We start from the raw sequence: 132,500 nt of genomic DNA, 5'->3' as shown, positions 1-132,500 counted from the left end.
GCTACAAGGCGGGCTGGGAGGCACCAGTTTGCAGGGCGTGGAGGCTGATGTTAGTGCGAGTTGCATTTACAAGAGGGAGTGTAGGACAGAGGGGTGAAGGGGAAGGAGGCGTATCCAGGGAGGGTCTTCTGTACGAGTCCTGCCTCTCCCCTTCCTCCCACTCCACCGCAGCCCAGGGCCTGCTCGGGCCACTGACATCATCACTAGATTTGGCTACCACAACGACTGCCACATCCCCCCCCCCCCCGCTCCTCATCAACAGCCACCCTACAATCTTAACACCACGCTCCCCTCCCCGCAGTTGTCTCCCCTGTTATCAGAATATTATCAATATCCACAATACTAATCTGAGGCTCCATCACGCCTGCAGCAGCGCCGGCCTCGTTAGGTCCACCAGGTGCCCACCTGTAGCGCTGCTGCCACTAAAGAAGTGGTGCGAATAATGAAGCGTTGCGTTGGGCAGGGAGCTGTGACCAGCCCCTCAGGGCGGGGGGAGCGAGTCCCCCGAGGCCGTGTTTGTGTCAGTGTAAACGTGGCAATCCGCAAGTGATCAGCTGATACAACTCTCATGGCCGCATGGGCCGAGCCGCCCATGTTTGGGTGTGGGAAGCGCCTCAATGGAGCGAGGGACGCGTAGGTTGGACAGAGCTGGATCCACCAGACAGCCTGGCTCCAGCGGCGACCTCGTGGTGGGCAGCTCCACCCCTTGTGTCCTCCACCCTCCCTCCACTCTCCTTGGTGCCCTCCCTCACTGTTCCTCCCACCAGCTGAGCTCCACCCTGTCTCATTCACGACGGCAGAACAAACATGCGCTCGCCAGCCCTCAATGATATTCGTCTTCAAGCTGAATTATTACCAGCGCTGGGCCCTGGAAGGCGCTGACGGCCTGCCGCTGCATCGGAAAACAGCCGCAGCGTGTCACCAAAGCGCCCTCGCTGCTGCTCGACCCTGGCTCTCGCAGGGAAAAATAATAAGGATAATAAATAAAATAAATGTAAAAAATCTGTTGACTTAAGATATGCCATAATGTGTGTGTGTGTGTGTGTGTGTGTGTGTGTGTGTGTGTGTGTGTGTGTGTTTGCGGGCATGTGCACGCAAGCATGCCTTTGTGTGTATGTGCACGTGATCTGTGTGTGTGTGTGTGCTCCAACGCACATTTGCATGCCTGTGTGTCTTTAGACGTGTGGACATGTGCATGTGGGGGGTTGGGACGTGTGTGTGTGTGTGTGTGTGTGTCAGCGAGGCATGGTGGTGGTTGCGGACATCATGAGTCTCGTCCGCTCGCCCGCAGCTCCTCCGCCGGCCGAGTCTCGCCACCCCAAAAGCGCCACTTAAAAACCCTCAGAGTTACTTGGGACGCTTCCCCGCTTGAGGCTTTTTAGGTAGGTCACCCCCCTCTCCCTCCCCTTCCCCTCCCTCTCCCCCTTACACATCACCATCATCGCTATCATCAGTTTCTTCGCCATGCACTTCTGTCTTTTCTTTTTTTCTTATTCTTATTATAATTCACCCTGCACTTCTCCTTCTACTTCTTCTTCTTCTACTACTATTTCTTCTTGTTCTGTTTTTTTCCTTCTTATTTCTCTATTTTTCTTTTTCTATTCCTTCTACATTTTCATCTCAATTTTCCTCTCGTTTTTTCTTCTTCTTTCTCTTCTTCATCTCCTCCTTCATCATCTTCATTTTCTTCGTCCTCTTCTTTTTCTTCGTCCTCTTCTTCTTCTTCTCGACCCCCCCCCCCTCCCTCCTCCTCCTCCTCCTTCTCGCCATGCATTCAGCCTTCCCCTGTCACTCATGTCTCGGGATAATCCAGCAACTTAAGATTACATTGTGTCGCGCCGAGGAGCAGCGAGTGAGCCGGCCCGCCAAGCAGCCCGCCGGCGAGTGCTTTGAGGAGCTCTTCTAATTCTGTATTTACGCTTAGGGGCAGGAAGCAACCGTGGGGGAAGGGAAGGAGGGATGTGTATAGGTGTGTGTGGGTGGGTGGTGATGTGTGGGGGATCTCTCTCTCTCTCTCTCTCTCTCTCTCTCTCTCTCTCTCTCTCTCTCTCTCTCCCCCAAATCCACCCCCGAAAACTCCCTCCCAACACCTTATAGCAGTACAAACTGCCTAACTAAACGGAGTGACCTTCATACAAGCATCAGATGCCTAATGTTATCGTGGCTCTTCAGTACCCGCTTCACCTTTACTTCACGGGATGATGAGTCACGAGGAACAGGTGGCGGCAGGTGTAGGGACGGCCCGCAGGTGTTAGGTATACCTGGATGCCGGAGGCTGGTGTAGTTATGAATCTGTGGACGCTGGATGTACTAGTAGTGTTGGGGGGATGAAAGGTGAGGGTGTGGGTGATTGTGTGTGTGTGTGTGTGTGTGTGTTTGCACCAAGAACCGAGTTGCTGGCAGTGAGAAAAGGTTATATTTGGCTCCCCTCCCTCCCTCCCTTCCTCTCTCTCATCTCAGTCCCTCACTTCCAACTCACACACACGCACGCACACGCACGCAAGCACGTATGTGTTTTTGAAGAATATTTCCTTTATCATTACAACAAAATACTAAACGAGTCTGCAATGCAGCGTGACGCCCTCCTTGTGTGTGTGTGTGTGTGTGTGTGTGTGTGTGTGTGTGTGTGTGTGTGTGTGTGTGTGTGTGTGTTGCACAAGCCGCGCAAGAAATGGGTTTGTAGGTTTGTTTGAATATAATTTTACGAGGCCGGCCAAGGATGCATCTCCGGCCCTGCCTTCGTACTCAGAACATCAACTGGAGAGCTCTTTGAGGGGACTAAGGGTGAGGGGCACCACTCCCGAGGGCCGTGGCGCAGGGGAGGACTCACCAACACTTCCAACCCTCACATGAATTACGAAGCCATTGTGGGATATAAAAGAAGGTAGTTTAGCACATGTGAAGTAAAGCCTCGTTGATCAAAAAAACATGTAGGTCTTCGTCTTTCCATACGAGATAAACATCCGTATTATCAAACGTTTGTGGCTTTTGTAACGAACATTTTTCAAGGCCGGGGAGGAGTTACGTCGGGTTGTCATGAGTGCTTTCCCTCATTCACGGCGCAAAAGCCTTCCAAAACTACCGTCAGGCTCAGGAAACCACCCATGGAAACCAACCAACAACTACGCGAGAGAGCCTTTTAAAACAGATGGACTAAGCCTTCGAGGAGTTTAATAATATGGAGCAAAGACTCGGATCACGTCACCGCGCCACTCCTGCAGATGAGGCTGTCGAGTGTTGTGTCGTGTCGCCGCTGCTCTTGGCTCACACCCCAGAAAACCGCCTCAGCCTTCCTTGCCTCAGCCCCTCCCGCTATTTTCATTTCCTCAGCCTTCTCGGTACTTGTGGAAGGCCCGACGCGAACGGAAACCCAACGAGCCCTGCGTGGAAGCCGATCCCGAGCCGCCGTTTCCCGCGCCGTGGAGTGATTTATGCTTCCCCTTTCTTATGTAAAGGAATAAACACGCTTTGATAGAGTGTGTGAGTGGGTGTCCGCGTGTGCCGCTCCTTGTGTTGGCCGTGTCCCTGTGACGTCAGCCGCGCAGCAAAACACCCTAAAGAGGCGTGTGTGTCGGGGTGGAGCAGCCAGGCGCGCACCGGACCCTCCTTGCCTCGCCACTTGCTCCGCGCATTATACCAAGAAGAAAATCTCACACACTTATGTTTGCCTTTGTTCACTTTTTACCCCGCAGCGAGCATGTGAGTCAGGGTGTTGCTGCTGCTGCTGCTTCTTGTGTGTGTGTGTGTGTGTGTGTGTGTGTGTGTGTGTGTGTGTTAATGGTGGTAGTAGTAGTAATAGTGGTAGTAGTAGTTGAGATACATTAAGACAAGAGAAACAAGACCCAACAATTCCTCAGAGTCGTCGAGCATTAAGACACTACGTCGAGAGGTCATTCTTTAAGTCTTTGGCTGGTTTGTGCTGGCTAGGGCAGGATAGAGCGAGGCGGGGCGGGGCGGGGCAGCTCTAGGGGGAAGAGATGACGCTCAGCGGATGGCAGTAGCGATCCTACAAAACTTAGGCGTGAAAAAACTTCTTGTGTAAGTATTGATAAACATTGTGGAAACCTTGCGCCTCGAGAGTTTCCACAATGGAGAATGGATGAATTAAGTTAATTGTAAAATCCTTAACCTTGAGATACTGAATTATCATATGCGTTTTCCTATATGCCTCCTCCATAATGCGTCATTCTACCTAACAAAGGGAGCTCTTTCTTTGTTGAATTATATTGTGAGTTCCTTCCTGTCATGTGTTTAAAGATTCCCTTTGCGTATGCCCCGAATTTTACCTTCACCTTCAACTCTTTCTTTTCAATGTCATTCTTATTGTTGGTGGTGGTGATAGTGTTGTTTTGTTATCATTGTTTTAGAAGGCAGAGGGGACGACATACTTTGAGTGGTCTCGGTAGCGTTGTTAGGGGGAAAGGAAGCGAGGAGTCCCAGGTATTTCAGAAACCGGAAGAAGACGGACGGTAGAGTTGCAAGGCGTTTCAGAGGGCGGAGGACGAGGTGGCGGGGAAGACGTGGACGAGCTCACGACCTAGAGGAAGCTGCCGCGGAACATTCCAAGTATAAATCTGGTGCAGGAAAGGCCTCTGTAACGGCGATGGGTCTTGGTGACACGGGAAACTGACCGCTACCCTTTTCTTTGTCCTCCTCCGAACTTTTTTTTTTTTTTAATCCATACCACGTCGACCTCCCCATTTCCTTTCCTTGCTAATTTCCTCTCATCCCCCTTTTCCCACTTTCCCGCTACCACCACCTCCTCCACCTCCACCTCCATCACCCACTCACCCACCCTCTCCGCTCATCCACCGCCACCCTCTCCGCCTCCCGATATATTGCCCAAGCAGTCTCCGGAAGTGGTCTCGGATTGCCTCAACTATTCCATTTCTAAGGTAATTTCCGCATCATGAGTGTCGCAACGGAGGCATCAACCCCTTCGTCCCCCCCTTTCCTCTCTCTCCCTCACCCCCTCCTTCATCCCTCCCCTTTCTTCGTCCTCCTCCCCCTTTACTCCCTTCCTTCACCCCATAGCAAGTTCACCCTTCACCCCTTTACACACACACACACACATACACACACACACTGTAAGCCACTCCACATCACCCCTTCCTTCTCCACTCCTGTTTCCACCCTTCTCCACACTATTCCACTCCCCCTCCACCATTCATTCATGCCTGACCTCTCCCCCATAGCATGTTGACTCCACGCACTCCAAGCCACTCCACAGCACCCATTTCTCCACACCCCTCCTCTTTCACTCATCTCTTCACCCTTCCTTCATGCATGACCTCTCCACTCTCCCACAGCCTCCCTTAGCCACCCACGCCACCCCAGACGCACCCTTTTCACCCTCACACGCTTATAGGAGACTGGCTCTACGGGGTGACCAATGTAGTTGCTGTGCTGTCCTTGTAATCCTGTGCCTCCCTGAATGCTAATCTATCCTTCTCTTCCTCCTCCTTGCTCCTCCGTTGACCACTTGCACTCATATCAATACTCCTTCTCCTTATCCTCCTCCTTCTTCCTCTCCTCCTCCTCCACCTCCTCTTCTTCCTGCTGGGGGTGCTGTCGTCACTAGGTCCGCGGGTCGTCAGCTGGTGGTGCAGGCGGTGAAGAGCTGGCCTGTTGGCACGACCCTGACCTTGGTAGGCTCAGCTGCACTCCGCTTAGGTTTCCCGGCTCACACTCCTGTTAATATGTAAATACCCGTCAATCATTCTCTCTCGATCTCGGTCTTGTTTTCTCTCTCTCTCTCTCTCTCTCTCTCTCTCCTCCTCCTCCTACTACTACTACTACTACTACTACTACTACTACTACTACTACTACTACTACTACTACTACTACTACTACTACTACTACTACTACTACTACTACTACTACCACTACTACTACTCCTACATTCACCGTAACAAGGCATGCAGAGGTGACGACGCTTGCCAATGGTCCGCGTCCAGACTTCTGAATGAACTCTTCTCTCTCTCTCTCTCTCTCTCTCTCTCTCTCTCTCTCTCTCTCTCTCTCTCTCTCTCTCTCTCTCTCTCTCCCCCCTTGTGTGTGTGTGTGTGTGTGTGTGTGTGTGTGTGTGTGTGTAGTGAGTGAGTGAGAGAGAAACAACCACCACCACCACCACTAACAACAAGAACAACAACAACAACAACAACAAACTTCCTACAGGACATGCGTGCCTGGGTGGTAAGCCGCAAAAATTTTCTGTTATAAGAAGAGAGAAAAAAGTTCCAAGGCCAACGTGTATACGCCGTTGCCTGTACCCTTGTGGGCTGACCCTCGGCCCTCAAGCACAGCGAAGGACCGACGGGCTGCTGGGGAACGGAGAGAAGGAGGGAGGAAGGATAGAAGGAAGGAAGGAAGGAAGGGCATGAGGAGCTGAGGGAGAAAGGAGAAGGAGGAGACCTGGGTCCATATTCTTAAACGTATCTGGCTCCCATTACTACTATTTTTTAAGGGCAGAGAGAAGATTAACCGGGTTTTCATGGGTGGTGTCCAGTTCATGGTGCAGAGGCCGTGTAAGACTACCACCTCGATCACAAAACAGTCCATGAAAAGCCCAGCAAGCAACTTCCACACGAGAGGCTTTTCAAACAGGCGAACTGAAGGGCCGAGACGTTTAAGAAGACCTGTTAGAATTTGCTGTAGGTTGTTGTGGAGCGAGTATATATATAACAGAAGTACAGGAATAGGAGGAGCAGGAGGGAGAGGATGAAGAAGAGGAACGCGAAGAAGTAGAGGAATGCTAATCTAACGCCATAAGAAAAGCTGCACACCTTCATTTGTTCCCCAGACACACGTTCTCGCCTGCTCCTTGACGTGCCATTCATTAACAGGGCTCCGGGCGGCAGGGCGGGGCGGGGTCGCTAACTGCCCACGCCCATATAAATTACCTTGTTGCTCCTGTCCAGCCCACACTCCCCGCCGCAGCTGTCGCCTCGTGTCCGCCGCTGCCCCTTGGCCCGTTGCCTGTTTGCCTGCCGGTGCGTGCTTGCCTGCGTTCCTCCCTGTTCGTCCCTGCCTCGCCTCGTGCATGTGGAGAGAAGGGGAGGTTAGGGAGGGGAAGGAGGGTTTTGTTGTGTTATGTATACAGAGCAGCGGCTGAGGCGATGAGCTGAGTGGACTTGCCGCTGATAACCTCTGTACTCAAGGGTCGCTGCTCCCCACTCCCCACTCCAGCCGTCCCCCTACACGCTTAGAACGAGTGCCCTACCTTCTCCCTACCCCTCCATCCTCCTCTTCCTCCTCCCTCCTCCTCCTCCTGATAGTGAGTGTCAGATTATGTACAGTCAGAGGACGAGATAGGAAGATATGATAGCTTATAACCTTGAAGTCCCTGATATATGCCTCCCCAACTCCCCCCTCCTTCACACCGCCACTGCCTCCACTGTAACCAGCAGATTACATGTCCAGCAAATAAACAAAGGTCTCACACCCACATTAAATCATTTATATTAAACACTTCATCCCGCATTAGCAACTTAGACAGCGCCTGTCCTTGCCGGGGCTCGTGTGGGCGGGCGGCAAGGCAGGTAATGTACACCCGCCCGTGCCGGTCTGGCCGCCCCGCCCCCGCCGCCGCTCATCCTCCAACTCGTACTTTGTCTTGAGGCGACACTCTCAAGGACAAGCCTCGACTCACCGCTGCCGCTGTCTTCCTCGCCTCTTTGCTGTCCCTGTGCAGGCGTAGCGTGCCTGGGTGACCGCCCTTCTGATCCTTGCAGACTGCTGGGCGCTTCTCAGGCACCCGACGACAGTGCCTGAGGAATCTGCGTTTAGAAATAAGCTTTGCATTGAACACGTGATGCTGTTTTAGGCTCTCGTGCTGACTGAGGCTTTAATTGGCTTTCATTTATTAGTTTTGACGCGTTGAATATGATCGGCAGGAACGTTGTCAGCGGGGACGAGACTGAAGGGTGCCCCGAAGTGACGCTGAAGTGGATGTGGGTAGCGAGGAACAGTGTCAGGGGACTGGGAGATAAGGAGGGAAGGGGGGAGGAAAGGAGAGAAAGAGGAAGGGAGGGAGAAGTAGGGGGTTGGGAGGGAGGGAGGGAGGGAAGGGTGTCCCGCCAGACAGTGTGGCGCCTCTCAGACACCGCCAGGACCCGCCCCTCTGACCCCCCCACTCATCGCCACGGTATTCCGCTGCTGCTGCTCAGGTTTTTGCATTGGCGGCCATGGCGGGGGCGAGGCAGGTGTGGAGGACGCGCCCACGACTTGGCCCACACGAGCCCCGCCGCGAAGCCGCCCCGCCGCCCGCACTTTATAATACGGGATTGGCGGTGAAGGATTGATCTGCGACGTTAGGTGCAACACATGCCCCGCGCACGTGTGGCCGCAAGAACGCTAACGGTGCCACATGCAACACACACACACACACACACACACACACACACACACACACACACACACACACACACACACACACACACCAGGTGCCAGACATACCCACATTGACGGAGACATCCCATACTCCAATCATCTTGTCATAGAATCAAAGAAAAATTTTCCCACCAAACTCATAAAAGTCTGCTAACATTCCTTTATAATAACAGTCTAAGTAACGAGTTTTGAGATGGAAACAAAACTCATCCCCCTGGGGAAACAATGCATTCACAGTGGTAATGACTTCAATACGTCTTCAGGCACGGAGGTATTAAGATATATTGACAAGCATGAGGTCGGTGTTGAGTGAGAGGTGAGTGGAAGATGCGTGTAGTATCCAAGGGGGCGAACAAGCATGATAGCACACCACGTATATGCAGCCCCGTACGAGTAGAGTGCAGAGGCGAGCCGAAGTCATCAGGGCCGCGGCGGTCGCACACAGCCGGTGGTTAGGTGCAGTGATACCCTAGACGACGGCGGTTCGTTGAGGGCACTGACCCAACCTAAGACAGGAGAACATTGCAGCGATGATAATGTTAAATCATGCCTACTTGTATTGGCATTGATGGGAAGGGAAGGGGGGGTTGTCAGAGAGAGAGAGAGAGAGAGAGAGAGAGAGATTAAGGCAAGTAGGGGACGTCATATTTTGCACCTCTTTTCTCTCTTCTCTCCCCCGACATGGTGAAGGAGTAGGTAGTGGTGGTGGTGGTGGTGGTGGTGGTTGTGCAGGGGGAGGGAAGCAAGTGGTGGCTCTGCTGGTGACCTTGCACGCCCTGCCGCACCCCCCCCTCCTTCCACCTGCCCCCCTAACCCACTACCTCCTCCTCCTCCTCCTCCTCTTTGCTGTCGTCACTGTTTTGTCTCAATCGCGCTGCGTTTCTCTGCCCATGCACACCCACTTCCTTATTACAGCCCAGGAGAAACCCAAACAGTAGTAGTAGTAGTAGTAGTAGTTGTTGCTCGTAGTACAGAACCAATGACAGTTTTCGGTAATATTTTGAACGTAAGCCCAGGGAAAGCATTAACAGCAGTGGCGATAGTAGTAGTAGTAGTAGTAGTAGTAGTAGTAGTAGTAGTAGCAGTAGTAGTAATCTTGGGCTTAATCGCTCTCAGTACAACACCAGAGACAGCTCTCGACACCATTCTGAACTCAAGCTGAAGTTTCCTTAATAAGCCCTAGCGTATAACATTGAAAGAGTCCTCGTCCTCTCTATCTGAATCCCTCCCTCAAGTATAGTGCTGACGACCCCATAAGCCAAAGAAAGGGAGGAAGGGCAAGGCAGGGAGAGAGGGAGTCAAAGGGAGTCAAGTCAGCGGTCATACTCCGTTCCCTTCACGTCTCCCTGACACCCCAACACCACCACCACCCCGCTCCGCCCCGCCCCGCCCCGTTCCACCCCGTCCCACCCCGCTTGCTGTCTTGGCTCATCCGAGGAAATGCGACGTGATAAAAAGCTGTCTCAACCCTATGGGGAAGATATATTGTGCACGTGTGTGTGTGTGTGTGTGTGCGTGTGTGTGTGTGTGTGTGTGTGTGAGAGAGAGAGAGAGAGAGAGAGAGAGAGAGAGAGAGAGAGAGAGAGAGAGAGAGAGAGAGAGAGAGACTTATCCACCAGTAATCGCCAGAAGTGAGTCGTTGGGTGTGATGGAGTGTTGCTTAGGTCCTTATATTAGCTTGACGGCCCTGTCCTACTCTTGTATCCTCCTCCTCCTCTCCATCCCCCTCCTCCTCCTCCCCTGTGTAGCTAATATAACACCTCACTAGTAGTCTCTGTACCCCACAGTGAAGATACTCCATGCTAACAACGTTTGATATTTGTTTACGCCTTTTCCGAGAGTTTACAAAGGTTTGACGTCAATTCCCATCCCTTAACTCGCCCTCCTTGTCCTACAGTCGGCCAAAACTTTATCGGTCTGCTTGTGGACGACAGAATATTGAGAAAAGGCGAAAACTAGAGGACAGACGATACTAAGTTCGAGCGGCGGACGTGTTGTATTGTTTTCACGTTATTTCATGAGCCGGGGCGGGATTGACTTCCTTGGCTGCCCGCCCGCGCCTGTGCCGCCCCATGACCTGTCGGGGGCACCGCGGCGTTGACAGTGATGAAGCAGACTTGTTGGGGGTGACAGATGCCCCTCGGAGCCCCCTAACCCTGGTCTTGTCAGTGTAGGAGTCACACGTGCCGTCCCCTTGTCCTCAGGTCACGTTCTTCTCGACTGTCTCCCGTCCCATTGTGCTCCCCGGTCTGCCCTACAGGCGTCCTTGGTCAATGGTATCATATTGCAATAGTATCTTGAGCCACTGCGTCCTCAAGGGGCAAAGGAAGGTGGTCAGTCGCTTGCCTGTCTCAACGCATGAATCGACGACGTGACCTCATTTATGGTCTATGTATCAAACATGTCCGGTATTTAGAAACCATTATATAAAAATCGGTAGCCTATAACCATTAATTATCGCCAGTGTCAGCCTTTGCCCAGTCATGTCTGGCGCTGTGGATGAGGGTCGGCCAAGGCGAGGTGCCGCGGAGAGCGAGGGTCACACGAGGATAATTGGACGAGATCTTTGAAGAGCAGCTCCTGTTGAGGCCGCTAACTGCTGAAGCGGCCATGCGGGCTGGGCAGACGGAGCTCCCTTGGTCCTTGAACGTGGTGTCCTCCAGGTGGCGGCGTCCATCCCCTGGACTGAAGACCATGACGGCGTCCCCTGAGCCGTGTTGTTTGTGTCTGTGGGGGAGGTGGGGGCTGTGCTGTTTGTGCTGTGTTGCGCCACGAGGTGCGGAGAGGGGGCGGGGGGTTGTTTGTCATGAGCAGGGGGCGACGTTAGCGGTGGTGTGCTATGGCGGGAAGGAGAGGTTGTAGGTGACGCTAGTATTTGTTAGGGAGTAGAGTCTGGTATATATTAAATGTTCTGCGAGTAACCTGTCTTACGAGTTCTCCTCCTACCCCTCCTCCTCCCCTTTTCCTGCCGGTGCTTCCTCTAGCAAGTCGTAGCATACCTTCATCCTGGAGTGGCTTCACCAAGGCACATGCCCCAGAGAGCCTAGATAAGTGTGGTCAGGCAAACACAATAATTTTAAAATTCTTCAACGCGTTAAACAAAGTATAGCAAGTGTTCCTTGTTGTCCCCAGAGACTGTTGTTGCGGATATCATTTTCTTTTATGTTCCTGCCGAAGGCCAGAATCATTCAGGGTCACTTTCGCCTCTTGGCTGTGTTTAGGAGTGAGTCTTGTACTGTTTTGAGCAATAATAGTTGAAGAAACGTTGGCAGCCGCCGCGACCGTCCACTCCAAGGACGAAAGCAGCTGTAGTGGAGATATTCCTGAAGGCTTTCAAGTTTTCGTCTTTATTCATAACTATGAAACATTATCTGTCGTGTTGGCTCTTTCCTGTCCATCATGATCAGTGTCCTCGTGGCCGCGGTCATTGTGTGCAGGCTGCGGGGCAGGGCGTGCCTGAGCCGGTCCAAGAAAGGCACGTCCCCGTGCCTGGGCGGGGGGTCGAGGGTGCCATAACGGCGTGTCGGAATGTGAAGGCAGCCGCGGGCCCGGGAAGGAGGATACGCTGTGGAACCTGTTTTGTTGGGAGCTGAAGCGACTATTGTCAAGTGGGCACGAGAGCCTCGGCGAGGAGCGACGTGCTGGCTTGGCACCATGCCAGGCCCTGCCTCTTGCCCTGCCCACCGCCGCACCCCGCTTCAATGCTGCTGCTGCTGCCCCGCCACTCTGCGCCCTGTAATGCGTGCCAGTGTAGCTGCCCGCCATCATGTCACTCCTCATGCTGCTTCATACTTGACGACACGCACACACCCTGACAACTTAGTGTTATGATTTGTCAACTTTACACACATCTGTTGATTTGTGTTCATATTATTTTGTCTTGCTGTCAACATTTTCCTTCTTTCCTGCAGCTTCGCCATCAAATACCACGGTCATGATGCGACAAAAATAACTCCCACAAAGACCAGGCATCTTGATATGCTCCTCGCGTCCTGTATTCCTTGCGTAAGCTGCGAGCCTCTCGCTGATCAGAACACTTGCAACGTCTGCACAGCCGTCTATACACCTTTCATCGGCGCGGCCCACCCCCCCCCCCCCCCGACATGTTCGACCTCGGGACAGCAATGCTCGGCTCGGCTGTGCAGGAATGACAGCTCCGGCTCCCCGTGCTGACGAGATAACAGGCCCGCCACAACGGCCGTTACTTCCAGCCCCGGGCAAGGCACTCACTTCCACTACTGCGAAGTAGCCTCCGAAGAGGACGAGGGTCTCCTGATAAGGCAACAGACGCCTCTGTACTTGAGAAGAGTGCATGGCGTCAGTCCGTGCAACCCCGGCGGGCCTCCCGACGCGGAGAAGCAGCCACCAAGACCGTGCCATCTAGCCGACCACTCCTCATACGTAAAAGGAAACGAGCGTTTGATTTAATATGACAAAGTGGTATTGCTTTAGTAGGGTGTCGAGCGAGTTGGTGAGCATGGCGGTGGTGGTGGTGGTGGTGGTGGTGATGGGGGAGGCGCCAAGCTGTCTGGTGTATCCCACCCGCCACACCTGCACCTGCTCCGCCCCTCACCCGCCTGCCCCACACCCGGCCTTGGGGCCCCTCACACACACTCTCCACATTATTTCATTGAGTTAAGACCTGTTACGTGGACTCGGGTGGGGCGTCATAAAGACCGCATGATTTTTAACATCTGGATGTGGGCTATTCTGGTGGCCTGTTTTGTGATGGAAAGGGTGAACCTCGTCTCCTGGGGCGCCGCCAGCCGGGCCGCTGGTGCAGGGCTCTCGGCGTCATTTGTGTGTTCGATCTTCCCCTCGTCGTGTATGGGCTTTTGTAACCACCAGGAAGTCTACGCTTACCTAATATTAGTGTTTACGAAGTGGCTGCCTCAGCTTAGCCCGCCGCCGTCCCTGACTCAGAGGGGAGATAACGATTCATATCAGACGGAGACATAAGCTCAGAACTTTTTCCAGTGTCTGGTGATCATTTTTTCATGATGTTGCACATTACGCCATCAGCAATCCCATTATCTCCGAGTATGTTTTGTTTCACTCGACGTTTTTGCAAGGACCAACTTCCTACGGCCGCTTGTCTCATTTCTCTGCTTGAGGGACTTTACTTCCTTATTTGGTCAACATATATCCCGGCATTAGGGCATTAACCAAGCGTACAAAAGCAAATTGCTTCTGGGTATAAGCTAAATGACTTTGCGTGGCTGTGTGATTGCTGGATAGCTGCAATTACAGGTGATGGAAAGGACGAACTTAATATATATATATATATATATATATATATATATATATATATATATATATATATATATATATATATATATATATATATATATATATATATATATATACATACATACATACATACATACATACATACATACATACACAAAATTAACTAACTAAGCTGAAAGTAAGAGACCCGCGAAGTCCGTACGTTGGGTCTGGTTGGCCTCACCCCGGGGTGGCATCGCTATGAGGCTGCGTGTGCTGCCTCGGCGGTGCCGTCAAGCTGGCAGTAGTTTATTCTGGGTGCCACAGAACCGCTTAGCGGGCGGGAAAGGGAGCAGCACCCGCTGTGGTGCTGTGCCAGACGTGACGTGACGCCCACAGACACGTCTTGCGGAGTGTTCAGGTGACGCAGGCCAGACGCGGCGCTGCTGACTGGTGGCAGCAGGACAGATAATGAGTGTCGATAGGGTACACGTTTGTAGGTGACGGTGTAACCACTACTGATGGCAATGATGGAATGAAGATGACAGTGTCAGTTTAGGTCGGTATGAGACACAGCCAGTAATGACGTGTAGGCTGCATGGACGGCCCCTTGGTGAGCAGCTTCAAGGGATAATGCTTTGAGTGTTGCTTGGACTCCCTCTGGTCCCCCTCCCCGGCAGATGTTTTGATGTGATGATGTGCCCCTTCCCTTCCTTCCCCCCCCCCCCTGTCTGCCAGCACACCCCGCCCCCTGTCCCTCTTTCCTTTCCCGCTGCATTCCTCATCAGCATTAGCACTTCGTTTATTCATTCATTCCCTTCAACACTTGTTATTTGTAATCCGCGCCTGCTTCAGCCTCTCAAACACCATTACTTTATCCCTCCGTTTCCCTTCCCCGCGGCCTTCCTGATCACCCTAAGCACTCCATTCATTCATGTCAACACCTGTTATTTTTATTGCCTTTCGCACCTGCCTCAGCCTGCTATCATCCCTTACCTTCTTTCCTTCTATTGTCCTTATTTCCCTTCCGTCGGCTGTCCTATGTTTATAATATATCCATTCATGCATTTCCAAACACGCAGTCAGTATTTGCAGTATCTATGGCGTTTCCCGCCCCCATAATCTCCCTCTATATTCTTGCTATATATCTTCGGCTCTCATATGCTTGCAGCCATTCATGCATTCCTTAACACGCAATCAGTATATTTGTAGTGTATCTCGCGTCCCTTCTTCACGCTTTCCTATATTCCACGTTTACTGAGGTGATCCATTTCATTCACTTAACATCTCCGCTCCAGCCCCTTCCTAAATCCCGTATCGGTGTCCGTGTGTTCCCAAGCATACCCTCCCTGCCTGCCTCTCCACGCGCCGCCTCGCCTCCTTGGTACCCCAGGAATCGTGCGTGGCCTTGAGGGGGATATGGGTACAGTGGTTGCTAGTTGAAGATTCTAATTGTGTGTGTGTGTGTGTGTGTGTGTGTGTGTGTGTGTGTGGGTAGGTGACAAAGAAGTAGTAGATGCAGTAGTAGAGAGAAGAGAATGGGGGTGTGGTGGGTAGAGGGAGTAGAGTGGTCGTGGAGTGGAGTACGTGATGTAGAGTGGTCGTGGAGTGGAGTACGTGATGTGCTAGCGAGTGTGGTGGAGTGGATGGAGTGTAGTGGAATAGGATGTGTGGGGGGGAGACATATGATACAGGGGAAGTACATGGTAATGGGTGTAGGGACAAGTATGTAAGGACGTCCGGCCGAGCAGGGCGTGCATGAAGCAAAGATGAAGAGAGACGGGATGCATTTTTTTCCCCCTCGGCACAGTTTACATGCTCTAATTAAAATAGCGATTGACCACACAACCCACCCACCGTTGCCTGCGCCGCTCCCTTAGCCCCTTCGCCATCACTGCAGCCAAGTCTTAAGTGGCCTCCTTCGAGCATTTTCCCAGTCCCTCGCCCCTCCCCCTCCCTCGTGCACCCGCCCCCAGCACCTCCTTAGTTAGTCGGGTTTATTCCTCTTTACTCCGTCTGTGTGCTGGGAGAGGGATTGCTGTCGTGGTTACTGTGCAGCGCGTCTTGGTGGAATCCCTCAGTCTGCAGGGCCAGGATATGAAGCCGCAGTGGGATCTTATTGATGCGCGTTTCTTTTTTTTCTTTTTTTTCGGCGGTCAGCTCAACTCTCGGCAAGCGGGCAGGGCTGGGTGATCTAGGCTGGCAGGCAGGACTGAACTTACTAGGCTGGCAGGGAGGACTGGGCGGGTTAACCATGCTGGCGGGCAGGGGTTGAGCGTGGGGGTAGGGCAGGGCGAGGCAGGGCTGGGGTGGGCCACTACCTCCTCCAGAAGCAACAACGCCCTCCTTGTAGTGCCCCGCAGGATGGGCGGGGGTGGGTCCCTGCCCCTTCCTGGAAGTGCATTACACAACCCTCCTTCCCGACCTCTTTCCCGCCCGTCCACACTCTTGGCCGGCCGCTTCGCACGCCTGACTTAATGCCACATATATACATATTTCGCGGAAACAAAGCAATAGAGGAAACATTTATAATTGGAACGAGAAGCTGAACCTCGGCCAGACTTGTTTGGCGAAGCTTCAGCGTGATCAAGACAAGAAGGCGACCCGCTGCCAAGCTTGCACCCTGTTAAGTAAGACGCGCCTCATGCACACAGAATGTTCCCCGTCTCAAAATATTCACTCAAAGGCTGGGAACAAGAAGTAGCCATCCCACAGCCGCAACACGGAGCTGCAGACTCGGCCCGCCAACTTCCGGCGTAGGGAGGCGCTGCAGATACGTTCCCGGAAGCCTCGAGGCCGCTGCTCCTCTTACACCCCCTCGCTTCCCCCTTGCACCCCTCCCCCTTAACAGCCTTTGTGAGGCGGGGTGATGCTGTGATTTCCTGGGCGATCTGGGAGGAAGCTGCAGTGGCTGAGTCTATTGAGTCCTGGCCCAGGTGTGTGTGTGTGTGTGTGTGTGTGTGTGTGTGTGTGTTGGGCCGTTGAATGGTCCCGTATGTTGACGTGGCCACCGTTCTCCGGGAAGGATTAACCTCGTGTTGACGCTGATCGTGTTACGTGAGAGTCCCGGCGTCGCGGCTTGGTTCCTCTCGGCCAGCGATACTGTGATTTAGATCGGTATTATCAGACGCTTCCTCCTCTCACATCATCTATTTCCAAAGGTCAAAGAGGGGATCAATCGAGTTCTAATGAGTGTTTTTAAAGGCTCATGGTACGGAGGAAGGGTTAGACTACCACCAGGGTCACAAAACTACCCTTGCAAATGCCCCTAACTCATACGAAAGCCTAGTCAAATGTGTGTGCTTGGGCGCCGAAATGTTTAAAAATGGGACCGAACGAGTAACCTATCAAGACTCAGGGTCGTCGGAGCTTTCACACCCACACAGACTCGACCAACGGTGCTCTTTAGTGCCGTACGAACAATGGTGACGTCCCCCCACAAGATATGCCCGACACTACGCTATCGTAACTGTTTAGCAATAAAATATCATGGTTTCTCTCTCTCTCTCTCTCTCTCTCTCTCTCTCTCTCTCTCTCTCTCTCTCTCTCTCTCTCTCTCTCTCTCTCTCTCTCTCTCTCTCTCTCAGCGGTCGTCGTCCCCCGTCACACTTTTTTTTTTTTTTAAGCAGTTAAATCACAAGAACTTTGCCGCCCCATCATTGTAAATTCGCCGCTCAAAAACAATGAAGATGATTTTAATGACTGACACTTTTTTTATCTAGTGTTGGAAACTCTGCCAAACTTTTCAACTCGTCCGTATCGTTGTTTTCATCGGTGTCTGCTCTGCTCCGCTCCTCCCACCCCACGCGTCGCAGCTCCTGACTGAGTATGCAAAGTTATCCCCAACAGTTTGGACGAGCTTGGCCTGGACGGGTGGGGGATGGGGGGGTGCTGGTTGGGGGACGGCCGGGGGACGAGAGGGTGTCGCATGGAGTGAGGTCGTATCACGTGACATAACGAGGGTTGGCCTGGACGTAACGAGCTGGTTCCGGTGGCTTCCATGTGACTCTCCACGCTGCTGGAGGATTACCCGGCTCGTCCCTGGTCGTCAGCCACCCCAGCCGTCATCATTATGTCCTCCCTGCCTCCCCCCCGCACGGCAGACCTCTATATCTAGTCTCAGTCTCACAGGGAAGACGCTTATCGACCTGCCGTTTCTGTTGCGATGGCCCGCCTTGCCTCCCCGCTGCGTCGCCTGCTGCCCTGCTGTGCTGGGTGTTAACACAGCGGACACACGCGTCCCCAAGCTGACGGTGCAGCAGTCGTGGCCATGTAACTGGACATTGCAAGGCCACAGCTCATGCCTAAATGTAGTACTGTTGGCAGTGACCTTGTGCTGCTCCCTCCCTCCCCCTTCCCATTCGGCACCAAGCTCTCCACGCGGCTATTTAAGAGCCATGACTTCAGGTGTTGTTGCCGCGTGACGAGTGGGTCGTAACACCGCTGATTGCTGTTCACCCCCGGAAGACCTGCCATCCTGACATCCCAAGCCTCGGCCGATCATAGAGAAGTGTCAGAGATGAGAGCAGCGGCGTCTCTGGGCCCTGAAAGCTCGCAGGAACAACAACTTAGATTCCTTTTTATCTTTTTATCGCTCTCTTTTTGTAGAGACACTGAGCAGGCTCTGTTAGGTTCTTCCCGCTTAGGAAACGATGACATCAGAGTTTCTGGGCGGCGGTCCGCCGAGGGTGGTTATGAGTTGATTCACAACGCAGCGATAACGGCGGCGCCTGGGCGGCGGTGCTTCTCTCCCGCCCTTGAAATTTATTGAAAAGAAAACTTCTCCGAGTGTATATACTTCCTGAAGGGTTGCTTCACTTACATGTCGGAAGTATTGTATTAACGATATGAAGGAGGATGCTGCATGATCGGAGCTCGGCGCCGAGGCCACGGAACATGGAGGAAAAGGAAATATTATCGCCAGTGGTGTGGGTGGCCTGAGGGTCCTTCGGCTCCCCGTCACGCCGCCTTGTCCCAGCGTGTGCCGCCGCAGTTGCTGCGTCTGCAGACTTTAAGAGTAAGGAGAGGTCATCTTCCACTGTAGGTGTGTGAGGGTAAAGTAACTCACTGCTGCGTAGTCACGTCATGCAAGCCACTTGGCTGAATTATCAGACGCTGGCTTTGTGCCGTACTTCTGAGGCACGTGACGGTCCAAGGGCGCGAGAAAAAGGAAGCATTAGGCGCTGGCTTTAGTATTAGGCGAAGTTACGAGAAAAGTGTTATATTGGTGGGGCAGATTAAAGCAAACAGACCCCTGCCGAACGAGTGAGCGCTTAGGCGATGAGGAATGCTGGCTAAGATGGGCAGATCGACACATCACGTGCATCATAAGGATCGCCACAGGGGGAATTCGCAGGTTGATGCAGGTAATCATTCTTGAAAATGTGTCACGAGTGTGCACTTTTTATCCACATATACATTTGAAACAAAGGCAGACATTGTCATTACACTGAAGAGACAACCCTAGTATCTGGTATACAGGTACACGGAGGTTCGTACTACTGTCTTGTGTTCTTACTGAGTTCGTAAAGATAAGGGAATAAAGTAATACAGTCTGTGAATGGTTAGTAGTGTGCTGCCAACGCTTAGTGGGGCGGCAGTGCGATAAGAGTGACAGTACAGGACACCTCGATCTGAGTGTGACGCTTCGCCGAGCCTTATCTCGGGGTTACATGAGCTGCCTTATCTGTCGACGAGATAAACAGTCACCGTCGTCGTTTGTATCTCACGTAGCGTTGGTAGGAAGAGCAAGAATGGGTGGCGAACGGCTGCCCCATCCTGTCGGGAGTGTGGGCGTGGGATGTTCAGGTGTGCTTTATAACGCAGCATCTTCGTGTACATGGGCAAGGCCTGGGTCGGCATTCTCAGACGCTTCTGCCTCACATCACCTATTTCCAAACGCCGAAAAGGGAATAAATCGGGTTGTCCTGAGAGATTTTTCATGTTTATGGTACAGCAGGAGGGTCAGACTACCACCAAGGTCATAAAACTACCCCTGGAAATACCCCCAAAACACCTACAATAATAACCTTGGCAAATGTGTGTGTTTGGGCGCCGAAATGTTAAAGAATATGGGCTCTGGCTTGGCGGATGGGTGCCTTCGGTGCAGCCTTTCGTTAATACTGAACTCTTGTAAAGGTCTGCTCGTGTATTAAGTATAAAACAAAGTGGTAAAGAGGTAAATTACACGAAAAAAAAAAGAATAGAAAGGCGTCCAGAGTTCTTGAGTACGGCCGCCAGTCTGGTCTTCCGCCGCTGAATGTCACACGGCACTAATCGACAGGGTTTTTCAGGCGGCTAATTTTCTGTGGTGCGATGGGAGTTAAATATGATCCTGAACCTCGTCATGCTCATCTTTTTTTTTCTCTCAGTAGTTGTTGGTGGCAGAAAATCTTTGCCTCTCGAGCTGTGCAGTACAAAGGATGTTAACATTTTAAATTCGAAAGTTTAATTCAATTTTAATGCAGCGTAAACATAATCACATGTAATTTATCCTCAATGCGTAGATTGCACTCTTATAGGAACTTAAATCTAACTGAGTGTCACAATTTTCTCACTTACTTTTTTTTTTGTATACTGTTTGATACTCACAGTTAGCTAGACCTTTTTTTTATTTTTATGATCAATGTTCTAGTTTATTCCCTTTTTGCCTTAGTTCTTTGTGTCAGGCGGAATTGGTGATTAACTTCATTTAGTATCAGTACTCTTGTGGCTCTATCTATTGCACTGTTTGATGATAATGATAATAATGATAACAAAACAACAGTAATAATGGTCAAGTGGAGGGAGAGAGGGAGGAAGGAAAGGGTGGAGGAAGGGGAGGGGGGGCACGGGCCATGTGGATTGCGCCTGGCATCCTTCCTGTTGCTCACCTCCTTGGGTATTCCCTGCCATTGGTCTGCTATTTCCCTCGAACGTTGTTGTATTGAAGAAAGGGCTCACGCTGGGCACTGTGCGGGTACCGGCGGGCAGGGGCAGGGCTGCAGGTGTGTGGGTGCTGTGCTGGGCAGGACGGGGCGGCCCTGGCAAGGTTAGTGGCGTGGTGCCTCGCAGTCTACCCGCTCCCAACCACACACACGCACAAACGAACACTCGCTATTCAGCAGCAGAGCGTAGCGTCTGCCGGGGGTGTTATTGTCTTGATTCGGATTTTGAAAAATTTATCCTATAGTAAAAATCACGGGGCAGTGTTTGTTTAGTAAGATGGAATGAAGCATGTGCGGCGTTAGGGCATCGTCTGTGGAGTGGTAGCGGTGGTGGTGGCGGTAGTAGTGGTGGTGGTGACGGCGGAGGGAGAGCGGGGGGAGAGGAGCCGCAACATGCTGGCTTGCCTGGCGGGGCGGCAGTCTTGTGGCCGCGCTGGGCCTGACCACTCATCTCCTGCGAATCAGCCCCGACTCTCTCCCGCCAGCACTCTTGCGCCCCCACGCATCGACGGACTGTGGTTGAGCAGTGTAATGAGTGCGAGCAGGACGTGGGAATAGTGTAACAGCACGAATTAGTGACTCAGTACATTTTTTTCTGTGATAGTATGTGATAGTGCAGCCAGTGTGGCGGTGAGCATGATGCAGCCCATTGTTAGCGGATACATGGGCGTCCAATCTCCCCTGGACGGTGGCCGTGCTGGGGTCCTGAGTCCCCCGACGCAGATGTCGCCTCAGCCCGTCAGTTCTCCCTCAGGAGGCTCCTCAGCCTCGCCCATGGCGTGTGGCGGCGCCTACAGCAGTGATCGCTCCACGCGTGTCACCCACATGGCCAACGGCGCCCTCATGACACGCACCCTGCACATGGCCCCCACCACCACCAGCGTGCGGGGACTACACTCTGGCCACGGCCGCCGACACCCCGTCATGAACCCTTACCCTCACGCGCACCTGCGTGGGACGCCGATGGAAACCAGCAGCACCAGCGGCGGCGCCCGTCGAGTGCAAACTGGACAGCATCTGGTGAGTTAGTGTTGAGCAGCACAACGCGTGCAGGACACCGCCAAACGCCCTGCCCAGCTCATGGTTTGAATGGTCATTACCTACAATTAAGTTGCCACCTTGTTTTAGTTTCTCTTCATATCGTCGGAGCACCGCGTGATGCACGAGTGTTTGTTAACAGTAAAATATAAACGAATCTGTTTACGGTTTCCGAGTCTTGGAGGGTAATCGAATGTTTCCGTGTGCTGCGCCCTGCTGCTGCGTGCTGACGTAGCACCTGAAGGTGAGGGTGTGGGCAGGGAGTGAGCAGTGAGGTAAGTGGTGAGGTGTGACCGTGCGTGACCCCAGATCAGCTTAACACATCAGTGTCATCCCTTCCTTGTGTTGACTTTAGAGATACACACTCACCCTCCAAGTGTGCCTGCACTTCACGCTGCTTCAGTGAGCCCGCCATGTTTTCGTTTTGTGGAGGAGTTTCGCGCCGCCACCAGGAAAAACTCTTCCCACATTCCCCAAAGTACCGCCCCCACCTGGACCTGACCTCACCCGCCCTCTAGCGAGCAAAAAGGAATGCGTGGCCGGTACAAGGTCGCCACTCGCCAGTTAATTGTCATGGTGGCTCTGGGCAGGAGGTTCCTTCCTGCATATTTACAGTTATTTATTTACATGTATTCACTGCACTGCATGCATTATAAGCATCCTGTACATGCGACGGCGGCGGTGGAGGTGGCGGCGGCCAAGCACCAGCAGCGGTAGTGATGGTGGTGGTGGTGGAAGGGCGAGCAGGGTGTGTCAGGTGACAATAATTTTGGGTCCCTCGCTACCACCCGCGCCACCTGTTGATTGCCTTCCTCACGCACCTGGACCGTCACATTCCCTCCATGCTGGTGGTGTGCGCACGCAAGAGAGAGTAAATAACATAATAATCAATGGTTTATTCAAAGCAAAGTCAGTGACGGAAACAATTCAATGAACGAAAATAATTAGCCTTTTGAGTCACCCGGAAACTTTGATTTTTCTTGTTTCGTGTGTGTGTGTGTGTGTGTGTGGCTGGTGTGGGGCCTTGGTGATGTGAATTTTTTTGTTTTAATATCTTAATTTTTTTCTAGTCAACCGTCACGTGCATTTTCTCCTTACTTTTTTTTAATTGTCTCCTTGATCGTTTCTGCCATTGCTGATGCTTCCGTCAATAGATAAATAATCAGGTAAAGTAAGTAGGGCGAAGGCATGGCAGAGTAAACCAAGATATATTTTTAAGGAAATTATGTATGTTCTCCAGTTGTAATTAATCCGTTGATCCGTAGTTTAGACAAGTCCTCCACACAGTATATAAGTTTTCATTGTTAATACCAGCGACTTTGAAATACTTTAGCTTTGTTTTATTTATGGGGTGACTGATTCTGGCCCTGCTCATTCCCATTATATATATATATATATATATATATATATATATATATATATATATATATATATATATATATATATATATATATATATATATTTATCTATTCATTCGTGAAGAGAGTGACCCTAGACCGTCCGCCACACAGTACACATGTTTACAATGATAATACCAGCAACTTTGATATATTTTGGCTTTGTTTTGTTTATGGGATGACTGATTCTGGCCCTGCTGAACCCCATTATGACCATTTATTTACTCATTTGTGGAGAGACCATCCCTAGACCGTCCGCCACACAGTACATATGTTTACAATGATAATACCAGCAACTGAAATATTTTGGTTTACTCTTTACGATGGGATGACTGATTCTCGCCCCGTTGATCCCCATTATGGCTATTTACTTACTTATGCGTGGAGCGACCAGCCCAAGAACCAAGAAAGATAAGAGAAGACATATCGCAACATAATTATTGGTGTGTTTTAGGCCACTCGAAACGCAGATTAATCGTTCAAGTGTTTGTTATTCTTGGCAGTGAACTGAATAAATAGCCAACGAGCGTAAACGTCAAAACAACAACGTCCCTCAAACACGAGAGATGAGTCTAAAGATGTCCAACCAAACCCGTAAGAGCCGAGCATGCAGTTAAGGGTGTGTGGGTAACCTGATCCTGCTGCCCCCGCTGAGGAGTGTCGCAGCAGTCATGTGGACATATTCATAAGTTCACACATTTGACAAGGCTTTCGTAGGGGAGGTTGTGGGCCTTACCATAAGTAGTTGTGATCCTGGTGGTAGTTTGGCATGATTTCTATACTATGAACGTGAAGAAACACTCACAATAATGCATATAACCTTTTTTTTTTTAGCCCTTTAGAAATAGTTGATGGGAGAGGGGCAAGCGCCGTGCTCGTAATCTTAAACATTTCGTCGCTCAAGCACACAAATTTGACAAGGCTTTCGTAGGGGTTGTGTTGGGCCCCTCCATGGGGATTTGTCTGACCGTGGTGGTAGTTTGACCCATCCTATGTATACCTTGAACCTTAAAAACTCATTAGAATCCGATTGATCACCTCTTTGGCCTTTGGAAGTAACTGGTGCGAGAGGAGGAAGCGTCTCAGAATACCCCAACTATATGTTCTCTCATGCCTCCGAACACTCAGTTTATTTGGTTCTCTTAAGGAGCGTCCTTGACTTCTTGATCACGCTCCTTAACTCTTCTCGCGAGGAATGTATGAGTTACTGCTCTGTTCCGCATATGGCATTGGGACACACACACACACACACACACACACACACACACACACACACACACACACACACACACACACACACACACACACACATACACACACACACACACACACACACTTCTTCGATGCTTTTAAATCCACTACTAATTCCTGTTCATATGTAACAAAAAATAATCTACCTTTCTCGATCATTATATACCCATCAGAGACTCAAGGGGCAGCGTGACGGAGATAAACACCAAGGCCACGCGTAGGTGTAGCCTATGGTTGGTATTCTCAGACGCTTCCGCCTCTCACGTCAGCTATTTCCAAAGGCCAACAAGGGGATTAATCGGGTTCTAATGGGTTTTTAGGTTCGCGGTACAGAAGAAGGTCAAACTACAACCAGGGTCATTAAACTATCCCTGGAAATGCTCAGAACTCCTACGAAAGCCTTGTCAAGTATATGTGTTTAGGCACCGAAATGGTTACGAATATGGCCCCATGTTATGCCCCTCCACTTCACCTCTTGATGCACGCCAGGGTGGTATAGGGATGTCAAGAGGGAGTCATCAGTCCAACGTTACCAGATTGTCGTACTCAGCCTCTTATATTTACCGATTTCTGACCCCAAAACTGTCTCCTGGGCCCCGATAACAAGATTCATTCATAGTTATCGTTAAAACAGTTAATTCATGATGTTTCTTGGCAATAGTTATGCGTCAGAAACCGGTAAATCCTATGCTCTGAGTACGATAATCTGGCAACGGTGGTCAACACTTCCTGCGCCACGCCATCCACGGTAAACATTTGTCAGTGTAAATTTTCCTCGGTGGTGTTGACGTGCCCAAGAGACTCGTTCCCATGCCCCTCATTACTCACCACCACCACCACCACCACCACCACCTTCGGACGTGAGCTCATGGCCACCACCACCACCACCAGCGTTCACCTTCCTCTCCCTTCCCCCTCAGCACTTTCCTCCTCACCCTTTTGATCGGTTTACCTCAGGAGGACAAGTCTCGTAGTTCGTCCAGGTTGTGCCAACAGATTTTTTTTTTATATATTTTTTATCTATATGTTCAGTTCTTTCTATTTATATTTGTATTTACGCAGAAAGATAAGTTGGTATGTTGATAAGTTGTGCGACCAGATAATCAGTAGCGTCCTGATAATACGTATATAAGGTGTTGGATAAATATGCAGCGGACTCACTTCACTCCCCCAGTCCCCCCTCCCGCTCCTCACCCCTTCCTCCTCCTCCTCCTCCCCCTTCCTTCATTAGTGGAATGTCGCGGACGTTCAACATGTCACGTGTGTTCTGTCGCGCTCACCTTTTTTTTCTGCCTATCGAAAATTACAAAAGAAGAAAATCAAACGTTATAGCAGCACTGAGGAAGAAAAAACCGCGTCGTGTCCTGTAGGCCTTTGCAAGATTAAGACGTTAATTGTGAGAGCAAAAAATATCGCTTCAAATTAAACGTTATAACAACACGAAGGATGAGCAGGAGTGAAGACTTAATGTGCCGTGTATAGTGTATGTAGTGTTCTGTAACGTTTGATTTCTCTTTAGCCTTCATAAGATAGAGGCGTTAATTGTAAATAAAAAAAAAATACTTATACGTTATAGGGAAAGGGAAGGGAAAGCAGGAGTTAATTAAGTAAATGTGGCGTGTAATCTCTTTGTCTTCTGTAACACTCGAAATTCTCCCTCTTTAGGTCTCGCAAGATTGAGACCTTCTTCCTGTTCTACCTTTACTTCATTTTTAACTTTCTCATCTTTTTCATCGTTTTTTCTTGGTCTTCTACTACTACTACACCTTCGTTCTCTCCTCCGTCTTTTACTTCATTTTTAACTTTCTCACTTTTTTTCATTTTTTCTTCGTCTTCTATTACCACTACGTTTTCTTCTTCGTTTTCTTCTTGTTACTTGTTAAAAAAAATCGCTACAAATGAAAATGATTAAGAGTGAAGTCAGAGCAGTGAGAAAGGGGGCGGGGTGCGATGGGGGTGTTGGTATGTAGCACGTGCCAATAACTTTCCCGTCAGTGTGACATAAATATCAAACCTTTAAGCTGCTCCTCCGTCACGTCTTGGCCGGCCCACGAGGGAGTGAGTTCCGGAGGGAGGAAGCCGCGCAGGGGATGAGGGTGCTGCTGGTGGGATCGGTGTTGTCAGACGCTTCCGCCTCTCATCAACTACTTCCAAAGGCCAAAAGGGAGATCAGTCGGGTTCTAATGAGTGTTTTGTTAGGTTCATAGTACAGAAGAAGGATCATACTACCAGAAGGGTCATAAAGTCACCCCTGGAAATGCCCCAAACTCCCACGAGAGCTTTGTCAAATGTGTGTGTGTGTGTGTGTGTGCTTTGGCGCCGAATTGTTTTAAGAATTTAATGTTGGTGGGACGCTTCCGGAATGTGCCTTCCCCCATGATTTGAGGTGCAAGGCTTCTGAGGGGGAGTGAGTGTTTTATAGAAAGGATTAATGTGTGTACCTACCTGTACGTGTGTGTGTGCGTGTGGGTGCGTGCGTGCGTGCTTCTTATCCAAATAAAAGAAAGTGTTATAAAAATTCAGGCTCAGAGGTATTACTTTGTGGAAGATGACTGTAATGTTTATATTTAACAGCAAAGGCACATTTCCTACGGTGAGAGAGAGCAAAAGTTATTCCTGTCGGTCTGAAGAAGAATCAGATTCGTGTGTGGAGGAAAGCATTTCTATTACCCATTACTTGTCCCTTCGTGTTGATCATTAACGATTTGTTCTTGTGTTCCAGGTGAGTGACGCGTCGTGGGTGGCGAGCCGGAGCCACGCGGGTGTGGTGAGTAGTGTGGGGGTGGGGGGGAGAGGGGGGGCGTCATGGCCTGGGAACCACCACTCTATGTGGCTCATCTTTCTTATCTTGTATATGATGAACTCAAAATTGCAAGGTGACCCCTTAAAGGCTAGTCAGCCTGTGTGTGTGTGTGTGTGTGTGTGTGCCGGAGGTGGTGTATACACCTCCCACACCCGCCGCCGCCGGGGCTCTCTCCTCGTTCGTGTATCGCGCCCTTTTTACGCACTTACTCTGAGTAGCAGTCGCTAATCAAATCTTCCTCGCGCTGCTAAATGTCGACACAAAAATTGGTTAGAATGTCAGGTTTCCCATTTTCGGTGATGGAACCAACCGGCTGTTGCACTTCCCCTCGCCGGGTGGCGGAGGAGCGATGCCTCTCGCCTCTGTGGCTCTCCGCCGCCTCCTCCGGGCCCTCCGGTCCCCTCACGCTGCCTGCTGCCACTGTCGTCCCCGCCGTATGTCTAACAGTCCTAAGGTCTCGGCATGAGGCAGTGAATAGTTTTGTTAATGCCGTACAAGAAACTTGATGGAGTGGGCGGGGCAGGGTGGTGCACGGCCAATCCGAGGGGCGGGTTGCCAGGACACCCCGCCCACGGACGCCACAAGATGAGCTAGGGTTATCTCCTCCGTGTGTGAGCATCACTCCAAAGTTGTGTGTCAGTGAGAGGCTTCACTGGTCGGACGCGGCGCGCGGAGGCACGTCTGGGATTTACGACCCTCAAAAATCACTGCCCCGACTCTTAATAAGCATATTGCCTCTCGGAGCAAAGTTGCCATCGATCAGAGACTTTTAGCGGTGTTGTGTCATGTGAGTCGAGGTGTGAGGCCGAGTGCTGGCACAAGAACGACCATCGGAGCCTCCGCCGCCGCCCCGTCCCCACCTCCACCACCACCGTCTCAACACCAGCAACAATGTTTTGCACTTATCCTTACTACAAGACTCCGCTGGTCTACATGCCGCCCCAGAAGCCACGCGGGGTAAGACATCTGACCCTTTTAGCTCCTTGCTCTCCGTCGGGCCGGTGGGTGGTTGGGTGGTTCTTGGGTTGAGTAATGGGAGAGATGAGCTCGAGCCAGTGTAATGGAACGGCGGTGAATGAATAGCGGCTGTGTGGCGAGGGTGGCACGCGAGGGCACTGTTGACCTTGGGCGCCGTTATTGTAGTGCTGCTGGGGCCATTCTGAGCGCGCCCCGATGAATTTGTTACGCTCTCACTTATCTAAACTTTTGAGAAGCCGCGACGAGCCTCATATCAGTGTCCCGTTAGTTCGGCAGGACTGTCCGAAGCCCGAGTGATTGAGGTTGTAGACGTAGCATCTGGAGTCAAGGAGAGAAGCGTCGCCCGATCACCCTCCTCCCCTCTTCCCTTGATCCCTTGGGGGTTTAACTTGATCCCACTTCCGGCCGTGTAGAAGCGGTGACCATGGGCCGCCGCCGCCTCGCCGCCCTTCCACGGCTTCCCCGTCTCATCTGTCTCTGCCGAACGGACCCAACCTCGGCGGGACTCAGGTGATCTGCTAATTGGTTCTTAATTTAGGCGAAGGTAAGTGTTGGGACGGCCAGTGATCTATTTTGGTGCGTGTTCTGCAGCCAGGTGAGCATTGGCTGCCGCACCCCGCGCCTGTCATCGCCACACTTGCCACGCCGCCGCATTTCCCAGACCGCCCTTGACACCTGCGGCGGGTACGGTGTCGCGGGGGAGCACACCTTGGCGGCGGCTGTCAGAGGCGCCCACCTGTTACGATGACGTGGTTACCTTGTGATTTATTTCAGTTCTGATTGGGGAGAAAAAAGAATCATGCGAGCTGGGCGCGGTGGGATGTGTCTGGGTCGGTTGTGTCCGTCCGCGGCCGTGGTTAGGGCAAGGGCTTGGCTATCAGAAAGGAGAATGTGGTGATAGGTGTGGCACGCTTGGGCAGAACGAAAAGCGGTGGAGGCAACACTGGCGCTACACACACACACACACACACACACACACATACACACACACACACACACACACACACACACACACACACACACACACACACACACACACACACACACACAGGGTCCCACCATCGCAATAAAGTCCTTAGTAAATGAAATGCTAAACTGCAGCCACACTGGAGTTGTCGTTGGTTTATTTTATTGTAAAAAAACGCATTATTTACGTTTTAGCGTAGCATCGGATTTCCATTCATTAGTAAGTCTCAGAAATCAAGTAGAACCAAGAGGAGATATATTTTTTGTCGTACTTTAATGATGGCAACGGCTATATATATAATTTTAGTATTGATATGGCTTGCAACACAAAAAACTTCCATTGCGTGTATTGGTATGCCTTTCAACATATACATACACACAACACTTCGTGCGATCGTCACCACCCTGAAGGAGTCACCAATCGCGTGTTGTGTTGTTGTGTTCCGCCCGCGTGCCAAGGCGGCGAGACCCGATGAAAGACATCTGGACGGGGCGCCGAGTCAGCTTACTGAATCCGCGTGTGGTGGCGACTACTGGGGGTCAAGAGGTGCTGGAACGGCTGCTCTCGTGCCCATGTTTCCTCCCGCCTCTAGTGTGTTAGCAAAGTGGTGTCAGGGAAGAGAGAAGGAGGAGGAGGTGTAAGGTCAAGTAGTCAAGGAAACATTTGGGATATAGGAGTAGGGTGATTTCGATTATAAGGGTGTAAGCAAACTGTGGAGTCAGGGATGCATTCTGGGGTACAGGAGTAAAGTAGGTATAGGTTCAAGGAGTCAAGGAAGCATTCTGGGGTATAGGAGGAAAAGTGTAAGAAGAGGTGTAGGGTGATATTGGTTCGAGTACTTAGACGTCGATTTCTTATGGCGGAAGGCAAGGGAGAGTTAGGTTACGAGGGAAGGCAAGTAAGAATTAAGTAATGAGGATGGCAGGTTAAATTATGAGGGAAGGCAAGTGAGATAGCGTATGAGGAAGGCAAAGAAGCTAGATTATGTAGGGAAGGAGGTGAGAGTTATGTTACGAGGGAGGGCAAGTGTGTTAGAATGCGAGGGTCAAGCTAGTTAGATTATGAGGAGAGACGAAGTGAATGATTATGAGGAAGGGCAAGGGAGCTAGATTATGAGGAAAGGGAGGTGAGAGGTAAGTTACGAGGGAAGGTAAGTGTGTTAGATTGTGAGGAATTCAAAGCTAGTTAGATTATGAGGAGAGACAAAGTGAGTTGTTATGAGGAAGGGCAAGGGAGCTAGATTATGAAGAGCGGGAGGGAAGTGAGAGCTAGGTTACGAGTGAAGACAAGAGAAAGTTAGGTTATAAGGAGAGACAAGTGAATCAGACATGGGGCAATCGTAATCGATTACAATTTTTCAAGTAATCGTAATCGATTACCCTCTCATTTTTTAAGTAATCGTAATCGTGATTACTTTTGCGATTACATTAGCAAAGTTTTAGTTAATAGTTTCTCGTATAGCATGTATGTACTCTAGATATCTTGCAATTCAACCAATTAAATATTTAATATGGTGTACATGTGTATGAAATTTGCAAGTTCACCTTTCAGTCTTTCCTGTAATCACGATTAATACATCATGTAATCGTAATTGATCACACCTATTTTTATTGTAATCGTAATCGTGAAAAATATGAAGTAATCGTAATCGATTACATAACATAAGTAATCGCCCCATGTTTGAAGTGAATAAGGGCAAGAGTGATCCATTATGAGGGAAGACAAGTGAGTTATATATGAGAGAAAAGGCTAGAAAGAGTTATATGCTAGGAAAGGCAAAAGATTTATATTATGAGGGAGCCAAGAGAGTTACATATGAGGGTGAGGCAAGAAAGATATATTATGAGGACGACCAGTGGGAGATATATTATGAGTGGATCCGAATGAAGGTTACATTTTGATGAAAGATAGGAATTACATCACGTGTGAAGACTAGTGAGAGTTATACCATTAGAGAAGCCAGGTGTGAGTTATAAGGGAAAGAAAGTTAGTTATATCATGAGGAAAAATGCATAGGTGTACGTGAAGGGTCAAGGTATAGCCAGGGAGGGAGGGAAGGAAGGAAGGGTGGTGCATGTGTGACTGCTGAAGTGAGTCCAGATGAGGGTTGAAGGCAAGTGCTGTGTGGGTAACTTGATTGAGTCCAGATGAGGTTTGAAGGGAAGTTATCTTAGTGTTGTTGACATTACTCAGGACGTTTCTATGTAGGGTTATATTCTTTCTTTAAACATTTCTGTGCCCATGCACCCACATTTGACAAGGCTTTCGTAGGATTTCTGGGTATTTCCATGGGTAGTTTTATGGCCCTGGTGGTAGTGTGACCCTTTTTCTGTACCATGAACTTAAAAACGCACTCACTAGAACCCGATTGAACTTCCTTTTGGCCTTTGGAAGTAGTTGAAGTAGGAGACGGAAGCGTCTGAGAATACTGTCAGACACTCGGACGCTTTCGGCTCTCACAACACATACTTCCAAAGACCACAAGGAAGATAAGTCTGGTTCTCATGCGCGTTTTTCACATTCATGGTGCAGAAGCCTGGCCAAACTATCACTAGACTTATAAAACTACCCATGGAGATACTTACACAACCTCTACCAAAGCCTTAATAAGTGTGGGTGTATAAGCCCCGAAATGTTTGAGAGTACGGGTAACAGACTGACTTAACCGAGGAACACTAAGGCGCCAAGGTAAATTTTAAGCTTAGTTATAAAGTAAGACGGTCCTATACTTTCCCAATGGTAGAACACCGATGCCTGTCACCCAGAGAGCAGTGCACACAAGTTAGACAGGATTTCACTTGCTCAACACTAACACCAGGAAAAAAATTAAACCTATTATACAAACACTTATCCTCAATTGCTATCTTTTCCTAGTACTAGAACACCAATATTAAGCCAATCATCCGGAAAACAGTGCACACAAGTTAGACAGGATTTCACTTGCTCAACACTAACACCTGGAAAAAAAATTAAACTTATTATCCAAACACCTATACTCAGTTGCTTTCTTTTCCTTGTACTAGAACACCAATATTAAGCCAGTCATCCGGAGAACAGTTTTCACGGATTAGATGACATTGCACTCCCAACTATAGGACACCAAGATCGATTTTAACCAAGCAGGGGACACCATACACAGATTGGACGTTACTACATTTAAAAGAAAAAGGGAGAATGAATTTGTTAGTTTATTGGCCACATGGAAAGTGCAGTATATACATGTTAAAAAAGATAATCTGTTAGCTGTTTTGACCTCATAGAAGATGCAGTACATGATAACAAAGAGATAATTTATTTGTTAGGATTTTTGGACACATCGAAAGTACAGTGCAGGTCAAAATGTATTTATTACCTGTTAGAAGAGAGATGAGGTTAGGTTAGGTTAGGTTAGTTTTTTTTTTTTTTTTTTTTTTTTTTTTTTTTTGACACGCCGAAAGTACAGTGCAGTTCAAAATGTATTACCTGTTAGAAAAAAAGGTTAGCCTAGGTTAGGTTAGTTTTTTGGACACCTTGAAAGTACAGTGTAGGTTAAAACAAAATTGGTCCACCACAGTCGCAGCTGAGGTGGTAGTATTAGTTAGATAGATTTGGTGCCAAGCGAGGGTGCATAAGAGCCAGTCCAGTTCGTCTTAATGTTTCCCTGTGCGAGATGCTGTGAAGGTGTCTGGTCTCTAGTAGTGTTAGTAGGAAGGGGATGGCCTCTGTGTCGTGGTAGTATTAGTTAGATAGATTTGGTGCCAAGCGATGGTGCATAAGAGCCAGTTCAGTTCGTCTTAATGTTTCCCTGTGCCAGATGCTGTGAAGGTCTCTGGTCTCTAGTAGTGTTAGTAGGAAGGGGATGGTCTCTGTGTCGTGGTTAGGTCTCCGTGGTTGGGAGGCGACATTCAGGTTTTTGGCTCGTATTCTTAAACATCGGCACCTCAAGTACGCCTGTTTGAAAAGTCTTTCGTAGAAGTTGCTCGGATCTTGATGGATCGTTTTGTGATTCCAGTGATAGCTATACCCGACCTCTGCACCATGATCAGGAAGAAACACCCTAGAAAACCCGGTTAATATTCTCTGGAGCTTGGAAAATAGTCGTAATGGGAGCCTGATACGTTTAAGAATATGGATGTTTGTTTCGTAGGAGTCCCAATAGTCCCCAATGACGAAGGCCTCTATCTGTCTTGTCTGTCTCGCTCGTGTCCCTGGAAAGTTTCACAGCATGGATCGTGGGAGTGACCGGCCGGGCGGGGAAGAGGAAGAAACTCGGCTGCAGGAAATGCCGAGAATGAAGGAGGAGCAGAAGTGTGTGACAGTCGAGTGAGAGAGGAAGAACCGTCAGGTCAGGAGGGACTGAGGGAGGGAAGGAGGGTATATATAAAGAGAGAAAGGAAATGGCATGAATGAAATGAGTGAATGGACGAGAGAGATGAGTGTGAGAGTAGTGAGGTAGGAAGTGGCAAGATTGAAGTGAGTGAATGAACGAAAGAAATGAGTATGAGATAGGAAGTGGGATGACTGAAGTGAGGGAAGCAAGGTTGAGTGGCATGGCTGAAGTGAACGAAAGGAGAGGAGATGAGTTTGACAATACAGCAAAACTTGGAATGACAACTGAAGTGAACGAGATAGAGAGAGAGAGAGGGGAGATAAGTGAGAGAATAAAGTGAGGTTGGGAGTGGCATGACAAAAGAAGTACGAGAGAGAGAGAGAGAGAGAGAGAGAGAGAGAGAGAGAGAGAGAGAGAGAAGTGCCTGTCTAATGAGGTATAGGGAGTGGCATGATCAAGGATGGAGTGAGCGAAACAATAGGAGTGTAACCATTTCGCGAGCTTGAAACTGACATGAGATGGAGTGAGGGAGTGAGTCAAGGAAGGAAGGATAAAAGGAAAGACGCACTATAGCAAGACTGGGAAGGAATGAGGGCATGAGCGTGGCAGTGAGGCAGGTCTCGTCGGCCCCTCCCAGCTCACCGCCGCACCTGCAGGCTAACGCTACTCCGAGGCTGACAGCGATAACAGGTGAATTATATCTCGAGTCTGTCATCCAGGTGAGCCCGACCGACCGACCCGCATTGAGCTGACAGCGTTTTGACAGTGTGTGTGTGTGTGTGTGTGTGAGAGAGAGAGAGAGAGAGAGAGAGAGAGAGAGAGAGAGAGAGAGAGAGAGAGAGAGAGAGAGAGAGAGAGAGAAAAGGGGGTTAGGGGTGGGGGGTTAGCGGCCATTAGCAGGCAGGGAGAGCGAGCGAGTGAGTGAGGCTGGGCGGGGCGGGGGCTCAAGACGCTGCAGCCCTCGCCTCAAGTCGGCGGGAGGGAGGTGCCCGGGCCGCACCTCGTATTGGGACTATCGACTCAGTAATGGATGACTCGTGTTCCACAGCCACGGCTCCTACACGCCGCTCCTGTTCCTCCTCCTCCTCTTCCTCCTCCTTTCTCTCTGTCTTCTCTTTCTCACTCTGACTCCTCATTCTCTCTCTTTGTCGCCTTTCTTTCTCTCTCTCCTTTCTCTTTCTCCAGTTTCTCACCCACCTTTCTTTTTTTCTCTCTCTCCCTCCTTCTCCTGCCTCCTCCTCCTTCCTGACTTTCTTCTACTTCTCTTTCCTCTTCTTCCATTCCCAGCCTCCTCCTCCTCTTCCTCCTCCTTCATCTCTGCCGTGGCTATTCCGTCTTCCCCAGCTTTTTCCTCCCTTTCCTCTTTCCTCATCTTTCCCAGCCTCCTCGTCCTCCTTACAGTTCCTTCTCTTCTTTATAGTCGTTTTTTTTTACGCATTGTTTTCTCGATCTATCTATCTCCGTCATCGTCACACACATTCAATCGTCGCCTCTGTGGTTCTCCCCATTCGCTTCGTCAGCCCTTCGTCAGCTTCGTGGCCCCCCCGCGTGACGAAGTGAGAAGGCGCGTCCGAAGTATGTAGAGACGAGCGCCCTGCCTTTTTCTTTTTTTTTCTTTCTTTTTTTTCCCTCTGAAGCTAAGTATGGAAATCCGTGGCAGAGAGGAGGAGGAGGAGACCCGAGGCTGTGTGGTGAGAGAAAAAAAGAATGGCTTGCACTGGACTCGCGATCTAAGATAACGTGGTTGTATGGAGTATATATTGTGTGTGTGTGTGTGTGTGTGTGTGTGTGTGTGTGTGTGTGTGTGTGTGTGTGTATTGTGTTCCTTTTCTCTCCCTCCTTCTGAGTCCGTTTTTCTTACTCTTCTTTTTTGTTTGTTTGTTTGTTTCCCTTCTTACTCTTTTTATCCGTGTTTGCCGCCGCCAAGTTCGCCCGTGTTGAGGTCGTGTTTGTGTGTGCGTAGGAGTCGCGTCGGAGTCAGCAGCCCCACGGCCACTGTTCTGGCGCTCACCCACTTTTTGCCGTGTTTATCGAGGCTCAGGTAGTGGTGATGCTCCCGTAAAGCCGTTTTTGTACGGGGTGTTGTGTTGCGCAATCTGCGTTTTTGGTTTTATACAGGCAGTGAGCGTGGTTAGGGTGTGGCTGGAGGCAAGATAGGGTGCGAGATACTCTCTTGGAGGGCACCACTCACCTGTGCAACTCCCTGAGACGACAATGCTTTCTCAACAATGCTGTTTTATGAGGGGCTCGAGCCACCCTTCCAAGGTTGGCTCAGAGGCGCGCACTCGGTGTTGAAACATAACCCGGTCTATCTTTTTGCTGCCAGTCTATTATCTGTTATCATCATCATCATCTCGCGGTGTTCTCCGGCGGCATAAGAAACTCCTCCCGTCCTGGAGCTGTCGCAGGGAGGGGGGGAGGGGGAATGAACTACATTTATCCTTCATGTTTGACTGCGACGGGAGCTGCGAAGCTTCCGTTCCTGCGGCCTGTGAAGCAACGCCAGAAAGGCCACCGACTCCCGCCGCCTGCCGTCACCGAGTTACAATAACACGTCTCGCAAGACAGAGCCGCTTATCGCTGCATTTGTTGTTTGTTCTGTGCGGATTCTTCACGAATCAATGAATGCTCGGGTTATTTATTGGCGTATCGTGGAAAATATGAAACTGAACGGTGAACAGAAAACAAAGGAAGGCTTTCAGTATTTATCATTATTTTTTTTCTCGCTTCCCTGAGGCGGAGGCTATCCCGCCTGACAGCAACGAATGTCGACGATAAGGCGGGTATATGTCCAACGCGACTTTACGAATCGGTCGCTTAGACTTGCCGAGTATTGGACAAGGAGATTTTGCATATATCATCACTACCCTCGGGGGCTCAAATTTCCATACGGCTGGGAGCGCTCGGCCGCCTCCCAGCCTCCCCTTGGATGCCTGTGCTCCCCGGCCCTGACAGTGTACTCAAAGCTGCCCCGACAGAATGTGGCTCGTGTAGGCCTATGTAAGCTCATGTCAGGAGCTGGGGTCAGAAGGAGTAGGCGTTAACTTGCGGGGTGTCGAGTTAGGGTGCAGTGTTAGTGTGAGACGGCGGGCGAGCACCAGGAACGAGGTCTTGTAGCCGCCGGAGGTGGCAGCGTCTCACCAACCTCTCGTTGCCACTCCGAGGATGGTGACGGGAGCAGCGCCTTCCTCAGCCTTCCCGTGATGCTCGGGACGCGGCTCAAGGATGCGGGAGGTGCTTTTTTGTGTTGTTTCATTTCAGGCCTGGCCGTCCTGGTCACCCGGTCGATGGCAATGAATAAAAGAACGACTTGGAAATATGGCATGGATCCTCAATATTTGGGGTGGTGGGGGAGGGGGGGTGCCGGGGTCGCTCCACCTAACCCCACTTGACCTCAGCATCAGCCCAGAGTAGACCAGGCGGAGAGGCTGTGTGGCGAGGCTGGTTTTATGGGCTCTTGGTGTTGGACTTGACTGTGGCTCTGTTCAGTAGCGGGCGTGGTTACCGCCGGACTAGTTTGATACAAATTATTGAAGATGAAACATTCAAGACCAGGTCGGAGGCGCTGGTGGAGTGGAGGCAGAAAATAAACTATTATAATGTAAAGTATATATAAAAATTTGCTCAATGGAATTGATTCTAGTCCCACAAGTCCCTTAACGTTCGTCACGTGCCAGACTTTGTTGTATGTATGTGTGTTTATGTGTATATATATTTATTTATCGTAACAGTAATGGTCGCGGTCTTGGCTCCCTGAGATGGTGAGCCAGACTGCCCGTGGAAGTGTTGCTCCTTGAAAATTGTTTTAGGCTTCCACCTAGCATTACCTAGTTTAAAAGAGAAATACCTACTGTGTGTGTGTGTGTGGTGTGTGTGTGTGTGTGTGTGTGTGTGTGTGTGTGTGTGTGTGGAGTAACTCGGGCTCCAGCGCGCCTGTATCACCACCACACTGCTGCCACACAAAGAACGATATGGAAATTACCGGAGGGCGGCGCCTTTGAAGCGGTGCGGAGCGTTCCCTCGACACCCTCGCTGTTAGGCGAGTTAGCGGGCGCCCCAGGCCTTCCCGCCCGCCCTGCAGCCTCCCTCCTGATCGCCAGCCTCGGCCACTCCTCCCGCCGTCCTTTGCTCATCATTGTTGTTTGTGACGCAGTAATTCAGGGTCACATGAGACAGCGGGGCCGCCAGGGTACACAGCAAACCATGGCAGTGGCTTCAGGACCCGCAAAAAGAGGGTGTAGGTGAAGGTTCACCCGAGACTTGCACCGCCGTCGGAAGCCCCGAGTGGCATTGATCTTCCCCATGCAAGTGGCAGACATGGTTTCCTGAGCGGTCACCTCAAGGGAAATTTATTATATCTTGACTTAAATTATTTTCGTCGCGGGAAAGTTGGCGGTGAGTGTGAGGCGCCTTTGGTCTGAGAGGGTGACGGTGGTGAAGACTTTGTCCGAGGCTGGAGGGGGAGGGAGCGGCTGGCGGTGTGTCGCTCACCCTCTCTTCACTTTCGTGGCCGGCAAAGGAAACCCGTGATGGTTTTATGATGACCCAGCCGTGGACGTCGCCTCCCTCATATTGCACTTTTTCTCCCCTCGGTCCTCCCACCACGGACGAAATAAAAAGAAAGAAAAAAACTTGACTTAGATCTCCTGCTGCCTTGACTGTGCCTGTCCCCCGTCCAAGATGTGCCGAGATGGCAGAGAGAGTGAGTCACTGTGCGGGCTGACAACAGGGTCTATGGATACGATAATTCCACGTCGGGATCCCAGTGGCCAATGTTGCCGCTATGAAGCAGCTGGGGTGTGTGATCCTGAATAATCTGCCTTCATAGAAATATGTAGCGAGGCAGCTGAAACTTCTTATTCCTCATATACAGTTATTAGTAGTAGTAGAAGTGCTAATAGTAGTATTCATCTTTCAATTGGATGTGGGTAGACGGTACATACGAGCAGCGGATGATCACTGCTTGAAGCTACATTTAGAGGCGCTTATCAGTTGTATTAGCCTCCATCCTTTGGAAATTTCCATGTCCATCGTGCTATCAACACATGGTGGGGCCGAGGCTGCTTCAGGCACCTGAGACACGTGAGGTATTGCAGAGACGAGCAAGGCGTTTCGTCAATGTCAACGCGTTTCTCAAAATGTCGAATGCTGATTAAAATTGCCTGCATCCCTCGACGCCGCCTTGTGGGATAAAGCTTAATGTGGAGCTCAGAGCTTAAAGTCGTCTTTTACTTAATCCCTGCTACATCAAGTCCGGCGTTTCTTAAATATTGTCTAAAATTACACTGCATACCCCTAAAACTTACAAAGCATATCCCTAAAACCCGCAAAGTTGAGATTTGTGCATGTTCTGAACCGAGTCCGAGGCTGTTCTGCGGCATCCAAAGAAGCTGTAGGTGGGCGGGTGGGTGGTGGTGGTAGTGGTGGTCTTGCTACGCCGTGCAGACTACCACTACTAATCGGCGCATTCAGAGTTCCCAATACAGAGCTTGTGGGACAGTATTAAAAGACGGTGGAGTTATCTGACAGTGGACCTTGTGGATTGCTTTTGTTTTGTGATTTCTCTATCCCTGTCCACCTATCTATCTTTTTCAATCAACCTGTCAGTGTGTGTGAGAATGTGAGCATAAAGAATTGTGAGGGGTGCGTCGCAGGTCGTCTCGTGGGGCTGTTGAGGGCCGGGATGTGGCAGTCAAGTGCGGGTTGTTGTACTCCTCCTTATCGCAGTCGTGGCGTCACATCCTTACCTGCTTGATACGAACCCTAACTATTACCTGAGCCAGACACGCGTGCCCCTCGCTATCTAGCACGATTGACGGCGCTAGGTTAGAAAGGTGGCCCTGTATAGTGTTGGAGTTGTTGCTTTAGGAGTGTATAGGAGGGCTTGAGAATGCTGTTTTATCTAATGCTTTGGGGGCGGATCACGAGAAAGAGAGAGAGAGAGAGAGGACAGGGGCGAGGAATAGACGCTGTATGTTAGAAAACTGGCCCTGTATAGTGTTTGAGTCGTTGCTTTAGGAGTGTATAGGAGGGCTTGAGAATGCTGTTTTATCTTATGCTTTGGGGGCGGATCACGAGAGAGAGAGAGAGAGAGAGAGAGAGAGAGAGAGAGAGAGAGAGACAGGGGCGAGGAATAGACGCTGTATGTTAGAAAACTGGCCCTGTATAGTGTTTGAGTCGTTGCTTTAGGAGTGTATAGGAGAACTTGTGTATACTATTTAACAAGTTAGTTTAGTCAAGGCTTTAAGGGGCGGCATCACGAGAGAAAAGGAAAGGGAAGGGACAGGGGCGAGGGTGAGGACTAGACTCTGTATGTTAGAAAAGTGGCCCTATTTAGTGTTTGAGTCGTTGCTTTAGGAGTATAGGGGGGCTTGAGAATTGTTTAACACGTTAGTTTCAGTCAGTGCTTCAGGGGGCGGCATCGCAAGAGAGAGAGGGAGGGAAGGGACAAGGGCGAGGTTGAAGACTAGACGCTCAGTGTTAGAAAACTCAGCAGTGAATATATTTTTTCTTCTTCAACCCGATGCTTCAATGTTCATGTTATAATTGATGACGTTATACTCTTAGGAAGAAAGAAAGGGAGGGGCGAGGAGAAGGGGAAGGGTTGAAAGCAGTAAGTAGTATGTTAGATGTCACTTTTCATAGTCATCCGTTGCTCCAGAAGTGTTCAGATTCTTTTTGGTGATATATAGCTGGTGGACGACATACAGAGGGAGGGAAGGAAGAAGGGGGTTGATGGCGTGAAGGAACGGGGGCGGAGGTGGGTTCGTCGCTGCCGCAGTCTCTCTTACTTATTCCGCCTGACATTCACATTTTAGCTTTTATTCACATCGACAAAGGTTAAGACACGGTAGATATCACGGACAGTCCTAACGCATGCTGGAGTGGGAACCCAGACACATCTACTCCAGCCCTTCAGTCCTATGGCTCGATGCCCAACGGTTTCCATGGGCACTCACTCGCTGCCCCGCCCACGCGCATGATGCTACACCCATCACAAAGCTACACCACTACCTACACACACTTCTGCTCCTACTAGACAACTCGCAGCATCCACCGCACAGCCACACACCCACCTGTACTTACTAACCGGGCCGTTACACCCTCCTCACACACTTGTACCCACCAACCGGCTGGCTACACCCATCTACATGCACTACAACCATTTACTCCCTTGCACACAGCCCTCTACACCCTCCTGCACCCACCAAACAGTCTTCTACATCCACCAAAGCCAGTTACACCCTACTGCACCCATCAAACAGCGTCCTACACCCACCAAAGCCAATTACACCCAACACACAGCCCGCTACACCCTCCTGCACTCATCAAACAGCGTCCTACATCCACCAAAGCCAGATACACCCAGCACACAGCCCCCTACACCCTACTGCACCCACCAAACAGCCTCCTACACCCACCAAAGCCAGTTACACCCAGCACACAGCCCGCTACGCCCTCCAAACAGTCTCCTACACTTACCACACAGCCACGACAGGCTATAAGGTTCCCAACAGGTCATCGGGTTCTCAGCTCTCCGCTTTGTAATCTTGGTGTTGTCAGCGCTGCCCCCTGCCTGCCTCTTGTTGGCCCGGCAGCTTGCTTGGCCATGCACCTGCTCCGCCCTGTCGTCAGCGAACTCGCATGTCACTCGTGTGGTCTTCCTTTCCTCAATGCACCGTGATTCCTGGCACTCCAGAGTCTCTCTCTCTCTCTCTCTCTCTCTCTCTCTCTCTCTCTCTCTCTCTCTCTCTCTCTCTCTCTCTCTCTACACACACACACACACACACACACACACACACACTGGTGACGCCCAGTGATGCACATTCACATCCGCGTCCCAAGACACGCCCCTTCTGAGTGCGTCGGTCATTGCCAATAGCCTCGCCCGGCACACACAATAGGCTGTAGTATCAACATGCATGACCCTTAAGCTTAACAAGAACTTCGTTATGGATCTGGATCACGGAACAGACTAGCCGCGACTGTCTCCCGGCCATTAGGTGTGTCTGCTGCCGCTGAGCCATAAACACGTTTATGCACGCCTCGGTGACGCTGTTCAGGTGTGCGTCAACACTGCTCCGCCGGCGGCACGGGGAGGGAGGGACTGCCAGCAGATGATGACCTAGGATGCAGCACGCCTAGTGGGCCATTCATTAGTTTGACCTTGATGTTCGGGGAAGCTAAGTCGGGCACAATAGCTGCGTCCAGAGCGTCTGTTGCTGGCGATGACAATGGTGATGAGAGGCTTATGATGAGCATTTCTATTCGCTGCTTAGGCGAGCGTGTTTAACTATTGCTAGATATAATTTGGAAGGCTGTGCGTGCTGCTGACTTGTGTTTCGTAAGGAAAATGTTAAACGTTTTCAGTTCCACAGCTGAAAACAGGAAAGTTACATCAATGTTGTTGTTTTTTGTTGTTGGGTAAAGATATTTCCGGGACTGTATCCAACCAAATAAAGTCAAGAGGCTTTCCCACTGTGGCAGTGCACCGAGGGCGAGGCTGTCCGTCATTAACATTGTAAGACGGTATAGTGGTCGCCGTTGACGGTCGTGCATTATGAAGACGCCGCTTCCCAGAAAAGGTTATTTTGCTGCTCTCGTCGCTCCATCACCCCCGGAACGACCACATCTAGTGTGATGCATTCCAGCTGCTTCTAGCCAGTAGTACGTCTTTTATTATTATACTACTTGTAAATAGTGTTGCATTTTTTCATCTGACCGCCGTTATTCCGGTGCCCCAGACCAGTGTAATGAAGTATACTATTGTTTTACACAAACCACGAACCACACAACTTGTTTGTTCCAATTGGTTCCAGCAGCCAGCCTCAGGACCACCTGGTATTTCACCCCTAAAACAAGGCACCCATGGATGGAACGTCCGCCCAGCAGCAGCACTGAAGGAAACAGCAGCGGCATCTCTTCCCCAGCGCTCTCTCCCTCTTTATGGGGCTCAGCCACCCTCGTAAAGTGCTCGGCCGTCTGGTGTGTGCGCCCCGCTCTCATCTCGGGCCAGGTGGCCCCGAGACGCCCTAATCATGCGACCCACGACACGGGGTTGGCTTGACCTGGAATTATTGTATGAATAACTGTGAAGCTGTAAGAGTGTCTTGTATTTGGCGGACAGCTTGGAGGTGCTGCGGTGGGGACGAGGGCGGCGGAGAGGGAGTGCAGGTCAGCGTCTGGCGAGTAAGCTGTCCAGGGGTGTAAACCACAACGGCTTGCTCCTGCCGTGGCTCTCCGTATCCTTGTCTGGTGTATAGGTTTTACTTAGAAATAAACATGATGGGCTTGGAATAGCTGAGCACGGTGGTGTGCGAGGCCCATTCGGGCGGGCTTGTGGGCGGTGCGGGGAGGAAGAGACGGGGTGAAGGGAGGGTGAGGACGAGCGGACCAGCATGCAGCCTGGAGTGTACGGATGTCTACGTCTCGCTCGTATTGAGTAATTTTCTTGAGTGCACTTTTCATATTCAGCGCCGCGAAATTATCTTCTCAACTTAATGAAAAGCGGCGGAGTGGCAGGTAGGGCGGTAAGGGGCAAGTTGCTGCCCGTTGTGGCGCGGGATGAGCCTAAACTGCCAGGCGGGTTACGCCCCTCAGGCCGCCGTCTTGATGTCCGGCCTGGCACTTCCTAGCTTTATGAGTGTCCATTTATTATTTACTCCCAGTTTATGGCTTCAATAAGTCTCATATTAAAGTGGCCGCACTTGGCGTTCGGACACTTCCGTTTTGTTTCGTCGTCGACAACTTGTCATGACTTCCTGCATCCAGTGCCTCCAAGAGACTTCCCTTCAGCCTCGTTCATCGCAGACAATATTGTTACACATGGACCTGAACTTATGATCCGCGGCCCCGTGCCCTGCTACCGGCGGCCACCCTGCGCGACCGCCCGTGTGGTCCTCTTGGCCTGAAGCCGTGACGCCGCCGAGCAAGGGCCTGCAGACACGCTGAAGCTGTTCACTTGTGGCCGGGAGGCTGCGAGCCAACTCGGAGCTGGCGCTGTGTTTTTGTGATCGTTTTATATATATATATATATATATATATATATATATATATATATATATATATATATATATATATATCTATATGTGTGTGTGTGTGTGTGTGTGTATGGAGAGAGAGAGAGAGAGAGAGAGAGAGAGAGAGAGAGAGAGAGAGAGTGCTTGCGGCTAGCATTGTGGTGGTGCTGAGGGAGAGGGTAGGGGGGCCAAGAAGAGGAGCAAGAGGGGGCAGTAGACTTCCCATTATTGGATGAAGCGTCGGGGCCGCCCAGCCACATTATTGGGTTTGGTAGCCACCGACGCGATAAGTGATATTACCCAATATTACCGCCGCCCTGTATCACGGAGACCTGGCCGGACCGTCGCGGGGCTGCGTCACCCTCCTCCGCCATTACTCACGCACACCGAGCCCCGCGGCGGTCTCAGGGAGGTCCTCACGCCGCCGACGCCGACGCCTCAGGTTCGGCACCGCCCTGGGCGAGGTTCGGGCACGCAGCGTTCAGGGGCTGTGTGCAATGGATAAAGGGAATTCGTACATAATGTAGCGTGTCAGTCACTGTTAGTGCATACATAAAACGGTTTTCAAGGAAGTTCGTGACTCCCAATTTCTTTATTGACAACTTTCACTAATACAGCGAAGATTTATTTTCTTATAGACTCCTGTCTGGTGTTACCAATAAGCTTCCTAGAGTTGGAAAACATGATTAACCTATATATAGTATATACTAAAGCAGTGATAATAGTTATGAAGACTTGTACCTTTCATCTGTAGAGAGATGCTCTTAAAAAAAAAAAATGTCCTATTAGGTAGATAATAACTTTTTTTTTTGACCTCTTAATAATTTCTTCATTTGAGCTTTCATTCTTTGAGACCTAAAAAAAAACAGCCAATAAGTTGCTTTTTTTTTTTATTATTATTGCCTCGTAGTAATCGTGGTAACCTTCTTTGCAGTATGGCTCAGATGACTTCAACCAGGACTCGCCGCGGTACACGTCGCCCAAGCCCGGCGGCCTCTATGGGGACTCCTACTTCATGGGTAAGCAGGCAGCATTTTTTTTTTTTTTTTCTTTTTACAGCAAGGGAGGCAGCTCAAGGGCAATAAACAATAAACAAAAAAAGCCCGCTAGACGCTGCTCCAACAAAAGAAAATAGAACGAGAAATCAAAAGAGAGGTCAATTTCGCGTGGAGAGGTGTCTGATGCTCTCAATAATTGAATAGTAAATAATACAATACTTTCCATAGTTGAATAGTAAACAATACCAAGTTCAACCTAGCCTCGGGTCCTACATTAAATAGTCAATGGATACAGCCTTTAATGATACTACACACCAAAAAATTCTGAGCAGTTTGTAAACTCGTATGATTTTAAACATGTTGCTGTCCTCTTCGGCTTACAGAGGGTGGAGGCAGCGATGTCTGGGGAGCAACTGGGGGTGGCGGGAGCGGAGCAGCAGCAGCAGCGGCAGTGGCAGGAGCCATGGGGAGTTATCCCTACCCCTCACCGTCCATGATGGGCCCCTCCTCCCACCTATCACAGCCACACTACATGGCCCCTCACCTCCCTGACCACATGGTAAGTACAGGAGGGAAACAAGACTTCTCACGCCTTGTATGTCTTGCTCAACATTTACAAATTAACCTGCAGTACAGATCTTGGTGGTCATGTACCATGGAAATTTTACATATTAATTAAGCCCTCTGAAATATCAAGACTGCAGCCACCACCACCACAGCAAAGATAAAGTTTGCCAGCAGCAACTTTTATCAAGTGTCCTCTGTATCTTGGAGGTGTGGAGGGAAATGTTATGATTGTACAGCAGAGTCTAAGACTTTAAATAACATCAACTCTGTATGCATAGATAAGCCAAACTTTTCTTGCTGTATAAATTTGGCACTTGTAGGCTTGTGAGTTTCAATACATAACTGGATGAAATTGATCACTGTCATGGGACATCATATTAATGAAATATTAAGAATTACTTTTTACCTCTGCAGGGTTATGAAACCATGGCCTCAGGCTTGCCACCCATGTCATCATTCCGAGGGCCAGGTGCAAGCAGCACAACAGGAGGCGGCTCAGTGGCCACCTCCTCACCACTCTACACACACTCCCCTGTGCCTAACCACACCCAGGCCACAGCCACAGCAAATACTGGTGACACACTCGGCAAAGCATTATCTTCTGTAAGTACCCTGTGTGGTGTCTGCTCCTGATGGAAGAGTAGAAATCAATGTGTACAGTGTGAATTCAAAGAAAAAACATCAACAAATTTCTGCAGCAAATCACTGAGATCGTTAAAACCTCGGGGCAGAAGGACTTATTCTATACTTTACAGACCATAGGTTTTCAGGAACTGCATTTTGCAAGCTGACTGGCCTCTCACAGAGTCTTATTTTCTTGTATCACCTGGCCACTGTCTCTGTGATGCCTTCCTGCACCCAAACTGTTGTCACTATAATCCATCATTTTGAGATCTTTAGGAAATCTGTCTGTACACCATTTTTATAGAATTTTTAGCCCTCACTATTAAAGGCTGTTGTTGTGTTTATCAGATTTACCCCGGCGAGCAGACATCCAGCAGCTACAGCAGTAACCCCGGCACCCCTGTGTCGGCCACCTCCCCGCCACCCCTCACCTCCGGCGCCACCAGTGGGGCCCCCCAGCAGTGGCCACAGCCTCACACGCCCACCTCACCTCACTTTGATCGTTCTCTTCCGATGGTAAGTCTCCGGGGCTTCTTCCAACTAGAGCACCATTTTAGAACCACTGAAACTAGTTCTTTTGTGCACATTGTTAAGTTTGACACAGTTGGGTATAGATGATAAAGGGACACTGTCAAATTCTTTTTGGCATTGTATCTGTTAATGGCATCCTTTGCAACACCAGCACTAAGCTTTTCAGCATCTCCACTTGTGACTAGTTCATCTTGCATGTCTGTAGTCTTCTTAGTCCGGGGCACAAATCTGTCATCAAAGTACCCTGTGTGTAGCAGTGAATGATTTTGTATTTTAACTTCTCAGTGTTATTGTTTTTTCACATTAGTGTTCTGTATAGAAACTGCAAGCTTAATCAATATAGTTGTAGGACTGTTTTGTATATTTATTAGTTATGTATTAGGATTTATAAAATGATCCATTCATTTTGTTATCCAATAATGTGTAGCATTGAACATCACCAGACATTGGCCTAGGTGTCCCTTTGCTGTGCACTACTGTTGCTTTGCAGTTTTGAGTGATAAAAGCAATGCATCAGTGAACATCCTCTTACCAGGATGTAGGATCTTCTGAGTGGGGAGAAAGTAGCGCATTGTTTAATTTTGTGTAGTTCCACGTGTTGCCTTAATTTTTCATTTCCTGACAACATTGCATGTTGTCTTGCACTGACATGGCATGAATTTTTATCAGTATGTAAGACTGCACCACATTTTGCATGAACTAGTACACCTTTTCACTTAAGTTTGCATGGTTATTATACATTTTTTTCTTCTTTTCTTCTTTATTGCACTATAGCCACGTATGGCAGAGGAGAACTTAGAGTCCGCAATCGACTACCTACGAGATATTGAGGTAATGCACTTTCTCTTCTGCTTGGTTTGTGTGTTTGGACATTTCTCAAGAGCAGGAGTGGTTTTACATTGCTTATGTTCTGTTGTCAAATGCATTGAACTTAAGAAAAGTACTATATGAAAAACTTGAAAGTTTTACTCCTGCAATATTTAAATAGATTAAATACATGAATGCATATCTTTTAATTCATACCAGGACTCAAATAGTCACGCCTCACGCAGAACCAAATGAGATATGATTGCCTTAAGTGTTACGTCCCTCAGCTGTCATGGTTTATCTGACTTACTGTAAACATTTACCAGTGAACAAACTTTTCTTTTTCTTTTTAGGGATCAAGAATAGATGAGAGATTGGAGGATGCTGTTAATGTGCTACAGCGCCACGCAGAAACCACAGGTGGTCTACCAGGGGCTGGAGGTCACCTTGGGCCGTCCTCCCATGGAGGCTCCCTCCCTCCCTACCCATCTGCTCTAGATTCACATCTTGGAGCCCCACCAAATTCCACTTTCACAACATTGGGGTCCCATTCTCAAGACCTAAAAGGCCTTGTTTCAGGTAAGAAACACACTTGATCATCATTTTTGCTTTCAGTAAGCTGTACATCAACTGACTTTTCTATCCCATTAGAGAATTATGCTGTACATGTGTGTACATCATATTTGTTATTATAAAAATAACATTGTGGTTTATGTCACCATGATGTATAAAACATATGATACAGGCCTCCCTCCTGATGCATCAGCCCTCATGGAGTAATGCTCTTTCCTCCATTCAGGTTTAGGCGACAGCTCCAAGGACAAGCTGGACATCAAGACGGAAGATCTCTCCTCGCACCTTCCCACCACCACTGTGGCGGGGTCTATGCCAGCTGGAACTAAGGGTGGCAAACGGTCACGAAGGTATTGATATATAGTTTTTGTGCATGTTGAGTTGGATCAAAGTAAGGACCAATTTTCATGAATGCCATTTCTTGATCTCAAGTTGTAAACTGATTCTGTCACGTGATGGAGTAAATGAAATTCACTCTAATTGTCTGGCCACAACATAACAATTACCTTTCATTCAGATTGTCACTATGTTCCACTTGTAATTCTCCTTTTTTTTTATGATACATCAACATAAACACTCATGTTCACCACTTTTCCCATTCATCATTTGTGTGCTTCATATGACACGTGACACTAAGCTGTCAGATGTGTTCAGGGTAACACACTAAGGTGGTTTGGCCACATGGAGGGAATCAGGGAAAAATGGATAACGTTGAGGTAATGTAGTTTTATTTAGAGGCTCAGAGTAACACTTTCACACAAGGAAATGTACTGTTAAGCTTATAAACACACTTGGGTGCCCTGTACAAGAAACGTCTGTCTCCTTAGGGTTAGTTCTTCCCATTCTGCTACAAAAGACAGGTAGGAGAGGGTCACCCCTACTGAATGTTTGTCACAACCTTGGGGCTGATAGGTGACAGGGCAAGGCCCATCCATCTCCACCCTACCTGGAGATCTAATTCTGGATCTCTTGTATGAGCTGAGTGTGCTGAAGGAAAAAGTGCTGTCAGATAGATTAGTATATATAGGAAGGAATGAAAGAAGTGTAAGACCTAGAGTGAGGATGAGGTTGAGTGTAGCGTGGTGAGGTGAGGTGACCTTACCATGCACTTTTCGTAGAATATTTAGGTGTTCACATTCTCGAGTTTTTATTCATCATTGTGTAGGAACATAATACCACTACTCACACCAAAACTTATGAGTCTGTTCAGTCTAACATCAACTTTCTTGGCTCATCACCTTTCTAGACATTTCCATTGCCTCTCACCATACACCACTACCAGTACTTTTGGTCATTATTTCAAGTTTAGTGAATTTTTTATATGGTAGTCAAATGATTGTTGGCCTTCATTTTGTTTACACCATCTCACATGCTCACCACTGAAGGTAGTGGTTTTAAATATCAGTTGAAAATTACCCTTTGATGATTTTAAATTATAATTGGGTATTTTCATGCATAAGAATTTAGATTCTAGAACCTGATGTTTTGTTATATAGTTCTTAAATAGGACTAGTCATTTATGAGCTAAAGTTCTGTGAAGGAAAAGATGTTCTTGATTACTAAAGGAGTAAAAACATACATTTTTTGAAGAAATGTCAGTTCAGTGTATCATCAATCCTGTTTATTTTCATGTTATTAGACTGCATACATGAATGTTTTATTAAGATGATTATCATCAAAATAATAAAGTAGTAGCAGGATTTCTTAGAATGTCCTTACTCACACTACTGTTATCTGTTTGACTTTAAGATTTAGTTCTTATTTCAGGGCTGTTCCTTATTAACAGTATTTAAGTTCTGATAATGACCTCTTGTTAGTTCTTGTTCCAGTACGGAGGAGGACGAATGTGCAGACCCAGAAACTAAAGCCTTAAGAGAGAAGGAGCGGCGCCAGGCCAACAATGCGAGGGAAAGGTGAGTCCCAGTGTTCAGTGTTCCTTGTGGCTGGGCAGAGCAGTTTTGCATCACTATAAGACACCAGCGGCTGTTGGTTGACATTCTGTGCTGAAATTTTTAGGGGTTTTTATTAAACCTATTGGACTTGGTTTCATATTATTATGGAGTTTATATTTGGCATAAATTAAACTTATCTTAAACAGAAGTGTTGATTTGTATTATACATGGATTAATAATATAAAGCTTCAGAATGGGATCAAAATCAATAATTTAAGGTAATATTGATTTTGAATTAATTATACTGTTACAGATTAAAAGGAGTTATTGATAAGTAGAACAACTTATAGTGATACTGTGCAAACTGCTTCTTATTATTGTTGTTTGTGTTAAAATGTCTGTGTGTGTGTGTGTGGAAGTTGCTCAGCATTAATGTTAAGACATATATAGTCTACTTTATGTTACTTGATATTCAGATCAGTATTTCTCACGCCTCTTTGGGTATCAAAAATAGTAAGTCAAAATCCTAAGGTTATCGGTTTCAGATTCAGCTGACTTGTGATGCTGAATGTTTAAACTCAGTGGATTCACCTCTGTCATCCCTTCTAAGAGGATGCACAAAACTTAACTGAAAGTTGTGTGCCACAAACACATGATATCTTCATAATGATTTATTTTCATTGTAACAGTAATACAAAGTTGAGAAATACTGGTTTGTAGCCAACAAAATAATGGCCAAATTAATCTTGATATAAATGTCTTAGTACCAAGGTGAATCCAGAAGACTGGAGGTAGCAGCATCATCCTGCAACTCCAGCTGAGCCAGTGGGTCTAGGGCTTGGGTGTTCATTTCACACTTTTCCTCTGGTTACATGTTGTCTTTGCCCTCTCAGCTGACTGGACAAATTATAATGTTCAGTACCTCCTTTTCCCAATTATATTTTATCTGAAATAAATAACAAAAAAGTTAAATAACATATATTTGGACAATTTAATTATTCATCTTGAATGTCTCACAAAGATTTTATAATGAGATCAGGCCATAAAATTGGGCTTAAATGATATTTTCAAACAAATATTTTTGGATGAGAGCTTTTAAAAAAATAATAACTGGCCTTTGTAGGAATAGATTAAAATCATATTTATATTCCTCTACAAATTATTTATTGGCATCATCTCCATTGCCTTTCTTATTTTTACCTTTTCTTCTATTATGTATTGTTGACCAAATATCTTTACTACAATTCTCTTAATGATCTGTTTGCTGCCCCTCTTTGTTGCTGTGTTTACCATGCATACTCATGTCACAGGCAGTTGTTTGAGCAGTTTTTAAGGCATGCTTTCAAAAGTCAACTCCTGCATGGATATGTCTTTAGGGGCATAGATTTATTCCTTCATCAAATATATCATGACCTAGAATATGGTTGACATAAATGAGTGCCTATTTCATGAGTATGTTTGTTATATATCTACCTGCATCCCTCCTACATGGCTGTCTCATCCTCTTTGAAGAAGACTGTCGAAATGTTAGAGTAAATGTAGTACAAGCACTACTTCGTGTGTTTGCCTACACCTTTCACACACCCCATTTGTTGCTGTTTCTGCCATCTGTATCTCTTTGTCTTTCTACACACACACACATTGTTGGGTCCTAATAATGTAATATCCTATGCAGTAATTTTTTATGGAAGGATAAGAATAGATTCCACACCGTTTTGTAACTCTTGAACTGATGCACCAGCCCATGCCCATGGCAAGAGAGACAACTCTATTCATTTAACTCTGGTTTTGTTTCAGGTATTAATGAGCTGTTACACTTGTTTGAAGGGACAGCATTTGACAGGATGATTGGCACCCACTCTACTTGTTTCTCTAACTTTTTATATTTTTTACGACTCCATACATGTCTGCATGCGTCAGCCTTGTCCTCCTACTGGTGACTCTTCATCGAGTCACCGTGAGGAAGGAAGGGCACCCTTGAGGATAAATCATGGTTGTAGAGCAAGACAAAAACGTGTGGAACAGATTCTTATTCTCACCATTGCAATAAGTATTGGCTCTGTGTGATTTCAAAATGTGCATGATTTTCATGGTGTAAACCTTACATACAATGAAAACCCAGCGTATGTATGTATTTCTCTCTTTCTTTCTCTTTCTCAGTGTTATATTTTGCCTGATTTTGCCTCTGCTTGTGTTTTATATTTCCCCTTCATATTGGGTGTTTGTCTGATTATGGTTTCTCCTATGATTACATTGTTTATTAACAGATATTTGATTTCCAGATTCTCTATTCATCAAGGCCTGTTTGAAATATAGTCCTGCTTCTAGCCAAGAGGAAAATGGAAACCGTAAATGTGCTCATTAATTGTAACTACCAAATAACCCAAATATGAAGGGGCTGCTTTCCTACTTACGCAATTGTCTTGAACTTAATACACCCTTAATCTTTTGCGTGCTTCATTATTTCATAAAGTGCATTCAGGCACTTTGCATCTCGAATCCCTTTGGTTATCAATAATGATGACATTTACGGTTTTGCCTTTCAGAGTACGAGTACGTGATATAAATGAAGCATTTAAGGAATTAGGTCGTATGTGTATGATCCATTGTAAGAATGATAAGGCGCAGACCAAGCTTAACATTTTGCACATGGCTGTGGAGGTGATCACCACACTGGAGCAGCAGGTTAGAGGTAAGCCTGCCATGCTGAACCCAACTGGGCTAGTTTGCTCTCACCCAGCCTCACCCAGCCACACCCTGTTGCCACTGCCTGGGAATAAATTTCCTAGTCCTCTTACTTTCCAAGTGCTAAGAGGATAGAATACACTGTGGCAGGGGTGGTTGGAGAGGAGTGTTGGGTAGGGCAGGACTATTCCCAGCTTGGGGTTCTTACCCATCCACTACTAACACTAACACACCATCACCTGTTCTTTCACCCACCAGGATCAGAATCCGTGACATAAACGACGCTCTCAAGGAACTCGGAAGAATGTGTATGACACATCTGAAAACTGACAAGCCCCAGACTAAGCTGGGCATTCTCAACATGGCAGTTGATGTTATAATGTCGCTCGAACAACAAGTCAGAGGTACAAACTTGTTACTAATAGAATGAGTGCAGTCATTGGTGTTTTCATGTTATGTCTTCATATGATCACATTTATCAGCTCTGCTGTGTGAAAATATCTTTTGAAACTATTTAGTCATGGTTGGATTTTATTTGGCTTCCTTTATAGGTTTATTCTAAGATTTTCAAGGGATATTTCTGGTTTTCTTTGGCTAAGGAATCTTTGATCTAGAAATTTTCTCACAATTTATTCTGACCTTGATTTTTACTTGCGTATCTGAAACACCACATTTTACTCTTGATTTCAAATTTCTTAACAGGAAAACAAGAAGTGTTTTATATATATATATATATATATATATATATATATATATATATATATATATATATATATATATATATATATATATATATATATATATATATATATATATAATCAATTGTTTCTATACCCTGAGTTTTTTGCTCTGTTGATTCTGATTCTTTCCACTTTAGCCTCGGCCATTTCTTTATTCCAACTGCCAGCTTTCATTTTTCTCCCCTCCTTCACCTGCCATAAGGTTGTTGTTTCTTGGCTTTGTTATGAATTATTTTCTTTGATTCTATTTGTTTTTGCATATTGTCTTGTGTATGCTTGTGTTGCATGTTGGATTTTTGGTCCTATTAAACTTAAGAAGTCATTAGTAAAAATTATCTGTTGAGCTTTGATTACCACATGCTGCTAGTGCCTTCAGGGCACACTAATTCTTCAAGTCTTACCAGTGTTTGATTAATACTAAGTCTCTTCCAGTAGATTTAGTTAAATGGTATTGCCTACGAGTCATGGATTGAAATAAATTAGGTTAGATTTCCTCATGCAATTTTGTGAAAAGCTGTTTGGTAATGGAATCCAGATTAATGGGATTTATATAAGTTTCTCTTAGCAGTCATTCAAATAGTGCTTGTATATAGAAATGGTGATCTTATTTAGGAATGGAATTTTGTAACAAAAAAATGCATGATTATATTATAGTCAGTCTTTAAATCAAAATATTGAAGTAAGTTTATTGAAACAATTCCTCAATGTGACAACAGGCTGTAGTATTAGGATCTAGGGAAACTATCAGCTGGTAAAATTGAAGGGACAAAAGGAGCGGGAGGGGAGGAGCAGGGGGAGAGTAGTAGGACTCTTTGGAGGAGGACTGGAAGCAAATGTTAAGGTTGTGTCATGCATTTTCACTGAAGGTGATTGCTAGTTCTGCATTTACTATTATTTCCAGGGTATTTACACTATGTGTCTTTTTATAGTAATGAGGTTTATGCCAAGCTCAACTCTATAGTCGACCAGTGCCCCCCACGTGACGCACACTCATTGAGGCGACTTCCATGCATTTACTGCACAGAGAGGATTGGCCATCATGAGTTGTATGTGGTCCCCATGGCTCTGGCACCAAAAACATAAACAGTTCACTCCTTGTGAACTTCGCAAAGTCCAGAAGTAAAGGATTGATGGTTCCTGATTCTAGAGATGCAACCCTCGCCATTTGACTTGGTATAGTAATGCTGAGTTCTCTGTGACACCACAGACTTGTTGCAAAACTGAGGATATTCATCAGCTAAAAGAAAATTTCAAGATGCAATCCTCTGGGGTTCCATCTTGAGAAACTGGTGTGTGTTCAAGCATATGCAGTGGCAGTCTCAAATCTGGTGTAAGCTTCCTGTTAGTTTATGCCTCAGCCAGAGCTAGTCATTTTTGTGCTTGATTGTGATTTTGGATCCAGCATAGAGTTTCCTATCAGCGTCCACAATTATGGGAGGTTGCCAAACCCAGGCTTAAATAGGAACCCACGCAGCCAGCTCATCATTCTTATCTCAGCATGAGAAGTTTAAACACGCCTGTTTCAGGGCTACTGATGAGTAAGGGGTAAAGGTGGGTGCATACGCTATAGCTGCATGTGGCTGTGGTGCTCATCTTCAATTCACTGGCCCTTTGAGCCTGTGGTAGGTAACAACCAGTTACCTCGGGACGCAGGCCACTGTGAAATCCAGGATTGCCACAGTTACCTTCCCCAGGTTTCCCCAGGCACCCATTTATCGACTAGCCTGAAAGGGAGGGTGATATTTAGAAGAGATTAAGGAACAGGCATAAGGCTATACAAAGCTATAGTCTATCAACTCTTAACTTGAGCCCTGTGGCTTGGCCCGGGGAACCCCCCATTGTTTACACATCTAGCGATGACCTGTGCATGGCGATCTGTCTCACGTTATAAATATATATATATATATATATATATATATATATATATATATATATATATATATATATATATATATATATATATATATATATATATATATATATATATATATATAATACGACTGCATGTTGTTATGAATGGCTTGGGATTCGAGGGAAAGACAACAACTCTGTAAACCTTCTATTTCCCTTGGCAACGTGGCTCATGCGACATTGCCGCCAGAGGGACCTTGGCAACAAGCGCCAGGCCGCACTATTCACCCTTCCGCCACCATGGAAGACTCGCGTAGGTCTCCCTCTCGCGTCCTGCACAGCCAAGCAAAAGAGATTATATATAACGTAAATAAGAGAGAGAGAGAGAGGGGAGGGGGGGGGGGGTTAGCGAGCCCCTCTGAGGAGAGTGATGGATTGATGTGGCAACAGCGCAGTCTCCCTGAGCCGTGCCTAAAGGCTCAAATTAGAATCAATAGAGTATAGTTGCATTGAGGGCGGGGCTCAAGACAAAGTGCTAAAGTTACTAAGAAGACCACCTATGCCATTTGCTGCAGCCCACAACTCTGAAGCTCCCCCAGCTTCATCAGGGATGGTATTGGGGGAATAATAAATAGTCATGTCATTGACTGCACTGTACATTATTCCATGATTGTGGTAGTATAATAATGCTCACAGTAGAGACATTTCTTTACCACAAATTGCTGGTTGGTAGTGGCCTTTGGAGATGTTTATATAATAAGCACGACTCAGAATACTATGATCTGTGAATTTCATTGAACCGTATTACTGACTACTGGATGCTGAATCTCGTAAATTTAACAAGCAATCCCAAAGTTCAGTAACACTGTGATGGCCATCATTTTACTGATATTTTGGTTTAGTAGCTTCATCTAAACAAACTTAACATGCAAAGTGCTTGCCATGAATGTGTGCCATGTACCCAACCCAGCACACATTAGTTGCTGAAACAAGTCACCCGTCCTTTTTGTTCATTTCTGCCAATGCATCATAGCAGGCAAGCCTGCCACCTATGGGACCCCAATATTCTAAGGGGGAAAGAACCCCAAGCAAAGCTCTTTGTTTCAGGGACAGCCGGAGTGGTGCAGATGTGGCACTTATCCTTACAAACAGGCCTGGGGTAAACCTTTGTAGGTGGGGGTATTAGAGATTCAGGCTGCACCTCTGGACTTGGTATAGTAATGCTAGAAGGGTATCTAAGGATATTAACCTTATTCTTTAAAATACTTGTCAGAGGATCCTTCTGAACAGCAGGGGTTTCAAGAGTGTAGAGTATTTTGCAACTGATCACAGGACTCTTGTTGCTATACTCAAGCTTCATGTTTGGTCATGAAGAATCTCAAGATATAACCATACTGTTTCATATGGAAAAACTGAAGGACTTAGCATATGTTCATGAATATGCAATCTCAAAGTGGTTCAATATGCTCAGGTCCCTTGAGGACCCTATAGAAATGTGGGATATCTTCAAACTCACAAAGCTGCAAGAGAGTTAATTGGAGAACACTTCAAGGTGGTATTGCTTTGGGGAGATGCAGGAGAATATCAAGAAGAATCATGCTGTCAAGCTCTGTCATATTGGGCTAGAGCTCTCCTGAAGAGAGACAAGGCAAGGTATGTCAGGAGTCTCGCTGAGGACATCTGGACAATTTCAATGCAAATGACCTCTGACCACTCCACTCTGAGCCTCCCTCTCAGATGAGCTCCAATCAAACAGCAGATGGTTGCCTAGTGTCAGACAGTGTCAGACATGGATGGCCAGAGTGTTTGTCTGGCTTAGTATTTTGAACAGTTCTACACAGTAGTGGCAGAAATAAACAAATTGCACAAGAGTGGAATTGTTTTGTTTAAATTTGTAATATAGATACAAGTGCTATCCATTGGATGAATTATTCTCATACAACGAATGTAAATTATCAGCTTCATACTTTGAAACTGAGAAAAGTTTTACTGCAAATCATTCTAATATAGGGTATCTTATGGATACCCATAAATTGAAGTTTTGGGAAAAAAGTTCTTCTCTGATTATAGGGAAAAGAATGATACTAATTTTCTCCTGCTTTCACCCACCAGAACGAAATCTGAATCCTAAGGCAGCTTGTCTGAAGCGACGCGAAGAAGAGAAGTCCGACGGTTCAAAGTTGCCGCCACCACACCTGCCGCACCACTCCAGTGTGGCACCACCCTACCCTAATTTGCCCGTAAGTAATGGATTGAATACCCATGGAGGTGTGGGATTGACCAGGAGCTGCAAAATGTGTATAGGTTATATGGGCACAATAAAGGATTTATTTGTATAGTGGTGAAAAGAATCACTTCAGTTAAGTCTTGGGTGAAAGCAAATGGAGAAAATCTAAAAGATGGCTATATATGTTTAAAGACTCCATTTAACAATTGACAATCAAAGATGCAACTTGATAGATGACTAATAGTCTGGAATGGGAAATAAATGAATCAGGACTGCAGTATAGCCACTACTTGCCTCAGACCCTAAGGCTTTGTGATTATTTGGCATCACTATTATTACTATTATTATTCATCAATGTTATATTGGATCATGTCAAAATGACCAAGCATTACATATTTACCTTCTGCTTTGTTCACAGGGTGATCATCTAAGCCATGGTGGTGCTGGATCTCACTAGTAACCTGACCACCACTGGCAGCAGCTGTAGTCCAGCCCACCAAGGACTACAGTGGGGGTTGTGGAGGCCCCCACCCCTAGTGGGTGTATTGAAATACAGCTAAGCCACACTGATGCCTTTGCGAGAGGGGCGCTGTGTGACACATCCATGTGGCAGGGGATTGTGACTTAGGGCAATTATATGTGTTTAGTGTATATTTTTTAAGCAGCCAAGAATATGGCAAGGGATGGGACAGTAAGGAACTGTTGCTTAGGACACCAGGGATCCCTAATCCCCCTGCCCAGTGCAGCTCAGTGTGTGGTCTGAGTGCGATCTTCCACAACATATCTCGCAGCCAATCATATCACAGGCAGCCTAAGCTTGGTCATGATGTGACAGTGAATGAAGCTTCACATGCATTGAAATGTGCAAATATGCCAGTCTTGGTGTGTATCTGAGCTCTTAAAGTGCTTGTGCATATTGAGCACTGACTCAAAATTAATACTTGAAATTGGAAAGGTTTTACAAAGAGCAACAAGATGCCTTGAAGTGTGAAGTGAAGCTGAATAGTGCAGTGTTATGAACTGAGTTGGCATTAAGAACCAACCATACACTCTGGGTTGGAAGTGAAGACCAAGCAATGAACTTGACTGTATTAGGTTTAGCATTGTATACATAATTATTATACATTGTGTACAGAATGACTCATTATTTTATTAAAAAAACATTTTTAGCTAGGTGATTATTCAGAAAAGATTGATATAATGAATGCACAATGCTATAATGAACAGATGGTTTACATCATGGAATATGATTCAGAAGCTAAAATCATAAAAGGTAGCTTCACAGTGTTGAGCAACTCCTCGTTTAAGTGCATAATTTTAGTGTAGTTGTTAGTGCTTCCCATTTTCCTGTGTTCATCTGCTGACTTTTATTAATATATAATTTTTTTTTATTTTATACTCATTATTTAGACCTGGAACCCTGTGTCCACCTTTCTATCATGAGTGGAGGGAGGCCCACCAGTCCAGTGCCTCAACATTGGTTAACTATCTGGGGGAGTTAGTGATATTAATTTTATCAATTAGCGAGAGGGCTTTACTTGTTGTTCAGCTAAGAAACAGCAGCTTGACAAAAAGTCTTGTGTAGCTTATTATTAGATATATAATCATCTGGTTTTCAGCAAAGAAAGACTTTTCAAAATTGCAGCTAAATGTCATTCATAAATTATTGTGACATGACATTTTACAAAACTTATGTTAATCACTCAATGGTGCAAATTTCTGCAATTTACACATGCTAAAACATTCCAATTGAAGTGTCATTGAACTTGTTGGTAATTACATCTGTGGTCATTGACCAGGTAATAATCCCACTCATCCTCTGACTGCACTTTCACATTTCATTATGAAAAAAATGTACATAGCAGGTACATGGTGGTGTTTGCACATGTTATCTTATTAATATCCAGTTCTATTGGATAATGTATTACAAATTACTGAACACAACCATGACCCTGAGTTCTATATGCAGTTGACCTTCAGCATCTGGCTGTCAGGTGCTGCGAGGCTCAGCTGTTGGAGATCTCAAGCCTCCAGTGTGATTTATATTTGCTTTAGGTACTTGACAAGATAATTTAGCTAAGAATTGGTTGAAAGATTATTGAAATTATTGAATTTTTTTTTAATATTTTCTTGTAGCGTGTTCTCAACTCTGTAGATATTATGATGGTTTGTTGAGATAATGTTTGATAACAGGAGCAGCCAGCATTAGTTTCACCAACTAATTTTTATCCTTGTGCATTTTCAAAGATTCATATTTAAGTATTTTAACTCAGAAATATTCCATCCATCCTGGTATGCCTGAGACTTGCAGGGGCCTTCGCTGTTCCCTGCATCAACGCTCACTTGATAAACTCTGCCAGCTCACCCATGCTACCTTAATTTCCCTTTCCCTTTCCTCCCTCCCCCCTCCCCCCCCCCCAGCTATTATGATGGGGAGTGTTGAGTTCAGGCACCAGTTCAGTGTGCCTCAGAGCTTCCAGGCACTGCGGCACTTGACTCAGTCAAATGACGTGATGTGTACAAATACTGTAAGACGAGTGCAGTGGGCGCTGTGTCAGCCCATCCACGAGGGTACTCAACATGAACTTCATCTGTAGAATAATAAATGTGCCATTTTGCAACATGAAGTTTTATTTCAAATGTTTTCATGAACTGGCAGGAGCTGCCACAATTTAATGCAGAATGTTCCTGCTAAGGGTGCTCCCCACCCTGTCCAGCAGTGTCAGCGGCCACCCGGTGACGGCTTGGTCAATGACTGATGCAGGAGTTCTACAAGTCATTTACTCAGTTGCATGTCCAAACTGTGTATGGATTCTTTTAGGGTTTGTCCTAGATTTTGTAAACCACAGTAAACTGGGGAACAACAAATTATAATCCAGAAAGGATATAATTTTTTTCAGGCAACCATGTCAAACCCAAAGTGACAAATTCTAATATTAATATAGTGGCTTCACATCCTACGCAGGGCGTTTCATGTCCAATGCAGCATTTATTTGGACAAGTAATTATTGTAACGGCCCATTCGTGGACATTTACAATACTCGATTTGGCAATTACCAATATTCAGTGCCTGCCCCAGACCTTTACCACACTTGACCAGAACATTTAAGCAGCACATCTCAGATTACCTGAAACAAGTTATTTGAAAACTTGCATTTCACGTCCACAAAGGACTCACCGTTGCCACAGTGGCACAATTTTCCTTTTCAATCTCAGGTGCATGTCATACCATGTGAATTATTTACTAATAAATGCTTTTTTCTATAAAAAATCAGGTAATAAAAATGATCATAGCTATAAGTAGCTGCTCAGTTAATAATTGTAAATAAATATTCAAGAATGTATGTGACAAGAAGACAGTAGCTTATTGACCGACCCTGTTGTGAACATTTCATTGCAGACACACAGACAAACCTAAAACAAAGAGTAAAATTACTAATATACAAAAAGCAATCAAAATTAACAGAATTCAGCAACTCTGAACAAGAATATGAAGCTTATAGTAGAACCATCCTTAACCGAGGGCTGTAGTGGGGTCAGGGATGGGGGGGGGGCTGTGACCAGCCTTGCCAGGTCTCCCAAACCCGCGATGCGTAACTTCTGTGATATATGTAAAAGGCATCACAAATGATAAAATGCATACCAATGCAAGTTTAATGTGAATATTATGATATACCAAAGAAAAGTAGACTAGTTATGCATCTAATATTTATACGATTATAAAGAAACGTGGCATACATATTTTACAGTGGTGCTCAGAAAATGTTATTACTTTTGTTTGACTTTTGCTGCAGTTCTAAGGTGGATAAGGAATGTAACAATTATATTTATAAGATAGTTTGAAGGAATATAAGTAGAAATATATGATATTTTCTTAATAAAAATAAATGTTAAACCTCTCATGAGCAGCAGCACTTCCACTAAAGCCGGCATCACACTGGACCAAATCTAGCGAGCACGAGCTTTTGCTGGAGGGATGGCTTGCTCGCGAGCTTTTTCTCCTTCATTTAGCTCGCCGTTTGGACGGGGAGCAGCTTGGCGAGCCGCAAGCAGGCAGTCAAATGAGCTCTTTGGTGCACCGATATGTGAATAATATATATTACCTAGTGTATTGGATCCGTATACCCATGATATTAGAGAGCTTATTCACATACTCATTTCAGGTTTGATGGTGTTTGTAATATTTTATAATATTGTGAAAAGTAGTGTTGGTTTTTATTTTGATTTCTGGATCCCTAACCAAGACCAAGACTGCCCAGCTGAAGTAAACACTCGCCATGCCCACCTTCACTCCTAGTTCTAGAGTTCATTGGTCCTCCGGTAATGTGCGCACTCTCTAATATTTAGAGTCAGGGACCATCCCGAGTTGTGGGACCACAGCCATCCACATTTCTCTAAGTCTACACTGAAGAAAGTTAGATGGATTGTTGTACACACCATGGGTCTCCCTTCTCTTCAGCCATGACCGAACCCAGACTTGTCTTTTCTTCTGCGTTTTTTGAATAACGGCAAGTAATGCTGTCACAGCTGCACACTTAGCCGTAATGCGAAGCGTAGATGTAGTAGGCGCCAGGCCTGAGGCTTTGTTTACAATGTTGGTCGCCACTCGCTGCTCGTCAGTGTGACGACAACAGTGACTTGCTCGCAAGCAAAAGATGCCAACAAAAGCTCGTGCTCACCAGATTTGGGTCCAGTGTGACGCCAGCTTAACCCAGCCTGACATGAGTCACATGTCGAGATCTTCTACGGAGACACGGCAATGCTGGAGACAGCTGTTGCTCCACACCCGACTGCACCCTGGCCCTCATTTAGAGGTGGTAGTACTATAATGAACTAGTAAACCCATTGTGGAGACAACATGACCATCACCACCACCACAACAACAAAATGCTGCCACCTAGTGAGTGTTGCAGCCGCAGACTTGGCTAAGCATATGTCTGGCACTTGTCAGACTTGGCCAAACCCCAGTTTTTTACCTGGATTCTATTTTGGTAGCTCTGGCTGCTAGGATAACAAAAATGCATGTTAGAACAAGGAAAGAATAGACCAATGAGAGAGCAAGATCATCATCCAAGCAATGATGCCAAGTCTGCAAGTCCCTCCCAACAAGATTTTCTGTGCCTGGTTGCATAACACCGACTATAATAGCTTTTACACCTATTGTTTCTGCCAATAATGATGCTGTATTCATAACCTTATCTTATATTCACCTTTTACACCTTATTTTTGTGAAAGTATTTGTGCTAGACTAGCAGTCAACTTAATAAACAGCTGAGCTCTGGACTTAACAATGAAACAGACCAATGACTATGCATTTGATTCTGTCCCTATTATTTTATCTTTCATTAAAAATCTGTAAGTCACCTTCCTGACAAGACCTTCCTCACCCGAGTGAACACTCCAGACACAAGCCTAGCATGACGCAAACATGGAAAACTTGAAAAAACTTATTCACATGATGCCTATTTGCCTCAATATGAATAGAACAAATTGAAATTAAATAGAGCACACTAATTTATGATACTCAAAAACATCTGACCACAGGCATACCACAGTTTATGCTTGGACATAATCAACTTTTAGCACAATCACAAAAATTGTCACTAACCAGTCTTAACTTCACTCCTCTTGGGTACACCTGCTTAGGTGTTGCTCATGGCCAGCATGGTGTTGACTTCCCATATGATCTTGCGCAACTGGTCAATGATTTCCTTCATGTAGCGAGCCTTCAGGTACAGTTGCTGGAAAATAAAATCATGTTACTCAACCTTGAGGATAAATATTAACTCCCAATTTTCTTTGCCAGTGAATCCAAAACATGAACTATGATGCATGCAAGAACTATATTGTCATTTCTAGCTTGCAAATGGAGGTAGGAGGTGTGACTGACAGGGAACTCTTGTCTTTGTTTATGACCCATGGCCCAAGACATGCCATTGGAGAGGGTTGCTAATCATTTCATTTAACCCCTTGGATGTGGATTTCCTACAAGAGGACATCACTAAGCTACAGGAGTGGAGCAAAAAGTGCCTGCTACAATTCAATGAAGAAAAATGTAAAGTCCTGCACCTTGGGAGGGGAAATCCACCATACCAATACCACATGGGAAACACTCCACTATCCACCACAGAGGCAGAGAAAGACCAGGCTACCAGTGAAGGCCAAATCCGTGCCAATTGCAGCGGACAGGTTAAGTAAGAGGGAGGAAATTTACTCTCACACCAAAAATGGCACCGATGGCTTTAATCTAACTATTTGTAATAATATTTTTGTTGAATATCACGCCATTGATATTATGGGTTAACTTTTGAGGTATAATCAAGTTTCACGACATTCACGTCACACTGCACCAAGGGGTTAATGCATTCATATTTCACGCCCATCCAGGAATGTCTTCATAAGAACGATCACCAGGAGGAAATATTCAACATTTGAAACATACCTCCTTCAGCTCCCTGGACTCCTCTACCAGGCAGCGATAATTGTCTCCTATTTTTTTGTGATCTGCTCTGCTGTCCCCCTCTTCCTTGTAAGGGATAAGACTCTGAAAAAAAAAAAAAAAAAAAAAAAAAAAAGTAATATTGCTGATGTTAAGTGACCTTTTTGCAATCCAGTATTAAAACTTTACAAATCTAGATAAATTTGAACTTTCACTCTCTTACAGCTAAAAATTTTTCAGCCATTAATAATTCAAAGCAACATAATGTCCTGTTCCAACATCCTCTGATTCAATCTACCTGAAGTTCTTGTACTCAACCCTTCTCCAGCAAATTCTCTAATTTCACCTCTCCATCTGGTCCTCAGTCTGCCCTGACCTACAATTTCTAGGATGCCACTGTTGCTTTCCATGTCCATCTGTTATTAGTTCCACACATGATATGATATTCCTATGTCCAATTATTCTCATCAGTCTAATTGAAGAATATAAATATCTTCAAACTTTGTCCATTTTCTAATTAAATTATCCTTACTTCCTGTTACTCCAGCATATCAGTGACCTTAGTGTTGCTAGCAGATGTTCCACAATGAGTTTGGTTTATGATTCTGCCTAATACCTAGTCCATTAAAGTGTTGAAAATAGATTGGGGAGGCAGTGGCTGAGTGGTAGCGTGCTGGCGTCGCGTTCGGGAGATCCAGGAGGGACATCGGTTCGAATCCTGGCCGGTACACAGCTGGGATCTTTTAGTCACTGCCGAGTGGCCTAAGACTAGCCACATGCTACCCTGAAGACCACCTATCAACCCGGACTCTAGATAACCTCTCCAAGGAAAGGCTCAAAGATGAGCTCCGGGGGGGCAGTATGAGCCAATGCAAGATGGCGCTACTATAAACACTCGCCTGTGCCACAACGGGCTGGGCCGACCATCAGGACACACCAGTGAGGAAGCCTAACAGTGCAATAGGCTGTGATGGAAAAAAAAAGAAAAAAAATGGAGCAAGTACACTGCCCTTACTCTGGTGCCAGCAACAGTAATTTTCTACATAAATGATATAGATCATAATATAAGTATGTATATATAACATGATAAACAAGGTATAACAGCCATACATGACAAGAGTAAGTACTTGGCATTTATTCATGCCTTAGGGCAGCATCCTACTGGGTGGTATGACACTGCACAGATGCCACATGCCACAAGTGTGCTGCCAATACCTACCAATCCAACTTTCCAAAATCCCTGTTCACTCTATTATAAAGATGTTGTACATATGTAAACATCAGTTCTTCAGCAATAAATCTATTGAGTTATCGGCATGTAGAAGATTTGTGAAATCTGGTAACAAAGGGTTATGACACACTCCAGACTTGTAGTTTGGCATAATAGCCACTACACAACAGAGGTGCTATGAATATGAATGGCAAAATAATAAAAGCTACACATTAGTCAAAATGGTTTATGTTACTTGCCTCAATGTGAGTGTACTCCATCCCAGCACAATCATCATTCACTCTAGTGTAAATTGCTCTGAGAGGCTTGAAGTGGCGCTGAATAGCATTAAGGTTGTCTTGAATCTTTGCTTTTTTCTCACTGCTCATCTGCGCCCCCTGAACCGTGCCATTGGGAAGCTGAAAGAGAGAGCCAGTGAGGGAGTGGTATCACAGGGTTCATTCTCAGTGTGGTGTGTTATAAGAGGTGAAGGCTAGAGGCTAAAGCCAATAAAATTAATACTTTTTGATATAACAGGGAATTTGAGTCTTATGTAAATTTATTATAATAATATCTGTTTAATAATATAATCTGATAGTTCCAGCCAAGCTGCAAGAACCGTGATGATTTAAACCTTCATGAAATATGGAAATATCAGAAAACCATTCATCCTTCTATGCCAAATCAATACCTAACAAAACCTAACAAAACCCCAAACAGTTACTATAGGTCTTGCCTCACGAAAATTCATATATGCCTCCTTACTTATGAGACTTTATATACAACAAAGTAAGGTCATTCTTTGTTGATTTATACCATATTCATGTGTTTGAAGATACCCTAAACTTGAGCCAACAAATCCTGTTTTTTTTTTTTTTTTTTACAACAAAGGAGACAGCTCAAGGGCACAAAAAAAGGAAACAATAATAAAAAAAAAAGCCCACTACTCGCTGCTCCTAAAAACAATCAAAAGAGGTGGCCGAAAGAGAGGTCAATTTCGGGAGGAGAGGTGTCCTGATAACCTTCTCTTGAAAGAGTTCAGATCGTAGGCAGGAGGAAATACAGATGAAGAAAGAATGTTCCAGAGTTTACCAGCGTGAGGGATGAAAGAGTGAAGATGCTGGTTAACTCTTGCATAAGGGGTTTGGACAGTATAGGGATGAGCATGAGTAGAAAGTCGTGTGCAGCTGGGCCGCGGGAGGGGGGGAGGCATGCAGTTAGCAAGTTCAGAAGAGCAGTCAGTGTGGAAATATCGATAGAAGATAGAAAGAGAGGCAACATCGCGACGGAATTTAAGAGGTAGAAGACTATCAGTAGGAGGAGGAGAGCTGATGAGATGAAGAGCCTTAGACTCCACTCTGTCCAGAAGAGCTGTGTGAGTGGAGCCCCCCACACATGAGATGCATACTCCATACGAGGGCGGACAAGGCCCCTGTATATGGATAGCAACTGCGCGGGGGAGAAGAACTGGTGGAGACGATACAGAACGCCCAACCTCGAGGAAGCTGATTTAGCGAGAGAGGAGATGTGAAGTTTCCAGTTGAGATTTTGAGTAAAGGATAGTCCAAGGATGTTTAGTGTTGAAGATGGTGATAGCTGAGTGTTGTTGAAAAATAGGGGATAGGTGTTTAGAAGATTGTGTCGAGTTGATAGGTGGAGAAATTGAGTTTTTGAGGCATTGAAGGACACAAGGTTCCTTCTGCCCCAATCAGAAATGATAGCAAGGTCTGAGGTTAAGCGTTCTGCAACCTCCAGTCTGGAGTCGTGTACTTCCTGTTGTGATGGTCTTCAATTGAAAGAAGTTGAATAATGCAGAGTGGAGTCGTCGGCATATGAGTGGACAGGACAGTTTGTTATGGAAAGAAGTTCATTGATGAATAACAGGAAGAGAGTGGGTGATAGGACAGAGCCCTGTGGAACACCACTGTTGATAGGTTTAGGGGAAGAACAGTGACCGTCTACCACCACAGAGATAGAACAGCCGGAAAGGAAACTGGAGATAAAGGAACAGAGAGGGATAGAATCCGAAAGAGGGCAGTTTAGAAAGCAAAGACTTGTGCCAGACTCTATCGAAGGCTTTCAATATGTCTAGTGCAACAGAGAAAGTTTCACCGAAACGGCTAAGAGAGGATGACCAAGAGTCAGTTAAGAGAGCAAGAAGATCGCCAGTAGAACGCCCCTTGCGGAACCCATACTGGCGATCAGATAGAAGGTTAGAAGTGGAAAGGTGCTTTTGAATCTTCCAGTTAAGGATTGATTCAAAAGCTTTAGATACACATGAAAGTAAAGCTATAGGGCGGTAGTTTGAGGGATTGGAACAGTCACCCTTCTTAGGCACAGGCTGTACAAAGGCATACTTCCAGCAGGAAGGAAAGGTAGATGTTGATAGGCAGAGACGAAAGAGTTTGACCAGGCATGGTGTCAGCACGGAACCACAGTTTTTAAGGACAATAGGAGGCACTCCATCAGGTCCATAAGCCTTCTGAGAGTTGAGGCCAGAGAGGGCATAGAAAACATCATTTGGAAGAATCTTAATAACAGGCATAAAGGAGTCAGAGGGGGGATGAGGTGGAGGAATATGGCCAGAATCGTCCAGGGTGGAGTTCTAACAGAAAGTTTGAGCGAAGAGTTCAGCCTTAGAGACAGAGACTATAGGACTTGACTCAAAAAATTCATATATGCATCCTTACTTATGAGACTCTCTATACAACAAAGTGAGGTCATTCTTTGTTGATTTATAACATAAGGGGCTATCATGTATTTGAAGATGGTACCCTAAACTTAACAGAACCCCAAACAGTTACTAAAGGTCTCGACTCAGAAAATTCATATATGCTCTCTTACTAATGAGACTTTCTATACAACAAAGTGAGGTCATTGTTTGTTGATTTATACCATAAGGTGCTGGCTATCATGTGTTTGAAGATACCCTAAACTTAACTTAACTAAACCCCAAACAGTTACTATAGGTCTTAACTAAAAAACAATCATATATGATTCCTTACTAATGAGACTTTCTATACAACAAAATGAGGTCATTTTATGTTTATTTATACCAGGGGTTCCCAACCATTGTATGCTCATTACCCTGCTCTCCACACCTTTCACTCATTACTCCATTTTGCTTATGCTTCCACAACTGCACTGTAGCCCACACTTAAAAAAAAAAATGTATTTATATATTTGCATGTGGTATTATGCAGGGAAGTAAAGAACTTTTGAAAAGAACAGAAAAGGACAGAGTCAGCTGCCCTAGTCTAAAGCCTAATACAATGGGTATAATTTTACTAAGATTTTTTTTCTTGGTCATCCCGATTCCCCCCCAGAAAAGACCAAATTACCCCACTTGGGGTAATTTACCCCAGGTTGGGAGCCCCTGAAATTTTATACCATAAGGTGCTGGCTATCATGTGTTTGAAGATACCTTAAACTTACCCTAACTCAACCCCAAACAGTTACTATAGGTCTTGACTCAGAAAATTCATATATGCTTCCTTACTAATGACTAGTAATGAGACTTTCTAAACAACCAAGTGAGGTCATTCTTTGCTGAATTATACAATAAGGTGATGGCTATCATGTGTTTGATGATACCATAACCTAACCCAAACAATCACTATATGATAGGTCTTCACTCAGAAAATTCATACATGCTTCCTTACTAATGAGACTTTCTATACAACAAGGGTGAGGTCACTTTGTTGATTTATACCATAAGGTGCTGACTAGCATGTGTTTCAAGATACCCAAAGCTTAAGCTAACCTTCATAAAACATTAAAATTAAAATAAACCGAATTGAATCATGGGCGTCGATTGTGGGGGGGACAAGGGGGACATGTCCCCCACACTCTTCAGACTGAGGGGGATATAGTATAACTTGTCCCCCACACTTTTCGTGGTTAGTTGTTCGTTATTATTTTACGTTTTACCAGTATATTAATAAAATAAAAGGGTGTAATAATGAAGTCAACATTTAATGCTTTTTTTTAGGGTATTTGAGCATGTTTATCACCACAACTAATGAGATTCAAAACGAGATCTTGGAGCTAATGAGCACTAGCATACTCAGGAATATTTGCAATAATGTCAGTGATATGTCTGTTCTGTTTGGAATAATCATAGATGGAACACAAGATATTCAGGGGCATGAATGGGAGTCTATATGTATTCATTATATAACTGATTCTTTTGTAGTAAAAGAAGATTTTGTTGGACTCTAATATGTATCAAACACCACAGGAGCATCACTTTGTAAAATGTTGCAGGATGTTCTAATACGGCTACAGCTACCTATCCAGAATCTAAGAGCCCAGACATATGATGGTGCAAGTAACATGTCTGGAATATACAAAGGTTGCCAGGCAGAGGTTAAGAAGATCCAACCACTGGCAAATTACTTCCACTGTGGAGCTCATGTTACACACCTTGTTTTTTTCCAAGGCCATTCAAACAGCACCATATATAAGAAATTCACTGGACAATGTCCAAGAGCTTGACAACCTTTACAAATGCTCAGGGAAATTTAAGCACCTCTACTTAAATCTGCATACTGACGCTTAAAACCAACTTGTCCAACACGTTGGCTTACTCGTTCCCTTGCTGTAAACTCAGTACTTAAGAACTACAAACTCGTACTGGATGCCCTTCAGGAGGCTGCTCATGATTTTGGGAAAACTACAGCTGCTCGAGCTTATTGCATTTTGGGTTGCATGTCATCACCTAACTGTGTTCTTGTTTTGTTGTCATCATTGCCTGTAATCCAGTGCATTGAAAACTTAATCAAAGCACTTCATGGCTCAGATGTTACTGTATCAGGTATGCTCTCTGCTGTTGAAGTAAAGTCAGAATCTGCAGGAACTTCATTGTGACCAGAAATTTCAAGAAATTTTTGCAGCAGCAGAGGAGAAGCTTACAGAATGCCAACTTGAACCTCTGACACTTCCACGACACCGTAAGTTACCAAAAAGATTTGAAAGTGGGACAGCACAAGAGTACGATGCTAGGAGGAGTTTTTTTTAAGGACTGAGTTCTATAAAATGGAAGATCAAGCTTTGGTGAATCTGGAAGAGTATTTCACATCACCCAATCTTTTGGAATACAGGGATATGACTACAATGCTGTTCAATGGATCTTACAATTTTCACAAAGTCGCAAAGTCTCCTGAGCCCCATGAGTCTCTCAAGGAAGAGCTTAGCTTCTTTCATAAGCAGTACAGATCGAGGGTCGTCATTGGAAGATTATCGAAACATCTTGAGAGGCATGGTACCGGAGGTTCGTCGGATGTTCCCTCAAATGGAAAAGCTGATCATACTCTTATAGTTTCGCCATCAAGCTCCTGTGAAGCTGAGCGATCCTTTAGTGCTCTTAGGTGCTTGAAAACCTGGCTGCGTAGTACAATGTCTCAGAAACGCCTAAATGACATCATAATCTGTCATGTGCACCGAGACCGACTCGCATCACAGAAGCCACAAAGTATTGCTCAAGAGTTCTTATGCAAATCAACAGATATTCGCAATAAGGTGTTTGAACAATTTCAAACATGCCTATTAAGCATGGTTATATTGATGGAAATGTCCCGTGCAAATGTATGTTATTTTTATCATTTGATATATCTTGAATATTGAATATGAAGGGCATAAATAACTGAATAAAATGGGACAAGATACTGTATGACTTTTCATTAATAGAATTATAATAGCAGTTTGCCTGTACCTGGATTATTGAAAATTTGTATTTCATTCTCTGGTAGACCTAATGATTAAAATCAGTGACCCATGATTATCTTAACTGCAGTATCCATGTAATTAACATACACAATTATTTCAATTATACAATACTACTACTAATGTTAGCATAGGCAGAACAGAGTATAAGAGATATTGTTAAATTTCAAGTAGCACAAGTAGTCTATAATATGCCTTAACATACACTGCATGTGGCCTCAAAATGTTTCAGAAAATTACTACGCTCGCCCCCTCCCTCCTGTCCCCCACATTATTTTAAAGGAATCGACGCCCATGAATTGAATAAATGTACTCTCCTAAGTTGAAGGCTGTGCCTCCTCCTAATCTACATAGACACGGTTATGTACAGAATAAACTTACATGCTTTTCAGTGTGGTTTAACAAGAATTGCATTTTTTAGAATTAAACTTATGAAATCTATTCCATATTCTACTGAGGATTCAAGCCATTTTGATCCCTGCTCCTCAAAGCTTCCTGAAGGCACTGGCAACAAGAGTCCATTCTGTCTATACAATTACCTTTTTAGCAATAATATGTGAAAATTACTCACTTGAACATTCTTCAAGTGAGCGAAGACTTCACACGTCCTCATGACAACTTCTTGAACAGTCTCACAGCCAACTTTACACAACAAAGCAGTGTTCTTCTGTGGGTGTGTCTGTGTGTGAGAAGAGTCACCACTCCCTTGCTGAATCCCTTGTCCTCCTGAAAGGCAAGCAAGATATGATCAATATTATACAGTACTGTATACAGTTTTATAACATTATTTGCATTTTTTCAACATTATATAAAGATTTGTAAGATTATTTGAATTACTGTGTCACACTGTTACCTGACTGTGATGTAGGAACCATTTGTCCTGTGTAGGAGCCCCGCATCATGGCTGGTGATCCACCGCTCATGGCCATGTCTAATGCGGCTAAAAGAAAATGTTACATAAGATGAATGAAGCTACTACAGGAAATTACATACTCACACATTAACCCCTTCAACACGAGGATGCGTATACTGCGTCCTTGCATGCCCCGTACCATATCCGAGGACGGGCATACTGCATCCTGGCTCACTTTAGCCAATATATGAGTTATTTTATCTCTATATTTATGCTTACATCTCAAAATTATCAATTAATTTATGTTTCTTTATGTGCATCATTTAATTTTGCATGTTTTCATATATAATACATGATGATTATGTTGAGTTTATGGCTGAAAACTTGTTATATTCTATAGCGACACTTGAAATTTGGCGTGAGCGGCGATCCCAGATACGGCACAGGACGCTGTTTTGGGCCGGCCGTAGTGAAGGGGTTGAAGTTTCAGCCTAATTGTTACAGTAAATGCACTAAAATAGGAATTATTTGAGGGGCTTCATTTGCCTCAAAGAGAATTGAGGTACCCGTTTCAAGGGTTTACCTCAAAAAATCGTTTTTTTGCGAAAAAATTCCATATAAATATAGAAAGCACGGCCTATTTAATGGTATACTATCATATATGTACGTATATAAATTGGGTCGGAAAAATGTTTTATTACCCAAAATTTTCTACACCACTCACTCATTCCTAGCTGACAACTCTGGATCATGAGTCAGAGCCATGGGGTGTTCTCTGCTTCCTCACACATCTCAGCTATCAACCCGCCTTTGTCACGCGTTGGTATACAGCATTTCCCTGCAGGAATCTCATAATTTTCGTGCTTGAAAACATGCCACAACCTTTTAAGAAGGCCCAGAGGAGATAATGCACTATAGCTGCCAGGAGGAGGCAGCTAGAAACACGAGGAACCTCTACAGCCACAACAACATCCGAGCCTGGTGTTGAATGTCATGACGCTGCGACCGCCTCTGCTCCCTCACCTAACACCTCCACCTGAGACCCGCCTCCCTATCAAGATGTCACAGAACATCAATGAAAGTATACATGGGAAGACGTGGAAGAAGTGCAGCAAAATAAAATTTTATGGTTACATAAGAGTGGTGTTTGTCGTACAAGTCACCGCGCTGGAGCACACCTTTGGTGTCCAAGCATCTTTTCACCTTCTCAAGCTAGGATTTCCTTTGTCTCCCCATATCTTGTCTGCCTTGAAACATCAAGATTCAGCAGCAGCAAAAGTAAAGATGACACAAAAGAAGAAAGGGAAAGCTTCCAGTGCTGACTAGTTGCCTGGTGGCTTCTAAACCCCAATTCCAGCAACAATGAAGGAGCTGGCACCTCCTGATACACCCATCAAGAATGGATAATATCCTTGTAAAAAAAGGGGACCAGATGCCTGGGAGTAATACTTCATGCACATAACTCTCTGAGACCTATACAGCCTTCAGCACTGTTCCTACAAAGTGATATAGATCACAAATAAGAAAAGTGGCACATAATGCGAAATAACTTCAAAAGTTCTGAACGTATCTAAAAATTTTATTCACCAAAAGAAAGAGCATAAAAAGATGTAAATTTCCGGGCCGAATTTTTGCACTATAGGTATATCTTCAAACATTAGTAGTTATGAAATTCTTTGTAGGATTTTTTGGGGGGGAAAAAAAAATTTCCTGACTTGTATATATCTTAAAAAAAAAAAAAAAAAAAAAAAAACTGGCTTCCAAATGCAAGCAATACAATGTTGTATACGGTGTTAGAAAATCATGCAAATTGGACAAAAACTTTACAACTAGTTTCAATTTTTTTTTAAGGGTGGAAAAACTGCAAAAAATGTAAAAACTGAAAAACTATTGGTTAAGATTCGTTTTAGTACCGTGCCAGTATCTCATTACCTATCTTATGAAACATCAGTAGCTCTTCATATATATTTTCTACAAACCTTCAACAGTCATGGCAACACTTTCAAAATCCAATTCAAGGACTTTTTTTTTTACTCTTGAAAATAGGGGATGTTTATGAAAGCGAGTTGCCTCCTCTGGTGCTGGCCGCGGCGATGGTGGTGCTGCCGCCGCCACAAAATAGCCCAGAGAGGATTTTGTTAGGTTAGGTAAGGTTAGCTAAGTTTGGGTTAGGTAATAATCATGCTCCATGATAAAATTTGTGGTATTTGCATAAAAATAACAGGTTTGCTCTGGCGATGGCTGCGGTGCAGCCGGTGTTGCGAGAAATAACGCCTCACAGAAATAAGTCGTATATACATATGTGGGGGGGGATTCCAGGGGGGGTGCAGCCCCCCCTGGTTAGAAGGAGGGGGTTGAGGGGGGTGCAGCCCCCCCGTTAGCAGGTCGTAAAGTTCGGTTGGAGTAGTTTAAATATGCTCCCCCACTCTAAATCCTCTGCGAGCTATTTTGAGGCTGCGGCGGCGGTACTGTCGCCGCTGCCAGAGGAGGCGACGCGCTTTCGTATACATTTTCCAGACTAAAAAAAAAGTCCTTGAATTGGATTTTGAAAGTGTTTCCGTGACTGTTGAAGCTTTGTAGAAAAGATATATGAATAGATAGTAATATTTCATAAAGTAGATAAGGAGATACTGGCATAGTACTAAAACAAATCTTTATCAAACTATTCTTTGAATTCTGCTGAAAATTGCACAGACCCACCTCAGAACAACCTCAATTAACATAAAATTAAATAATAAAAACTGGCCTAAAAATAAATATTTCAGTGAAATGGATATCTTAAGACCCTGCTCCCAACCACCCTGGGCCATGATGGGCCAAAAATTTTCAATGCACTGCTCAGGGAGATCAGAAACATAAAGAACTGTTCAGTGGACAAGTTCAAAGGAGGCCTCGATACTTTCCTGAGGGCAGTGCCAGACAAGCCACCAGTGCCTGGCTACACTGCAAATAGCTGGGCAACAACAAACTCCATACCAGACCAAGTGGCCCTCGTCAATAGGGACACCAGAGCTGGACACAGCACTGGATCACCACGACTGTGAGGCGTTGGCCTCTAGACAATACTAAGTAAACTAAGTGAGTAAACTGTAAAGATGAAGAGAGCGGCAAACCATAGACTTAAACAGATTGGAAGCAACCGCTCCAGCCCCAGCAACTGAAGTCTAACATGGCGGTGAAATTTGAGGTTCGTGTCAACCAAGGAGCAGAAAATCTTGTACCTCAGGACTGGGAAGTTCTAAGGTGGGTATCAGTGTTATGCTGTAAACCTTAAGACTTATCTGGATAATATGCTCACCAATCTCGCGTCCTGCCCACTGCACCGCGACCACCGCCTTTTCTTCCCTTGACAACCGTTACTGGTGCTCTCTGGCGGCTGTGTAGTTTTCTGGTCTCGTTTATACCTCAATCTGATTTTTTTGTTTTGTTTTTTAGGTAAAGCCGCGTGCCTGTCTTCTTCTTCGTGGGTGTTTTTCTTCTTCGTGGGTGTCAGCCGGGCCAAAACAATGATGCTGAGACGAGACCCAAGACCGAGACCGTTTTAGCCTCGCCTCACGGTGTCAGGCTGTGAATGCCATTGCCAGGGACTACAGATCTTTCCCCTTCCTTCCCTGCTATTTACCTTTCCTTCTCTGCTCTTCCCCCTTCCCTTCCTGCTCTTTCCCCTTCCTTATCTGGCCTTCCCTTCCTGCTCTTTCCCCTTCCTTATCTGGCCTTCCCTTCCTGCTCTGTCCCCTTGCTTATCTGGCCTTCCCTTGCTGCTCTTCCCCCTTGCTCCTCTAGCCTTCCCTTCCTGCTCTTCCCCCTTCCTTCTCTGCCCTTCCCTTCCTGCTCTTTCCCCTTCCTTATCTGGCCTTCCCTTCCTGCTCTTTCCCCTTCCTTATCTGGCCTTCCCTTCCTGCTCTTTCCCCTTCCTTATCTGGCCTTCCCTTGCTGCTCTTCCCCCTTCCTTATCTGGCCTTCCCTTGCTGCTCTTTCCCCTTCCTTATCTGGCCTTCCCTTCCTGCTCTTTCCCCTTCCTTATCTGGCCTTCCCTTCCTGCTCTTTCCCCTTCCTTACCTGGCCTTCCCTTCCTGCTCTTTCCCCTTCCTTATCTGGCCTTCCCTTCCTGCTCTTTCCCCTTCCTTATCTGGCCTTCCCTTGCTGCTCTTCCCCCTTGCTCCTCTGGCCTTCCCTTCCTGCTCTTTCCCCTTCCTTATCTGGCCTTCCCTTGCTGCTCTTCCCCCTTGCTCCTCTGGCCTTCCCTTCCTGCTCTTCCCCCTTCCTTCTCTGCCCTTCCCTTCCTGCTCTTCCCCCTTCCTTCTCTGCCCTTCCCTTCCTGCTCTTTCCCCTTCCTTATCTGGCCTTCCCTTCCTGCTCTTTCCCCTTCCTTATCTGGCCTTCCCTTCCTGCTCTTCCCCCTTCCTTCTCTGCCCTTCCCTTCCTGCTCTTCCCCTTCCTTCTCTGCCCTTCCTTCCTGCTCTTCCCCTTCCTTCTGCCTTCCTTCTCTGCCCTTCCTTCCTGCTCTTCCCCTTCCTTCTCTGCCCTTCGCTTCCTGCTCTTCCCCCTTCCTTCTCTGCCCTTCGCTTCCTGCTCTTCCCCCTTCCTTCTCTGCCCTTCCCTTCCTTCTCTGCCCTTCCCTTCCTGCTCTTCCCCCTTCCTTCTCTGCCCTTCCCTTCCTTATCTGCCCTTCCCTTCCTCATCTGCCCTTCCCTTCCTTCTCTGCCCTTCGCTTCCTGCTCTTCCCCCTTCCTTCTCTGCCCTTCCCTTCCTGCTCTTCCCCCTTCCTTATCTGCCCTTCCCTTCCTGCTATTCCCCCTTCCTTCTCTGCCCTTCGCTTCCTGCTCTTCCCCCTTCCTTCTCTGCCCTTCCCCCTTCCCGTCCTGCTCTTTCCTTCTCTGCCCTTCCCTTCCTGCTCTTCCCCCTTCCTTCTCTGCCCTTCCCCCTTCCCTTCCTGCTCTTCCCCCTTCCTTCTCTGCCCTTCCCTTCCTGCTCTTCCCCCTTCCTTCTCTGCCCTTCCCTTCCTTCCTTCTTCCCTTCCTTCTCTGCCCTTCCCTTCCCCCTTCCTGCTCTTCCCCTTCCTTCTGCCCTTCCTTCCTGCTCTTCCCCTTCCTTCTCTGCCCTTCCCTTCCCTTCCTGCCCTTCCCCTTCCCTTCCTTCTCTTCCCTTCCTTCCCTTCCCTTCCCCCTTCCTGCTCTTCCCCCTTCCTTCTCTGCCCTTCCCTTCCTGCTCTTCCCCCTTCCTTCTCTGCCCTTCCCTTCCTGCTCTTCCCCCTTCCTTATCTGCCCTTCCCTTCCTGCTCTTCCCCCTTCCTTCTCTGCCCTTCGCTTCCTGTTCTTCCCCCTTCCTTCTCTGCCCTTCCCTTCCTGTTCTTCCCCCGTCCATCTCTGCCCTTCCCCTTCCCCTTCCTCTTCCCCTTCCTTCCTGCTCTTCCCCCTTCCTTATCTGCCCTTCCTTCCTGCTCTTCCCCTTCCTTCTCTGCCCTTCCTTCCTGTTCTTCCCCTTCCTTCTCTGCCCTTCCCCTTCCTTCCTGCTCTACCCCCTTCCCTTCCTGCTCTTCCCCCTTCCTTCTCTGCCCTTCGCTTCCTGTTCTTCCCCCTTCCTTCTCTGCCCTTCCCTTCCTGTTCTTCCCCCTTACTTCTCTCTTCCCCTTCCTTCCTGCTCTTCCTTCCTTCTCTGCCCTTCCTTCCTGCTCTTCCCTTCCTTCTCTCTGCCCTTCCTTCCTGCTCTTCCTTCCCCCTTCCTTCCTGCCCTTCCCCTTCCTTCTCTGCCCTTCCCTTCCTGCTCTTCCCCTTCCTTCTCTGCCCTTCCCCTTCCCTTCCTGCTCTTCCCCTTCCTTCTCTGCCCTTCCCTTCCTTCCCTTCCTTCCTTCCTGCTCTTCCCTTCCTTCTCTGCCCTTCCCCTTCCTTCCTGCTCTTCCCCCTTCCTTCTCTGCCCTTCCCTTCCTTCCTTCCTGCTCTTCCCTTCCTTCTGCCCTTCCCTTCCCTTCCTGCTCTTCCCCTTCCTTCTCTGCCCTTCCTTCCTGCTCTTCCCCTTCCTTCTCTGCCCTTCCTTCCCTTCCTGCTCTTCCCCTTCCTTCTCTGCCCTTCCTTCCTGCTTCCCCTTCCTTCCTGCTCCCCCTTCCTTCCTGCTCTTCCCCTTCCTTCTCCCTTCCCCCTTCCTTCTCTGCCCTTCGCTTCCTGCTATTCCCCCTTCCTTCTCTGCCTTTCCCTTCCTTCTCTGCCCGTCCCCTTCCTGCTCCCTTCCTTCTGCCCTTCCCCTTCCCTTCCTGCTCTTCCCCCCTTCCTGCTCTTCCCCTTCCTTCTGCCCTTCCCCCTTCCTTCCTGCTCTTCCCCTCCTTCTCTGCCTTCCCTTCCTGCTCTTCCCCCTTCCCTACCTGCTCTTCCCACTTTCTTCTCTGCCTTTCGCTTCCTTCTCTGCCCTTCCCTTCCTGCTCTTCCCCCTTCCTTCTCTGCCCTTCCCCCTTCCCTTCCTGCTCATCCCCTTCCTTCTCTGCCCTTCCTTCCTTCCTTCCTTCCTGCTCTTCCCTTCCTTCTCTGCCTTCCCTTCCTGCTCTGCCCTTCCCTTCCTGCTCTTCCCCTTCCTTCTCTGCCTTCCCTTCCCTTCCTGCTCTTCCCCTTCCTTCTGCCTTCCCCTTCCTTCCTGCTCTTCCTTCCCTTCCTGCTCTTCCCCCTTCCTTCTCTGCCCTTCCCTTCCTTCTCTGCCCTTCCCTTCCTTCCTCTTCCCCTTCCCTTCCTTCCTTCCCCTTCCCCTTCCTTCCTGCTCTTCCCCTTCCCTTCCTGCTCTTCCCTTCCTTCCTGCTCTTCCCCTTCCTTCTCTGCCCTTCCCTTCCTGCTCTTCCCTTCCCTTCCTTCCTGCTCTTCCCCCTTCCTTCTCTGCCCTTCCCCTTCCTTCCTGCTCTTCCCCTTCCTTCTCTGCCCTTCCCTTCCTTCCTGCTCTTCCCCTTCCTTCTCTGCCCTTCCTTCCTGCTCTTCCCCTTCCTTCTCTCTGCCCTTCCCCTTCCTTCCTGCTCTTCCCTTCCTTCTCTGCCCTTCCCCCTTCCTGCTCTTCCCTTCCTTCCTGCTCTTCCCTTCCTTCCTGCTCTTCCCTTCCTTCTCTGCCCTTCCCCTTCCCTTCCTGCTCTTCCCCTTCCTTCCTGCTCTTCCCCTTCTCTGCCTTCCTTCCTTCTGCCCTTCCCTTCCTGCTCTTCCCCTTCCTTCCTGCTCTTCCCCTTCCTTTCTGCTCTTCCCCCTTCCTTCCTGCTCTTCCCTTCCCCTTCCTGCTCTTCCCCCTTCCTTCTTCTCTCTGCCCTTCCCCCTTCCCCTTCCTTCTGCTCTTCCCTTCCTTCTCTGCCCTTCCCCTTCCCTTCCTGCTCTTCCCCCTTTCTTCTCTGCCTTTCCCTTCCTTCTCTGCCCTTCCCTTCCTGCTCTTCCCCCTTCCTTCTCTGCCCTTCCTTCCTTCTCTGCCCTTCCTTCCTGCTCCTTCCCCCTTCCTTCTCTGCCCTTCCTTCCTTCTTCCCCTTCCTTCTGCCCTTCCCCTTCCTTCCTGCTCTTCCCCCTTCCTTCTCTGCCCTTCCCTTCCTTCCTGCTCTTCCCCTTCCTTCCTGCTCTTCCCCTTCCTTCTCTGCCCTTCCCTCCCCTTCCTTCTCTTCCTTCCCTTCCTTCTCTTCCCCTTCCTTCTCTTCCCTTCCTTCCTTCTCTCTTCCCTTCCTTCTCTTCCCCTTCCTTCTTCCCCTTCCTTCCTGCTCTTCCCCTTCCTTCTCTGCCCTTCCTTCCTGCTCTTCCCTTCCTTCCTGCTCTTCCCCTTCCTTCTCTGCCCTTCCCCTTCCTTCTTCCTCTTCCTTCTCTTCCCCTTCCTTCCTCTCCTTCCTTCCTTCTCTGTCCCTTCCTTCCTGCTCTTCCCCTTCCTTCTCTGCCTTCCTTCCCTTCCTTCTCTTCCCCTTCCTTCCTGCTCTTCCCTTCCTGCTCTTCCCCCTTCCTTCTCTGCTTCCTTCCTTCCTTCCTTCCCTTCCCTTCCTTCCTTCCTTCTTCCCCTTCCCTTCCTGCTCTTCCCCCTTCCTTCTCTGCCCTTCCCCCTTCCCCTTCCCTTCTTCCCCCTTCCTTCTCTGCCCTTCGCTTCCTGCTATTCCCCCTTCCTTCTCTGCCCTTCGCTTCCTGCTATTCCCCCTTCCTTCTCTGCCCTTCCCTTCCTGCTCTTCCCCCTTCCTTCTCTGCCCTTCGCTTCCTGCTATTCCCCCTTCCTTCTCTGCCCTTCGCTTCCTGCTATTCCCCCTTCCTTCTCTGCCCTTCGCTTCCTGCTCTTCCCCCTTCCTTCTCTGCCCTTCCCTTCCTGCTCTTCCCCCTTCCCTTCCTGCTCTTCCCCCTTCCTTCTCTGCCCTTCGCTTCCTGCTCTTCCCCCTTCCTTCTCTGCCCTTCGCTTCCTGCTCTTCCCAATTCCTTCTCTGCCCTTCCCTTCCTGCTCTTCCCCCTTCCCTTCCTGCTCTTCCCCATTCCTTCTCTGTCCTTCCCTTCCTGCTCTTCCCCCTTGTAGGGGTTAAGTTTTTTTTTTGGTATTTCGTTGGGGATATACCCCAATGGAGGAAGGCGGTGCATGCCGCGCAAACCTCCAGACGGCTGGTAGAGAGATACCCAATTCTTTCAAGGAGGAGGCCCAACAACGAGGCTGAGGGTGTCGGAAAGAGCCCACCTTTCCACCCCCATGACACCAGATAGGTCTCGAACTCACGCTCTAGCATCCCGCCGAAGCGCAAGGCGGAGACTCTACCACGGGACCACGGGAGCCCCCCTTTAGGGAAAGTAATGTGGTTTTGAAGAGGGGTTATGTGGGGATGGGGAGGGGTTATGTATGATTGTGGGGGTTTATGTGGGGTTGTGTGAGGTTATGGAGATTAACTGGGGTTCTAGGGGTTGGTAAGGGGTTATGTGGGGTTGTAGGGGGTTGTGGAGGGGTTAACTGGGGTTCTAGGGGATGGGGAGGCATTATGTAGGGTTGTAGTGGGTAGGAGAGGGGTTATGTGGGGTTGTAGGTGGTAGGAGAAGGGTTATGTGGAGTTGTAGGTGGTATGAGAGGGGTTATGTGGGGTTGTAGTTGGTAGAAGGGTTATGTGGGGTTGTAGGTGGTAGGAGAGGGGTTATGTGGGGTTGTAGTGGAAAGAAGAGGGTTTATGTGGGGTTGTATGGGGTAGGAGAGGGGTTATGTGGGGTTGTAGTTGGTAGAAGGGTTATGTGGGGTAGGTAGAAGGGGTTATGTGGGGTTGTAGGGGGTAGGAGAGGGATTATGTGGGGTATGAGAGGGGTTACGTGGGGTTGTAGTGGGTGGGAGAGGAATTATGTGGGGTATGAGGGGTTATGTGGGGTTGTAGGTGGTAGGAGAGGGGTTATGTGGGGTTGTAGGGGGTAGGAGAGGGGTTATGTGGGGTTGTAGGGGTAGGAGAGAGGTTATGTGGGGTAGTAGAGGGTAGGAGGGGTTATGTGGGGTTCTAGGGGTAGGAGAGGGGTTATGTGGGGTAGGAGAGGGGTTATGTTGGGTTGTAGGGGTAGGAGAGGGGTTATGTGGGGTAGTAGGGGGTAGGAAAGGGGTTATGGGGAGTTGGAGAGGGGTTATGTGGGGTTAAAGAGGGTTGTGAAGTTGTTATGTGGGGTTGTAGGGGGAAGTTGGGGAGGGGGTATGTGGGAAGTTGGCAAGGGGTTATGTGAGGTTGTGGGAAGTTGGGGAAGGCTTGTCACTTCTGTGGGGCTGAGAACAAGTTATGTGGGGCTTGGAAGGGTTGGGGATGGGTTATGTGAGGTTGGAGGGGGGTAATGTGGAGTTGGAAGAGGGTTATGATGGGTTTAGGGGAGGATTTCAGCAGCAACACATGGCATCTAACAGGGAATCAGTATTTATGCTCATTATAGTTGCTGTGGTCAGTAAAATATAATACATACAGTAATATCAATGTGCGTGTGTGTGTTTTTGGAGGTTAAGTGGGGTTTTGGGGGCTATATAGGTTAGGTTAAGTTTAGGGTATCTTCAAATACATGATAGTTAGCACCTTATGGTATAAATCAACAAAGAATGACCTCATATTGTTGTATAGAAAGTCTCGTTGGTAAGGAAGCATATATGAATTTTCTGAGTCAAGACCTACAGTGTTTTGGTTTTGTTAAGTTATGTAAGGTTAAGTTTAGGGTATCTTCAGATACATGATAGCCACCACCTTATGGTATAAATCAAAATAGAATGACCTCACATTGTTGTATAGAAAGTCTCATTAGTAAGGAAGCATATATGAATTTTCTGAGTCAAGACCTACAGTGTTTGTTTTAGTTTTGTATGGTTAAGTTTAGGGTATCTTCAAATACATGATAGCCAGCACCTTATGGTATAAATCAACAAAGAATGACCTCACATTGTTGTATAGAAAGTCTCATTAGTAAGGAAGCATATATGAATTTTCTGAGTCAAGACCAATAGTGTTTGTTTTGGTTATGTTAGGTTTAGTTTAGAGTATCTTCAAACACATGATAGCTATCACCTTATGGTATAAATCAACAAAGAATGATCTCACTTTGTTGTAAATATAGAAAGTCTCATTAGTAAGGAAGCATATATGAATTTTCTGAGTCAAGACATACAGTGTTTAACGGAAATTTCTGTATAAAATTACCTCCCGTTTAATCTTTTTTTTTAATAGGGAGAGATTAGCACAATTTGGGTAATTTGCACTTGGGTTATTATTTAAGTATACTATTATGATTCAAATTCGAGATGGTCGAACTAATTAATGGGAGAATTAACTTTTATACCAGCGATTCGAAGCTGTTGTATTGGCTGATGTGCCAGATAAGTGACGTCACGTGTTGAAGCTTCGAAGCTTCAACGTAACTCATGACACGTGTACTTGAGGCACAAAGCCAGCTTTAATACTTAGAACCCCGATCCGTCAACACCTATGGACGTGGCTGTCTCGCCTTCGCCACTGCCTGTTGGATTTTTTCTTTTGTACATATGTTGTATGGAAAGTCTGCACATGAATTTTCTGAGTCAAGACCTATAGTAACTGTTTGGGGTTTTATTAGGTTAGGTCCGGGGTTGCTGATTTTTTATTTAATGTGTGTGTGTGTGTGTGTGGGGGGGGATTAGCCAAGCAAAATGGCAGCACAATAAAACTTTTGCCTGCACCACTACTTGACTGGGACCAACCACCAGCTCCATCAAGAAAGGTTTACTGGCACTGTGGGCCGAATGTAAAAAAATAAATAAATAATAAAAGATCCCAATAAAGGGTAAAAATGGGGGCATATGCTATAGCTGAGCATGGCCACAGTGCTCATCTCCTTAGCATTGGCCCTTGAGCCTGAGGTGGGAAGAACCCATTATCCCAGGACAGGGTCAGAGTGACATCTAGGTTATCACAGATTACCTTCCCCTGGTTTTCCCAGGCACACATTTATTGACCAGCCAGAAAGGAAGGATGAACAGCTGGATGAGCTGCACACTGACTGCCCAGGCTGGGATTCAAACCCGAGCCAGCATATTCGTCGCGAGGCACGCTAACCACTAGGCCATGGAGGCATAAGGGAAAATATTCAAGGTTGAAAAACTTGCCATATGAAGACAGACTTAAGCATTTAGGGTCATTCTTACAGACGTTTCCGAATGTTCGGAAGATGGTCCCTGACACATTCGGGTGGCTTCTACAGTAGTAGTAGTAGTAGTAGTAGTAGTAGTAGTAGTAGTAGAGGTACTAGTATGACTACTACTACTACTACTGTAGAAGCCACCCGAACGTGTTAGGGACCGTCTTCCGAACATTCAGAGACGACTGTAAGAATGGCCCTTAATGCTGCCAGTGTCATCCTGATAAGAAAACAGTTACAACAACCAAATGAACTTAAGTTGCTAACCTATGGTTGTACTGCACACATGCTAAATGTTCTGGCTCATTATTTGGAAATCATAGAAGAACATGTGGTTCATGTTGTACAACACTTTTGAAACCATCACTCTGCCTCAGCAAGATACGTCAGTAAGGTGGTCAATATCTTGTTCTACTCCAGGACACTAGATGGAGCATGTGTAGATGATTGAAGATATATGTAATGAACTAACCAGCTCATGAAAATTTGTGAATTTAATGATAAGGAAAATATTGACATCAAAGTTAGAATGTTTTCTTTGTTTATTTTTCCATCCATATTTCCATCAATGTCATTAAAAAACATCATATGACTTAAATCAGTGATTTTCTTAAAAATTCATATGATTTAAATGTTGATTTAAATCACACTACAAAAATATTTTGATAAACTAATTTTTTTTTTATCTACTAATTTCAAACAGAAAATAACGAATATATCATCCTTCCAAGGCACCCTGTGGGCTCCATAATAAGACTCTGAGGATACCATGACGGCCATGAACGATAGGTTGGGGACCACTAAACTAAAACCTCTCTTGATGGCAGACTTCATGCATCTAATATAGTCAAACCTCTATAACTATAATTAATTTAGCCATGTGTCTTCCTCCCAGAGCAGTGCACTTCCTTTAGTAAGGGTGGCAGCTGTAGATAATGAAACAATTGGTTACACAAGCAAAAAGATTGGGTGCTATGTCTTAAAAGATTTCAGAGATCCACTGCTGAGACAACCAAGATCACTCTGATCACAAGACTGTGTGTGTTGCCCCATCCTTGTGCACTGTGGACACACAATATGTTATTTAAATACCTTACAAAGTAAAATTAACCCTTTCCTTGCGCGCGGGACGGGACGCGACTATCCCCTCAGGCGCAGTCAGACAGCCTAATGGGGGGTCTCTTTTAACCTCTGTATCTCTAAAACTATTTATCACAGCTAAAAAAACAAAAACACCATTGGAAAGAGGAGGTCCAGATCTATAGGAGCAGTTATGTATGCCTCTCTTGCGAACGTACATGCACGTTCAGGGAGTGTTGAATGTTAACACTTACGTCGGTGCGTGCGGGATGATCAGCCATATTGAGAGAACTGCGGACATCTCTCCTTCAGATTCTGGCAAGGGAATATTGCCAACTGCAGTATTTACAACTATTTGGTCAAAGAATCAGTCAGGTGATAGGTGAAGCTATGCAAAAATGCCACTATATTGGGCAAGAACATCCACCAGTTACTCGTCCGTAGATTTGCCGCGCTGGGCTGATATGATTTTCCACCAAATTTAGTGAAGAACCCACTCAATTGGCAATCCTGTGTTGTGAGAATTAGTGTTGGAACACTTTCACACGCGGGAGATTTGAGTGCAAGTGGAGCTCGCAGCGAGCGTTTAGCACCACCAGCAAATACGCCTAACGCTCGCTGCGAGCGTTTAGCATTGAAAGGGTTAAGGGGTTTCTATTAAGAGATGATATTAAATAACTCCCTAGTGGCTTATATTCAGCCTATACATTATTTTAAACTTTTTTGAAATCCAGAAAATTTTCCAAATATATATTTCATATGAAATGAGCCTGAAAAAAAAAAGATGCGGACCAAGTTCCTAACCTCGAATGAATCCCTTGGTCTCCTGAGGAGGCAGAGGTAAGCTCATTGAAAACATACTTGACTCATATATCATCCTCCTCTTCTTCATCATAGGTCACGTAGTCATTCAACATTCCTGAAAAGAAACAGTATTTGATTTTTCACTGCAAGCAATCCTATTCATATCATTCCAGTTACAGTGTAATTTTGTGGGCTTATAGCTATTACAATTTTCTATTACATGAGCCAACCCAAATTACAATCTTAATGCTGTTCCCTTTACTCTTAATTTTGTGGTGCTCAGTAGCAGCAGCATTGGAACCATTTCTTTTACTCTTTTGCCTTTATATCAAGTATATCTCCTTATAAGAATGAGAGAGAGAGAGAGAGAGAGAGAGAGAGAGAGAGAGAGAAAAAAAACACAAATTAATATGGATCTCATGAACAATCTTCCTTACTTTGGATTAATGGAGTTTTTTCAGTATTAATTGGTGTCAAGTTGAGAGCCTCCTTTTCAGCTAGATGGCTGTGGTCCTGTGGAAAAAAAAAAAAAAAAAAAAAAAAAGCATTAGTAGACACATGAATGGAGATCATTCTATATAAATTGGTAGTCTCTTTCTTACTTATGTTCAGGTCAGAGAAGTGGATAATTCCGAATATAAGTGAAGTGTGACAGGTGGCAATTATTTCAGATAGATATTCAAGCAACTCAAATTTGACTTGATTTTCCCTTAGTCCAAAAATATTAATTGTGCGAGATATTTATCAAAAGTTTCTGATGTGAAAAAATATGAATGTTTGAAGGTAGGAGCGAGTATCTTTGAGAGATTTTTTCTTCTTTGTTTTGTTACCCTTGAGCTGCTTCCCTTGCTGTAAAAATAAAATAATAAAAAGTGAAAATAAGGATAAGGGATTAACCTCCTCACACTCCCTTATGCTTTCCTCATCAAACAGAATCAAGGCTGAGTCCTTTTCTAAGAGCCGGGTCAGGACCTCTAATATGCAACACATCACTAAAAATATTAATAAAACTGCTATAATTATCAACCATCACAATGTTCAAATTCCAGCAACCTGACACTCACCATAGTTCTAAGGACTTGCACATCATCAGTGTCGGGAAGAGCATCAGTGTCACGGGTTCTCATTTTGCTCAGATGGTGTTTGATGGTCAGCTCCTCTATCTGGAGGATCAAAAGGGGTAAAAATATATATGACAAAATGGTATTACTATTGTGTCCCATTACTTCCTTATCAACACTTGTCCTGGACTATTCTTGATAACTAGTACTGTAGTGTACAATCAATTCTTACTCAGCTATTGTGTATTAGGCATAGAAAATTTTAATATTGTACACTTCAATTAATATTTTCACCAAGATTTTCTTGAAAGTTAATTATGCATTCTTTTGATGAAAAATAGGAAATATATATCTACTTTTGTGTTTTATAAGCAATGGTATTAGAAGCTTCACTGTTGAAATCAATGAGCTTTCACTAAGAATTGTACATTGATATCATGCAGCAAACTTTGCCTGAAAAATTTAAAGCAAGGTTAAAAATGAAAGAAAACACATGTTAGTTGCTGACCTGTAGAGCATGCAGATTATCTTTGTACTTCCTCAAGATTTTCTTCAGCACATCCTCTTCTTTTTTTAGCCTCTTGAGCTTTGTTACACGTATCCTTTCTTTGTAATGACCCTGAAAGGAAGAAAAACAACGTAAATGAGTAAACAAGATCCTGTACCGTTGTCTTCCTTGTTAACCTCTCCGCTGCGATTGGCACGGATTTGGCCTTCACTGGTAGCCTGGTAACATATACTTCCAGGTTTTTCTCTGCCTCTGTGGTGGATAATGGAGTGTTTCCCATGTGGTAGTGGTATGCTGGATATCCCCTCCCAAGGTGCAGGACTTTACATTTTTCTTCACTGAACTGTAGCAGCCACTTTTTGTTTCATTCCTGTAGCTTGATGACGTCTTCTTGTAGGAAATCTGCAGTCAACGGGTTAAGGGCTCCATCACTACTATGATCACTATTGTTCCATCCACTGTGTATTCTATCTACCCATTTCTATCCACTGAATACTATTTTTATTTCCATCTATCCATTTTTTTCAGTTTTTCTGACCATTGTATACTGTCTATCATAGTCACTATTATTTTTTCCTTCTATCATATAATCTAAGGGCCATTTCCATAGTCCAAAAAAGCAAGTAGGGATTATTCACGAAAGGGTAGCCTACTAATTTCGAGATGGTGACTGCTTACTTCTGGACAAAATATGATGCTGTTTATTGTGGAGATAGTATTTTTCTGCAGAAATCACTAAATGATTGACTTTTCAATGCCTTTTGAGCACCCGCCACCGCCGCTGCAAAATTGGGTAAATGTCCAGAGAGTTGCCCATCTCACTGCGGTACTTCTCACCCCAACCATGGGTTAGATCTCATAATTCTATGCATTTTGAACCCCATATATATGCCTCGCAAATTGATAGAATCGCTGCTAGCGATTTTTGAAAAGTTAGTGAGTTTTTTGCGGTCGCCTCAGGGCGTCACGGGGGGGACTGGGATATGAGACAGGTCCACCACGCGTGGTTATTTTTTTTTTTTTAAACGCACCTTTACCTAATACTATACCCGGCCCAAACCTTCACAAATGCCTTTGAGTAAAGGTGCGTGTTCTAAAAAAAAAATAACCACGCGTGGTGGACCTGTCTCACATGCGTGGGCTAATCGCTAACTAAGCGTACCATCGCTACCCTAGCGTACCACCGCTAACCGGATCGTTGGCAACGCTGCTCACATTGCAATGGCGTCGCCATGTAAACACATCGCGTGTGTATAATATGCCTTTTCACTACCTTTACCACTTTTCCATTACTTTTAAGTTTTTCCGCCTTCATATTATGGTTAAGGGACATGTATTTCGTCCCTTAAGTACAATATGGAGGCGTAATATCGTATTTTGGAGGCGCAGAGTGATTTTCAATAATTACCAAAACACTAACTTTTCAAAAATCGCTAGCAGTGATTCTATCAATTTGCAAGGCACATATATGAGGTTCAAAATGCATAGAATTATGAGATCTAACCCATGGTTAGGGTGAGAAGTACCGCAGTGAGATGGGCAACTCTCTGGACATTTACCCAAAATTGCTTGCAGAGAGGTTTAACTTGGGGGACCCGTGGGAAATCGGGGGGGGTTGGGTGGGGGAGCATATTTAAACTACTCCAACCAAACTTTACATAACCTAACCTCTAACGAGGGGGCTTCGCCCCCCTTGACCCCCCCCACATGTATGATGCGCCGGTAAAACTAAAGAAGTACAACAGTATGTGAGACCTTGGAAAGGTTATTATTCTCGTGGGGGCAATATTGGAGGCGCGTAGTGAATATGCGACTTATTTCTGCGAGGAGGTATTTCTCGCAACACCGGCTGGACCGCCGCCGTGGCCGCCGCCAGAGGAGGCTACCCCTTCGTGAATATCATCCCAGCAAGTTTGTAAGGTATTATTTTAATGTTTGCCAATACCTCATTTCCATGCATAACCAACTGCTCTTCTGTTGTCGTACATGTATTCAACTAACCATAACAACCTTCAAAACTCCCGGAAATCGACAGGAAAGATTAAAAAATCAAGACAACTGAAAATAGCCATGTATAAATGTAGACTGGATAGCTACAGGGACGGAGAGTGAGAAGGAGGCAGAAGCAGCGGGGAAGGTAAGGCAGGGTGCAGCAACTCCAGAAAGTCCAGAAGAAGGCAAAGGAGCAGCAGCAGAGAAACAGGAGGTAGTAACTACACCAGAGGTAAGTGTGGAGGAGGAAGTTTCATCAACAGGCCCACCAGCGAGGAACAGGGAAGCCGCAGGAGAGACAACAGGGGTCCAGACAGGAGGGGAGAAGGGAGCAACAGGAAAGACGTCAGGGGTTAAAGAAGGGAGAGAAACAACAGCAGCAACCCAGACGGCAGGGGTGAGGAGAAAAGGAGCAGCAGAAGTCAACCAAAAGAACGAGTCTGGCCAGCACTTCACCCCATGGGTCGGGGTGGGGAGCCAAACCTGGCAGAAGGTGCAGGATGGGCGGCGAATGAGAAGAAGGCCAGGAAAGCTGCAGCAACGGCTGTGGCTGTTCAGGGACAGCATCCTGAAGGGGGTGGGAAAGGAGATCCACTTCCTAACAGATGGCTTCTACAGGATAATGGACAGGACCGAAAGTGGTGCCAGAATAGAAAAAATCAAGGGCATAGTGGAGGAGCACCTACCGGAAATTCTACCAGATGACCTAGTCGTGGTAGAAGGAGGAGGAAATGGTCTAGAAACTGTGGGTGAAGAAAGAACGGTGCAAACGCTGAAGGAAATAGTTCAGCGAGTGAAATCACGGGTTCCAGGAAAAGTGCTAGTGATGAGTGTGCCGAGGAGGCGAAACAAGGAGGGCACAGCGTATGAGTGGAAAAGGAAGTGGGTGAACACACAGTGCGTGAAAAAGACTGAAGAGTGGCAGTGTGACGGTCTTCAGCTCAGTGAAAATATGGCCTGGAAAAGAGTGTGGGCAGGAGATGGAGTGCATCTGTCCACCATTGGAAAAGTGTGGGCAGGCTGGAACATAGTGGAGTGGGCGCAGTACAGAGGAGTTGAACAGGAAAGAAAATAGCATGAGGCCATGAGAAGGCAGATGTGTTTCGCCTTCCTGAACACGAGAGGCTGGAATGAAGGGAAGTGGAGAATTTTGTTGAAGGAGAGTGAAAACATTGAGGTGATCGGAGTAGGAGAAACGGGGTGGCATGACAGGGTACAGTGGCAGGAAGGTGACTGGCTGTGTATAGGGAGAGGAAGGAAAGTAGGAGAGAAAAAGGGAGGAGTGGGTGTGATAGTGAAGGAGAGGGCGGGAAGAAAGGTAACGGAGGTAGACTTATTGGAAGAAACTGAGAAAAAGTTAGGATACAACAAGGGAGATCTGATCACAGTTAAGGTGACAGACCTGAAGGAAGAATGGTGGGTGACAGTGGTATATATGGGAGTAGAAGGGGCAGAAAACCGGGAGGAAAATAGGAAGCTGTATGGTGCATTAATGGAAATTAGCGGCAGGGTAGGAAAAGAAAAGTGGATTGTAATGGGAGACCTCAATGGACACATAGGCCTAAATAATGCACCAGTCAACAGAAATGGGCACATGTTGCTAGAATTTGCGGAGTCAGCTAATTTGAAAATTAAGAACTGGGAGCTTGAGGACCCAATAACTTGGAGGGACAGAGGGGCAGCATCAGCTATAGATTATATCATGGCAAGTGAGGCAGTGGAGAAAAGCAAATGTAGGATATGGAAGGAAGAGGAGGTAGATATATCAGACCATATAATGATAGGTGTGACATGTGGAAAGGGAGGGAGGAAGGAACAGGAACAGGAGATGAAGACAGAGTGGAAGACAAAATGGGACACGCTGAATCCCGACTGGGAGAAATATAAGGATAACCTAGATGGAAAGCTATGTAGGGAAATAGAGAAAGGCAACAGGACAAGTGATCAGTGGGAAAAACAGGTAAAAGAGGTAATAGCAGAGGAGGCAAAGATATCAATAGGTATAAAGAAGTACAAGGTAGGAAAAAGGAGACTGAAAGGCTGGTGGGATGAAGAAGTAGAAAAAGCAATAGGAGATAGAAAAAGAGAAAACAGAAGGCAAAGAAAGTTGCGGAAATTGACAGAGAAAGAAGGGGAGCAGCACAGACAGGAATGGGAGGCGGGGATAGCAGTTATAGGAAGGTGCAGAAGGCGACACAGATCTTAATTAATAAGAAGATTGCTGATTGGGAGAGACTGCAGGCAGAGAAACTAAACAATCTACCCCGAGGAGAGAGAGAAAAAGAAGGGTGGAAAAGACTGAAGAGGAACCTAGGAGGGAAAGAGGTAGATCAGAGGGTGATACTGAAAACAGAGGGCAGGGAGACTGGAACAGAGGAAGAAATAAGGTTAGTAATAGAAAAGTACTGGAGTAAGGTAATCAAGATAGATACAGGGGATAGAGGAATAGAGAACATGGTAATCTACAGTGACAGAAAGGAAATGGAGGAGGTAGGAATAGAAATAGGGGAGGTAGAGCGAGCACTGAAAATGTTGAAGAATGGGAAGGCGGCAGGAACAGATGACATTATAGGAGAATTCCTCAAGTATGGAGGAGATGCAGTCAAGAAGGTTATTTTTAATATCTGCAAGGAGGTTCTGGAGGAAGGGGAGGTACCACAGGACTGGAAAAAGAGCAGGGTAACTCTGATACACAAAGGAGGGGGAAAGGATAAAGCAGAGATAGGAAATTATAGGCCAATAGCTATCATGAACACCATGGCAAAGGTGTTTGGAATAGTAATAAACGAAAAGCTTAAGAACTGGATAGAGATGCAAAAGGTGCTTGGAGAGGAACAGAGTGGATTTAGGAAAGGCAGAGGAGGGCTGGAAAATATATTTACCTTAAAAGAGATTATTGAAAGGAACAAGTTGAAGAAGAAGGAGTTATACCTAGTATTCATAGATCTTGAAAAGGCGTACGACACAGTGAACAGAGAAAAGCTCATTAGACTGCTAGGACATGTAGGTGTAGATGACAAGATAGTAAATATAATACAGAGCCTATATGAGGGAAATGAGGTGCAGTTCACGTTAGGAGACGTCACTACTGGGTGGTTAGAAAATAATGTAGGAGTCAGACAAGGCTGTGTGATGTCCTGACGCTTTTCAACATGTACCTCGAGGAGCTGATAGTGAGAATTAGGAAAGCCGGGAAAGGGGTAGAGATAGGAGGAGAGAAGTTAGGGTGCCTGGCTACGCTGATGATGTAGTGTTGATGACGGAGAGGAAAGAGGAGATGGAGGAGATCCTGCACATAGCTCAGGCATATGGGAGGAGTGGGACCTGAAATTTAGTGAAAGAAAATGTAAGGTTATGGAGTTTGGTAGTGGAGGCAGTAACCAATGGGTACTAGGAAACAACGTGCTGGAGGTAGTCGATAAATATATGTACTTAGGAATGGAGGTTAGCAAGGAAGGCATAGGAGGGGAGAAACAGAGGAAAGTGAATGAAGGGAAGGCAAGGAGGATGTCAGGGATGATAATAAATGGAGGCAATAGAGTAGTAAACAAATATGATGTAGGGCGAAGTCTGTGGAAAGGAGTAGGTGTACCATATTGCCTCTATGGATCAGAGATAACGCACTACAGAGAAGGGGACATCGCACAGCTAGAAAAGGTTCAGAACACAGTAGGCCGGTGGGGATTAGGAGCCCCTAGGAGCACAGCGGTAGAGGCCGTCAGAGGAGATATGGGATGGAGTACATTCAAGGAAAGAATTGTAAAGGGCAAGTTAGGCTTCCTTAAGAAAATTGAAAAGAGTAGTGAGGAGAGATGGGCAAAGAAAATACTGCAAGAAAGTGGAAACAAGTCCACCTGGGGGAAAGAGTTAGAGAGGTGGAAAAGGAGAGAACACCTGAGGGAAGAGTGGAATGAAATGGAGATCAGGGATGTGAAGAAGGCAGTAGAAAGGAACGGACAAGTCAAATGGCAGGAAGGAATGAGTGGCAAGTCAACGCTAAAATGGTACAGCAGGAAACAGAAACCAGAGGGAGTACACTGGCATGTAGGAGACTGGGGGAGCAAACTATTGTTTAAAGCAAGAACAGGAACCCTGGAGGTAAACGGCAGGAACAGGGACGGGGGAAACCAGGACTGTAGCTGTAGGACGGGGCAGATGGAAACAGTAGAACACCTAATAGTGGAATGCAGCAACTATGAGCGGCAGAGAGGGGAGTTGGTGGCAGGAGTAGTGATGGTAATAGGCGGAGAGGAGTGGGCTAGGAGACTAGAGGAGGAAAACGGGGCGATCTGCACGGTGTTGGGGCTGTATGGAGACAAAAAGGAAACGGAAAGAAGAATGGTAAAGTTGGCAAAAGTGTTCCTCGCGCAGTGCTGGGAAAAAAGGGCACAAATGTCCGTATAAGTGAATATAAGTGGCTTTATTTCAGATTAGAAAATTACATAACGCTGAAAAGAAAGTTGTGTGAATAAGAAGGGAGGAACGAGAGGAGGAGGACCTAAGAAGCGATACAAAGCGTTACAGGTCAAAAGAAGAAGAAGAAGAAGAGGATGACAGGTGGTAGTGTGGGGGAATCTGGAGCTGCCTTGTGTAGGCCATTACGCCTCTTGCAGTCTCCCCATGTTCTTATGTTCTTATGTGTAGCAAACGAGCAGCAGTTGATCAGCGCGTTAATAATCCATCCAATCTCAACCCAAATCCTTGTATAGAGTCCGATGCTGTATTTAGAATGTGAGAAACTGGAGGCTGTGAAATACAATGATGTGTGACTTCCAAATTAACAATCCATGAATCAATATATAAATAAATAGATAATTCACCTTCAGCTTGGCCGCGTTCATTGTTTACATTTGAGGCTGGCAGGCTTCCCACACTCCTCGCCTCTGCCCTACTAGACTTCTTCTTCTTCTTCTTCTTTTGACATGTAACGCTTCGTATCGCTTCTTAGGTCCTCGATTCTTCTCAGTACTTATGACTTCACACCATGCACTTAATTACTTCACAGTGCACACTTATACACTTCACCCTAAGCTGATGTTTTTTTCTGCTTTTTTCTTTCAACATTCTACTTTTCTTTTCACTTCACTTTCACTGCACAGTTAATTCTTCTCAGTACTTATATGACTTCACACCATGCACTTAATTACTTCACAGTGCACACTTATACATTCTACTTTTCTTTTCACTCCACTTTCACTGCACAATTAATTCTTCTCAGTACTTATGACTTCACACCATGCACTTATATAATTACTTCACAGTGCACACTTATACACTTCACCCTAAGCTGATGTGTTGTTTTCTGCTTTTTTCTTTCAACATTCTACTTTTCTTTTCACTCCACTTTCACTGCACAGTTAATTCTTCTTTCCCAACAGCATGCCAGGAAAAATTTGGTGTAGGGTATTAATTTCACTGCTTTCCCCTACTAGACAACATTAGGGCATAAAGGAAATGTAACTAAGGCAAGGAATGATGTGAAAACTAAAACTAGAAATACATTGACGTAAAAAATCATCAAGAAGGCAAAAAAATTAGTATTGAATTAAGTGAAAGTGTTGAAACGAAGGAGGTAACAGAATAGACAGAACCAGAAAACTGTAAAGGACATGTGTGTATATAGATAGGCAGATAGAGAAGGACCTATACGAAGCAATAGAATAAATATACAGGTCAAAAGGAGTAAAAAGAAGAGGAAGAGGGAAACGAAGAAGGTATAGACAGACCCAGAACAAGAAGAAAAAAATAAATGTAAAGGACAAGTGTATATAGATAGACAAATAGAAAAGGACCTACGAAGCAATAGAAAAAAATACAGGTCAAAAGAAGAAGAGGAAGAGGGAAACGATGAGGGTACTAATAAAATAGACATACCCAGAACAAGAAGTAGAAAATAAATAAAAAAGGACAAGTGTATATAGATAGACAAATAGAGAAGGACCTACGAAGCAATATAAAAAAATAAAGATACAGCTCAAAAGAAGAGGAGTAAGAAGAAGAAGAGGAAGAGGAAGGTGAAGGTGTGTCGCCTCCATGGTAAAAACATGGAAGAGGAACCTGCCTCCTTGGGTAAAGAATAAGTATAGATTTTCCAGCGTCACGCCCTGTAAATATAGTGAAATGCTTGCCCTGACACACTGAAATATACACACGAAAGAGGAGAAGGTGTAGGAATGGCTGTTACCAGAGAGGGTTATGCTAATTCACCTTCCCCGCCCCCACTCGACTTCCTGACTCACTACTGGGACGCTCCCGGAGATCATGACACGGACTTACCATTAACCATAAGACTTACCAATAAAGACAAAGGGAGTTACATATGATCTGCCTATATCCTGCTGCCCCCCTTCATACCTACTCATTCTGTTTTGGTGTTTGTCCTATCTGTTCTTGAAGGCTGTCTTATGTCTTCTGGGAGTGAGTTATTTCCATGTATTTACGACTCTGTGTGTGGATGTATGTTGTGTTTGTGTGTCTGTTTGTGTATTTGTTTGGAATGGCCACTTCATGTTGTGTTTATGGGTTGGAAGAGTGTGTGTTTATCTACTTCAACGTTACTTATTATTTTGGAATCTTCTGTCTAGTCCCCTCTCTCTCTCTCCTATCCTCATGCTTGGGAATATCACTGTCTAGTCCCCTCTCTCTCTCTCCTATCCTCAAGCTTGGGAATGTCACTGTCTCATCCCCTCTCTCTCCTCTCCTCATGCTTGGGAATATCACTGTCTAGTCCCCTCTCTCTCTCTCCTATCCTCAAGCTTGGGAATGTCACTGTCTAGTCCCTTCTCTCTCTCCTATCCTCAAGCTTGGGAATGTCACTGTCTAGTCCATGGAGGTAGAATGGGTGGAGTCGACATCAGGCCTAAAAAGTGAAGCCGCCGAAACGTCATATTTACGGCCACATGTTGGGCGCAAGGTTGGGAACACCCAGGCCATGGGACACCTGCCAGGTGTCAGGTGTTTTCAGGTCAGGCTCCCCCTTAATGGGCTCGGCCAGGCTCGCCCCACCTCAATTTTTTTTATGTATCTATGTAATTTTTGTGTATATATATTTTTTTTTATGGAATTGGTGCTGTAATAAGCTTTTAAAATTTCAAAGTTATTATGTCTATCCTTTAAGTTTTACAAAAAATATCTTTGTAAAATAAAAGGTATATAAAATGTATACCGCATCAATAAATGAACGGTAACCAAAAACACCATCATCATAATGGATGAGACGGGGTCTGGAGGTACTGGCCGTCAGGGACCCTGCTGGTGGCCGTGAGCCATGGCTGTGAGTTCTCACCCGGGCCTGGTATCCGCCATCTGGCTACAAATTTGACAGTTCGTCGGCTTCACCTCAATGAATGGGATTAGCGGGCCGTGTCGTCTCCACCCATTCTACCTCCATGGTCTAGTCCCTTCTCTCTCTCTCTCTCTCTCTCTCTCTCTCTCTCTCTCTCTCCTATCCTCACGCTTGGGAATGTCACTGTCTAGTCCCCTCTCTCCTATCCTCAAGCTTGGGAATGTCACTGTCTAGTCCCCTCTCTCCTATCCTCAAGCTTGGGAATGTCACTGTCTAGTCCCCTCTCTCTCTCTCTCCTATCCTCAAGCTTGGGAATGTCACTGTCTAGTCCCCTCTCTCTCTCTCTCTCTCTCTCTCTCTCTCTCTCTCTCTCTCTCTCTCTCTCTCTCTCTCTGTAATACTCCCGCTCTACAACAGTTTAGTCAGACCCCACTTGGAATATGCGGTACAGTTTTGGTCTCCCCACCATGCAAAGGATATTGCTAAATTAGAAGGTGTTCAGCGTCAGCAACGAAAATTATCCCTTCCTTGTAACAAATCCTACGAAGAAAGGCTTTCTACCCTTAACATGTTCTCTCTTGAGAAACGTCGCCTCCGAGGAAAACTGATCGAATGTTTTAAAATACTTAATGGTTTCACGAATGTAGACAGATCAACATTGTTTATGATCGATGACACTTATGACGAGGAACAATGGCGAAAACTCAGATGTAGACAAGTAAATTCAGACTGCACCAAATTTTTCTTCACCAACGCTAGAGTAGAATGGAATAAGCTCCCATCATCATTGGTCCAGTGTAACACGATTGACTCCTTCAAAAATAAGCTCGACCGTCACTTCCTTCAACTTAATATCAACTAGAGTAGAAATGCAACGTTTTGGAGTCTTCTGATTAATGTAAAATCACTTAGGTTTAAGGACAGACCACCAAGTCTGGACCATGGGGTCTGTGGTCTGCTATGTATCTCTCTCTCTCTCTCTCTCTCTCTCTCTCTCTCTCTCTCTCTCTCTCTCTCTCTCTCTCTCTCTCTCTCTCTCTCTCTCTCTCTCTCTCTCTCTCTCTCTCTCTCTCTCTCTCTCTCTCTCTCTCTCTCTCTCTCTCTCTCTCTCCTATCCTCACGCTTGGGAATGTCACTGTCTAGTCCCCTCTCTCTCTCTCCTATCCTCAAGCTTGGGAATGTCACTGTCTAGTCCCCTCTCTCTCTCCTATCCTCAAGCTTGGGAATGTCACTGTCTAGTCCTCTCTCTCCTATCCTTGAGCTTGGGAATGTCACTGTCTAGTCCTCTCTCTCCTATCCTTGAGCTTGGAAATGTCACTGTCTAGTCCTCTCTCTCCTATCCTTGAGCTTGGGAATGTCACTGTCTAGTCCTCTCTCTCCTATCCTTGAGCTTGGGAATGTCACTGTCTAGTCCTCTCTCTCCTATCCTTGAGCTTGGGAATGTCACTGTCTACCATAGGCCCCTCTCTCTCTCTCCTATCTTCAAGCTTGGGAATGTCACTGTCTACCGTAGGCCTCTCTCTCTCTCCTATCTTCAAGCTTGGGAATGTCACTGTCTACCGTAGGCCCCTCTCTCTCTCTCTCCTATCCTCAAGCTTGGGAATGTCACTGCCTACCGTAGGCCCCTCTCACTCTCTCCTATCCTCAAGCTTGGGAATGTCACTGTCTAGGCCCCTTTCTCTCTCTCTCCTATCCTCAAGCTTAGGAATGTCTAGTCTTCTTAGCTGCTCTTCACAGGGGAGGTTCTAAAGTGATGGGACAATCTTCATGGATCTTCTTTGAACTTTTTCTAGTCTATTGATGTTGATACTCCTTTGGGGGCCTGGGCTCTACACTTGTACAGTGTATTCTAGGTGGGGACATATGTATGTCCTGTACACACTAGCGAAACCTTCCTCAGTCCAGTGCTTGAAAGTACATTTGAGTAGGCCTAGCATGCTGTCTGCTTTTGATGTTATTTCTTCAGTTTGGTGTGTAAATTTTAGATTGTCTGTGAGCAGAACACCCAGATCCTTTTCTTCTGTCACTTGTTTGATGTAAACGTCTTCCATCTTGTAAGGGTGTTTGTCGTTTTGGTGGCCAATATGCATCACTTTACATTTGGGGATGTTAAACCTTCACAGCCATGTTTTGGACCATTCCATACGTTCGTTGATGTCTTCTTGTAAAGCATTCTTTTCTGCAGTTGTGTTGCTTTTACCATATATATTTGCATCATCTGCAGAGAGTTTGCACTGAAAAGTAATGTTGATGGGAAGGTCATTGATGTAAATTAGGAAGAGTAAGAGTCTTAGTACAGAGCCCTGTGGAACCACGCTGGTTACCCTGGCTGGAGTGGACAAGGGTCCATTCACGGTGATAGGTTTCCATTCTTAGCGGTGATATGTTACTATTTTAGGAAATGATATGTTACTGTCCTTAGCAGTGATAGGTTGCCATTTTTACTGATGGTATGTTACTATCTTAAGTGCTATTATTTGAGGAGGGACTGAAGGCATTGGGTCTTACTGATGGACTGTCGAGGTATGCAGCTTCTCTCAAAACTACCTAATGTGGTCACATTGCACTAGTTACTGATTTGTTCCAGATTTTCCCTCTGGAAAAACATGCCTGGATGAGATCTATGATTTCAAAATGTTGTTTGAACTAACCAGCCAATCAGGACCTGTTTAATGTATGAGCTCAATCTTGTTGCAGATGACAGCAGTGAAGAGACGACAAAGTGTGCAGGATGTATGAACCTTATTGATGACGATGAATTCTTCTCAGCCCTGGGGCAAGACTGGCACACAGACTGTTTCAGGTACTGCACTTGGGCTGCATGCAAGAAATAAAATAGTGTACAATGATGTTTATGAAGTAAAAGAAATCACGGTAACGTTAATGAGTTGGTGGTAGGTTACACGTAGTCAAAGAGTTGGTGGTAGGTTACACGTAGTCAAAGAGTTAAGCACACTGACAATAATTATAAACCTTCATTAATTACATTGACACATTTGATCTCAAGGTACATAATAATTGTAATCATCATCATCACCTTTATCATAACATATTTGCACCTTTGTGGAAATATTCAAACAACTGAGAGAGAGAGAGAGAGAGAGAGAGAGAGAGAGAGAGAGAGAGAGAGAGAGAGAGAGAGAGAGAGAGAGAGAGAGAGAGAGAGAGAGAGAGAGAGAGAGAGAGAGAGAGAGATAGAGAGAGAGAGAGAGAGAGAGAGAGAGAGAGAGAGAGAGAGAGAGAGAGAGAGAGAGAGAGAGAGAGAGAGAGAGAGAGAGAGAGAGAGAGAGAGAGAGAGAGAGAGAGAGAGAGAGAGAGAGAGAGAGAGAGAGAGAGATTCTAGCTTTGCTCCCAAGCTTAGGAAGCCATCTGTATTTAATTCTATAAACCTAATGCTTGTCTTTCCAGGTGTAGTGCATGTGATATAACCCTGAGCAGCTGGTATTTTGAGAAAGATGGACTTCTCTTCTGTAAAAATGACTATTGGAAGAAGTATGGAGAAGCTTGCCAAGACTGTGGACAGGTTAGTCATTTTATGCACACTCAAAGGTCTTTAGCACTGGGAAGAATTTAGCCTGAACAGAATCAAACAAATGAACAAACTGCAACACACATGCAATTTGGTATTCCTTTAATTAACTGTTCCTACTTTTGTCTGCTACAGATCATCACCGGCCCCGTCATGGTGGCCGGGGATCACAAGTTTCATCCAGAATGCTTCATTTGCTCATCTTGCTCATTGTACATTGGGGATGGGGAGTCATATGCTCTGGTGGAGAGATCTAAATTATTTTGGTAAGTAGAGCAGACTTCTGTATGCTGGGGTTTTGGGAGTCCATAGACAAACAGTGGTGCTGGGGGACATAATCTTGAATGAACTTTGGAAATCTGTTAAATACTGATGTAGTAGGGATAGAAGGGGTATATGCAGCAATTGATATGGAGTGAGGCCAGATATACGAAAAACATGTGTAGTACCATTGTATTGTCCATACATCATATTTACCAGCATTACTACCATTGATCCAGCATGAAGCTGGTCCCCTGTGAACTGGATTAATGGACTTTTACTGTATTATTATTATTATTATTATTATTATTATTATTATTATTATTATTATTATTATTATTGTTATTGATCTGACACAACATATAGGGGCAGACCAAGTTCCTTGAGTTACCATAGGAACTCCGATATCACCCATAATGCAAAAGGAGGAAGAAAAATAATAGTAGAAATTGAAAGCTTAGAATGTAGGCTTTAGGGACAGTAATGAGTGTCCGTAGCATGACAGAATTATGTGAGATAGTAATCTAGTATGACCAAGAAAGATATGAGAAATAAAACCATGTAAAAACTTCTCAGGGCTACCTGAGGAGGTTGTTGACCTCACTCTCCCATGAGATGACCTCCTATCAGGTGCAGCAGAAAGATGGAGCGTGACAGAGGAAGGGATGGAGGGGTGAGGTTGTCAGGTGTATGAAGAGTTAGTGGGAATGACCAAACTAAAAGTCTGACCTCAGCTTTGCCCACACACTCAAGGAGGCATTGGGCACAGCTATACATGTCTCTTCAATAGTGTCTTGCAGCCGTTACAGCAGGTGTCTTTCTGCCTTCTTGTACTACTGTTTATGCAAACATGGAATGGAAGTGACTTAAACCAAAAGGTTTGTAAGGGAGGATAAAAGATTCTGAGTTACACTCCTTTTTATCCTGATAGCCACTGTTTGCAGGGGGTTATAAGACATAACGCTTCCATGTATTGTACTGTCATTGTCATGGTCTGGATAACAGGGTGTGTGAACATACTCTGTAGTGCATTTCACTGTGTGATGCTTCCATTTCTAATGAATGGTTTTCTTTTTAGTACTTCTGTTTTCTTAATCAAGTGGGTTGATGGTGGTGATGAGGTATTTCTTAACCTATGACTTATTTCCTTTTGTACATTTAAGAATAAAGGTAACTTTCCATTGTGCAATAAATTTTCATGTATTGTGTTTGGTGCTGTTTTTATTTTTAATTTGTATTGTGTGTGAATATTGTGCTGTATTGTTTTCTCACTAACCATTTATTCTTAGGTATATTCTTTTGGGTTAGCAAAGGACATAGTGAGCAATATTTTTAAAAAAGAAAAAAAATGAAAAGTAGATCAACAGATCAACAGAGAATGATGTTACTATAAAAATGAATGCTAATCCTTTCTGTGCTGTATTTCAGCGGACAGTGTTACAAGAGGCAGATGCAGCCACTGAATAAGTCAACACATTTCATCAAAAAACCTCACAGTATCCAGTTGATAGGTAAATAATTAAAAGCATTATTTGTAGCAAAACTAAGTGAGATACCATCCTTTACTGAGTCACTTGTCTGATAAAATCTTAGACACTGTAATATGCAGGGTATTAATTGGCTGTTCCATGTTCATCTGGTTGTCAGTCTCACTGGCACACTGCATGAGGTCACAGCCCATTTGCTTCAGCTAAAGAGGAAAATGTAAATGTTTGCTGTAACAGTATGTCACAACAATGTTTTATTCAACATTTTCAGAATTACCTGCCAAATCAGAAAACCAGAGAAGAATAAAACTTAGTGTGGATTCAAGAAAGGGCTTCCCACTCTCAGGACTCAGCAACTGTCGAGGCCTTCGCATAGCAGAGTAGGACTTGCATCTTTTCTTGTTATTTTGAAGGATAGATCAAGAGCATTGCTAGACACTTGGCTGAGTTATAGAGAATTAATTGATTTGCAGTAATCCCTTTACTTGGTTATCCAGGGAAATGAATGAATTAGCGAGTTTTAATAAGTGAGGCTTATACCATAGCACTATCCCATGCTTTATATATTTACTGACTCTTGTACGAATATTGAACAGGTTACAAGGAAGGGAAATGTAATGACATAGATGCTTTGATGTTACTAAATAAGGTTAAAAAATGCTTAAATAACTCAAACTAACTAATTATTATATATATTCTGACAAAAAATAAACACTATATACAAATCTGACAAAATAATTGATTATCTTGTCTCTGTTTCTTAAAATACATTGAAGGAGTCAGCATATCTGGCTCCAGTTTATACTCTTTGCTAAGCATCCTACATACTAATACACTCTTATCCTCATGTGCCTTCATCGTCTCAAATATTCTATCACGGCCCTCCCACTCATGGTGATTCTTTCTCCTGCATTCTCTGCATCAACCTCACACATACATGCCTTCTTTGGGACCTCATTCAGTTTAATTTTTTCCAGGTAACTTAATCAACTTTAGTTTTCAATTTTGGCAACCTATTGCATCATGCAATTAATCTTTTCATTCCAACCACACTCTTACTTCCATACACAGTTACAGTATTTTACCTACACTTCTGTTACTGTAGTCGCTATTTATGTAGATCACTTTATTTAATTGGTTTCTAGACCAATTTATGTTTCACTTTCTTATGTCTGCATTGATACAGTTTTACTATCAATCCTTTTCTCCACTATGGTCACTGTCCTCCATTCTGCTGTCTCCTTTTCCCCATATGCAAAGTTGCCATTCCTTTCTTACCTTTCACTTACCCCACCCAAAATTTTTCATCCTTTATCTCATTCACTCACTGTCTTTTTGAACCTCTGATGTCTTTATCTATCATTAAAATACCTACCAGAATTTACTGTACTATTTTTTCCTACTTTTTAATATTCCTCTTGCACAACTTATTTTATCTGTTTCTGATTATCCACCCCTTGTTTAGAATTTATTTGTCTGCTTGAATTCCACTCATGCCTCCCTATTCAAGCCTCTGCCTTTTCTACTAAAATCAATTCCCCTCCCTTTTCTGATAAATTTTCCTGTTCATTGTTGCTTAATGTATACATATGTCTACTAATTACAGTAAGATCTCACCAATAAAAATTCCCCAAATAACTTTTTTCTTACAATAAGCGTTAGAATAAATTTCAGGTTTTTAGAATAACCTTTTTTTTCTGGAAGGAAGCATCTGGGCACATCTTGGATAGGGTTTAGTTGCTACATTCATGATATAGTTTTCAGACTTGCACCCCAGTCACAGCAAAAAATATAGTGATGGGAGGGTTTCAAATGGGAAAAATTAATAAAAGTCCTGGGGTGGCAACACCAATTAACTTTATGCACATGTATTTCAGTGTTGCACAAAACATTTTTATTGATAATGGCATTTTTAGGAAGCAACTAGACATCATTGGTGAGATCTACTGTAGCAATAACTTGCGTAACATTCTCCAAACTCTTACATTAATGGTTCTGTAAAACTGCTTGCAGCTTAATAATAATGAATAAGAAGTGATTCTGAGTGAGTGATTCAAGATGTAAACTTTACTGCGGAGAGATTAATCATACTATTTATATTTCAGTGTTCCATCTCTCAAACAAAGGTTAAAGGAGTGAGTATGTTAGTGATCATTTCTGATGCACATTCCCATCTCTTGGTCTGCACTGTATGTAGTGTTGCCATGAAATATTATATGTGTATTCTTGAGACAGGTGTTCTGCTTGGAGATGATCAAATTACAGTCGTCCCTCAAATAGTACGGTTTCCAAAAGTACGGTTTTGGTTTTATACGGATTGTCATGGAAGAATTTTTTTAGGATTTTTAAGTTTCCCGCTCATCGCACCAAGTAGCTATAGCATGAGTGGCAACACTGTTTTACCAAAACACTTGCTGAAAGCACCCCAAAGCATTCGAGACAGGTGTTCACTTTGCAGAAGAATTTAGATTTAGGAGAAGTTACGTTTTGGGATGAGTTACGTTGCAGTAGGGAGAGCATACTACGTGAATGAGAGCATGCAGTGTTCGCCGTATCTATCATAGTGTAAAAGAAATTCTTGCCGCAGTAACTGCCAGTGCTCCAAGGGTGCTGCAAGAGTGGAGATAAAGGCCGTCCTTTTACTAAACCTCGTCTTTGCTATGATAACGGCGTCTCACTCGCAGCAAAATGTCGTACGCTGATCTTCCTGGCAACGTTTAACATGCATTAGTAGCTGTCCTGGCTGACGAACTCCTTACAACAGAAGATGAAAAGGCAGCTGCAGTGGTTATGGTGGCACAGAGAGGTGAAATGCAGTGGAAACACTTATATGTGTTTGTTTAGGCCGCCATATTTGCTGATGATGTCATCACAGCACGAAGGCGCTCCATCTCTCAAAGCTGGGAGCCAGCAGACGTACTTAGTTGGGAACTCGTGCTACCACGTCACGCGTTTGAGAGCACTCATAACGTTCTGAGAGTCCCGATTCTCTCTCTTTAATGCAGCCCAGGAGTGTTTCTAGGGGGTGCTCTAATTTCATATGGATTTTCGAATAGTATGGGGGTTCTGGGTCCCTAACCCCCGTACTATTTGAGGGACGACTGTATATGTATATGAGGTGAGGAGGACTTCCTCCTTTCCTAGTATTTGTAGATTTTGTAGATGGTCTTGAAAAAAAATATGCATGCACCTCTCCGCACTTATTTGTAGGTTTCGTATAAAACTTTTTTTACACATGAACTCTGCAAATTAGAATTAATAATGCATGAAGTGTTTTTAGAACAATGTTTTTTTACAGGGCTGCCACTGAGCATTGTTGTGTTGCAGCCATATGCCCATAGCTCCTGTAGGGTTTACAATACGGTATGAAAGTTACTGTAAAACAAACTTGCTTGTGATGATGGCTCATGATTGTGGTTCACGCCTGCACCGTGTGTAGTATAGCCTGCATGGATGATGCTGAAGCTTTTTGTAGTGGCACCTAATATGTAGCTATTTTTTCTCTGCATGTATTTAGAATGGAGTTTTGGGAAGCAACACCCATAAAAGACTGGAATGGAGGTGATTTATAATGTGTAATGAAAAGCAGAATTAATTCAACAGGAAAGTCAACCTGTTCTTCAGACTGGAAGCCACAGTTTCCCACATACCTTGATGGGCTGTGGGGCAATTTTTAGTGACACTTATGTTGTATTAATTGTCATTTGTAAGGGTCTGGACAGCAGGAGGGTCTGTTTTACAAGGTTGCATTTCATTCTCTGACAAGTCATCACCTTCTTTTCTTGCTGTTGTGTTGTTTAACTGTGATTGTTTTGTCTTTCTACCCAATGCCTACAAGAAAAGGGGTAGATGCTAATGCTGTTGTAAATGTATTTTATTTAGATGTGTTAATGATAGTATTTATCCTTACATTAAAGGGCTTAAAACAACAAGGTATAGGTTGTTGGTAGCTGTTAGCAGTCAGAAAGCTTATTTCACATTACTACTTGCAGTTAAAAAATGATAATTCTGATAAAGAACTTGACTGGAGAAATTTAAAGTGCAAAAATTTAATAGGAAGGACAAGATATGTGTTTGGTCTGACACTAAGCTGTTTAGCATTACTCTAAGTATCATTCTTTAATACTTGAGAAATGAAGAAGAGTAAGAACACTACACATTTCCATATTACTGCATTACTGTAGAAGGCAACAAAAAGGCTCAGAACCTCTTCAGCACAGGAGGTTGAGGTTAGGAATAGGACCTCCCCTCGGCAACTTTATACCAGAACCCATGTTAAAAGGATCTCATGGCCTTGATCCCCTCCCCACACACTGCCTCTATAGGAAATGCTATGTGGTATATTGACCCAAAATGATGATAATAACAATGATGACAAAGATTATAATTCTGATTTTTTTAATTCTGCTCCCTCAAGATGTATTTTATTTTCCTTAAACATTCAAGTCTATAAAAAGGAATTGAGATTTGTCATGGATGCATACCTAACAGACCGGTGCAATGCAATAACTTCAGGCTCCGTTGATAATTCCTTTTATATGTACATTCTATTAGTATCCTAATATATGATTACCAGTGTGTTCAATATTTGCTTTTGGCCGCCCCTTACAGGTTAGATTCAGCGGCAGATCTTATGTCCCTTCATGTTGGTGATAGAATTCTTGAAGTTAATGGAAGACCTGTTGAAGACCATTGTATTGAAGACATTGAAACCCTTATTGTTTGCTCACATGATGCCATACAGGTAAGTTAAAAGTACCTTTTATGACCCTCACCCTTACTCACTGCATTTACTTTGTGTAGTTTAAAACTCATCCATGTCACTAAAACTGTCCCTAATTTTGGTTAGTACTATGATGGAACATTGATATTATAGATACAAAACACTAATTTCAGATCAGAAAAGATTATCGCATGGCCATGTCCAGACCCAGACCTCAACAATTTTCTATTACTGTCTAAATATACATAATTTTTCAGTTGACTATAGAACATGACCCGGAGGAGGTGTCAACAAGGAGGCAAAGTTTCCCATTTGTTTCACCCTGCCGAAATGTTTCACCAGTGCATGACCAGCAACAGAAGGAAGGTAGGTAAATGTGTCATGGAATTGAGATTACTATTTATCATCATCTTCACACTAATATACAAGAAAAAGGAACATCCACTTGCATTGCGAGATTGTGTAATGAGATTTTTAATCTAATTTATCAACTTTTTCTCTTGATGCACTAATTTTCTTAGTAATTCCTTAACTCTTTCCAGAGGGAAAAGCTAAAATCTAGCAAGCCATCGTCTGATGTGCTGTTAGATGTCATAAAGTATCAATGATTCCATTGGCCACAATCATTGTCATTGTTTAGGATGACAGTTCTTGAATGGTGTGCAAATGTTCATTTCAATGAGTATTTTTTTTCTTCTTCTGAGTGCCTTTGCTTCTGTTGTTGTAGGAAATGGATATTTTGTTCAGCTTGTGCAAATAATTCACATCACAAACAGGCCTGAGAGAACGTCTGTTCAAGCGTCGAGACGAAGGCTATGTGTCTGGCACGCAACGAAGCCGTCAACTAAGGCGAGGGCGAGGATGTAAGGAGAGGGCGTCTTCACTTCCTAAGTTGTTAGACAAGTGAGTGGGACATATCAACAATTTTGTTACAGAAGGTACTGAAAGTGAGTAAATAAAAGATGTGTACTGACCTCATTCACATGTTGAAGAGTCTTTCAATAATATCAAGAAGAGAGGAAAAGGAAGAGGAGGAGGATGTGAAAGTCATGGTCAAAAGTGTGACTTAGGTATTTTATTTTGCATGAATAATGGCTTTCCAGGAACTGCTGCTACATGATGCATGTTTTGATTTCAATGATACCACATCAGATGCCAAGTTTCCCATGTAACACTTAGTCTTGGCTTGAATGAGGATAGTGATGATGATAGAGGTGGATGAGAAGAATGAGATACTGAGTTTGAATGGATATTGGTTTACATTGGATTTTTTTGTCACATTCTATCCACCAGTGAGTGCTCTCGTGAGTCTGGCTACTATGACCTCAGTAGAACTAAGTCATTCCGTGTCGAGCCAAAGAATCATCGTATCTTCCGTGCATCTGACCTGACTCAAGGAGAGCTGCTTGGGAAAGGCTTCTTTGGGCAGGTGAGCATCAACTGTTTTCTTGTAATTATATACATACATTTTTTATGGTGGAAAGGACAGTTGAATAAAAGCAGCATTGAGTATCTTCAAACACACAAGGCTGTGATGACTGCTAGGTTAAGGGTACCCTCAGACACACAACATAGAGGAATTAAAAGTAAATATCAGCAAAGTTAAAGCCTACTGTGTTAAAAAGAAAGTCATTTCTAAGAATAGCATTTATTAATATACTGAATGCATGACTATGAAAGCTGTTTGAAGCTCTACTTTGTGGTGAGGAGAATTGATGAAAATTTCTTTGCTTCTTTGCTTTCACTGATATTCTGTTTCTGTCTTTATATTCATCAGGTCTACAGGATGACTCATTCACAAACAGGGGAAGTCATGGTTCTTAAAGAACTGTATCGAGTGGATGAGCAAGCTCAAAAGAATTTCCTGAAGGAGGTAAGAATGAATTATATTATCTAAAACTGGTTGCTGTTATCAGTAACATCTTTAAAAAATCAGAGCAACTTAAATTTGATATTACTATTGGTGCAACCTGCACATAGAATTTTCTTCTGCTCTGTGTGGTGCAGAGTCAGGAGTTCAGAGGCCAAGGAATTAATCTGGTACTCACAATGCTGGATTTGAGCCTAGAAAGGTTTGCGGCAGTTTTTCATGATAATAATCATAGTAACATATTTTTTAGGCAAATTTCACTAATTTCTCTTGCATCTTTCACAGGTGGCTGTCCTGAGAAGTCTGAGTCACAAGAATGTGCTAAGATTTATTGGAGTGTTATATAAAGATCAAAAACTTCACCTTCTTACTGAGTACATTAGTGGTGGTACTCTGAAAGAATTAATCCATGACCTAGAAGAACCTCTGCCCTGGGATCAGCGAATCAGCTTCGCTAAAGACATAGCCTCAGGCATGGCGTACCTGCATAACTGTGATATTATTCATAGGGATCTTAACTCCAACAACTGCCTAGTCAAAGAAGTAAGGACATAGAATCATAGTCAAACACAACTGTTTGATTATTCAGGTCATGAATATAATTCAAATACTGTTGTCAGTTATCTGTGCCGTTTCTTTGAGAATATAGAAATTCTAGTTAATGCTATTGACATTTTTCAGTTTTATGATATTGGAGAAAAAATTGCTGTTAAAAATATAGAGATGTTAGCGACAGGTGAGGTGTGGCCGAAGGAAGTTAAATGAAAGCATGTACAATCAGTTATGCTTTTCATTTTACAAGAGATGAATATGTGATGTGGTGATTTTTTTGGCATCCTCAGGATAAAACAGTTGTGGTGGCAGATTTTGGCTTGGCCAGAATAATGCCACAGAACAACTGGACAGCTGAGCGAAAGAAATTTGGGAAAAAACATGCAAGAAAGAAAAGGTCAGTATTATGGTGTAGAACAAGCATTAGTTTTGTCAACATTTTGGCATGATGAAAATGATAAAAGTTATATTTTACTAATGGTGGTGGTCTGCTTAATTCAACACATCTGTCCTTTGAAAGATATACTGTTGTGGGGAACCCCTACTGGATGGCCCCAGAGATGATGAAAGGCAACAAATATGACGAGAAGGTGGATATCTTCAGCTTTGGTATAATTCTGTGTGAGGTGAGTCCTTTGAGTGAGTCCTGTTTTTGCATGTAGCTCAGTGGTTCAAAACTATTGCTTGTAATCCAAAGATGAATTGTGCAAGATTGTTCACTGAAACCAAGTAGACCTAATCCCCTTATTGACTGTCGGGGATGAGCCACTCTCCAATTATGTGTTACGCTGCTCTCTATCTCTCCTCTGTGTCCAGCTGATGTTGCTAACTACCATTTTCAGATCATTGGAAGGGTCGAGGCAGATCCAGACTACATGCCTCGCTCCATGGACTTTGGCCTTAATGAGTCAGTCTTCCAGGCTAAGTACTGCATAGATTGTCCTGAGCCTTTCTACAAAATTGCCTTCATGTGCTGCAACATTAACCCTGATGCAAGGTATGGATTTTTTCACCTCTAAATATTGTTCTCATTGGCCAAAGTAACCAGTGAAAGGGATGATTTCCTGATTACTGGATATTGTTAAACCTTTGATGGTGTCATGTTCCTAATGCCAAGTTAAATGGGCTTTTTGACTTGTTTTACTCCTCATTATTAGGTTTCTTTCAGGAAATATGTGTTCATGTAAATCCATTCTTGTTATATGAACAGGATATGTTGGGAAAAATCAGCAAATTGGGTGAGGTGTTGACCATATAATTATCTCTCTAGCTATCTATTTATATCTCTGCTACCCTGTCCTCTCACAGGAACTTTCACCAAAATGTCTGCAGTTTTTCCTGTTACAGCATTTTCATTTTTATCACATGTCCAAACCATTACAAATTTCAAACATAATCTTTCTGAATACTGTTTTCAGACCTCCATTTGAAGTACTAGAAGTATGGCTTGAAGGGCTGGCCATGCATTTTACAGTTGGAGCTCCCATTCCTTCAAATCTGCTGGTTGATATTTATAGTTTCCATGGTAAGGCTCAACGATATACTGTACTTCATATCTTACATAAGAATATAATCAGCAACTTGGTTTTGGAAAAGTAGTTTAACCTGGTAGCAGCGACGGGCCAAATTTGTGGTTTTACCGTGTAGCAGCGACGGGCCAAATTTGTGCCATGATATAAACTCCCCCAAAAAATGATACATAATCTGATCACAAATGCTTTGATATATATTATGAAATGGTTTGTGTGAGGGGTGATTTTTTCTCATTTTTCTCGCTTAGAGGGACCATTAACCCTTTCTTTGCGCGTGGGACGGGACGCGACTATCCCCTCAGGTGCAGGCAGGCAGCCCAATGGGGGGTCTCGTTTAACCTCTGTATCTCAAAAACTATTCATCACAACTAAAAAACAAAAACACCGTTGGAAAGAGGAGGCCCAGATCTATAGGAGTTGGTTATGTATGCCTCTCCTGCGAGTGTACATGCACATTCAGGGAGTGATGAATGTGAACACTTACGTCAGTGCGTGTGGGATGATCAGCCATATTGAGGGAACTGCGGACATCTTTCCTTAAGATTCTGGCAAGGTTGTATTGCTAACTGCAATATTTACAACTATTTGGTCAAAGAATCAGTCAGGTGATAGGTTATGCAAAAAAGCCGCTATATTGGACAAGAACATCCACCAGTTACTCGTCTGTAGATTTGCTGCGCTGGGCTGATATGATTTTCCACCAAATTTAGTGAAGAACCCACTCAATTGGCAATCCTGTGTTGTGAAAAATAGTGTTGGAACACTCTCATACGCGGGAGATTTAACCCTTACATTACGGCGATCGTTTACATAAGTGCGCTGCCACACGCCCCACCCGTACGGGGATCGTATATATAATCATCACGCTCTACGCTCCCTACGTTTCAAATATACCGCCAGTTCTTGACTCAGAAGAATGGTGGAGGCATCTGGCATCTGTACACTCTCATTTGTCTCCAGCGCTCAACCTACCGAGGGTCACAGATCATTTCCCACTTTTGTTTGGAATACATCTGGCATGTCACGTGACACGTCAAGCAGTTCCTCCACTCCGGGCGGGAGAGCGCGGGTGAATCAAGGTGACAGTGACTGATGACTTCTATGTTAGTGATATTGACAGTGAAACTAGTGATAGTGACTGGCTATCTGATTTGGGAGACATTAGTCAACGAAGCAATGATAGTGATACACCGCCTGCCTCACAGCCTCTCCCTCCCCCGAGTTCTTCAAGACGGAGGCGTGGCCATATATCCTCACGATCTAGGATTACTGCACCAAGAGGGCGCTCCTCTCACCGGGTTGACAAGGAATGCCTATTTCTCAGTTGCGTGTGTGTGTGTGTACGTACATAATGTGTTAGTGCAGATATACGTATATTGTATGTCATAAAATGGAAAATTTTGACTCAGTCAGGGGGAGAGAGAGAGAGAGAGAGAGAGAGAGAGAGAGAGAGAGAGAGAGGACATAAACAAGGGCGTCTTATCGCTTTTGAGAGAGAGAGAGAGAGAGAGAGAGAGAGAGAGAGAGAGAGAGAGAGAGAGAGAATGGGCGCATCACTAACTTTTTTGTCTTTTTTTGTGCTTTAGCATCTTTACTTTTTATTTATCTTTATTCATCTTTTTTTTGGGGGGGGGGAGAGTACACTTGGGCAGGGGAATATGGGTGTTTTTCTTCATCTTTGTTTTTTTGGCGGGTGGGCACTTGTTCCGAGGCACCCGGTGAGGTGGCATGTCCAATATCAGTCTCAATTTGCCGCCTTTGATTACATAGCGACCAGCAACCCAGTGCCTTCGGACTGTCTCATTAGCTTGCTTGAGTTGCTTGATGAGCTGCCTCAGCTCCTGTACTTCACCCATGACTGAGAAACAAATAATAAAAAGAAAGCCAACTACGATAAAATTTGTTTAGTATTACATGTTTTGTGGAGCAGGAGAGCTGAGAAACATCTTACCAGCAGGGAAGCAATGCTGGGACTGCCTTGTCAAGCTGTCATAACACTGCTACGAGTAATGAACGCGTATTCTAGTTGTAACTTGTATCTCTCTCTCTCTCTCTCTCATAATAATGCTATACTTGCATTAGAGAGAGAGTGGGGTGCTCCCCTGTGACGCGTCACGACCACGAGAAAATGCGCAGTATTTTTGGCTGTCGTAACTTTTTTATTATTATTAGGAGAAAAGTTTTATTACACCACCATAATACTAGATGATTATAAATTTATTACAAAGAAGAAAGACACCATTTCCACCTCTTTTAAATGTCTAAATTTTCCCCGTGCACAGCATCCAGAGAAATATATCGCCACCTGTACTTTAAGGGTTAAGTGTGGCTGGAGCGCGCAAAAAGCGTTTAGCACCACCAGCAAATACACCTAACGCTCGCTGCGAGCGTTTAGCAATGAAAGGGTTAAGAAACATGATCCCCGCTGCTACCGGGTTAAGGCAAAGCTTAACTTTGTAATCTCAATGGTTAGTAATTATTTCACTTTGCGTCTTCAGTGTTATTTGGCAGGTGACCCATCAAACAGGAGTGTACCTCTGTATCTCAAAAACTATTCATCACAACTAAAAACCAAAAACACCATTGGAAAGAGGAGGCCCAGATCTATAGGAGTTGGTTATGTATGCCTCTCCTGCGAGTGTACATGCACATTCAGGGAGTGATGAATGTGAACGTCAGTGCGTGCGGGATGATCACCCATATTGAGGGAACTGTGGACATCTCTCCTTCAGATTCTGGCAAGGGAGTATTGCCAACTGCAATATTTACAACTATTTGGTCAAAGAATCAGTCAGGTGATAGGTGAAGCTATGCATAAATGCCGCTATATAGGACAAGGACATCCACCAGTTACTCGTCCATGGATTTGCCACGCTGGGCTGATATGATTTTCCACCAAAATTAATGAAGAACCCACTCAATTGGCAATCCTGTGTTGTGAGAATCAGTGTTGGAACACTTTCATACGCGGGAGATTTGAGTGCGGCTGGAGCTCACAGCAAGCGTTTAGCACCACTAGCAAATACGCCTACTGCTCGTTGCAAGTGTTTAGCAATGAAAGGGTTAAATACCATGGCTCAATATGAATCTATTTTCCAGGACGGAGTAATAGCAGCTCTTCTGAAGCATCTACTCCAGAAGCTGGAACACCAGACTGCAGACAGCCTCCCCCCCTTCTACGGACAATCAGTGAAGGAACCTACACGACCATTGACAGCCTTAGCTCCGCATCGTCCTTCTCAAAGTCAGATCTGCCTGAGTTTGACCCTCAGGATGCAATTATAGATGATACATGTTGGGACTTAAAGCAGAGGCTTTCTTTAGAAGCTATAAAGGCAAACTGGAAAGATGAAAGCATAGATAGAGTGGACTCGGCAAATCTTAGGTTCCAAGATGAAAGTATGAAGAAGTGTGCAAGAATTCCAAGTCCTGCCCCCTACCCTCACCCTCAGTCCAGTGGTGTGTCAGGAGACGTAGAGTGTACACAGCTATGATTTATCTGGGAAGTGGAAAGTTATTTTATGCTTCATATCCCTGATTTTAAAAGTGCATCATAATAGGATAAATTTTTCAGTTGAAGTATTACATAAAGTCTGTACAAAAGTTGACCTAAAGCATTCCTTTTATCGTGATGTTAGCATCTTCCACACATTTAGTAAAGGGTTTATAGACAGCCCCTCGTAAAGACCTTGATTCCATTTCTTATTATCTGTTGTCTCACTAGCATAAAGCATTCCTTTATCCTTGAATTCCTGTTATTTCCAGGTAATAAAAGGTCTGGAATAAGATGTCTGTAAATGCATTTTATAAAATACGTTGGAAGCAGTATATTTTTGTAGATCAGCAGAGCTTATTTTTTTCTATAAATGGTAAAAAAAGAAATATAGTCTAACGCATTTGTTGCTTCACCTTCATAAATTGTTTTACCATTTATATAATTATTTTAGATGCATATATACATGATGTTATATGGCATTTTCATCACTGTTTTGAACTATTCATCAAAAGTTTATTTAGTCTTACCATAGAGTGGTAGTATTTAGAATTCCATGCCAAGGAAACCTAAATTTTCACAGCCCTTTACTTGAAATTCTTGCTACCTCAAATAGACTACTTAACATGAAGGCTTTATCCAAGCTACTCTAATATTTATTTTTAGCTGAGGGAAGCTCATTTACTGTTTGTACAGATATTTTAGGCTGTTACATGTTTTATCAGATATAGTTCTTGTGCAGCAATGTATTTGAAAGAGCAATAGTAGTAGTTTGATGAACATCACTGCTATACTTGGGTCTACAATTCACATAACTTAATTAAAGAAAAGTTTATATCGTAGAGAAATATTTGTTTTAACTCATAATAAGGCTTAGCCTTAACATCTTTACATCAGCTGCATGACAATATTTAGGAATCCATAAACAATATCTAAGTCAGTTTAAAATACTGCATGACCTTTAACATTTGATGGTGGAACACAATGGGGAGGTGGGCTGCTTGCTGGAATAGCCATTAAGTGATTGTGGGAGAATAGTGGACAGAATGAACTTTTTCATTGTCTTGTTGTTACTTCATCTCATTATTTTTTTTCCAGAACTCAGATCACTGTTTCTCCAAGCTGTTACTGATATATAGCAATCACTGTAAAACAAAATGAGATTAATATAGCCTATAACATCTTGTCCTTTTGTTTATCCATACTTCTCTCCTTGCATTCACCTCATTATTCCAAGTCACATTCTCCTACTAAGCCATAGTGTATGTCCCTCAACAACTGATTGAAGATTTCAGCCTTTATTTCAGTATACATAGTTTGACTCTTGAGTTTCACCCTTCCGTCAAGAGGTGTTGCCATGTTTTCCTGTCTTTATGTTCAGCCCTTGTATGTATGCTTCTGTTCTCTCTAAATGATTCAAACCTCTGTCCTCCATCTATACAGGACTCATTCCTTCACACTCACCCTCTTGTATCTCTTTACTCAATCAAGAGAAATGACTGACAGAAATCGATAAATATAGGCATTCCTTGGGTGGAGCAAATTCACCACCAATTAAGTTTCATCACCACCGCCACCGCCACCAATCCAAGCTTTTGTATTACTGTGATAGTACTTTGAAATATTTTGACAACCATAAAATGCCTTAGATATGCTCAAAGACATTAGTGCAATAAAGTCCACAAACTATCTATTCCTTGCTTGTAGCTCACCATATGAAGGAAGAAAGAATGGATGAACTTGAGAGCCAAACCTTTTACAAACATTGTCACTCAGCACACCACATTAATGAGTCATGGGAAGGCTTCAGCAGGACTAACCATTATTTAGACTTGGGTAGCACTGGACCACAACCTAAAAATGTAGTCCCTGATGATAGGTTCACAGCTACTTCATTAAACTTAATATTTTTGTTTCATATTTTTATTATCATTTTTTTCATTAATGCTATGAATGATCTTAAGGGTAATTTGCCTTTATTGTAGAATATTTATGACTGATGATAGGTAATGAAAATAACTCTATGCACATGATCTGATGAGGCTGTAGACTTAACGACTAAATGTAATGTTTTGTGAAAAAGGGTTATGATGGCTCCCAAGCCTTCTGTAGCCAAGCATAGTGTCTGACAAGCACCAATCAGTGAAATAGCTGTATTGACTTGAGAATTTAAGAATTAACTTTTATTCCAATTAAGATGGTATTTCCTATTTGATCAATCAATCAATCGATGGGGCATATTCTGAGGGCCAAGTTGTCTCACCCACCAAACGACGCCATCACTGGGGGTTACTTTGAGCTAGTATCCATGCCGGAAGTTTTCTGATACCTAGTGTCTCCCAGCAGGATCCATCAACCTACTCCAGCCACTAGCTGTGTGGGCACCTCCTTGGCTTCCTTCACTTTGGATTGTCTCTTGTAGAAACAGCCTAGTTAACAGGATTGCTGATTTGACACAGTCATTCCAGCAATACCTCCATAATTCTATGAAGAAACTTACTTCTCCGTAACCAGGTCAGAGGTCATTTACCTTGAAATGACCCTCTGTATCTTCTGTGAAGCTCCTGACATACCTCTCCATGTCTCTCCTCAGGAGAGCTCTAGTCCTACTTGACGGAGTCCTATATTAGTCCTGATTCCCAGGAACCTGGCAGCATGACTCTTTTTGATATCTGCAACATCTCCTATGAGGCAAAACCACTCCTAGACCTTGGGTGCTCTCCAATTCACTCCTTTGTAGCTTGGAGAGTTTCACATTTGAAGGTCTTTCACAGTTCAGCAGTGTCCTCAAGGGCACTGAGTATTTTTTACTGATTTGAGACTGTCACCAGTCACCAAATACACAGCCACGTGCCAAATCTTTCAGTTTCTTTATACTTAAGATGAAACAGGAGTGTGGTTACGTGCATTTCTCAACCCTCAGGATCTTGTAAAATTAAGGAGAAACCGTTGGGTGTTCCTAGTACCTGAGCCTTGGGGATCAACATGATTCATCCTCTCAATGCCAGGAGCAGCACTGAAGTAGCCCAAAGCAATGAGTGTGTCCTGAGGTGGCTTCTGGTAAAAAATGGAGTCGTGTTTGGTGTGGAACACTTCTTTCTCTTTAGTTTCACACATCTCAGTTGGACTGTGTACTGCTACAAACGACATGAACCCTGATGTGTGCCTCAATCTCACTTGCACTATATGCACATCAACCTGAGTAACTTCAACAACAAATGGCTTCATTTGGCTGGGGATGCCTATAGCTACCTTCCTAAGATGGGTATCATTGCTCATGCTGGAGGAGTAGGTATATCCCCTCTGCTGATTTAGTCACTGCCAGGCGTTCTTGTCTCAGAGTCTTTCTATACCCACCTTCAGTCTTCTGAGCTCATTTGACAAGTGAGGTGGTCAGTGATCATCTGATAGGTTTAGGATGCTCCAGGTGCCCACATGCAGGGCCCAAAAAGTTTATCCAGGGCCTGGTTTTATGGGTTGGTGCACCACTCCAGCTGCTCCCAAACAAACAATCTCCCTTTGAGATGCAAGGGTTGCAAAAGCTATGTCCTGCACCTGTCATTGGTTGAGTTGGGTCAGGGTCAAGACAAGAGATTTATCTCCAGCTTCTACTTTCCATCCTGAGTCGAGCATGGTTAAGGATTTTATGAAGAGGGGTTGTGGGCCTCACCCAAATCAAACCATATCTGGGGTAGACACAGGCAGGGAGACAGAACCCTTGAGATGACAGAGTCCCCAAGATGCACACTCTGAACTTATGATTCTGGTGCTTTGTAGTATAAATAACGTCTCTTCTTAATACATGTACAGTTTTGAACTGTCCTGGGAAGACTTGCCTTTTCTCACTCAAAATAAAGTTATTGAATGAATACAAAATAAATTTGTATTAGTTGAAAAATTTGTCTGTAACATGCTATATACTGTACTCTATGCTCATTCCACTTTTTAAATGAATGAACTATAGAAATTAGAATTAAAGTCTATGGAATCCGTGATCTGCAGGCTAAAGCCTTTGCTGCATAAACCAATGATGTGTACAGAATATGTTGACTTTTCAGAAATGAATCGGCTTGGAATAGTGAGGAGCTAAAATTCCATTGTTTTTAGTTATTTATAAAGAAATGTTACTTATATCTAAGGAATATATATATGTACATAGGATTATATATTTTATAACGACAGTTAAAGCTTTTGGGAATATCACTTTAATGAAAAAGTGATTTTTTGGGATTTATTAGTCTTTTCTGTGTAAACTGTAAATAGTAATAAGTATATGGTTTCACATTTTGATCAGTCAGTAACAGAATGTGTGTGTATGTGTGTGTGTGTGTGTGTGTGTGTGTGTGTGTGTGTGTGTAATTCACCTCTTGGTCTGCTGCGGGTCTCTCTTGAGATAGCCAGCCGTTACCCTACGGAAGGAGCTCAGAGCTCAGTGACTGATCTTTGGGTAGGGCTGAGACCTCTCACACACAACACACCACAACAATGAGGTCACAACTCCTCGCCTTACGTTGTATACCTACTCACTGCTAGGTGAACAGGGGCTACATGTGAAAGAAGATAAACCCAACTTATCTTCACCCGGTCAGGGAATCGAACCCCGGTCTTTCTGGTTGTGAGGCAGACGCTCTAACCACTGAGCTACCGGGCTGTGTATGTGTGTGTGTGTGTGTGTGTGTGTGTGTGTGTGTGTGTGTAGACACTGACTCAGTGGGGACACATGACCTCATGGGCTGCATTAGGGAAAATCATGTAATCATAAATGTGTTAATGATGCTTGTATCACTTGTAAGTTTATCTCATGTAAGCCAACACAAATCTCACCAACATTCAACAGTATAGTCTCAGTACATTGGATCTGAACATGCTCTAGTGTCTCATGCTTTTGTTTTCCAAGATTGTGGATTCATTATACATAGTTACAATAAGGCCCTGGATGCCTTGAAAGGAAAGGTATTGTCATGGACAGAATTTTAAGTACAACATATTGACTTATGTTTTGATTTTTTAAAGAATGTTGAATTACATAACTAAAATGAAACTATGTATGATACTGAATTGGCAAGTCCTCTACAAGTCAATGATAGTTACATTATAACTGACTGAACACCTTTTACTGGATGGGAGTTTTCCACAAATCATATGCTTCAGTACAAAATAATTGCTTATTCATATGGCTTTGTTTGACATTATTCATTTTGTGGCCTTTTGACAAAATTTTCCTGTATGTAATCTTTAATCATCTAGTGAGCTGGAAACTTTCCTGAATTCCAATCATTCTCTTGTCATTTTGTTTCATGATTGTCCTCTTCTAGTGTGAAGGAAAGTGATCAAAGTTAAAACCGCCCCATAAAATCAATCCATACACTGTGTCCCCGGCCTTCTCAACTGTGGATATTTTCTTTAAGTGGACAATGGGCACTGAATCTTGTCAAGCAAATTTGCTCAGCGTAATGAACTCACTGCCTTGTCTAATCACAAACATACGGTATTTCTCTCTAAATGTCAAATGACAACATTAAGTTACTGCTATTTTACAGAAGCTTTTATATTCTTCTGCATTACTTTTTTTTATTTTTATGCCACATGGACAGTGACTGCTTTGAGTTACAGTGCAGGGAAAGCTTGGTAACTTGAGGTATTTACAGTAAGGCAATGCATCTCTCACTAACAGATATTTCATGGCACCTTGCCTTGCCAAAGCTAGTTGAGGTGATGTAAATTGACACAGGAATACACAAGATATATGAGACAGATATGATATGCTTATGGGTTCAATGGAGGATTAGATACTCAGATGGTTAACCAAAGCATTTTTCTCTGACAAAGATCTAGGCTAAGACATTATTATCATTATCATTATTACTATTACTGCTGCTATTTATTACCATCATCATTAGTACCCCACTTCCTGTTTTTGAATGGAAGGGGTTTCAGTCTCAAGAACATGGCAACATATATTATTAGCTCAAGAAGAGAAAGTGTTTAGATCTAATGTATTTTCTGCTATTTTCTTTGTGTTAACTAGTCATCAGCATGTGTCTAGCTGGCATGACTGATAAGGTTATAGTTTATTTAGCATTGTTTCCTTTACCAACTTTAGAAATACATTTAACATTATAGCTCTGTCTATCATCATGATCATGAACCTGGTTTCCTGTATAGGCCATACTTCATATTTATATAAAGTTCAAGCATTGTGTTTTTTCCCTCTTGGCCTTTAAGTAATGGCTTGTCATGTTCATTCTCTCTCATCACGCCTGACTCCTCTCGCTTATGTCACATTCGTTGGGTCTGTTTACAAGTTGAAACATTTTATTCCTAGCTATGGTCAGGATTCATTCATAGTGCATCACCATTCAAATGCTTTTGTCAATATTCTTGGTTTTCAAATAATAATTTTATATTCTCTATTTATGTTAAGGACATTATTGTTTACTTACTCTCTGAAAGTACATAAATATGCAATAAGATTATTGTTTAGCATACACTAACTCGGTGAATACTTTGCAAGTAAAGAAGTCTGTTGTGAATGATGATACCTTAACTCAAAACTAACTGCACTGTCTTCACCAATGACGTGCCCGAAGAGAGGCAGTTCTGTGTTGACGCAAAGGTTGTACCAGTTATTAATATGGACCTGATTCTACCACATTACTGTCTAGCCAGTCATTGAGAACCAGCTCTTAGTTGACAAACCTACAGATAATTCTAATTCTGAGCTGGACTTGCCATTCTCCTGCTTCCCCTAGAGATAAAAATTTGTGTCGTTAGATGTACATAGCCACTTGTTAAGCAGGACACTGAAGCAGACTGTAGTGGGGCTTTCTTGTGTATTGTTTGGTTTCTTCTCTCCCCAAACCCACACTTCATAATCAGCTCTACTGTATTCTTGTATTCTGACACTTCTCCAATTCGCACCTTCATTTTCCAGTAGTGTATATACATATTTTCTAAGGTTGCAGGTGTTTGGTTGTTTGAGAGCAATATATTTTTATCTAAAACTAATATGAAAAGTTGAAACTTTCACCAAGATAACTGTAAGGATGTTGTGGCTTGCTTGGTGTTTATATATTAAGCAAATATGGTTTTGAGGCGAATACAAGTGACCATTCTTAAATAGGAAAAAAAAAAATATATATATATATATATATATATATATATATATATATATATATATATATATATATATATATATATATATATATATATATATATATATATATATATATATATATATATATATATATATATATATATATATATATATATATATATATATATATATATATATATATATATATATATATATATATATATATATATATATGTTCATCCAGAATTTTCATAAACAGTGTTGTGTTATGTTGTTAGGAAAGTGAAAACCATGAATCAGATGAGTCTGTTGAAAAAGGCAGAGCATTGTGGATATCACCGTTGAGTGCAAACCTTCCTCGTGGATAATGTGAAACAGGCTTTGAGTTGATATTAATTTCTGTTACTTATTGTTATGTCAGTAGAAAGAGCATAGCAAAGAGATTTTCAGTGTGATGCTTGACTGCAGCGATCAGCAGAAGTTTATGGATGCGATCATGATCATTGTAAAAAATCTCTACTTTTTTTTTATTTGTCTAATTTTAACACAAATTAAGGCATATCATTACTGATGACTTTCAGTTATATGAATTATTTTAAAGTTGTGTCATTAAGTCTTATCACACAGATTGTGGTTAAACATTTTCTTAACATGATTTTAACTCATTAATAGTCAACTTCACATATGATTTGAGATTCAAATTTGAGAAAATAATCAAATTCATTTAAATGACAAATAGGTCATTTAATGATGATAATGATGATACTAATAATGATATAATAATAATAATAATAATAATAATAATAATAATAATAATAATAGTAATAATAATAATAATATCTTACATATATATTTCTTAGTACTTTGCATGAAAAATTAGAATCCCAAAGTAATGAAAGTACCAGTTCCTGTTAGCATGTATAAAAGTTAAATTCAGTGCTACGTGAATGTAAAACTAATCCAGAATGTGAAAGATGACCATAGGCATGAGTTGTTACACTTCATACTCTTTAACTAGCAGCTCTATAATAATAATGTTGAAGTTTCTGCAGATCAGCCCAAGCATTGTATATAGATATCTGTGATGTCCACATTGTATATGGCATGTAATTTTCTTGTTACCAGTGTACTTAACATTCATAAAGAAATTGACAATTAATAAAACCAACACCTTAGTACAGAGCTTCTATGAGATTTTATTGGAATATAGTATATAAAATGCTCTATATAGGAACATGTTGCCTAGCATATTGTGTCAGGGATGCATGAAACAAATATGTCAAACACTATTTTTTGTGGAGACTTTCAACACGGCTCATTCATTTCATTATACAAGTCCTGACTGTTATTTCTTAATTATCTCATATTTTCCAAGCTTGTAGCAATAGCTCGGATATAGCGAGTCAGTAAATGTGATAAGCTGGGCCTGGTATCTAGAGCATGTTTTAGGGATTCTTAGAAGTGCCTCATTAACAGATGGTTCACACAGTTTGTTTCACTAAATGCATATGTATATGCATCTTCATTCATGACAGGTAATGATTTCCATAGCTGCTCCATCAGGCTTCAGTTGCATTGCACTGGGTACATTTGTTTTTTTTATATCCTGTGCACCAAAGTTAAATTCATATAATTTCACCTTAAAATTCATAAGCAAAGAGGGGAGTGGGGGTAATTCACCTGTAAAGCAACGCATCTATAGACTACATAGTCTGTGTTGGCCTCGGCTTCTCAGTGAGATCTCAGACCCCCTGAGACTGTGTTTTCAATTTTTTCTAAATAGCTTAAAAAACAACCTGAATCATAAATAAAGCAAGTATATACAAGGCACCTGTTTAGTGGCCCCAGAAAAGGGTCTGGCTCAATCTTGGCACCTCGTTTGTGAAAACCTGATGACACCATTGCATCTGTGATGTGTTTATTGTCTCTATTTTTGTTAGTGCTATCAATAACATTTAAGTTAAGGAAATAATGTATAGTGTTGAAATCAAACTGTGGACCTGTATCACCTAAGAAGTAAGTTGTTTCTTCAGTGTCAAAAAATTTAACTAAATAGTAGGGCAGTTTCCTTCCTTGGTAATGTGTAGCCTACTATGGAATCATTCCTTTTAAGTTAAATTTACCATTGTAAATATTGTAAGTAGTGAATTTTCACACAGGATGCAAAACCAAATAAACTGATGCCCCAAGAAGTATTTATTAACTTTGTTTACACATTGTTTCCTAGACCTTTGAGGACACAAGATTTTCTTTTTCCTGAAATTTTAGTTATAGATTGACTTTTGTGTTTTGAATGGATCTGGCCTTCATTTTTATTGGAAATTAGTAGGTCTTCTAAGAGAGAGGTTCAGTCTTAAAAACTGACATGAATTAATAGTGTGTGTCTAATGTGAATGGCAGTCATGGCTTGGTTGAGAGTTCTTAAGTGCACTGCAGGGAGAAGGTGAAAGAATATACTGTACAGAAAGAAGACACTTTTCTTCTTTATATAAGAAAAGATACTTGAAATTTATCAATTACTTATGTTTAATGTGACTAAGCTGGTCAAAGGCTAGATCAAAAGTACTCCTCAACATGTGACAAAGCAGAAGTCACTTCTAACGCAGGAAGACCTCCTTTGCATAGCATGTGAAAAGGTGAGGATACACATCTTGAGAACTCCATGGAGAAGACTACTCCTAGTGTGAAATTTGAAGTAATTGATGCTCTGGTAACTGATTATATTATGTGGCTCCAAAACATGATCCTGCTTAGAACCCCAGAAGACTAGAACCGAGCCAGTATTGTTGCTAAGTAAGGACTTCCACAACTTGAAAAATTGCCGCAGCTGCGTGGCCCAGCAGGAGAACCATGAACGCCCCCTGGGTGTGGGTGATGGTGAGGGCGGTAAACGTGGTTTTTTCCTCGGCTTTTTCTTCGCCACTCTTTTGTAACTCTCGCTGTTTCCTTCGACTCTTCCTCTGTACCTCGAGTAACAGATCCGAACTCCACTTTTCGTAGAATCCACCCTAAAGAAGTAAAATGGTGTGGTTTCTCAACTAATGATCATTAGATATTTTCTGAAGTGAATTGTGATTACTTGTGCTCAGCTATCATTCTCATTCCTACTCCTCTCTTTCCAAAAATCCGTGTCCATGAAGCTCTGGAAGATTTACCTGACAGTTGCCATCACTAGCTTATTGCCGTACACCATTTAACGTATTCCTCTTCTGCTCTGCTTTATTTAATACACCACCCCTCCCATTCCTTCCTACTGCATATCCTTGTAGTGATGCACCCAATGCAGAAAGCCTTTAAAGAACACTTGTGCGGTCGGGTGCATTTTTAGCTGAAGTTTATAGGTACAGCATTGGCTTTCAAGCTGGCTGGAGGTGGACGGCCCATCAACCATTGCTCTCAAACTTTCCTTCATCTTTTCTACTTAACCCTCCTCCCCATCTCTCTTGCATCCCTGGGTCGTATTATAAAACATCTCATCACCCAAGAACACATATTTGAGAAGGCTTTCGGAGGAGTAGTGAATGGGCATTTCCAGTAGTAACACCCGGGCGGGGTGGAAAAATTTGGGCAGCTTTTCCGATACCCTACGCCCTTGTCCACCCAGCAGTGAATGGGTGCCAGGTATTAATCGGGGGTTGTGTCCTGTCTCCTGGGATCTGTTCCCTTCTATAATTCCTTCCCCTTATGTCTCTCTCCGGCAAATGACCACAGATGTTGCGCCGACTAAACGAAACTTTCTAACTTTTCCAGTAGTAGCCTTGACTCTGGTGGTAGTCTGATCCTTCTTCTGTACCATCAACCTAAAGAAACCCTCATTAGAACCCTACTGACTCCCTCTTTGACCTTTAGAAATAGCTGATGTGAGAAGCGAAAGTCTTATATTACCGACCCCTTACTCAACCTTACTATCAACAAACCCTATCGACAATACTAACAAACTCCCTTCACCATCCCTACGCACCCTTGCCACTATCCCCTCGTACAAACCCCGTGGCTATCACCCCATCTATCCTCGAACAACCTCCTCAGTACCTCTCTCTCCATCACTACAGCCACACCCAACGCCACATACTTATGCCATCCTATTTTATGCCACCACACACCCACAGTATTAGAAAAGTCTCCCCAGCATCACCACCCAACATGTCCCACCCAGCATCAAGTACATCAAATCGTCCCGACCGCCACCACTACACCCATACCATTCACCAACACGTTATGCAGATCATTAAAACAGGAGATTCGAGTCCAACACATACCAAATAAGACCCACGGTGCCTGACGACCCCCTGCTGGCAAGGTTAGTGTCCAAATAACTGATTAAAGCCAAGCCTCCTCCCCCTACACACGAACCAGCAGACTGAATCCCTTGAGCGAAGCTTCGGTCCAGATTCTTGAACGTACCAGGCCATTGCCGTCTCGATATTGAGACGGCAATGACCAGGCTCCCATTACGACTGGTTTCTAAGGCCACATAGAAGATTAATTGGGTTTTCTTGGGTAATTTTCCAGTTCAGGGTGCAAAGGTCGTGTAAAAGTAGCTCTGGGATCGCAAAAGTCCTGCAACTTCTTCGAGAGACATTTCAAACAGGCGAACTGAGGTGCCGACACGTTTAAGAATACGGGCTTTGGACACAAGACTGAACACTGAAGCAAGATGAAGTCATTTCAAACCCTTGCAATCCTATGATAAATACCTCAATGACGGCCATGAGGAGGCGGTCAATGACGGGTCTGTAGGGGGCGTCGTGCGGCAGCGGCCAGGCGGCTTGGCCAGGCATGATGCTGTCCCGCCCGATGTACAGCATCTCGCTGCCGTCCGCCCGCGTGAACCGCTCGGCGATCCGCAGCTGCTGGTACCGCTTGTTTTCCAGGTGGGCTTGCCTTAGGACAACAGATAAAGAAGGTAAAGGCAAAGTTGGGAGCGTACGCTATTAGCTGAGCGTGGCCGCGGTGCTCATCTCCGCACCATTAGCCCATGAGCCTGTGGCGGGTGAGAAACAGGTTTTACGTATTGTAAGTAAAGTTGTAGGACTATCACCGTGGGTTAGAAATAATTATCGATATAGTTGAATAGAAAAGGTGCAATGCATTTACTTTTTCATAGATATAAAATTCCATTTATATTCCTTCAGTTTCAGGTAAGTACTTGAACCACAACTCATCAGCCCCTAACGAGGCGACTTACTTCCTCTCGACGGCCTCTTGCTGCCCAATTTCTATCGAGGGCACGAAGTCTATGAGGCTCGCCAACTTCTGGAACACTGGCGAGTCTGACTTGGCGAAAAAGTTTCTGAACTCAACGCCGTACGGCTGCATTGTTATCCTGCAGGTTAATATGATGGAAATCTCATGAATCATTGCGTGTTATTCCTTACATAACTACATATGTAGGAAACCATATCTTTGGTTCCGTAGATAGAGTTCCAACTAAATGACTTATTGAAGAAGCTGTTCAATACTTCACCATGACTGAACAGGAGTACCTGGCTCAATTCAGCTTAATATAACAAAGGAGCATAATTTGCATGTCTTCGGGAAGCAAAAGATATTTCAAGGCATCTGAGGAAGGTTATGTACGATCTTAATGCATAAATTCACTGTGTATGAGCGCATCACCTTTCTGCGGTGTCTACGAGCTCCTGCAGCGACTCAGGGCGGGGAGGATAGATTGGCAGGGTGAGGGAGGCGGTCAGGTTTCCTCGGTAGGCCGATCCTATGATGAAGGCGAACAGCAGCCAGGCGGCCACCAGCACACGGGTGGAGGAGGTGGTGGGCAGGCGGCGAGGGAGGTTCTGGCCTAGCAGCATCCCCGTCATGTCCTGGAACACCGCCCCGGAGTACAGCTTAGACTTGTCACCACCGTGTGCCGCGTCACCCATTGCCTTAATGATCTGTGAGATGAACACTCTTATTGTTCTTAAGAAGATCTGGCAATTGCCAATTCAGTATAATTATTTTTCTGTATGAAACTTTTTATCCCGACAATAATAATCTTAGGTAGAAACTGGTGATGCTAAGTGACTACTTAAGAGATCAAACGCAGTTATGAGTCATACTTAACCAGAACAAGGATGAAGGGTGTGAGGAGGAGAGCCAAGAGGGTGGCGGCCCACACCAAGTCATCCAGTGGGTAGTAGAGGGCCTGCCACCTAGGCTGGAGGCCGGGCGGTGCCATGCTGAAGTCCAGAGACCCGTACTCGTACACGAAGGAGAAGTCATAACGCTCCAGCCTTTGCGGCATTACGTTGTGGTAGACGGGAGACAGGAAGGACACGCGCACGGATACCAGGCGGGCCACCTGTTGTAACAGATGGATGGCCTTGAATTCAATGTACCGCAGTACATTTATGTAGTGTAGGGAAGCGTGGGAATATACATTCAAGTTTTTAATGTCAAAGGAACGGAATTATCAAGTACAAAGTGAAGGTTAACTTTTAATATAAAATTCAAAATCAAAGTTAAAATGTAAAGACCAAAGATTAATATGTTGTACGTTCTAATTTAGTATCGTTTCCATAACATAAGGAAGGACCGAAACAAAATCCGGTGTTGTCCCTTTGCACAGCGTGTAGGGCTCGGCAGCCCCTCACCTCGGCCCAGGAGGAGGTGGGCAAAACACGAAAGGTGAAGTTAAGGGCTCCGGCGACGGCCGCTATGGTGTTGTAGTCGGTGCCGGAGTATATGGTGGTGTTGTTGGGCCCCGCTCGCTCCTCCCAGAATGGTGCGAACGGCAAGGCTGTCACGTTCACGCGGGCACCGTGGAAGCTGTGGCAACAAGCAGAGGTTTGTCTTAATTGAAGATGATAATTGTGTGATCCAACACGTTTCACACAACCGCTTTAAGCATTGCACAAAGGGTTGCAAAATTTCTACATGATGTTATAATTTAGCATGTGCTTACTTTTTGAATTTTTCTTGAAAAAGAGAGCGACTCTCGGCGATAACAAGTCCACGCGTGGGCGTCCAAGAGGCCACCTGTACCACCTGGGCCCCGGCCGAGCTGTATGGCAGGTGGCTCCATACGTGGTGACTGCTGGTGCCAATTGAAAACAAGAAAAAAGCACATAAGACCGTATCAGCACAGTCTAGTCTTATGCCGATAAAGTTCAGTATCAAAACATTTTGCACAATAAATACAGCCATGCCTGAGGCTGGCAGTGACACCGAAGTTTACTTGGAGAAGGTAAAGTCCTTGTTAAGGAACACAGCGTTCATCATGGCGAAGGTCCAGTGGTCGGGCAGGATGGCCTGGAGCTGCGGGAGGGCCAGGCGGGTCACCACCACCAGCCTGCTGGACCACACCAGCAGCCGGCCCCTCAGCGACCACTCGGCGAAGGCGGCGAGGAAGGCCGGGTCGTGACTCACCACCACCACCACCGTGCACCACGACAGCCGACGCACCTGAAGATATTTGGGGGTCACACATTTTTATGTTTTAATTATCAGATCCTGACACCGCTGATATGCATTGTTGCACCTTGTCTCATTAGCTGGTAACTACTTACTTCAATCACGATGCCATCTCGAAGACAAAGAACTGCTTAATATAATCTGGACTGCCCTGTTGACACAGGTAATAACGTACTTCGTGGCGTCTTTGCTATATCATAAACATTATTGTACTTTGATATTGATGATGGTCTCCCAGTCTTCGATAATCTCCTACCTCGCTGCTGTATGATGTCAAGCGATCGTGCCGTGAGGAATCTACCAAATAAATCCGATCAGCAGCACAGACTCATCAGGCTGATCCCTCACAGAACGAACGAGCGGCGCTTCTCAGGCTTCTGTTGGTACTGAGCTGAACGTGTTTGTATACTTCATCTTGCCCCGGTGAATGTTTTTATTTGAACTCTCCACCTGATCCACTGCCTGCCCTCACCTGTGCCTTTCCTGGGTTGCCACTGTTGCTTTGGTTATCAATTCTACGCACATAACATGCCCGAGTCCATTTATTTTTAATCTTCATTCAAATATCCTCAAACTTTGTCTTCTCTAATCCATGGTGCCCGTTTTCTGTGCCTCCATGTTATACATATATTTTTTTTTCTCTTCATTCTGCCTAGTGATCTTAGATTTCTCCCTAGATCTTTTGTGGGCATCTTACTAATCGGTAGTCGCTGGGCTTTAGGGCACCAGCACCAGCGCGGGCCACCTACCTGTCTAATGAGCGGCATCAGTCCCGAAAGCCTCTGCGTCGTGTTAGTCAGTTCGTCGGCTACCACGCTAAACGCTGCCGCGCTAGGCCGCTGTTGCAAGGCCTGCCACACATCCTGGGACATATATAAGTTATTACTTATTAAGCTATAAGCGATGGTGATGGGCATGTTTACGTACGTTTATAATACGTCTACTTAGGAACACAATTTTTCTTATATAACTAGCTGAATTATCCAACGATGTGTTTTGTTGTGCGGGCCCGCAATTCAAGGTTCTCAAGCTGCACAGTGCCCATGGTCAACATACAGAGATACAACGGCCAAACACAACAAATTAAGTGTGATTACTGACGATCCCCTGCCGCGAGAAGCGAGTAAACATGTGTGTGTACCCGGTAGTCGGTGAGGGCCGCCGCGTCGCCGTCACTGAGGAAGATGACGCAGCAGGAGAGCCGCGTCGTGGCCTCCAGCAGCGCCGCCGTGGCCCTCCCCGTGGATACATCTCGCCGCTGTACGTCCAAGCCTACACGCACAGTCCTCACCTGTTCCACCTGTTCACCTGCCGAGGTTGTGAATAAGATTTGGTCACATATAACCTAAGAACAGCAGGTAAAATTTATCCAGTGTAAGAGCTTCGCAGCACGCCAGAAGACAGTTCGTGTACACAGACGCAGTGCAAGTTTAATATAGGAGCATCAAGACACGTCTGGAACTAAATCTGATCCTTCATTATGGGACCAGCATATTGCAGCTATTCTATAATATATCCTTCAATGTATTAGTCGTTGGCCTGCTCCTTTTACCATTAAAAGAAAAAAATATATCGTTGTTTTCATTCACGCAGTATCTAACCCTCTCCTGCAGCTTTTTCCTCCTCCTCACGTGTAAGACCGCTGCAGCTTATTTCACTCCTCCACCCCTGCCCCGCCCTTCCAGACTTTACGTTTAGCACGTGTCTCCTTTCATATGGCATCGCTACTGATTTACCTTTTTAATAATGTCTGCTGAACCATTTTCGTTACTGAACACTGGATTACAAGGGTGGGCATGTCAAAATATATAACTAACATGTGTCAAACTGTTCCAGTGGATAAATTTCAATAATTTACAAAGTGCTCACCAGACAGGTCTTTCCACAGGCAGGCGAGGCCCACCACGAAGCAGAGGACCTCAACTCTCATGGTCCTTAAAAAGACAGGCTCCGACGTGCCTCCGGTGGGCTGAGGGCTTGTGTCTCCTCGTAGGCAGACAATGGACGAGAGGTTCACCGCCGCAGCCAAACTGTGGCACAGATAATCTTGCTTCGGTTTTATATGGTCAGGCGAATGCTGATCTGCTCCGTGATTGGCCACGAGGTTCTTTAGGCGTTGTCTTCAGGTGGCGAATCTCTGATTGACAGGACTTCCATTTTATCATCTAATTGTAGTGTAACCATATTCCCTGTCTGCTGCTTGTCAATAATTTCCTCGGCAGAGATAAACAAAGAATAATTAAAAATTTTCCAGGAAGGCTTATCCCAGGGCTGATGAGCTGTAGAAACATGTCTTTCACGGATCCCTTAAATTTCCTCAATAGTGAAGGGAAGGCTGCCGCGCTCATACTGTGTTGTACGAACATATCCTGCGAACACCGAGTTGATGTTGTTACGGTGGCTAGTTCCACTACTTGCTGCGTTATTGCTACCAATGGCTGGAATTAGTATGCACTTACAAATCTCTAGAAAAAAAAGTAGTTCAAAGGAATAAAGTCCTGGGGTAATTGCACTGCAAAGGAAGAAGCAATATAAAGCTTATAAGCACCCTTTTCTGTTCCAGTGTGACTAAGGTCCCTCAAAAGGCCGGTACACACTAGGGTAACCACGCGAGTTGGTGCCGTGTCCTATTGCCTGGGTTTGCCTTTTGTTTGGCAGAGGCATTCCTGGGTTGTGACACGGGTCATTTTCTCAGGTCCTGAGTTTTCCCACGATCTAATGAAAGGCTCGTAAGAAGCAGAAGCCGCGCTAACCAGGCTGTTGTGTGGACAGACACCGCGACTTAGCATCACCACCAAATCTATGATCCAGTGATCCAGCTCCAATGGTAACCTGCTGTAGGTACATGGCATACGGCCAACGTTCCCCAAGCTATGGTGCTAAAACGAGTGCTGTGGCAGACGACAGATACAGGAGATCACATTCGCAGGATGCAATGCACATCACTGGACTTGTACGCGGTACCTAAGGACAGCCCGGTAACAGAGACAAGATTGTGAAGAATACCGCCTACCCGTCCATACTCTACCCTACATAACATTTCACGGTGACACACCATCGTACCAGAGACAAACAGGAGTACAGACGAAACGGTTTCCATGTTGCTGAATTCTGTTATAACCATAATTGGACATTCTCTTGAGGCTGAATGGTAAGAGGATTTATTGAAGGGTAATCAGTTCAAAAGCTATCGTTATAAACTATAAACTGTGACACTGATAATACAGTCATGAGGTCATGCGTGCTGAAAGAGAGAGTGCCAATAGCGGTGCGTCAGTCTTGGGTTACCTGACGTATGGCTCGTTCTTGTACACCCACATACATAAGTGATAATTCGGTGGACCGGGTGTAAAGGCATAACAAGGTGACTTCAGCAGCGTTGAGGCCAAAAGATTAAGTTATTATTATTATTATTTTTTTTTTTACGTTCCACCTATGGTATGGTACGTTTCCTAGGTGGGGTCTGATGGTCGGCCCCAGCCCCTAGCCCGTTGTGGCGCAGGCAAGTGTTTATAATGGCGCCATCTTCCTTGGCTCATGCTATCCCCCGGATCTCATCTTTGATCCTCTTTCTAGAGAGAGAATCTAGAGTCCAGGTTGATAAGTGGTCTTCGGGACAGCATGTGGGTAGTCTTTGGCCACTTGGCGGTGACTGAAAAATTCCAGGTTGTGGCGGCGGGCGGGACGCGACCCCAGGTCCTCCTGGCCGCCGCGCCCGCACACTAACTACTCAGCCACCGCCTCCCTATGGCTTATACATAACCTTTAAATTAAAATGAGTAGGTCTAGTCCGGTAATACATTCCTAAAGTTGTTACTCCTTCTCGTTTGGTAATCAATGACTTCCTCGCAATGTGGAGTAAGTGTAGCGCCATGAGAGAGAACATTTTGTCGTGTAGTTCCTGCCAGGTGTAACAAGGGCTTTGTTTTATGTCCATTAAAGCGAAGGTCACCTGAGTGATAGTTTTAATATTATATACATAATGTAATTAAAAAAAACGTGAAGTTTCATTAAGAAGAAATAGATTTATAGCGATATAATCTGTAGGCGCTTACTGCTAACGAGAAAACAAGAAGAACAAGAACAAGATAATTAAGGAAAGAAAAGAATAGAATAAGAGAGAAACGAGAAGAAAAAAAAATAAAGATGAATATGTACATATAAAAAAAACAAAAAAACTTCAGTGGGCTGTGACATTTGATTTGTGATTTTGCCGACGTCGATGCTATGATGAGGACAGAAGTGTGGGATTAGGGCGACAGTGATTGAGCGAATAGTGTGTGTGTGTGTGTGTGTGTGTGTGTGTGTGTGTGTGTGTGTGTGTGTGTGTGTGTGTGTGTGTGTGTGTGTGTGTGTGTGTGTGTGTGTGTGTGTGTGCGTGCGTGCGTGCGTGTGTGTGTGTGTGTGTGTGTGTGTGTGTGTGTGTGTGTTTAATATAGGCAATAGAAGAAGGGCTAAATAAACTATACCTTCAATTCATTACTCCTTATTAAAATTAACAAAAAAAAAAGTAGAAAAAAAGAGGAAAAGCTAATCGAATTGAAAAAAAAAACGTTGCCTCGATGGTCCCTTCTTGAAAAAATAAAAAAAATAAAAACGTTAAACAATTTCAAAGCTGAGTAAAAATTAAAGTTGGGGGCATACGATACAGCTGCGCGTGGCCTCGGTGCCCATCTCCGTAACGACTAGAAAACATAGAGAGAAAACAGCTTTTGTAAGACTAATGAAAAGAGAGAGTTGGCCGGTGAATGAAATAAGGCGATTGGAACAGAAATACTCGTAAACTGCAGCGTGAGTGAGAGAAATATCAGCATGAAGAATAAATAAAATAAAGTCAATAATAATAGGATAGGAACAGAAGAAGCATAAATTAAATAAGCTGAGAAGAAAGTTACATGCACCGGAGTCATCACGGAGGAAAGGTAAAGATGAATAAGTAAAGTAGATTGGAACATGAATACTCGTTGACATTTTTTTTTCTTTTTTCATTCTTTTTGTTTTTTCTGATTTTTCCTTTCTTCCCGTTTCTCTTTTATTTTATTTTTTTCCTTCATCATCTTGTGCTTCTTGTTGTTCTTGTTTCTCTCCTTTCCGTTCTTTTTTTTTCTGATTTTTCCTTTCTTCCCGTTTCTCTTTTATTTTATTTTTTTCCTTCATCATCTTGTTCTTCTTCTTGTTCTTGTTTCTCTCCTTTTCATTCTTTTTG

The 132,500-nt window shown here is 44.7% G+C and overlaps 4 protein-coding genes across 13 annotated transcripts; 2 read left to right on the top strand and 2 right to left on the bottom strand.

Annotated features, from left to right (window-relative positions):
- The first annotated feature begins 20,775 nt into the window (after positions 1–20,775).
- On the top strand, positions 20,776–59,424 carry LOC126996626 (transcription factor 12-like). Of its 7 annotated transcripts, none has more exons than XM_050857304.1 (13): positions 20,776–21,566; positions 26,955–26,999; positions 44,243–44,327; positions 44,690–44,865; positions 45,288–45,476; positions 45,846–46,013; positions 46,803–46,859; positions 47,189–47,414; positions 47,635–47,758; positions 49,238–49,321; positions 51,847–51,992; positions 56,689–56,816; positions 57,222–59,424. In XM_050857304.1, exons 1-13 carry the CDS (start codon positions 21,183–21,185, stop codon positions 57,258–57,260), a joined length of 1,851 nt encoding a protein of 616 aa, XP_050713261.1. In that variant the 5' UTR covers positions 20,776–21,182; the 3' UTR covers positions 57,261–59,424. The 7 variants fall into 7 exon arrangements, with proteins under 7 accessions (XP_050713261.1, XP_050713259.1, XP_050713260.1 ...); XM_050857302.1 differs by having other exon boundaries at positions 20,824–21,566; positions 49,226–49,321; XM_050857303.1 differs by lacking the exon at positions 51,847–51,992 and adding an exon at positions 52,244–52,389 and having other exon boundaries at positions 20,893–21,566.
- LOC126996627 (mediator of RNA polymerase II transcription subunit 30-like) lies at positions 49,957–93,025 on the bottom strand. 2 transcript variants are annotated; one of them, XM_050857308.1, is made up of 11 exons: positions 92,874–93,025; positions 86,062–86,172; positions 85,557–85,655; positions 84,930–85,005; positions 84,493–84,607; positions 71,030–71,116; positions 70,748–70,902; positions 64,713–64,871; positions 63,246–63,347; positions 62,412–62,544; positions 49,957–50,246 (listed from the first exon to the last, which is right to left on the bottom strand). In XM_050857308.1, exons 5-10 carry the CDS (start codon positions 84,581–84,583, stop codon positions 62,446–62,448), a joined length of 693 nt encoding a protein of 230 aa, XP_050713265.1. In that variant the 5' UTR covers positions 84,584–84,607; positions 84,930–85,005; positions 85,557–85,655; positions 86,062–86,172; positions 92,874–93,025; the 3' UTR covers positions 49,957–50,246; positions 62,412–62,445. The 2 variants fall into 2 exon arrangements, with proteins under 2 accessions (XP_050713265.1, XP_050713266.1); XM_050857309.1 differs by lacking the exons at positions 84,493–84,607; positions 84,930–85,005; positions 85,557–85,655; positions 86,062–86,172; positions 92,874–93,025 and adding an exon at positions 74,328–74,582.
- A 941-nt stretch (positions 93,026–93,966) lies between these two features.
- Positions 93,967–113,971, top strand: LOC126996625 (LIM domain kinase 1-like). 3 transcript variants are annotated; one of them, XM_050857297.1, is made up of 18 exons: positions 93,967–94,122; positions 98,036–98,141; positions 98,747–98,861; positions 99,003–99,133; positions 100,557–100,639; positions 100,887–100,995; positions 102,721–102,750; positions 105,227–105,359; positions 105,596–105,704; positions 106,115–106,241; positions 106,632–106,767; positions 107,116–107,211; positions 107,494–107,751; positions 108,051–108,157; positions 108,281–108,386; positions 108,603–108,757; positions 109,179–109,285; positions 112,392–113,971. In XM_050857297.1, exons 1-18 carry the CDS (start codon positions 94,098–94,100, stop codon positions 112,784–112,786), a joined length of 2,328 nt encoding a protein of 775 aa, XP_050713254.1. In that variant the 5' UTR covers positions 93,967–94,097; the 3' UTR covers positions 112,787–113,971. The 3 variants fall into 3 exon arrangements, with proteins under 3 accessions (XP_050713254.1, XP_050713255.1, XP_050713256.1); XM_050857298.1 differs by lacking the exon at positions 102,721–102,750; XM_050857299.1 differs by lacking the exons at positions 93,967–94,122; positions 98,036–98,141; positions 98,747–98,861; positions 99,003–99,133 and adding an exon at positions 99,145–100,006.
- An 8,190-nt stretch (positions 113,972–122,161) lies between these two features.
- LOC126996357 (glutamate receptor ionotropic, delta-2-like) lies at positions 122,162–129,224 on the bottom strand. Its single transcript, XM_050856728.1, has 10 exons — positions 129,164–129,224; positions 128,436–128,602; positions 127,059–127,306; positions 126,786–126,917; positions 126,475–126,649; positions 125,946–126,182; positions 125,501–125,775; positions 125,070–125,207; positions 124,579–124,765; positions 122,162–122,889 (listed from the first exon to the last, which is right to left on the bottom strand). The coding sequence occupies exons 1-10, from the start codon at positions 129,222–129,224 to the stop codon at positions 122,671–122,673; spliced, it is 1,839 nt and encodes a 612-aa protein (XP_050712685.1). The 3' UTR covers positions 122,162–122,670.
- Between the last annotated feature and the right edge of the window lie 3,276 nt (positions 129,225–132,500).

Source organism: Eriocheir sinensis, chromosome 10, assembly GCF_024679095.1.
Source record: "Eriocheir sinensis breed Jianghai 21 chromosome 10, ASM2467909v1, whole genome shotgun sequence".
Lineage (NCBI taxonomy): Eukaryota > Metazoa > Arthropoda > Malacostraca > Decapoda > Varunidae > Eriocheir > Eriocheir sinensis.
This window is presented reverse-complemented; position numbering and strand designations above follow the sequence as displayed.

Coding starts and splice junctions, on each gene's coding strand:
- LOC126996625 (XM_050857297.1), top strand. CDS start 94,098: ATGGAAGAGGAACCTGCCTCCTTGG. Junction 105,360..105,595: donor GCTCACATGATGCCATACAG/GTAAGTTAAAAG, acceptor ATAATTTTTCAG/TTGACTATAGAACATGACCC. Junction 108,158..108,280: donor AAACATGCAAGAAAGAAAAG/GTCAGTATTATG, acceptor GTCCTTTGAAAG/ATATACTGTTGTGGGGAACC.
- LOC126996627 (XM_050857308.1), bottom strand. CDS start 84,583: ATGATGAAGAAGAGGAGGATGATATATGAGTCAAGTATGTTTTCAATG. Junction 70,903..71,029: donor GGTTCCTACATCACAGTCAG/GTAACAGTGTGA, acceptor CTTGCCTTTCAG/GAGGACAAGGGATTCAGCAA. Junction 63,348..64,712: donor TGGAGTACACTCACATTGAG/GCAAGTAACATA, acceptor TTTTTTTTTCAG/AGTCTTATCCCTTACAAGGA.
- LOC126996357 (XM_050856728.1), bottom strand. CDS start 129,224: ATGAGAGTTGAGGTCCTCTGCTTCGTGGTGGGCCTCGCCTGCCTGTGG. Junction 127,307..128,435: donor CGGCCCTCACCGACTACCGG/GTACACACACAT, acceptor ACATAAAAATGT/GTGACCCCCAAATATCTTCA. Junction 125,776..125,945: donor CACCCTTCATCCTTGTTCTG/GTTAAGTATGAC, acceptor TTCATCTCACAG/ATCATTAAGGCAATGGGTGA.
- LOC126996626 (XM_050857302.1), top strand. CDS start 21,183: ATGATGCAGCCCATTGTTAGCGGATACATGGGCGTCCAATCTCCCCTG. Junction 46,014..46,802: donor TTGATCGTTCTCTTCCGATG/GTAAGTCTCCGG, acceptor ATTGCACTATAG/CCACGTATGGCAGAGGAGAA. Junction 47,759..49,225: donor GGTGGCAAACGGTCACGAAG/GTATTGATATAT, acceptor ACCTCTTGTTAG/TTCTTGTTCCAGTACGGAGG.